We start from the raw sequence: 121,885 nt of genomic DNA, 5'->3' as shown, positions 1-121,885 counted from the left end.
TAAGACAAGTTCAAATAACTTAAAATCATGTGAATTAAACACACCCTAAGACCAAAACATTGACATGAACTTAATACAGTATATAGAATTAAATCTCATTAAAAAATTATTGGTTGATATAGCTCTTGTCATTGAGTGTCTTTAGTATATTGTTTATGTCACTAAATGTCTTAAATGACCAAGTTAATGTCAACTAATAACTTAATACTAAAAGCGAAACAATGATGACACATGTCATCCACTGGTTGAAAATTTCCTCCACTTTATTTATTTATTTATTTATTTATTTTGGGTTTCTCAATCCTTCATGAAAAAATATTTATAGCCTATAATATTCACATTCCACCTTGGCAATTATATTTTTTCCTCAAATGAAATATTTTTAAATTTATACATTTTTCATTAAGTAATTTTGTTATAAAAATGAGCAGAAATAAGTAGTATATAAAGATACTATAATTCCTTTTTAGTATGTTAGAAATCCAGAATAATTGATACAATTCCAGAATATTCTGTAATTGTCTGTCATACCATACTTAGATAAATCACCCTAATTTAAGGAGTGATTATAGGACTTGATTGAGATTGTAATGGAACTAAAAAAGGAAAGCATGTATGTATATAATGATGTAAAGCCAAATGTTTGAAATATAAGATAATACAGAAAAACCTTTCAAACCCAAAACCAGTGTATTCTTTTTTACTTGGTATCAGAGCCAGGTTATTTCCGGCGACCGGAAAAAGCCATCGGCATCATCATATACCATGGAAACCGACAACCAGGACATAGTTCCAAAACCAGTAACAATGGATGATTTATTGCAACTGCTCTCGCAGTTAAACACCAATAAACCAAACACAGAAACCATAAACCATCCAGTCCAAATTACCGAAAAACTAAACCATACCAATTACACAAAGTGGTCAAGATTGATGCGTCTGAGCATCGGAGGACGAGGGAGGCTCAACCACATCACTGCCTCCCCGCCATCTCCGACAGACCCATAGTACTCACGGTGGGTTCAACGGGACTCACTAGTTACTGCATGGATAATCGAAAATATTGAACCAGAACTTCAAAATCAGTTCCTAGATTATCCAACGGCATATGAATTGTGGCAAGGAATTGAAACTATGTATGGGAGTGGTAAAGATGGCTTACAAATATTTGATCTAACGATCAAAGCAAACAAGATCCAGCAGGGAACTGACCCAATTGAAGTTTACTACAGTAAACTTTCATCAATCTGGAAAGAGATTGATAGGAGATTACCAAACCCGATGGTACATTCGGAAGATCAAACCATCTACAATCAAATAATCCAAAACAACCGTCTTTACCAATTTCTGGCTGGACTTAATGAGTCCATGGACAAAGAAAGAAGGGATCTTGTCAACCAAGACCCACTACCAACAGTAGAGGCGGCGTATGCGGCGGTCCGACGAGAGATCTCTCGGCGGGCTATCATGAAACCAGGAGAAAAGGCCTCACAAACATCATCGGCCGAATCTCTTGGTATCGGCAGCGGACTTGCGATCAAAGGAAGAACGGAGAAACCCAGATTCCGGCGGGACGATGACAAGGCACATCTCAGATGCACCCACTGTGGCGGAACCCGGCATACCAAGGAAGGGTGTTTTGAGATTATTGGATACCCTCCTTGGTGGGGCGATAGAAAGAAAAAGGGAGAAAGGAGGAATTCCGGCAAGGTTGTCGTGAGCAGCAGCGAGGGACCGGCGGCTGAAGCAGATGCTCACGAAGAGGCAACGGTGGCCATGAGCTCTTCTACCTCAGGTATGAAAGAGAAGGAAAAAGGTAAGATTTCAGAAAACCTAGATTTGGTTTATGGCTTGAATTCTGTTGTATGTAATAAGAATAGGTACAGCTTACTTTGTCAAATTAAAGAAGAAGAAGACACTTATTCTAATATAAACACTAGCCCACGCAAACCCACTAGTCCAGAAATAAAAAATGTGTCCTATAAAACCCCTAGGCCCAAAAATGATAGTTCACAAACTCATGAAACCCAAACTATTAAAACAGACATATATAATGCGGGGTTAGTTTGCAATACCAAGAAAAATACCAAATGGATTTTTGATTGTGGAGCTACAGACACTATGACATTTGACAGTAATGATCTAGAAAAAATCCACCCACCAAACAAAAACCATATACAAATCGCAAATGGAGAGGTAATTAAAACAAAAGGGTCTGGTATTGTCAAAATTTCCGACAATATCAAACTATCTAATTGTCTCTTCATACCGGACCTATCTCATAAATTACTTTCCATTAGTCAATTGACAAAGGATTTAAACTGTACTGTTCTTATGAATTCTCGTGGATGTACTGTTCAGGACACTCAGACAGGGGAGATTATTGGGCATGGTACTGAAGAAGGCGGACTATATTACCTTACTAAGATGCCTCAACAGGGTGAAGCAGCGCTTGTTCGAGGGACGGTTGAGCACCAGCTCTGGACTTGGCATAAGCGCTTAGGTCATCCTTCACTAGGGTATCTTAAGAAACTCTTCCCTTCCCTATCTAATTCGAATATTTCTTTTAATTGTGAGTCCTGTATTCTTGCAAAGAGTCATAAACATTCATATCCGAACAGTAACAGTAGAACTGAAAAACCTTTTATTTTGATTCACTCTGATGTGTGGGGACCAGCTCCCGAATTTAATAAACATGGTTTTTTATATTATGTTACTTTCATTGATGACTGCACTAGAATGAGTTGGGTATATTTTCTTAGAAACAAGTCTGATGTCTATAAAACATTTATCTCATTCTATAAAATGGCCCAAACCCAATTCCAAACTCAGATAAGAATCCTTAGGTCTGATAATGGTACAGAGTATAAGAACATTGACATGGATACCTTCACTAAAACAAATGGTCTTATTCACCAAACTACATGTCGCGACACCCCACAACAAAATGGCATAGCCGAAAGAAAAAACCGAACCCTTTTGGAAATGACTAGGGCCATGATGATAGAATCCTCAGTCCCGGCCTATTACTGGCCCGAAGCCATTTCCACAGCTAATTATCTCACCAACCGACTTCCTACAAAAAGCCTACAATTTTCCACCCCATTAGACACCCTTAAAAACCATGTCAATGTTCCCACTACTCACTCGTTACCACCTAGAGTTTTTGGATGTGTGGTTTATGTCCACTTACCCAAACGGGAAAGGAATAAACTTGAACCTCGGGCTGTTAAGTGCGTTTTTGTGGGATATGGGACTACTCAAAAAGGTTACCGTTGTTTTGATCCAGTAAAAAAACCGCCTATATACCACTATGGATTGTGACTTCGTTGAAACCGAATTCTATTACCACCAACTTCGATCTCAGGGGGAGAGTTCTCGTGAGGATCTAAGCTGGTTGGTCTATCCAGAACCTGATGTTCCTGACCCAAAAGAACAGGTTGGCAACACCACCGAGGCAACTGAAAATATGATACAGCTCGACCTTCACATAACTACGCCCACTAATTTACACATGTCTGAGTCCCCTGTCCAGACTGAAACAGAGGTATGTACACCAGAATTAAACCATATTTCTGAATCTGGGTTACCTGAATCTACTAATATTTCTTCTGAAGGAGAGAATGTAGTTCCAGGTACAAGTGAAGGTCAACCGCCAGAACCTGATCATAGCAAATATGAGCTACCACCAAGAAGCACTAGGGGTGTTCCGCCAAAAAGATATGATCCAGAATTCGAGTCACAAAGATCCAGATATCCAACAGGAAAACCAGGAGAAGGAAACCTGTCTCAAGGAGCAAAAAACTATTGTGCCTCCTTATACACTGAGAATGTCCCTACAACCATAGAAGAAGCTCTTAAAAACAAACACTGGAAATCAGCTATGGAGGAAGAAATAAATGCATTGATCAGAAATAAGACTTGGGAGAAGTGTATTCTACCCACTGGAAAAAGACCCGTGGGGTGCAAATGGGTCTTTACTATAAAACGCAGGTCAGATGGAAGTATCGAGAGATACAAGGCAAGATTGGTAGCCAAAGGATATACACAGACCTATGGGATAGATTATGATGAGACTTTCTCTCCCGTAGCAAATTTCAGCACAATTAGAGTATTGTTTTCGATTGCAGCAAACAGGGATTGGCCCTTATACCAATTCGATGTGAAGAATGCTTTTCTTCATGGGGACCTTTCTGAAGAAGTTTATATGGAAGCACCACCAGGGTTCTCACATGATTTCAGGAAAGGTGAAGGATGTAGACTGAAGAAAGCCTTGTACGGACTAAAACAGTCGCCAAGAGCATGGTTTGGAAGATTTACTGTGGCGATGAAGAAATTCGGGTACAAACAAAGCAATGCAGATCATACATTGTTCCTCAAAAGAAGAGGAACTGCAGTTACCTGTCTCATTATATATGTTGATGATATGATCATTACAGGAGATGATATCGAGGAAATAAAGCAGCTGAAAGACAAGCTTTTCAAGGAGTTTGAAATGAAGGATCTCGGCAATCTAAAATACTTCCTGGGAATAGAGGTGCTCAGATCAAAAAGGGGCATTTTTATATCTCAAAAGAAGTATGTCTTGGATCTCTTAGCAAAAACAGGTATGTTAGACTGCAAACCAGCAGATACTCCCATAATCATGAATCATGGACTGCAAATCCTTGAAGGAGCCGAGACTGTAAATCAAACACAATATCAAAGGCTTGTTGGAAAGTTGATATATCTAGCCCATACTCGTCCTGATTTAGCCTATGCTTTGGGGGTTGTCAGTAGATTTATGCATAAACCTCAAAAACAACACTCGAAGCGGTATACCGAATCTTGAGATATTTGAAGGGGACCCCTGGAACTGGAGTCATCTATGAGAACCATGGTCATCTAGACCGCCATGCCTTTACTGACGCAGATTGGGGATCGGATCGTGATAGTAGAAAATCGACTTCAGGATATTTTGCACTTGTAGGTGGAAATCTGGTTTCCTGGAAGAGCAAGCGACAAAAGGTGGTTGCTATGTCTAGTGCCGAAGCAGAGTTTAGGGGGATTGCAAAAGGGATCACTGAAGTACTGTGGCTCAGAAAGCTCTTAAGAGAGCTTGGGTACGGACCCAAGAAAAGTTGCAAGTTGTATTGTGATAATAAGGCAGCCATAAGCATATCTGAAAATCCGGTCCAACATGATCGGACAAAACATATAGAGATAGACAGACACTTCATCAAGGACTATTTAGACTGGAAGGTGATAGTCCTACCATTTGTCCGGTCAGAGGATCAGCTAGCAGACATTCTCACTAAAGCAGTCCCTACACAGGCATTCAAGCAAGCACTAAGCAAGTTGGGTGTTGGAGAGCCTACCACCCAACTTGAGGAAGAGTTTTAGAAATCCAGAATAATTGATACAATTCCAGAATATTCTGTAATTGTCTGTCATACCATACTTAGATAAATCACCCTAATTTAAGGAGTGATTATAGGACTTGATTGAGATTGTAATGGAACTAAAAAAGGAAAGCATGTATGTATATAATGATGTAAAGCCAAACGTTTGAAATATAAGATAATACAGAAAAACCTTTCAAACCCAAAACCAGTGTATTCTTTTTGACTTAGTATATGATTGTTAAATTAATGTTTTGCTTCGCTACTCTCTCCGTTTTATAATAATCGCTACACTTTCCTTTTAAACCTGTTTCATAATCATTGCAACACTATTATGTCTTGTTCACTTCACTTTATTTTTGCTGAACTGAAATTATTTTTGCTGAACTTAAATTAATTTTACTAAACTTAAATTAATTTTGCTAAATTGAAATTAATTTTGCTGAGTTGAACTTATTTTTTCTAAACTGAAATTAATTTTACTGAATTTTTTTTTAAGGTGAAGTGGATATGGTCTTATTTTATTATTTCTCTCTCCTACTAACCTCACTTACATTACTTTTTCATTATTTCTCTCTCCTACTAACAATTAAATACATCCCACTAACAACTATACATTATATTATAAAATTCCATTGATCCCCACCCTATAATTTTCCTAAAACTTTGTACAACACCTAGTGTTGTGATTATTACGAAACGGGGGGAGTATATAATTTAGTAAAACCCGTGCATTGTACGAGACTTTAGCTAGTTTAATTATAAACATAAGTTTGTGTCAATGGTTAATGAGGAGATGTTGCAATTATTATGAAACAAACGTAAAGCGAGAGTGTTATGATTATTAAGAAACCCCAAGGAGTACGAAAGTAAGCAAATTAAATTGGGACGGACCGACGTTGAACTTGGTCTAAGAAGCCAGTAGCCAGTAGGATTCGATCCCCGGTTCTCTGCCTGGTGTACAAGAATACCGATTGACTTTTAATTGTTTTTTTCCTCTACCCCCCCCCCCCCAAAAAAAAAAAAAAAAAAAAAAAAAAAAAAAAAAAAAAGTAGACTTGGAAAAGAAAGGAGAAAAAGAAGGAAGAAGGGGAAGGTTTATGATCAAATAAACAAGTTTGAATTTTGTAATGGAAATCCAAACGATTGATAAATCTAATAGCGGATCAATTTTGCAATTTGCACCTCTCCAAAGTTCAATAGACGAGGGTTTTTGGCATCGCCTTTGTTCTTTGAAGCTCAATCACTGGAAAACCGATGAATCAGCTGTTTCTATTTCTGGTAAATCTTACTTTTCAATTTTCTGGAAATTTATTTGGGCTTTTGTTGTGTATTTTTTAATTCGTTTTAATATTAAGCAAATTAATAGTTGGGAACATGGCATTGATTTGATTTTATGTGGTGGAAGATTAAGTTGATTTAGGGGTTCGATGTAATATTGCAAGTTTATTGTTACCCAAAATATGAAATGGTTCTAATACAATTGTTAGTGGTTTATTTTGTTGAATGTTGGGTGTAATTTTAAAATAAAAAAAAGAAAAATTGTTATTTGACTTTCCACAAAGATCATGGTTTGGTATTATAAATTAGAATTTTGCATTCTTCTTAGGTGTGTTGATGATTGAACATATACTCCTGTAATTAATGAGACTAGTGATTAAGATGGATATCTCGTATTCGAAAACTAGCAGTTCAGCTTGATCATGATTATGAGCATACCAATTAGGAAGGCACTTGTGCTAAACCGATTCGGGGTGTGAAAGGGTTTGTCCATTGAACAAATGCACGCGTAGTGACTAGGATAGATGTTTCGTATTCTATGATATAGGTATAGCCATGTTATGAGCTACCAATTGTGATATGATATCTTGAATTGGGTGTGGAAGTTGGTGTATTTGAAACTACTTTTGTTAGGATTTTAGGTACCATTATGAACTTGAGATAATTAATTTGATTTGTTACTGCTACTAATTCTGTTATTGGACATGGTTTTGAGTGATTTGATATACAAAAAGAATGGGTTGATTGAAGGATCTTGTGCTTATTTTTGGGGAGGTACAGGGTTTCAGGTAGGGTTTATGATTGAGATTTGATTCTCCTTCGACTTTCGTGTATGACACATATTCTATTTCTGATGCCTTACAAAACCAAATAATCATGATGCGTCAAGCTATTAGACAAGAAAGGCGAGGTTCCTAATCTAGTGTTACACTGCTTACACACAGTGACACAACCTGTGTCTTTGTTTTTTTTTTTTTTTTTGTTAAATCTGGGTCTCCTGCTCTCTTGATCTCCCAACTAGTAATTGCTGTAAGGTTCGGAAATTGTGTGACCTTTTAAATCCTCAAATTGGCAGGATTTTTTGCACCATGTTCACATCATCGCGTATCAAACCACTTGACTGTTCTTTCCGAATCTTTGCCATCTGAAACTAATGAGGATTTATCATCAAAAAATTCAAACCATTCGAATAGAAATAAATGCGCTATCCCTGGCACCCTCTATAACACAAATACAATAGAGGGCTTTCGTCAGCTTGACAAACAAAAGTTATTGAAAGAAGAAGCAGAAAAGGTGTGTGATACTTCCATTGCCTTTATTGTAAGTTTGATTGCCTAATATGCTTCTCTGAGTAAGATATTTTGTTGGACTGTCAGATTTGGGATGACATTCGTAATGGAAAGGTTGAGGAAGACTGTGCATTACTTTCTAGATTTCTTCTTATCTCATTTGCTGACCTCAAAAAATGGAGGTTCTACTACTCTGTTGCATTTCCTGCTTTAGTGCTTGATCCTCCAGCAACCTTTGTTGATCTGAACCCTGCTTCAGAGTGGTTCAGCGTGGAAGAGGTGTGTAAAAAACGAAAGTCATTTTTATTTTGGATTTTCATTATTGCCTTTGTTTAATCTTTGAGTTGCTGGCATCAATGCATCATAGGCTAAGTCTGTTTCTGCTGCCTGCAATGAGTGGCGTAGTTCAACAGTCACTGCTGGTAATCTCCTCTCTCTCTCTTGTAGAAAGGAAATTTATTATTTTTTGGCCTTACTAATTTTCTGCATAATTTTATACATTCGCTAAATCCTCTTTCCATTTATATCCATTGATGAAGCTTATTCATGTTGTGTAGGTGTTCCCTTCTTTCTTGTTACTATTGCTTCAAATTCACATGCAACAGTTAGACAACTTAGTGAGTGGGAATCCTGTCAACGAGACAGTGAGAAGGTTTGGCAATGTGCTTTAGCTACTTTGTTTTTTCCCCACTTAAGCAAGCAACATTCTAGCGAATTTAGTCTATTTTGATGCTTATATTCTGTGATATGCAGGTCTTGTTTGGCATTTATGATCCTTGTCATCTTACAAATCATCCTGGTTGGCCTCTTCGCAACTTTCTTGCTTTTTTGCATACAAAATGGAACCTGGAAACTGTCCCCTTCTTTTGCTATCGTGAAAATCGTGGTTTTGCTGATATGGGTTTGTCACTTGTTGGTGAAGCGCTGATATCTCCACAAGGTAGTGGAAGAAAATGAGTTACATTTCTTTTTGGTCACTTCTTTTTATTCTCTCTCTATCCCCGCCCCTCCCTCACATGTATAGGCTTCGCTATATGCTAGTATCCATCTAAAAATTAGTTTTGTAGGATGGAAGGATCAGGGACATGTGCCTAAAGCTGTTGGATGGGAACTTGATAGAGAGAAAAAATTAACAAGATCCATTAACCTTGCTACATCTATGGATCCTACTAGGTATGATGTCAATAAACTCATGTCCATATATATTGCTTGTATACTTGTTGTGGTTATCATGTGATTCATATCATGAATTTTTTTTTTTTTTTTTTTTTTTTTTTTTCCCCTGTCAACATTCACAGGTTGGCTGAATCTGCTGCTGATTTGAATTTGAAGTTGATGAGATGGCGGGCTTTACCTTCTCTGGACTTGGGTCTTTTATCTGCTACTAGGTGTCTTCTTCTTGGGGCAGGCACTCTAGGTTGCCAAGTTGCTCGAACACTGATGGTAAGTGCCTATTATGTTTGGAATTTGGATCACAGGATCTGTATGCCTTGTATTCACTTTTTTGCTTTTAGTTAATGTGTTTATAGTATCTTTACAGGCTTGGGGTGTGCGGAAGATTACACTGTTAGACAGTGGCAAGGTGGCCATGTCTAATCCATTAAGGCAATCATTGTATACATTGGAAGATTGTCTCAATGGTGGTCAATATAAAGCCATGGCTGCAGAGAGAAGTCTCAAGTCTATATTCCCAGCTGTGGTATATGATGTTGAACTTTTGTAAAATGACTTTTTACTGTACTCATTTTTGTCAATGACGTCATATTGGCTGCGTGATTGGATTTTTCCCTTAATTTGGGTGCATGACCTGGTCTTTTCCTGCATGTTGTAGGATGCAAAAGGTATTGTGATGGCCATTCCAATGCCTGGGCATCCAGTTTCTACTCAGGAAGAGAGCAAGGTGTTGGATGATTGCAGACAACTACAGGAATTAATTGATTCCCATGATGTAATTTTCTTATTAACTGATACAAGGGAAAGTCGATGGCTTCCAACACTCCTCAGTACCAATTCTAACAAGGTTATTAGCTTATATACATACTTATTTCTTCTTCTCTTCTGACATTTTGATCATTTGTTGCTGTTATAAAGTCATAAACATTTGTCTATGATTTCTCATATAATTCTAATTGCTTCCTTTTCATTCTCCATAAATGAACTGTGTATAACAATCTTAAAAAACATGTATAAAGTTAAAGCATGCAGATATGTTTGGTTGTACTCCTGAGAAGTTCCCAAGTAGAAGGACATTTATCTATCAATAATATCCTAATTGTTTATCTGTGAGTCAAACAACAGGATGAGTGTATATATCTTTGTAATTGTATTGATAAATTTAAGGGGAAAGGTGTAGAAAATAGCTGATTTAGAATTGTTATCATTTGGGTATCTGATGTCCGAAAAAAAAAAAAAAAAGAATTGTTATCATCGATGCTCTCTTATTCCCTGCTTTACATCATTACATGTAACTTTTCTATTGCATTTATATGCCTATGGGTGAGAAACATGAACAGCTTTGTTTCTTAGAATCAAATGATGCATGATTTGCTGTATTTTTCTCAGAGATTTTTTGTCCAATGTGTAGTTGAAGAACCAATCCGATGCATTAGCTAATTTTTGCTTGGTTTTAACTGTTTATTAAAATTATGTGAATTCAGATTACTGTGAATGCTGCATTGGGGTTTGAGAGCTTCTTGGTTATGCGCCATGGAGCTGGTGCTGTCAGTTCCTCTGAAGTGGCTAATGCTTTGTCGTCTGGCATGGGGAACTTGGCTATAAAGGATGAAGACAAGGGGACTAGATTGGGCTGCTATTTCTGCAATGATGTGGTTGCACCAATTGATGTAATTTTCTTCTCTGATGTAGTAATGGAATCTTTTTATTTTTATTTTTTATGCTTTGTTTGTATCAATACCTTTTGTAATGCATCTTTGTTCATGCCTTCTGTTTTGCAGTCAACTTCCAACCGCACTCTGGACCAGCAATGTACTGTCACACGTCCAGGTCTTGCTCCAATTGCTTCAGCACTTGCAGTTGAGCTTTTAGTGGGACTTCTCCATCATCCTCTTGGGTAAATCTTTGTAGATGTTTCCAGAAATGCTCTTTTATGAATTATAGAATGAGAACTTGTACATAGCTCAGTATGTGAGGATCTCTGTTTTGTCGAGAAATATCATTTTTTTATCCTGCCCTTTCTTCTATTGCATGTCCTCCTATGCATATGATTGTATGATTAAATCACATTTAACTTTATTGGAAAGGACTTCTTTTTACTGCATATTGGGATTTAATTTTGGTATATAATGAATGAATTTGCACAGGATGTATGCACCTGCTGAAAATTCAGGCTTAAGTGCTAGTGGAAGCAGTGAGCAACCTCTTGGTATAATTCCACACCAAATTCGAGGCTCACTGTCTCAATTTTCGCAGATGACACTTGTTGGTCATGCTTCAAACAGCTGCACAGCTTGTAGTAGAATTGTAAGTTGTGACTGACTCATGCAATGTGCTTTCCCATCTTACTCCCCTTGTTTGTCTGGGTGGTTTGTTTTCCCTACAAAATTATCTGAGCCAATGATGTTAGGACTGTGCATTGATGATATTTATTAAGTTATTTCTATCTAAACTTGACTGAGTTAATATTGAATGTCCAAGACCTTTCTGCATTCTGAAACCAATCATCCTGCTCTTTGGAAAAGTTTTTAGAAATATTGTTCTGCTTGTGCTTCACATTTGACAATGTTGTATAACATTATGGTATCGATAACTTGGATCTTTCATTACCTTTGTCAAATGATCTTGTTGATCAACCCAAAAGATTATAATTCAAAAGTTATTTTGCAGATTTTCCATATGTTACCTTGAATCATCTAAATTGTGAATTTGAGAATTTCCATTTAAAAATTCTCAAGTTTTTTCTCTACTGGAAACTAGCATTATCATCTACAATGAACAATCTCTAAATCTAATTATCATATAGATTTTTTTTTTTTTTTCATTTTTTTTTTTTTTTTTGGAATAATAATTATCATATACTCCGTAGTATTTAACAGGAAGTATCTTTGTGTATGTATTTTGCTAATCTGAATCTTGTTTTCTGTTAATTGAAAATTTCAGATTGTATCAGAATTCCAGAAGAATGGAATGGATTTCATTTTGAAGGCTATTAACCACCCCACATATTTGGAAGATCTAACTGGACTAACAGAGTTACAGAAGTCGGCTAACTCATTTGATGTAGACTGGGACATCGAAGATGAAATTGATGATGATGATTGTGTCGAAATCTGAAGTTGAAATCCTCACTTCTTCTGATTTTACTTTAGCAGTGTAGTTTGTATTTGCTGTAAATTGAAAAGGAAGTACAAAACACTATCTTGAAAAGGATGTCAATGTCGTTTGATCTAATGATCGTTTAGGTTGGCCACAAGTTTGTTTACTTAACAAATGCTGTAAAGAAACGAAAATAAACCTGTACTATACTCTTTCCATCTGCAAATATCGGTCATTTATACTAATTTGGAATTTTTAGGAGAAATGAAAAAAACTGTTATTACTTTCACTTATAATATAGAGATAGACCCCCTCACCCCATTCTAATGTCTTCTTGAAATCATTTATCTTTCCTTTTATATTTCTCTCATGTCTTACGTCTATCTCGAGGATAATGTTGGGAATTTTCCATGTGTGTGGAAAGCAATTGTCTTGCATTGACTAAGTGGTAGGAAGGTGACTAGTTTATAACGTTTGTGGACTATTTTTTCTAGCAACATATGATCTTAAGATGGAATCTCACTTGATTTGTTTATTTTTGTTGTTTCTTGTGTTCTAACATTGAAATCTGTATTATTATTGCCTACTACAGTATTGATATACTTAGGGAGCTACAATTCTACCAAATAACTTTTCTATGACTTGTATCTCATAATTGTATAATCTCTTATTAATACACAAATGGCAATGGTACTATGCCCCTCTAATTTGCCCACTAACTGTATTGATAAATTAGTTGTATTTAGGAAACAATATAAAATTCGATACATTAAATATTTATTCTTGTTTTGTGAGGTCTTGTGCATCACAAGTTCACAAAAGTTACAGTACTATCAACTATTAGAGGTGTCAAAACCAAATCGAATCGAAAAAAATTATTCGTTTTAAACTGTAACCGATTCGATTTGATCTAAGAAATTCAACACCCGAACCCGATCTGTAACCTAACTGAACTCAACCCAAATCCGAATTTGACCCTATTTGAACTTAACCCAGCACCGATTTAACCAGACTTGAACTCAACCTGAGACCGATCTGACCCGAATTGAACTCAAACCGAACCAATTTGACCCGATCTGAACTTAATCCGAATCGAAATTGACCTAACAAACACCCGATTCAATCTGATTTGTTTTTTTATCCGAACTGATATTAACTCGACCCGATTTTAAGTCCACCTGATTTTGACTTGACATGATTTCAAACTAACCATAATTTTAAACCTAACCTATTATTTACTATTTTTTACAGGACATGTTCGGCAAAATATAGCTGTGAAGGTAGCTGTTAGCTGTCAACAAGCTGTTAGTTGTGAAGATAGATAATTTAGGTATGAATGTTTGGCAAAATAGCGGTTGACTAGCTGTTACACATAAAAATCAATGTATATTTTTTTAAACGATAGATTAAATTTTCAATAGCTACCTCTAATTTCAAAAGCTACCATTTCTAACTTTTGATAAAAGCTACTTCCACCATTGAAAGTTCCCCCAACCACTAAAAGTTACATCAACCACTACATTGCCAAACACTCATATTTTTTGTTAACTAGTGATTTGATTTGGTCAAACCACTAAAAACTAGCGCCAAACACGCCCTAATGACACGATATGAAAAAATGATACATGAATAACTTGATATCTACCCAATAACAAGATTAAAAAAAAAAAAAAAAAAAAAACCAATAATTCTTTTAATTTTAAAAATGTACTTATTTGAATATTAAATTTAGTCAAGCCAACCAAAAATTCAGCCAAACACAAAAAGTATCTGAATCAGAATTGATCGAATAATGAATCAACTTTAGTAACCAAACCAAACTTAACAAAACCGAAATCAATCGAATCGAAACCAACCCATCCAAAGTCATCTGACCCGAGATTTACCTGGTCAAACCTGTTTTGAACCCGATCCGATATTATCCAAACCGAATATGAACCGATCTGAAATTGACCCGACCCAAACCCGATTTGGGCTCGACAGATCGTGACCTGAATTTGACCCGACCCGAAAGTGACCCGATCCAACCCGAAGCGGGTTAAAAGGGTAATTTAGAACCGAATATATCCGACCCGAACAGACCTGACTCGAATAGACCCGACCCAAACTCCATCCACTTATCCGAAATGACACCTCTATCTACTAATCTACTATGGCACACCTCATAGTAGCACTATGCAAGTGCATTGTCATGGAAAAATTTAGGCAACAAATAATACAAGTTAACGTCGACAACAAAGTGATGGCATCATCTATATATCGTTGCAAAAGATATCCAACTTTATCGTGACATTACAGTTATATTCCCACGTGAACCTTAGCTTCTACGTACTAATTTATGTGATTGTTATTTGCCATCATAAAAAATACTCATGCTATCTCCCTGGCTTGTTGTAACAGTGACGGTGCCACGGAGGTGGGGGAAAGACGGAAAGTGGTGGTTCAGTGACAAAATGTGGGTGTGAGGCGGCGGTGTTGTGAACATAGGATGTAGACGACTATGGTACGGCATTAGGTAAAGGTGTTTTGGTCATGCAATATGGTGATTTGAGTAATTTTTTGGTGGCATTTAGTAACTCCTTAATTTTATGGGTGTTTGGTTTGTAGGATAGATTATGAGGATTAGAGTGGGGTGAGTGAGAACACTAAGCTAGAAGTGGGGATTAATATTTTAGTAAGATAATGTCATTTCCATATTTGGTTCGTGCTTGGATTATATTGAAGTTCAATTTGCTAATTAATAAAGTCAAACTTTTAATAGGAGAGTATACAAGACGAGCTCAATCAAGTATTATCTTGTAGTTAATGTTTATGTTCGTTTAATTTAGCCATGTTCAAGCATGACCTCAAGCTTTCAAGTAAGGATATCAGTAGGGCGGGTCAAGAAGGAGACCCGCCCCATCCCCGCCCCATTTGAGGCGGGGATGGGTCCCGATTTGGTGGATGGTGGGGCGGGGATGGGGATGAAAACCATACCCGCCATGGGTGATGGGGCGGGGGTGGATTTTAGGTTGTACCCGCCCCATCCCCGCCTCGCCCCACCTGCCCCATTTCGTACCCACCCCATGCCCACATTTATATATTTACAAAAAAAAAAAAATTGTATACTTTTATACTATTTTATATTAAAAAAATTTATGTAAAATAAAGTAGTAAATTATTAAATATAATATGTTGTAATAAACTTAATATTAACAATGATTATTATTATTATTATTATTATTATTATTTTATTGTAATCTACATTAGTACATTACGTAATATTGTTGTATTTAAGAGGCGGGGTTAGATGGATCTTGGGTGGGGATTAGGTGGGGGTGGATATCCAAGTGGGGGATGAGGAGGGGATGGTTCTGGAATTGTACCCGTTGGGGCGGGGATGAGAATAAATTTTGGACCCGCCACGGGGATGGGGATGGGGATGAGAATGTTAGGCGGGGATGGGGATGAGAAATCCAACATCCGCCCCGCCCCGCTCCGTTGACATCCCTACTTTCAAGCAAGCTCAGCTCAGCTCATAAATATTTTGTTATGTCAATTAGTTTCGTATGTTATATGAGTAATATTTAATCTAAAGGTGTATATAAGACGAAGTACTTTTGTATCAAAATAGTATATAAAATGCGTTGTTCATCGATCATTCATATAATCAAACAATTCGTTCATGTATGAACGAGTATACATTTGTATTCAAGCAGATTTATGAAACAAATTTCAAAACATGCTCAAACTTTGCTCATGTACCTCTTCCATTGTTCCATAAATAAATGAGAAAAATTTGTCTCTTTAGCTTAATGTATCTATTGTTGTGTCTTTAACTAGCTTAATACGAGTATCTTTTACAAGTAAATTTGCAATGCTCACCCAATCGGCCCCACCTCTAAAACACTTCAATTATTCAATAAATAAAAAAATAGTTTTATCACTAATTTAAAGTACAATACATACATATCCTCATTCCTTATATTATTGACACAAAACGAAACATAGCCATTTATTAGATATTACTCCCTCTGTCCCATAATACATGATACAGTAAATATTGCACATATGCTAATGCACTACTTTGACTTTATTTTTTATATAATTAAATATTAATAAAAATTATTTTAAAAATTATATTATAAAACTTTATATTAATACCTATCTAACAACATATTTTATGATTAAATATGCTTTTATTTAGGGGTGTCCATTCAATTTCGGTTTGGATTTAGCCCAAATCCAATCTGATTCGAAATAAATTTCGGTTTTTAATTTTCAAATCCAATCCGATCCGAATTCCTTACCAAATCCAATCAGATTCAATCCGAATTATTATTCGGTTATTTGATCCAATCTAAAAATCCGAATTAAAATACATTGCTAATTTTTTGGGTCTACTACGATTATAAAAATAAAAATGCAATAATAAAAATTCAATTCTTAAAAGTATAGTTGTAGACGATTAATACAAGTATTGAAAACATAGGTTTACACGATTAATATTAATATAATTATAAACATAGTTTAACATGATTAATATTAACAATACTTATTTATAATATAACGCTATAATATTTCGGTTATTTCGGTTTTTTGGATTCGAATAAGGTCAATCCGATCCGATCCAAAAATCCGAATTTTCAAAAAAATTCAATCTGATCTGAGTCGATTTAAAGTTCGGATCCGATCCGAATTTATAATTCGGTTTGGATTGGATTGGATTTCGGTTTTTATCCGAATAATGGACGCCTGTACTTTTATTATGTTAGTACAAAATCATGGTCAAAGTTAATGCATAAATAGTGAAAAAAGTCCAACGTCTCATGTATTATGGGACGGAGGGAGTAACTAAATGAAATATATCTAAGATAGGGGGACCTTTAGATTTGTGTACCTTCTTAGTTTAAAAAAAATTATTAAATGAGAATGAAAAATAGTTATATTTCCTCCGTTCTTTTTTTATTGCACCATTAATGATTTCATGTTTGTCAATGTATTACTTTATCTATTAATATCTTTAATTACACTTTTGTAAAAATTATAAAAATTTGATATTTGAAATGTAGATTTCAAGAAGAATCTAACTAGATTTCACATGACTATATTTTTCCTTATGAATAAATCACAAATGATAGTGAAAAAACATTATGTAAATAGTGTAAAAGTGCTTATGATGCAATAAAAGAAAAACGGAGAAAATATATGCAATTTTGTGCAAACCAAAATGGGCATAATATTCTGAACTACTACGTATTTTTTTGTGCAAAATTATTAGGTTATAAAATTGGCCTTGTAAACTTTATCCAATAGAGACCATATCCGCTAACTCTCTAATAAAAGTTCTTGTACATTGATCATAAAATTATACACACCTTTTTTATTTTTTAGATTAACCATGAACCAAATTGGTGCTAAAAGTTACATCATGCATCCATTATTTCAGATTTTAAAGGAACTATAAAGTCAGGATTATTGCAATATTAAACATAAGTTTACCAAAGATACGAGTATTTAGAAGATTAACAATTACACTGCTTAGGAAGTGTTGCCAGGTTGTTTGCTGCCACTATTTATCTTGGGGATACACTGTAGGCTCTTCAATCCAGTCTGCACACTGCCACAGCTAACTCCCTCTGCCCACTTCGTATCAAATACGATACTCCATCCGGCTTTTGCCAGCCAAATATCGCAATTAAGGTCTTATTTTCTTCATCTTATATATTGATTATAGAGTATATATAGCTAAATGTTTAGGACTCACAAGTTTAGAGCTTTATTTACCACACTTTTTATTCACTTATATAATTATATTCTATGTCTAATAACTTCTAACAAAATAAGTTTAGATCAATGATCGTGTCAAACAACACTTTGTGTATCTTTAGCCTAATAAGTTCAAATAAGATAATTTCGAATATGATAATTAAAAGTTAATGTTAATTAATAAGACATTAAGTAAGTAATCATCAATCCAGAAAGAAGTATCAATATCTGACGAAACAAAATTGAAATACAATGGAATTCCACGTGAGGCAATTCCGAAAAACGAGCTATAACTTCCAATTCTGAATAATTCTTTATAATTGAATAGATTAATTATTAAAAATCCTTCAATATCACACTTTCATCGATTCAGATTGCGACACTGTTGTTCCCTTGCATGTGCCCCTCAAATTAATTCCCCCACCTTCTCTTTCTATTATTTTTGACACTCTTATTTAATTTCCCAACTTCCTCACTATATATATAATCTAACTTTAATTGAATTCAAACTTTCAAACATGCCAGAAAAACCCACAAAAGTAAATAAAAAGATTGAAAACATGCAAGAAAAAGTAAAACCCTCTTCTTCTTCAACTAAATGGGTCATCATTTATTCATCGAAACTCCGTTATTTCCTTAAAATGCGTCGGTTTTTCACTCAACCAAAAAAACCCACCAAGAAACAGGCTTTACCTTGTGAATTCGATCATCCTACTACCAACAAAGATGATATAAACGATGAATTATTAATAGAACCGAAAGCGGAGGAAGAAGAGGAGGTAGTTATGGAAGTAGAAAAGGATGATGGTGATCGGGCCGAGGGCGTGGTGCTGCAGACGGCGGTGAAGGAGCTTTTATTTGGGAAGTGGGAGGAAAAACAAAGCGCCGTTAAAAAGATAAAGTGTTTGGCGTCGGAAAGTGTTAAGATGAGAAAGTGTTTAGCTGAGTTGGGTGTTATTCCTCCTTTGGTTTCTATGGTTGATTCTGACGTTGTTTCTCGACGCTTGTTGGCTGTTCAAGCCTTGACTCACCTTGCTGATGGCACTTTCACGTATGTCTTCTTCTCTTTCATTTCTTCCTTAGGGTGGCATATATCATTTTCCGATTTTTATAACCTGTAACATAGATACTATTTTCATGATAATTTGAATGTTATTACTTGATGATTAACTTAGACATGATATTTATCTTCTTCTTAATTCTTAGTGAACTACTTAAATTTTGAACCTTACTCGATGATCAGGTAATTTAACATGTAACATGCTCCTTGATCGAGATGTTTGTCTAAAACCAAAACCCGAGTGGTGATTAGTTATGATGAATTGATAATAATTAGAATATAGTTTTAGTTTGTTGTGTATATGACCACAAATGATGGTATTGTAGATAACGAGAAATGATACGAAAAACTAAGCTAGGTGACATTCAGGTCATTATATATATTAACTTGACTAACTTATTATACTAATTGGGCTATTCATACTTGTAATGACAATGGAAAATGATAATTATCCAAAGTTGGAGCCAGTTGTGTAGCTTGAGAATATGACTAATGAAATAAGACATGGTAGTGCGCTTGCTCTATTTGGCCTCTTGTTTTATTTCCCTTTCCATTATTTGTTTCAAGAAGAAAGTGGGTGATTGGCTTTTAGTAGTCCTTTTTTATGTAGCCAAATTATAATTATGATGTGGGGTTTTATACATCTTGTTTTGAATGCTATTTTTGTTAATTTGCACTTTTCCATTGAAATGCGTAGTACATTCGAAGGATAATAGATGCTATCAAGAGAATTTAATTTCATTTTTTTTAATAACAAATAGAAATTGCAATATTTTTGGAGAGATATTCCATTACCATAACAATAAGCTCGTAATTTATTAATATTCCCTCCATCTCTTGAAATTGTTTGATGCTAATTTCATAATATTACTTCGTATAAGATCACAACTTTCAAATAAGATGGGTGTAATGTGTAAAATTACTCTAACTATGATCAAAAGTCACTCGGTTGAAATAGAAGTTATTTAACTATTTATTGATAAAGGTTGCTCTCTTTACAAAACTGCACTCCTTAAAAATAAATCACTTATAAAGTATAAAGGTAGTACATTACTTCTTATAGAAATTACCTGTAAAAAATCAATTCCCAACATAGAAACGATTACCAAAATAGGTTAAAAGTTCCTCTAAGGTCTCTTCACCTTAAAATTATAATTTTTAGTAAAGATAGTTTAAGTTCAGTATTACAATTAAATAAGTTCAGTTCAGCAAAAATAAGTTTGAATCAGTAAAAATAATTTTTATCTAGTGAAATTCAATTTTTTCAAAGAACAAATATCACTGAGAATCAGTAAAAATAAGTTTTAATCAATAAAATAAATTTCACTTTAATAAAAATAACTTTAATTCAACAAAAATAATTTCACTTGAGAAAAAATAAAGTGAAGAGAACAAGTTCTAATTTCTTTATTTATTTACATAACCCAAAGCCAAGCATTAAAATAAAGTTGATGTACATCCAAGTTTCACAAAAAAGGTGTTATAAGATTACCCAATAAAAACTCAATTTTGGGGATATTCCTCCGATTGTGTGATTAGCTTTCATCATCAAACATTAATTTGACACATTCAAAATTCTAATCCTATTGGTGAATATCGCATTAGATGATATAGTGGAAGTCCACCTAAATTACTACCAACTTAGTCTATATTGAAATAGAAGTTGCCTAATAATTGGTTAATTTTCTACTAACACTATCTTGTAGGCACTATGAGTAGGTGATGTCAGTATTAAACAAAATTAATTAGAGAACAAATCGACCATATACTATTATACTCCACCTTATAATCACCAAAATTTACTGACAAGTTAGGTAATGACAGTAATTTAGAGTTTAAATTAATTAGGGCTTCAATTAAGAGGTACGAAAATCAAAGTTTTTTAAAGTGGAAGTTTGTAGCACCGACGTACGAAACACATTTTTGCTAGGTTGTCAAGATATAAACTGATGAATAAACAAAGCACTAGTTTATATAGTGAAAATTCAAAGACACTTCGTTTGACTCCCTTTTTTCATATGTTTAGTAATGGTCGATAAATGATGTTGATACCACAAAGAATTTTGTACCACTAACATACAAATTGCATAATTGATGGTGAAAGAAGATATAGTTCATACTTTTCAATTATTGAGATTTATCTCATCTCTAAGTATAATACTTCGGAATAAATAGTCATGTATACGAGTATTTTTTTTTGAAATAACTATTGGTACTCCGTATGTGATTTGTGCATGCATGCGTAAAGATAGTTGTAATGGAAATAATGTATTGGTATTTGATATATAGTCTGTGTTATGTAAGTGATATTTTTAAGTTCAAGCTAGAATATACAGTCTCGATGTTTTAATTGATTGTGGTTGGAATTAATTAAAACCACAATCAATTTATAATTGAAAAAAATTTGTAAGAGAAATTTAATTGCAATTACTTCGTATCTAATTTCAATACACGACCTAGAAATTGATTTATTTTTTTTGACGAGACTAGAAATTGATATTTTGTTGATTAGTAAATAGGCTATAATTATTGCATTAGAAACAATAAAGTATAAATAAAGTATCTAAGCCCGTGAATTAAAGTTAATAATGTGTTTGAATGTTAACTATCTTAATCAGTTGATATGAGGCATTTAAAATCAGTGATTGAATTTCGTCTACATTGTCGGCTTTCATGACACAAAGATTTAAAGAGAGAATGAGATGAATTACTTAAGAGTAATGACAGGAACCGGAAGGTGCGGCTGCTGTCCACCAGAACCTAATGTAGTTGGACTAGTTGGGGTGGTGGAATGACACCCACCAGGCTGACAATTTGCACACTCCAACAAGCACATACATAATTATATCTATCATTCATACTTAACTAGTATCATTAAGTTAGGGCACTAATTAATTTAATCATTAATAACTTTATCATATGATGATGGGTCATTTGTGTACATGAATTTTCTGATCCTGATATCTTAAAGTCATTATATTATGGGCATCAAGTTGACTTAAAGAACAAAATATATATAATTCCAAGAAAGATCATACTATTTAACCGTCACACATGACCTTATATTATATTCCACACCAATATAATGGTTGTGGACTTAATGGTCCATTTCAATTATATAAGTTGATAATATTGTCTTAAAATATTAATTTCTATGTAGTAGATTAATGTAGGGTATAGATCCATCTTTTTGTTCACTTTTGTAGTTTTGTGGTGTTTAAAGCTTTTGGATTTGAATTTTGTCTCTTGTGTTTGGATTCTATTTTAATTACATCTTTGCTTTATTTTATTCCAAAAAAGCTCAAACCAATATACAAATATCCATTGATTTTAGGATTTGATGATAATAATAAAAAAAAATACTAAATATTGAAATTTAATTGAAATATATCAAACAAAAATTAGATCACACTTAACTTTTTAAACAATGATCATATACAAGTATTTGCATAATATACCGAACAAACACAAGGATAATAACAATTTACATTAAAAAAATTCCTCATAATTAGGATTATTCCTAAATAATTGATAAATAAAGATGGTTGAAACCTAGCTAGGATATATTATCATGAGCACTTTATTAGTTTTTAATTAAGGACTTAGGATTTTTTATTATTTATTTATTTATTTATTTTTGACAACTGCGTAAACCAACAATGCATGCAAATGATAGAAAACAATTAGTACTTATGACTTAGGACTTGAGACTCAAGTATATACATTAACCACACAAACATTTTTCCTATACAAGTCATGAATTTATTGATAATTTTGTCTTTATTAACTATCCAACATATTGTAGAATTGAAATTTTGAAGTGTATTGTAAGCAAGTATTAAGCTAGGGCATATATTGGGTTTAAAGGTCAAAGGACCTATTCTTTTGCAGGCATGCTAACGAATTTGAGTTGTATTTGCAGGAACAAAGCTCTAATATTAGAGGCAGGCATCTTAACAAAACTACCAACAAATATTGAAGAAATTGATGAACAATTTAGCCATGATTTTTCTCTACTACTCTTGTCCATATCTTCACTACTAAACTCTCAATTCCCTTTCAACCAATCCACACTTTTTTCGTTCTTACTAAAAGTTCTCCAATCAAAGATAACCTCCGAAAATTCAAAAGAAGCATGCCTTGGCACCCTACACAATCTCTCTACCATGTTGGAGAACTCAGGACCATTGATCTCAAATCGAGTCGTGGACATTCTCTTAAGCCTACTATCCTCGTCTAGGGAAATTATTTTGGAGCAAGCTCTAGCAACATTGGGAAACTTAGTGGTAACATTGATGGGCAAAAAGGCCTTAGAAGATAGCGCGATGATGCCAGAGAGTTTGATAGAGATACTAACATGGGATAACATGCCTAAATGTCAAGAGCTCTCAGCATATATATTAATGATCTTAGCTCACCAAAGCTCGAAACAAAGAGATAAGATGGCGAAATCAGGAATTGTACATACTTTGCTTGAACTTGCCTTGTTGGGGAGCCCTTTAGCTCAGAAAAGAGCCCTAAAATTGCTACAATGGTTCAAAGATGAGAGACAAGTTAGGGTTGGACCACATTCCGGACCACAAACAAGGTTCGTTACACAGGGTTCGCCAATGAGTGAAGGCGAAACTAGTGAAGGGAAGAGGTTGATGAAGAAGATGGTACAACAAAGCCTACATAAAAATATGGAGGTGATTACTAGAAGAGCAAATGCTACAGGGGAGACCTATAAGCTTAAGTCTTTGGTCATTAGTTCAAGTTCTAAGAGCTTGCCTTATTGATTAAGAGATTAATTTTCAAAGCGTTTTTAGTATGAAATTTTGGGATTCAACATTGCACATAGTTTTTAAAACCTCAGATCAGTTTGTTTCTCTTGCTCAGAGAAATTTAATAGAGGGCAGAGGTTATAGTTTAATTTTTTTTGAAGAGGACTTGTGTATTATTTTAGCTGTAAATTTGAATTGTTGATATGATCACAAAATTTAAAGTAAATTTTCTTCATTCTATGTTGCAAGTTTGCAACAGGTAGACTTAAGCTCTACAGTAATATTATATCCTCTATTATTGAAAATTAATAGCTAGCAATGCTTGTCATCCTGTCATGTATCACCATTACTTTGGCAAATAATGTGGAAGTAGTACCATGTCATAATATTATTGATCACTTTTGTTTTCTCACCAAAAATTAACAGTTGTGAACATTAATCCTTAAACCCATGGCCTTATATTGTAGAGTTGAAATTTAACCTAACACTCTAATCCTTACGTATAAATAAATAAATTAAAATCCAACAAATTAAGAAAGTCATGGGGAATGATTAAAAGTGTTTATATTTTAAAATCAATGAAAACAACATCTATAAGTCTATAACGGGTTTGGTGAAATTAGCTGTCAATAATGTTAGATCAGTTGCAAGTTTTAGTTTGGATCATAAAACATGTCAGATGATTACTACTCCTTCCGTTTCGTATTAATCGCAACACTAGGGTGTTCATAAAGTTTAAGAAAATTTATAGGGTTAGGGTCTAAAAGAGGTGTCTTTTTTTGTTTTTTATTTATTTATTTTTTTTACAGTTCCTATTTTCCTATTTTGGAGATCCAAAGTTTTGTTCTTGTTTTTGTTTTTGGATAGTATGTAAAGACTATTATGTCCTCATTATTTTTAACTTTATTCATTGAACTTCCTAATTTACCGTCAAATTATCCACTTGCCTTGTACTTTTTTCTACTTTCTCTCTCTAACTTTTGTCTATAATTGAACTTTTCACTTTTTTCTCCTTAAATTATTCAATTGCCTTGTACTTTTGTCTAAATTTTTTTCCACTTTCTCCTCTCATTTCTTAAATACCGTGAAAAAACGCAAACATGAACTATATATTGGGACGGAGGGAATATAACGTATTGTTGGTAGGAGAGAAAAATAATAAAAAAAGTAGTATAAGTGGGGTCGGTAGTAAAGAGAAATAATACAATATTGTGAGAGTGGGGTTAGTGGGAGAGAAAAATTATAAAATAATGGTGGGTACTTTCCAAATATAGTAGTGTTACTATTAATATGAAACAGATGTAAAAGCAAAGTGTAGCGATTAATACGAAACAGAGGGAGTAACTAATATAGAATCGGGTTCGATTAAGAATACATGTTACCAATTTCATCCATTAATCGAGTATGAATCGAAGTCAGGTCCGTTTTTAACAACTACTTTGTATAAAATTTTCAAAAGAACTTGTGACCCTAAATGAGAATAGCACAGGACACGAGCGTTATCCGAGCTCCCAAATAGTTGGGGGTATGCAAAACTATTGAAGTGAACCAACCTTAATTTTCACATAAAAATGGCGGACACTTTGTTAGGACCTTCCCCTTCACTCTCTCTCCTTTGCAATCCTTTACCTTTCCTACCTTCTTCGTTCCACTTCAAATCCACCATTTCTAGCAATCCCACTAGATTCAAATGCACTTTCTCTTCTAATTCTCAATCTCCTCTATTAATGGCTTCCTCTTCAACTTCTCCTTCTCCTTCCCAATCTTCTACCACTTCTCCACCTTCTCTACTTGTTTTTTCTGGTAAGTTTTCTCTCCCCTTCTCTCTTTGTAGTTTATTTAATACTTCTTGTGACGGGATTTATAGATACGTTGATCGTGTAATTTGAACTAGTAATGTGATATTTGGATTGATTGATGGAGTATATAGTTATTGCGCTTTGCAATGTTATCTTGCTTTATTACAGTGGATGTAATGTTTAATTTGATATATGATTGAAATTTGCCGCGAAATTTGTGGGATTTGTGTGATTATAGTTATTGATGTATGACCCATTTTCAAATTATTGGAATTGAGAAGGGAATGAGAGTGTAGGAGACTCACTAGTGTTATAAAAATTTGTATATATATGCTGAAATTTTGAGAAAATTCAGCTTCTCAAAGGTTTTATTGTATGCTTTTATCGTCGAGGATCGATTTGTAACATTCCTAATTTTACCACTTTGGTTGATGGTGTTGTGTGTTGTTGGTGTAATAGTGTTGGGTCGATTGAGGAAAAGAATGCAGTATGCACCCTTATTATCTGTTCGCTTCATTTAGTTTTTTAATTATGTATCCTTAGTCCCTTGAAAGTTAAAAGTTTCAGTGCACTATTATAAGCCGATATTGACTCCTAATGCGAATTTTGCTTATTTGGTTTGTTTGAATACTTGTGCAATGACTGGCAATTTTTGAATGGTTTGCCTAGTCTTAAGATACTTGCTTTGGAATGGAGTATTGTGAATTGTGAACTTCTCAAGTCAAGACTAATTTTATAAGGAGTGTTACTTAGGAAGTAATGAATTTCTCCCAAATCCTGGCAATTACGAGTGATGAACAAAAAGAGGTTTGGAGCAACATTTTACTAGTCCAAGCCTCTAATGGGGGTATTTGATTGAGGATTGGAAGAGAGGTTTGTTGGTCATTTTACACAATAAAGTTGTTATCAAATTACATCTATTAACCAAACCCTTCTGCACAAACAACTAATATAATCAGCTAATACAACAAGTTATGTACTACTAATTGCCAAACAGGGCCAATTTTGTTTGTTTACTGTAAAGCTAGTTGATCCTGTGTAGTAGTCATTTCTTGTTTTTGTTGATATACAAGTACTTCAATGCATCACCTTATGTAGTAATTTGCTAAAACACTGTCTGATTATACCTTGCTGGCTAGAAGAAAAATTTTCGAAGGTTGGCATACTAAAAGGCATTTATATGTCTTACTGATGCAACTTCCTGCTCTTACAAGACCTAGTATAACTTTGCTATTCCACAACCTTCAGCAGCTTTAGCTTTACCCTATACCCTTCAATCGATCATCTAGTGTTCTGCTTTCATTCCTAGTGGCAAAAGGTACTAATTACCATTGAATCAGTTGAAGTATGATTTAATGAGAAAATGCATTTTGTGAATTTTTTTGTCCACAATAGTGAATGGATGTCCAAGGTAACATAGAAGTAGCTGCATATCAAGTAAACACTTTTAATTAGAGTGATACTGATAATGAAATGCATTTAAGTTTTGTCTTATATGATTGTGAGTGTTCGGGTCAATATATAATTTTATTATCCTGACTAGTTAAAACCATAAATGTGTGAGCTTTCTGATGTCATTGTACTTTGTATGGCTCAAAGACTGTTAGGGATTTTTTGAATCATAAATATACAGCTACACCTAGTTTAGATCGTGCACGCAAACACGTTTACGAATTACTTGACTGTTGAACATTAGTTTTTGTCTGAACATGGCTACTGGTATAAAGTTGAGCTTTTTCTGCTGATTTTGAGGGTTCTTGCTCTTTAACATTAGTGCTATTGCAGTGTTTTCAGTTCTAATGCAGTTGGCTATCTATCTATTTTGTCGAAAGTCACATTATCAAGTATTTTACATCAAGACTTTTGTGGCCAACAAAATTCATCTTTTGCCTGCCCATCTTCCACATAGTTGAAGGGAGTTTGAATTAATAGATTTTCAACTTTAGACAGTAAAAATCTATTATCAAATACCCTTCTAAGCTGTCACTCAGTTTTATTTTTTGTGATATAGTACGAAGATGGTTGTCTTGTATATCAATAGTTTCATGAAATTATCCGCTTTTTTATTTTATATATAAGGTGAATGTTAAAGGACTTACTTGCAATTGTAGGGGTTTAGCTTGTGTACATCTTAACAACCTTATCCTATCCTAGTTGGGAGCCTTACTATATGCATTAGGGTTAATGCTATCATATATTCATATGTTACTTCTGTACATATTTGATGTGTACATGTTTGTCCGTTAAATGTTTGCTTCTTCTTAAATGTCGTTTGTTACCCCTTTCATTGTCTTTTGAAATGCTGTAGGGGGCACTGCCTTTAATGGGGTAGTGGAGGAGCTGAAAAAGCTGACAACTCGTGTTGCACATGTTCTTCCTGTTTCTGATGATGGAGGAAGTACAGCTGAGATCGTCCGTGTGCTTGGTATGGTATTCAGCTCATAGCTGCAATTATTCCAAGTTGTTATATTCCTATTCCAAGTGAGATTTTTACTTGTAAAGTGAATATTTAATCCATTAGATTCAATCTAGAATCTTGAGGTTCAGCGTATGGTCGCCATTTGTTTGTGAAACAGTAACTTATGCTAATTAATTTACAAGATCAAGTAAAATGTCCTATTAAGTCCCATAAAGGAGAAAAAAGAGTCTGATTGTGTTTGTGTATCAAGATTTGAGGTCAAAGAAAGATCGGTAAACTCCCAGCATGCCCATATTTCGGCATGTTCTTTTATGTGATTAGCAGTGTATACATGTAATGTGATAAGTAAAATGAGTTGATGTTGGGTAATGGTTGCTTGTATAATGATGAAATTATGTCTATACTCGTCAAATCATTATCTCTCTTATGTTAAGATAAGGTATTTGAATTGTGAAGGTGGTCCAGCCGTTGGAGACATAAGATCAAGATGTTTGAGGCTCTCTGACGAAAGTACTGCAGAGGCTCTTGCTGTTAGACAATTATTAGGTCACCGTTTAGCTCTACATGCTAAAGATGCAAAATCAGAATGGTATGATGGATAGTTGCTCAGTAGAATCATCAGCTATGATGCAAGTTATTTCTCTTGCTAATGCATTTCTTATTATCAGTTATAACTGATATTAATTCATAAACAGTGTCTTGTTGAAATTCCTAAGCCTTTGATTTACGCCAATATGATTGCTTCATATTGTTATAGCTGATAAACTGAACATCTACGTTTTTTAGAATAAATCCTTTACTTCTTTATGTTTTCTTTGTTTTGTCTTCGGCAACCTGACTTTAGTGCCTTCTAGTATTCTGCAATTTAGTGGCTGTCTATTATACACAGGTTCTCTTGTTTTATTTTGAAGTCAATCTCAATTATTTTCTTGGAGCTTAATAGAGCAATAAATATGCTAATTGAAGTATTTGACAGGTATGACATTGTTGAAGGGGAGCATTCACTATGGGAGGAAGTATCAGTACCATATAGGGAAACAATTCGAGCCTTTCTAGTTTACTTTCAGCAACAGGTAGAATGAATGCTTATCTACACAACCTTATTCAGAAATTAGTTCTTAACTGAGGTTGGCAATTGCCTCCAATCCTGTAGGTAGCCCATGAAACTTGGGAGATGGGAATCCTAATCAGTCTCTTTTATTTTTTCTTCTAAGAAGTTTAAAAGTCGAAAGGTTGTTTTACCATACACCCCCCCCCTCCCCCCGGTGCGGTGCCCCACCTCTTTCAATTCACAAGTTCCCATGATCCATTTCACTTTCTATGTTCTCACTGGCAGGGCATATATTTAATATTGAAGTGCGAAGGTGAAGAATTATTGCTATAGTTATAAAATACATAGAGGACATTGCATTTGGTATATTATATCACCAGGGGAAACAGTTCTACTGAGTACAGAGTTATATTTTATTTTGTCTGTTAGAACACCATGCTTCAGCTAGAAACTCAGTTTCCGAATTGTAGGTATTTTGAAATTGAATCTGTCTGTATAATATTCGAATGAAATACACATTTCTTTTTTTTTTTTTTTGATATTATTGAAAACTATTATAATAGAAATGATCCCATTGTATTTTCTTTTTTGGTAAAAGAGTATAATAACTTCTTAAGGGACATTACTAAAGTGATCTATGAGAAAATAAATAACATAATATTGGTTTGATGATTTAATTGCATCAATACTACTATCTTCTATGAATTTCCTTAATTTGTTAATTTATTTATTTTTCATAAATTTCTCTTTCTTCATCTATTCCAACAAAAATGGTGTTAATAGTAAAAACACAACCCATGTATAAGAGTAAACATAGCTGTACTTAGAGTTTCTTTGACATGATGTCTAGTGTGTGATAATTTTATTGTCTGTCGAAATGATGTATTGTTCATGCCACTTCATATCCCTGACGTTGGTAAATATGTGGATATTACATTTGATTTGTTTAATTTCTCTGTAGCACCTTTGCTGTTTTGTCAAAGTTTTCTGATGACACACATTGATGTAGTTGTTTATTTATATTTTAATGATGATACAGTTTCAAATTTCTTAAAATATGTTTGCAGATTCTCATGAGATCTGAAGCGAAATTCTGTTTCAGCAATGGCAGGTACAAGTTTCACTTTAGTAATGACATAGATTCTTAAGCTTTCTTCTGTTCAGTATCTGCAGGTACAGCATGGCAACTGGTGGTTTATGTTTTTAGTTGATCCATATGATATTTTACTCAGCCAAATTTGTTTGCTGCAGCATTGGAAATTTTTTCTTCGCGGGAGCCCGGATATTCTTCCAGTCACTAGAGTCAGCAATATTTTTGTTTTCACGTGTATCAGAGATTCCTAAAGAAAGTCTTGTTCTCCCAGTCATATCCACCAATGACAGATTGACACTGGGATGTGAGCTGTGGGTATGATCATAATAAATGCTTGGTTTTTTTTTTTTCCTAGTGTTACATGATTTCCTCATTTTGTATCGAGGATCTCCTCTCTGTTGGATTTGTCGCATGAATTGAGTTGCTCTACTTGCATTTTTGGTGGGCCTAGTGTAAATTTGAGCATTGTTGTTTCTACAAAGCATAAATGCCTGCGATTGGCTAAGGGTACACAATTGTAATTATACAAGGAGTCCTAATTCCTGAAGAAATAACTCAAGATACTTGAAAACTTAAAAAAGTTATATCCTATACCTGTTGATCAAGTTGGATATCTTTCATTGTGCTCTTGGTGATTTTATTTTTTATTTGGAAAAGCATTTTCTGGTAAATAATAATGAAGAGATAGCTGGGGTTGAATATGGCTTATAATAATCAATGAGATCATTATGTTGTTTGGTGAAGATCCTTGGTCTCATTATGGAAGATATTGGATACCTCTATCCCTTATAAATTTTTCTTTTTGAGTGAAGGGCTGTGTGACTGGGGAGTAAGTGGCCTTTAGGTTCGTCAGTTTTTGTTGTGATTCCTTAGGGTCTTTTTTAATTTTTAGTACAGGAACTGATCATTTCTTAAAAAAGAAAACAAAAATAGCTACTTCTAGAATTAATGTCGTTTTTCAGTGATCTGCTCCCATGGAGTCCCATCAATAATAAGCTCTTCAAATTCATCCATTTGTTCTCACTGTTATTTCTTTGTTTCATTTACTCTAACAGTCTAACCCATGCTTAGACAATAATCTGTTAGAAACCCATCTGTATCTTTGTGTACCTTTGAGAGTTTCAGGGGAATATATAGTATTCTACATGTAAAGTCCCTTTTTTAAATAATTACTTGTACAATCTTTCATATATACTTGTATATATATGATCTCATATGGTCTTATATTATGTCTACCCACCCTTTTCGAGTCTTTGGCCTTCCTTTTTTGCTGAGTATACGGGGGCAGGCATATGCTTGTTTTTGGACTGTGCCAGAATTCACTGGCACTTCGACATGTTTGTATGTCAAAGTAGTGAGAGTAAGAAAGTGACTGGCTAGACTGATAGAGCATTTCAAATACTGATTTAAAGTGATATCTACAGATTTATTGGAGGTGAGTTAAACAAGGCATTAATATGATCAATTTAAAACAGATTTAAAATAGTAAATATTCATTTGGAAGAATTGGAATTATGGTTTTATCTTAACAATACAAATCAAATAGCCTAATATCCTTATTGGTAGGCAATTTTTTTATTGGTCTACACAAAATTAATGTACGATCTATTGTCTTGTAGTATATTGGATATGGATTCTCTTGTGAATTTGCTGCTTCTTTTTTTTTTATTTATTATTATTATTTATTATTATTTTTTAACTCTCTGTTTGCTTGGAATGTAATTTGATCATTGGCAATTAATTTGTTTGTCATAATTGATGATGTTTGATGCTGTAATATGTATGCATTAACCTATAAGGTGTTGGTCCTTTTTAACATAAATTTTGCTCTATGGCTCTCTCTTTTTCTCATGTTTATTACAAGGATGGAAGAACAATTCGTGGTCAAAATGAAATATCTCATCCAACCAATGGACTAATGGATCCTGTAAATAAGGTATACAATGTTATTATGGGCAAACTGTTTCTTTTGTTTTTGGAAGTAGATGTGTGCTTTATTAAAATATGTAAAAAGCTTTATCTCAGTGATTGATCAATAAAATGTTTCAATCTTGCCCCTTCCAAAGAAAAAAGAAGAAAACAAAATTGTTAACCTAACAACCTTATATTGGTGGTCGGATGAATATGAAATTTGCTTTATTTATGATTTAGATAGATTTTTTGTCTCTACTTTAATTTCTGTCCCTTGTACAAATAGTTTGAAAACAGAAGAAGCTTTTGTTACATATGCTTAAGAAGCAGGACTGGCTCTTATCAAATGCTCGTCTCATCATTAATAAAATGTATACGCCAGAGATTTCTTTGTTTCTCAGTTCTCTGCACTTCAACCAAAATTAGCATTTTTTCTAGTTAACGGATTTTATATACAAATTGACCTGAATACCTAGACAGAATATCTTAAGAATAAACAGAAGACATACAACGTCAAATAGGCGAGGTTTAGTTAATTTGCGGTCTTGGTTTGATACATTAAGCCAATTAAGGCAGTATTCTTGATGTCTGATAGCACTGGACTTAATTTATTAAAATGCTTATACAGAGAAAGCTGCTGAAAATACCTACTGTAAAAAGTCATGATTAATTTTTTCTGCTATAGAAGACTGCCTAAAACTTATTTTTGTCAACTACTGTTATTTGTGAATAGAATTACTGCTCTGTTCAAGCACTTCCATCAAGAATAAAGCGAGTATTCTACATGTCAAGTGAGGGGCAAAATTTGTTGCATGAGGTAACTGCTACTCTTATTCTACTACATTGCCTGCTTATGAAGGGGATTTCATGTTGGTTCACGGTGATTGGTTCTCAATTTCCATATGATAAACTTTGTGCATCTTTTTATAAAATCTCCCACCCTGACACAAATACACAATTTCTTCAATCTGTGATTGAAACTGTTGTCGACATTCAATTATCCCTGTTTTACATTATTTTGACTAAAAGATTTAACTACTTTGCTGTTAACTTTTGATATTCAACTATTTGCTGAAATGGAAATGATTTTTTTTTTCCAGTAATTTTTTATTATAAGTGGGTCATGCATATCTGAACCATGGAAGTGCAAGGATTTTACTATTGTAATGATATTTACTTGGTATAGGGCAGGTCTTCCCTCCACCAAATCCAGCTGTCCTCGACCAGTTACACAGTGTTAATTGTATCGTTTATGCCATGGGATCTCTTTTTACATCCATCTGCCCTTCATTGGTAAATTATTTACATAAGCTTCAGCTTGTTTGTGATATACTGTCCATTTTAATAACTTAATATACACATACAATTGCATTTTACTGCTGGTCAGTTTGTGGTATTATGTGTTCCAAGTTTCTCATTCAGTATGTATTAAATGCATAGCTGGAGTAAGCCAGAACATGGAGAATCTGCTGCATGTTGCCTCACAATTGAATTTGCGTGATTCCACAATTGATTAAGAACCATGTGTGAGCTTACATGATGCTAACAAATTGTGTCTTGACCAAAAGAATGTCTGATTTTTTTAATGTTATTGTCAGTTCTTACATGGTGTAATCTTTAACTTCCACAAAATGTGGTGGTATATTGGCTCATTTTTTTTGCTTTTTATTTGGTTCCAAGTTCCAACTACATGGAATTCTTGTTGCATTTACCATCTTTCTTTTTTATAAAGTTGGGATGGTGGCTACGATGCTGACAGTCAGCTGTTAATGAACTCACTGATGATACTGATTATTTTATATTAAACATGTAGTCTTTTCTTGGTAAAAAGGACACTAAAAGTCCAGTATATACAATAATTTCCTGTTTCAATGAAAATGCCAGAAAAAGAAGCAATATTCTGCATGGTTATTCTCTTATATGCTGTTGATGACTTTATTTTTAATTTTGGTGTCAGCTTTCTGATCTCTTCTCTTATATCAGGCATTGCTTTATGTAGGTTTTGAATGGGATAGGGGAAATCATTTCCTCAAGGGCTTGTCCTAAGGTATGATTTATCTCAGAATTGATACCTCTTACAACTTGCAGTAATGCAAGAAATCAATGCTTGTGGTTGTGAGATTTTCTGATTAAAGCATTTGCAGTATCCCCCTCCTCCCCCCCCCCCCCACAAGTATTGGTCTATTGGAGTGCTTAACTGTTGATGCTGGCTGTACGTTTTGGTTTAGGTGCTGAATTTTGTTATTTGTGTGCAGATACTTTTGTTAAATGGGACACATGATCGAGAAACAAGTGGATTCTCAGCTTCATGCTTTGTGACTGCAATCACTGATGCTCTAAATAGAACTTATGGAAATTCCAAATATTGCCTTAATAATCTTGTAAGTGTGTGAATGTGTTATACAACATTATTGCATATTATCTTCTCTTGCTTAATCATTCTTTGGTGAAAGTCAAAAGGATGAACCTTACGTATAATTGTTGATCCTTATTTATTTTGTGGTATTAGTACAAGCTCTGTCAATAGGTTTATTTTAAGTTGTTCAACCTTTTCGGTTTGCATATGGCTGCTGTCTAAATTTTGGGTTTCCATCATGGGACTAGGTAGGGTGTTACTAATAGTGAGAGTTGCCACTAAAACTTAATTTTTTCAAGAACTGATTAACTAGGAGAAGTTGGATACTCATATGATATCATGGGACTATGTGGGATTTTACAGAATAATAGGAGATTCCTCTTAAGTTTCATTGTTTTCACTTAAGCTTTGACCAAATTAATATGATAAAAATTACCAAAACTTCCATACTGAGATATTTTCAAATACATGATTATATGCATGTAACAAACTTTCTCTTATATGGTAAGTCTTGAATGTTCTACAAGGTTGTTTTGATCGGATGACTGTGACATTACTATTTGAGAATTAAAATAATTGTTCTGCAGACCCTTGTCACACCTCATCTTGACCAACCATGTCTTTCCCTCAACTTAAAGGAGCATTTGTGTAGGATTTTCATTGATATGAAGTTCTGAACCTTTTCTTGAACAAATTTTTCTCAGTGAGATAAGTATAAAAAAGATTGTTCCCTATAAGTTTGTGGTATCATTTCCATACGGTATCTGTGTTGGTTGAAGAAAATGAAATAAAAATATGAAATTGTGAACAAAAAGAAATTATTTAAAATTTCACTTAGAAGTTCTTGTTCAGTCCTGCTTGATTGGAATCATATATGTTTTCTGAAAGTTCATTTTTGCTGGACGTTAAAATAAACACAAATATGATGTTTTTGGTTCAAAAGTGACTACTTGATCTATAACAACCTACAATTATTTATGTAATATATGATCATATACCCTTGAAAGTACTCCCTTGTAATAATATTGGTTCTTTTGTGCAGCCAAGTGCTTATGTAAATACAATTTTGGTGCCCAAAAATGGTAAAATCCCAGTGGATTTAAATGCCTTGAAGGACCAAGGTATATTAAATGTGGTAAGCTATCTTATATTATTAGAGCATCTTGCAATGAGCACTGAGCACTATGCAAGCACTAAGCAGATTATAGCATTTAAAGTGGGCTCACCTGCAATTAACTGGTTTCTAATTGATATTTCTCCCTCTCCCTCTCCCCCTCCCCCTCATTCTCCCTGCCCCCCAAAAGATGAAGGTGCTTCAAAATCTTGCACACATATGAAGAAGCTGTCCCAGAGTTTATTATGAGTAGATTATTTATCTGAGAGATTTTCAAGATTTGAAAATTCATTGATTTAGATGATACTGTGTGTCATCACATAGTGGGCACCTATCATCAAAGTTGTTTTACCTTTTTTTCTAGCTGCAATATCTTTGCTATTTGCCTCTCCTTTATAGAAGCTGGAAACACTATTTACAGCGAACACTTCCTCCATCAGGAAAAATTAGCTACATATACGTTTTTTTTTTTTTATATGTCCGTAAAATTCCATTTTTTTGCAAAACAGTTGAAGTTTTAAATTACTCTAGAAGATGGTCTTTAAAATATTGAATAGTAGAGAGTGTAAGGATATTCCGAGTATAATAAAAGTTCTTTTAATTGTGTCTTATCCTAAATTACTCCCTCCTTCCCCATTTGTTTGCCCCATTGGGGGTTTTTTTTTTTTTACTGTTTTAATTTTTGGTTGGGTGTAGTTAATGAGACACAAAATTAGTGGGACCAATGTTGTGAAAGTGAAAGGAGTATCAGGAAAACTCAAAAGGGACAGTCCAAAAAAGAAAGTAGGGTAAACGAAAAGAGACGGAGTATGAGTAAAGGGATAATGTGCCTCTATATTGAATAGAATAATTTTGTAAAATTGATTCTGAGTATATGAGGATCCATCACAAATCCATAATACATTGTTTATCATTACTCTATAGCAGGCGACATCTATCTTGCAAAGGTTGCCTTAATGGTGCAGGTTTATGCAGGAAATTTAATCATGAGAAAAATGTTATTATGTGTGGAGTAGTTTAATTTTTTTTGGAGTGGTATGGAGCTTTGTTGGCTCACGGAATCCAAATTACTTTTGCCAGTGCACTTGTATATTAATTGTACATTTATCATCCTGTTTTGCAAAATTGAGGGTTCGAGTCGAGGGTAGCTGTAAGCATGCCAATTACTCATATTTGTTATTGGCTATTGCTGGAATCTGTTTACCTTAAGATCTCTTGCGCAATCCTAGCTTAGGTTTTTATCCTTTCTTTTTTGGCAGGTCACCGTTGATTCATTGGAGGATCCAAAAGTTGGTATAACCTTTGACCCCAACTCATTAATTCAAACATTGGCTGATATACTGAGGCCCTAGCTCAATGTTATGGGAAGTAACATTTAACCCCATTAGTTGGAGGGCTTACTGAGGCATGTATCATTCATCATGAGATTTATAGTTTTATCAAGTCGATGAAAAATAGTTTGCTCATTTCATGTTCAGTGACTCTGCTGATATATCTTTGATCATGACTAATATTTAGGTTGCTATGGCATTGTTTGAGCTGCAAGTTGCTATATTTTGGCATTCAGAGGCAGGGACTTTATTTTTTGGTATGCATTTGAGTGAGAAGCTTTTAGAGAAGGATGAATATATTTTTTGCTGTCCCAGATTTTAACTTGTACGGGTAACAGCTAATCTGGGATCGTCTGAGGAACTGGCAAGCTGTATTGCAACTTTGCAAGCAGTGAGCCAGTGTATCTGCAACACTGTATAGGCTATTCCACGGGAAAAGTGCAACTTTATAAAGTACCATTTGTTGTAATTAGGATGTTCATTCTTTACCTAGAATTCTCATTTACCCTTGATCATCTCTCATTTACCTAGAATTCTTGATGCAAGCTATTAGTTTGCTTGATAGTTGATACGGAGTATATTTGCATAAATGCTCAATTCAGTGATAGGTGATTGTCCTTTGTTTCTCAGTCGATGTAGTTGAATTAGTATGATGGTGTCAAGACGAGAAAGTCTTAATACATCATTGTTAGACACAAACAAATAATACATAACAAAGACAATTTTGTAATAATGACATTTTGAGAGTACTATCGAGAGGCAAAATTTCCAATAGTAAAAAAGACATTCTTAGAAGTACTTAAAAAAATATCTGAGTAGTACTATTAGGTCTTCTAGTAGTATGAAAGGCTGTTATGTAATTTTGCTTGTGTCTAACAGTGATGTATTAGGACTTCCTCGTGTCAAGACTAGAGAAATATTGGAGTTTGGGCATTGTAATAAGACATGTGTTTAATGTTTATATACATGCATAAGGTCCTAAAATGTAATTAAAAAATGCAATTGTATGTAGTTGCATTTTTTATATCCAATGACAAACTTGTACTCTTAAATAATTACGATTTTTTATGGTAATGACTTGCTTTACCATTTTTTTTTTTTTGGAAAAATGGAAGTAAATAATCTCACCTTTTACTGGTCTTCCCAGAACAATCCTACCTTTACCCCTAATCTTCACCTAACAATCCTTATGACCTGTAACCTGTTAAACAAGTTTTTTTTTTTTTTTTTTTTTTTTTTTTTAAATCTCTTTCCTTCCATAGTTGGAACATTCCACATCTGCCTTGGAATGAGGGAAGCATGAACTGACAAAAGGAGAACAAAAAGCTTCATATTCAGAGGACAAGTTTACAAGAAATAGTTTGAGAATAAACCAAGTTTACAGGCACAAAAATATACACCCTTAAATACTCATATTTAAGTACTGACTCGTTTCCCGCTGCTTGGGTTTGTCTTGGTGCAGAGAATTTTGCGTCCCTTTGCACGTCTACACTTTAACACAGCTCTTCCACTAGTGGTGCTCATTCTCAGTCGAAAACCATGTGTCCGAGCCAATGACTTCCTAGATCTGTTCCTCTTGGTTTGACAAAGAGCTGCCTTCCCAGCCCTCACCACGAATCGGTGGCATCTATCAGTACCTACTCCAACGTTTGATGCTAAGTCCAATCCCAAGGACAATCCTGTAATTAACAAAAAGACATTCACAGTAAATCATCCCATTGAATGCAGGCTAATCAGGGATGTGCAAATATTCCATAAAAATTGACATTAACAGTGTAATTCTAAGCAAACTTTGGTCAATTGAGTATTTGAACATTCACTACTAAACCATCGTTTGTGCAAACAGAGAAGCTAATCAATGTGTCACTTCATTTATACAGTTCCAAAAGGCGAAAGCAGACTAGAGAGGTCGAGCTCTTAAACGCTGCTTTAACTTTCCTTATGTCCTAAATGAACCTTCTTATGTACTCGGTACCTCCTTAAGTATCAAAATAATTTATACCTTCATACAGCTATTAGCAACTTGGAAGCAATTTTCTTTTGGGAAAAGATGGCAATTGTTTCTAAGCCTGTCTGAAAACAACACACTAAATTCATCAAATTGGAAACATTGAGATTGATCCAATTGGAAGAGATAATGGATCTGTTATATAAATGAATACTAATACACTAAATTTTCCTCCACAGACAACCTTTTTCTAAGTAGGGTGTGTAATGCAGAAGATTTGTCTGGTATAGCTGAGCTTCCTAGTTAGCTGCCTGTGAGGTTGATACTGAACCATCTCTGGTGGTAAGTAGGACTGTAGAAAACATTTGTTTAGTAAACAAAGAAATCAAATTTCGAGCATCTAAGAAGCCGATCCATACAAACTTTGACATTCACTAAGCAATCACATATTTTTTGTTCCATGAATGAATTGATCTGAAGATGTTTCCTGACCGGCTGGGACACCAGACATCCACCAAGGAACTTACCTCAGAGGTGTCCCTTGAGGAACAGGATCTCAAACAAATATGCTATAATAGCGATTTTCATCCAAGCAAAATGATCAATTGAGGAAAACTCACAAGTCACAACAAAATGCCTCTTTCAAACATACAGTATCATCAAATAAGCCTGTAAACTGATGAATGTGACTATAAGAGTAGTTGATACTTCAGAAGGATTGCATTGCTATTCAAAATTTTGATTGCAACCTGTATTACATTATTACCCAAACTAAGTCCTTCAAAACTTATTATACGACACTCAATCACATCAAATTCATCCAAGAAGAAGGCCATACTCTATCCATCCTATCTACACTAATAAGCAAATAGTAGCTTAATTTTCATCTTATCTTCTATTATCAATTGCAAGAGAAAAAAATGCAATTAATAACCAAAAAAGATGGTTAATTTTCATCTTATCTTCTATTATCTTGTGCATTGCCTAATTCATCGTTTCAAAGTACCCAAAAAAATCATAATAATATCACACTTGCATTACTACATTTTAGGCTAAACCTGTTAAACACACAAAGGTAAATAGCACCTAATTCTCACTATGTGTTATACTTCATATCTTGTTGGTGTAGAGAGAATCACAAATGGCAATGATGTGGACGAGATTCAAGCTTCGATACTACACTAAACTATACCAACTATGCTAGCTGACATCGACTCAACAATACATAAAAAATTACACGCAATTCCCAATCCACAAACAAAAGCGCCCAAAAAAATTTACATACCCATTTAACAAATTATTGGTTAATTGAAACAAATTATAATTAGAAGTGCAAAATAATTAAGAAAAGGCAAGTAAAAACACCTGAAAAAGAGGAAGAGAGAGAAGATGAAGGAGCCAAAAAAGAGCAATGGAGTGACCCAGAACGAGTTGAACCGCCATTAAAGGAAACACCTTTAGTGGGTATTCTTGAACCAGTGAGAAAAGTGAGGGAAGCTGAAGGAGTAATCTTGGTTATGGCCGCTCCTGCACCAGTTGATAGCAATGAAAGCGTCGCCATTTTTGCTATCTCCTTTTTCTTGTTATTGAATTGAAATTTCTAAGTTTCTTATCTTTGCAAGGAGTAAGGATTGTGAAGAGGGAACCTTATCGAGTCTATTATTGCTGGGCTCTGATAAATTTTGTGCTATTGGGCCAATTTTGAAATGGGTTACAATGTGATGGTATAGTCATGTTGGTGTAATTTCTACACACGAATTTTTAGCTACACACTTGTGCAGTTAAGCTAGCTACAACAACCACATATATGAACATATAGTACTTCAAAAACAAACATAAGTTTTTTCAACCCTTCTTTATATTTACCTCTCTCTCTTTTTCTTCCGTACCTCCATTAATTTTCTCTCTCCTCTTTTTTTTTTTTTTTTTTTTTTTCCTTTCCTTATAAGTAAATTTTCTTTCTTACCTCACTTTCCTTCAATCTTTAAACTTCTTCATCCTCCTACTTTGGATATTCTCCAATTCCTCACCATTGTAGCATTCTCCATCATCTTCGTCGCGATCATCACCATTTTCTTTTTCCTTTGTTTTCTACATTATTATGGATTTGGTTGCTATTCAAAAGAGATCATCAATACAGGTTGATTTTTGTGTTGTTGATTATTAATTAGTTTTAACTATGTTAGATTTGGGCTGAATTTGTAATTGATTTTTTTGATTTTATAATTGGTGAATTTCAATTTAAGGAATTTGATGAATTTCAATTGACTTTTTGATGAATCTAGTGAATTAGACTATTTCAACTGAATTTTTTAATTTTTTATGAATATTAATTTAATTAATGAGTTTTTGTGATGAACTATTGAGTTGTTGCATCTTTAATTTGTTTGTTATTATGAATTTTGATTTTTTTAATTGAGTTGCTAATATTTGTGTATAATTTTTGGGAAAAAAATGAACACGGTGTACTTTCAAATTAAACATTTAGTACAATAAAAATGAACATTTATTACATAAAACTGAAAATATTTTAATGATTTATTTTATCTTTATTTTCCCTTAATAATTATATACAATGAATTTGAATTTATATGGATATAAGAAAATCATGTTCATTTTTAATTACTAAATGTTCATAATTTTTTTTCACGTGTTCATTTTTTTTATTACTAAATGTTCATTTTCTTTAATATGTTCATATATTTTTATGAAATTTTCATTTTATTAGGTGTGGTCCAACTCTTCTATTATTGTATGATAAATTCTCACTTTTAATATACTAATGTTTATAATTATTTTTGACATGCATGTTCATTTTTTATTAATAAAGGCTCTTTTTTTTTACGGTTTCATAATTATTTTTACTCTAAATTTTTATTTTTAAGGTCGTGGCCAAACAATTTTATGGTTATCATGTTTATTTTAATACAAAATTATCATTTTTTTAACATGTTCACTTTTTAAGTACTAAATGTTCATTTTTTTTATATCTTCATTTTTTATTACTGAATCTTCATTTATTTTTATGTGTTCATATTTTTTTATGACATGTTTTTTTTTAGACAGTTGTGCAGCTATTCTAGCTGCACTAAGACTTATTGGAAAAATATTCGAGCCAAATTCCAGAAAATATAATCTAAATCCAACTCCAATTCAGAGGTCTTCTTAGACTTCGAATCCAACTCGACAAAATATATACTTATCTTCTCCTCTCTCCTATCTCCTTTTCTCTTCTAGGGTTTATAAATTTTTGGCCGTTTAGGCCGGAAATAGTCTAATTTTTTTCGGAAATTAGACTATTTCCAACCCTTTAATCTTGTTTTTCTATAGCCTTGCATTTTAGGTTTCAATAAATCTACACGAGTTATTCGTCGTCTCCCTATGGTGGAGTCGTTAATTTTTGTTAGTTTAGTTGTTTGTTTTTCATTAGGGTTTATTTGTGTGTCAGGGCTTGTCAAAAAAGTAACCATCCTTTGCCCTATTATCAGTTCGTTGGTAAACTTTTGTTCGGAATCGTAACGGTTGTCGAATTCTCAAATGCATTCATGCAAATCACATAATAATCATTCTGACGACTACAACAAATCGTTAGACCGTCTCTCCGAAAAGGCTGCATTTTTTAGCGATCTGTGCGAAGGATGTAACACATTGCAAGATCTTTTCAACGATCGTAGTTTTGGTAAAGAAAACTTTTATTTGATTCAATTTTATGTATTTGTTAATTTAAATTTCATTTGTAGATGTCGGATGGCTTTTTATTAATGAATTGATTTTGTTCAAATAAAAAAATATATATACTTATCAAGTGGTATATTGTTAGATTTGTCTCAAAATATACTTTTAAAATGTCTAATTTTTTCTTTTAATAGTTTTTTACTAAAATAAAAAATTTGTCAGAAATCACCTTTAAAAACACTTTTTTTCTTTTTTTTTTTGGTAAAAACATACCTTAATTTAATTTTTTTGCGAGACTACACCTTAGGCCGGAGTCCGAGCAATTGACCATATTTCCGGTGTTGACCACCTCACGTGAGGATCACGTGCTACCACAAAACAAAATCCCTTTAACTTACCCCCCTTTTAGGCAAAAGGGGTTTATCCACAAAGAGATTTTACCAATATAGCAATGCAAGGCATGTTTACTTCACCTTATTTTTGTTGAATTGAGCTGATTATCTATTATATTTCTTCTTTGAAATTATTGATTTTTACTAAATTAAACTTATTTAGTGAACTGAATTTATATTTATTGAACTAAAATTATTTTTACTGAATTAAAATTATATTTATATAATATTATTTTTTAAATGTGAATGAACTGGGCATAAGTATGTAACAACTCACAAACAGCTTCAATGAAAAGATCCTAAAATTAAGGAATCAACATCAAATTTTAACAAAACAATAGCCACCGTTATTTTCTATCATTAAATACCAAAATTATTATAATAATGTATAATTGGACTTGGTTTTCAAAAAAAAAAAAATGTATTATTGGACTTTTTCCAAAGTAATCAATCATGCAGAAATGTAACAAATCAATCACACTAAGGATGCAAATAAAACTCAAATTAAAAAAACAAACGAACACTATTTTCAAGAACAATTATAAAAACAACTTTAATAGTTAAAAAAATCTAACTTAGTCACCTAATTTCCTTATTATTTGAAATAATCTACTAATTATAAACCAAAATGAAAATAAACAAACAGGAATTATGCATCCGACTTGTCCACACCATTAGCATCAATAGGCTTTCTGCATAAGATCATATGCATGGGACTAAATATACCAGCCTAGCCGCCACGTGTAAGATATTCAGCGGTCTTACACAACATATCATGCACATCCACCGTTCCTTTTGGTGCAACTCCTAGGGCAGCAAGAACCGTTACCATAATATGGTTCCTCCAATACGCAATCCGACCCATTTTTAGCCGGTTCCACCACGGGTGCTTTGTTGCCAAATCTCTTTCGTCCACCACCTCGAACCCCACCTTTTTTGCTATAGCCGTGATGTCGGTGTAGCTCCTAAGCCCCGGCAACGCGTCCCCTCTCTCGATCCCTTGGATAATGTCACGGTGTTCACTATTGTTAGGATTTAATTTTTTAGTTGTGACCCATTCGTATGACATGTAGAGGGACCCGGGTTTTAAAACCCGAAATACCTCAGTTTACACGTCTTCTAATTTTGGAGCGTGACATGTGGCTTCGATGGAGTACGCCCCATCGAAGCTATTATTATTAAAAGGCATTTCAAGAAAATTACCAAGGACTACCTCACAAAGTGAGTCTAGTCCGGCCTTTTTATTGTGCAATTTAGCACGGTTAACTTGGTATTCATTAATAGTTATCCCAACCACATTAGAGCGGGAGTGGGCAGCTATTGCCCGCATAGGCCCGCCCACTCCGCAACCAACATCAAGGATTTTTTTCCCAGGGGAGACCTTGATTAAATCCACAGCCATCTCTTCATGTAAACGAGTGGCGTCGCGGTGAGACTTTCCGGGGATGGAAGGGGAGAAATGGAAACTTTGTCCCCAACACCACTCGTAAATATCCGTTACGAGGTTGTAGAATGTGTCGACAAAGTCAGGAACCTTTTCAACCGTATCGATCTCCTTAGGAGAGCGGAAGAAAGACCAGTATTGGCGGTACTTCTCTTGGATCTTCTCTCCAGAGATTGCGCCGCCGGTGAGATGGATGAGTGGTTTGCCTTTCTGTTCAGCTGCTCCATGGATGTTTATGAACCAGTAGAGTGCTCTGAAGACGAGGCCGGCTGTGCAAAGTAGTGTTGTGGAATCCATGATGGTGTGGTGGTAGGGAGAAGTTAGAGTGAGAGAAAAATGGAGATATAGAGTATTCCTTATATGAGAGAATAAGAGGAGTTTAAAAAAATAAGGAGAGTAAAATATGGGTGTGTTTAAGACTTATTAAAAAGTCAAATCTGTATACATAAAAAAAATGTAGCCTTTGTTATAGGGGTAAATCTTAGCCTTTCAATTTTGTAGGATTATCTTTTAAATATATTTGTTTGATGACCATGAAATTATGAAAGATAAAGACTTGATATAATAATCGTTTCTTTGATTTAATTATTTTGGTTTGACCATAAAAAAAATTGAAATTATATAAATGATTTATTTGATAACTGTCTTCTTTTTATCATCTCATTGATCACTATCATCATATATTCCTTTAGGATGATTCATTGATTTGGCTATCTAGTTCAAATTCAAAAATTATGTAAAAAAAAAAACATTATTATATTCATTAAGTTGAAGTTAAAGATTATTGATCGACAGAAGAAGTATCCAACTTTAATAAATTCCGAGATCCTAATAATATAAAATAATTTCAATGCCATCAATAATACATGCATGATCAGACAAGGTTGTACAAAAATTCAAAAACAAAACTCGACCTACCCAACAACGTACAAAGTTTTGTAGTTAGTGATGGATTTACCATTCTAATTAAGATTAATATTAATAACAAAACAAATTTCAAGAAAGGCTTGAACAAATCATAGACCTAAAGAGGCAGTATTAAATTAGCAGCTATAAAGTCCATCCTTCTAATGCAATAAAATGAAGCATCCCAAACTTCCACTCAAAAATAAAGTACCCTAAACTCAAGACAATCGATGACAATGAAGTTGATATCAGAGTAGCCGATATAGGAACACTAGCATTGTCCATCCTTAGCAACATGCCCTCAATCACCGGAAAACTCATGATCAACACGTACGATGAGAAGAACACTTGAGCAAACAATGCATCCCAACTTTGATCAAAAATCACTCTTGCTAGTCCACCAACAAAGCAGAAGAGATTTAAGGTAACTACGGTCACAATCGGGACAAGGAACATGTATGATGTACGGAAGTCATACTTGCCAATTTGATACCATTTTGTTGTATCATCATCTTCAACTTTATTGGTAGGTATAAAACTTGCCTCTCGGATTCCCAACTTTGCCATGACACACTCTAGAGTTCCGTAAGCATAGCATGTTACATCTTTTATAATCGATATCCTTTGCTCGTTGAACCAAGAACTTATTGAGCCTCCGCTAAGGCAAATAACCTCATATAGGTGCTTTAGTTGTGATGATATGAAAACATAAGAAAACGCTACGAAGAATGGATCTGAAACCTACATTCACATATATGAGCAATCAAAATGAATAACTAAGATATTTTAGTAATATATGTTAGATTTAATTCGTGTACTTAATTACCTTAGGGTATAAAGGGATTCCATAGAAGAAACAAGTTGGAGGAACAATAGCAAAACATGAAACCGGCAAAAATTCAAGGGACAAGAATGAAATCGATGAGTACAGCATCTGCTGAAAAATATGCATTCTTGATGTACTGTAAAACAGAGGACAATAATTGGACAGACCAAGTTGAAGAAGCCCTGCAGTCCATCTGGATAATTGAATCAGTGCTTGATCCAGATTCGTTGTAGCGGAACCTAAGAACTGAGGCCTTGATGGATTCAAGTAAACAGACCTCCATCCTTTGCTTTGTAGGATAAAAGAAGTCATCACATCTTCCACCACTGACTCGTAGTTAAACCCAATCTGCACACGACGACAAACCCACATAGCATAGCTTTGTCAATCAACAATTGAGCTTAATTATGTTACTAGATTTTCTACATGTATGTAACATAATGAAAGAATTCAATACATTTATCACATCTATGGAGTACTATAAAAAAAGTTGTTTGCGCAAAATATTGGCATATCATAACAAGTTGGACAGTGTGACAACTGATTCCGAATGGATGTAAATTTAACATGTAAAGATGGAGTAAAATAAAATGTCTATGCTTTTTGAGTTTTACATTTTACGCTGACATATAACTTGCCTTTTTACCCCATTGTGTGCTCTCTTCATAAGTGCAAGAGGCTAAGGATTGAGCTTCTTGTAGATAATCAGAGGAAATTTGCTCTTCTTTGATTGCATTTGGTTTGCAGCTTTTTACAAGAGATTTAAGGAACTCATTTGAAGGACCAAAAGTCTCTTTCAGTTCTTTGATGTCATTACCTTTAAGAAATAAACAATAATGTCATGTTTTTGAACAATAATGTACAAATTTTAAATAAGACTGTCTTATCATCATAAGACCACCTTGTGGTATAGATGGGTTTTCCTATAATGGTAAACAATATTCATGAATTTTAACAAAGTAGAGGAAATTAAAAACGAACAAACCATGGTTTACATCGATGTCTGCGCCAAACAAGGCCTTCCGCTTAATGTAAAAATTTGAACCAGATAGAGTTGGCCCTTGAAGTCCATCCATCCCTGACCAAAGCACCTAAAGTATACCATTGAACTTGATTAAATTTATTTTTTTTTAAAATTCAGAAACACAACTAATTAAAAAAAACTCGCTCCTTCCTTTCTCTTTTTGTTCCACTCAACATATTATGCAGTTTCCAATTTACATGTTTGACTAACTATGTCCTACATCAAGCAATATGCCAATAGTGTAAATTATGTAAAGTTATTATTTGAATTCTACACATTAAAATGGATCGATCTAACCGTACACAATACTGGGGTACAACATGTAAATTACAAAATATGGTCATAGACAGCTTTTTTAATTTGACTCCATGAATTGTAAGTGGTCAACAGAACCAAAAAATCAAGGGAGCAATTAAAAGGTAAATTTAGATCGATGTACTTACCGGCCATGCTACTCTCATCTGACTGTCATAGATGTCACTGTGACTGATGTTATGGAACTTTTGAGGATATTGAACCCAACCTAACGAAGAAGAACTCTTTGGATCAAGGTGAAAACACATTGCTTGGCGTGCCGAAATCGGGTCATTGCAGTACATGTCGCAGTCTAGGACTAAGATATAGGGAGAATTACTGAATGTGCTTGAAACCCTTAGCTTTAATTCATGCACAAACACACAAAGTTTGTGTAAAATGCATTGATATTGTTATTATAATCATGCAATAAGTAACAATTCTTATGCAAGTATAATACTATAGTTTACCAGAGAATTAAGAGCTCCAGCTTTGAAGTGATGTGGATGAGTAGGTCTTTTTTCACGAGCAAGGTATACAAGTGGAGGCATTGGGATACTTTCTTGATTTATTGTTGCAGCATCATCTTCTAAAATATTCTCATTTATTACCTGACATGTAATTCCAATTTTTCTCCAAATTAAGATTTATAATTTGTGAACTTCGTCATGAAATTGGAGATAAACCATGTTTCAAGCAGAACATCAACCATGAAACCAAAGAACAATAAATGTAATACAAAATATCATGAACCCCGATGAACATATAACATCATCTTAGTTATATATAAGACTTATGTTCATTGGAGTTTTCTTTAGTTTTAAACTTGATGTTCAACGAATGCACTATAAATATGGCTCCACTGTCATATTTTCAAAGTACAAGGGCTAAATGGTAAAAAAAAAAAAAAAAAAAAGAAAAAAGGAGGGAGCCCCAGTTCCTCATCATGAGGAACGCTTTTGCTCCTCATAATGACATTTTGGAAAATAATGTGATGTTTTTTACTAGTGGAGACCGCCTGTCAATTTTGGGTGGACCTCTCTGCTCTTGACACATACTCCATAAGGAACAAAACTTGTTTCTCACAGTGAGGAACAGGGAATTACTCAAAAAAAAGGGATAAAGTAAAACCTGTATAAGGGCTGGATGATCAAATGAATTTCCCTTAGCATATTTATCCTTCCAGTTGACCACTCGCTGCTTGAAACTCTCATATTTATCCTACATACATATCATCATCATCATCATCATATAATCCTTTTGATTAGTGAAGAAACCTTATAATTATAATTAACAAAAAATAAAGAACTAACCTTGATTATATTTCTATCTTCAATAAACTCCCTACTTTGACTTACTTCTTGTGAATCCTCAAAATAAGCTTGAGGACATATTTGCTTAATATTATACCTCTTACAAAATGGTAACCACCAAGTCGCGAAAACCCAAGCCTCTTTCATACCATTTAAAGTAACAGATGCACCTCCATCATCAGATAAATAAACACTCAAACTTTCACTAGGATAATCTAAGCACATAGCCGATACAACGGTGTTCATAACCTTAAATGTAGGCTCTCTATTATGATCAGTAGTACATATGAAAACGTCGAGTCCAGGTAATTCCTCATCCTTAGGCAACTTCTCGGGAAAGACCGTTCGAGTAACTGGCCGCCAGTAAAAGGGTTGCCTGAGAATCCACATGAATGAGAACATAACCTCGGTTGAAAATATAACAATCCATGGCAACATAGGTACACCATTTTTGTTGACAAAAAAGGCTGTTCTATAGTAGAATATGGCTATTAAGGCTATTATATGAAAAATGATATATGTTCGATTAAGGATTGCTCTTAGTTTGTAAACATGGCAATGGTGAAGAGGGTGATTTTGAGAGTTCGCCATTTGATTAGATTTTCAAAATTGGAAGAACATGAGTATTCTTAGCTTGCTCCCTAGATAGAGATTTTACTGATATAATAAGGATAGATGCCAAAAAAATAAGAATATATAATAAGGATAAATATGAAGAACAATTCCAAGATTAACAACTTTATTATCTCGAAAAAAAAAGAAACCTTAATAATCAGCAAAACAACTTTGGAAAGTTGAACGAACTCATCAAGTCCAAGTTTCAAGTATCATGTTAATTTTGTGTAGGAATTGTTTATTATAAGTTCCGTACCGTTCGACTAACGAACTCTAGACAGAACAAAGCGAGAAACTAGTGAATGAGAAAATTATGGGGTAACAAATTTACTTGGAGTTACACTACAACTAATTACATACTCTTATAGCGTATATGACTCAAATCACAACTATCAAATGATCTAGTTTGGGGAAAAAAATAAAGGACAGTGAGTTTATTAATTTTTCTTATTCTTTTATTGAACTTAATAACAACATCTCAAACGGTAAGTTGTAAGATACTGCAGCTTACCTTGCCCGTCTACTTTTAAACAACAATACTTTCTAGATACAAAGTATTTTAAATTGTAAGCTTTAGACAATAATGTAGCTTGACAACAATTTTAAATATACGAAGTATAATATAAATTTTATGTTACATATGTTACACTTTAAGGCCCCGTTTGGTTTTGATGTTAAATGTTTTTATGGAAAATGATTTTCCTTTTTTTTCCCCATTTTTCTTTTGTTTGGTTTGTGAAAGGGTGGAAATCAATTTTCGGTTTTCCCAATAGGCCAATGGTGGAATATTGTATCTTTAATGATGGAAAACATTTTCCTTTACAAAACAACAGAAGCCACATTTTCCTTCCTCATCCTTACCTCATTTTTACTTCCCACTCATCCATCCTCACATTGCCACTCCTATTTTTTTTATTTCTGAACTTTTCTTATATGCAACCAAACAAAGGACAACTAATTGTATTTGTGCTTTTTCTTGAAATATGTTTTCCATAGAAACTATTTTTCATTGAAAATGTTTTATATCATACCAAACAGGGCCTAAGTAAAGCTAGGTTTTTTTATTCTTTAATCAAGTTAGTATGTAGCTAGTTTAAGCTACAATCTGGAAGTTACAATTTTTTGTTAATTGAATAAGGTCTTAATTAAATAAGGTCCTTATCAGTAGTTTCAGTACCTTTGGAGTTGCTCTTCTAAACTCAACCTTTCAATGAATGAACAAATTTCATGTTTCCTCGAATTATTCCATTTTTTCTCTGATGATAACTAATAAAAACAAACATTATCGACAAGCCTTTATATCCATTGTATATAAGGCTTGCATGTTTGGTGAATAATTGAACTCTCTATTAGTTTGCACTCTCTCTCAAACAAAAAAAAAAAAAAAAAAAAAAATAATAATAATAATAATAATAATAATAATATTAAAGCTCTCAAGTTTCACAGTCAAGCAACAACAAAGTATCTTCCTTGATGTCTCTGTTTGCACTTGGCCTGTTGACAGTGATCATAATTAGCATCACAAATCTTCTGCTTTACAAATGGTGGAAACCAAAACACAAAGCCAATCTCCCACCCGGTTCGATGGGATGGCCTCTTATTGGTGAAAGTTTTCAATTTTTTAGCTCTAATACATCCTTTGACATACCTCCTTTTGTCAAACAAAGGATGATCAGGTATATATGTCAACGCAAACACTAAGTTTAGTATTACTTTCTCCGTTTTAGTAATATTGCATCCTTTCTAAATGACGTACTCCTTCCGTATTTCATTACTAAACTATGTAAGAATCTCTCATATTCATTCATTAACATATCCTGTGACTGTCATATTCAGGTATGGTCCAATTTTCAAAACCAGTATAGTGGGTAACCCACTTATAGTGTCTGCAGATCAAGAGCTGAACTACATCATATTCCAGCAAGAGGGTCAATCTTTTCAAAGTTGGTATCCAGACACATTCATTGAAATCTTCGGACGCCAAAATATTGGTTCCCTAGATGGATTCATGTACAAATATCTGAAAAACATGGTGCTGAGTCTGTTTGGTACAGAAAGCCTAAAGAATATGATATCTGAAGTTGAAGTTGCAGTACTTAAACATCTACATCAGTGGTGCAGAATGGACTCAGTTGAGCTCAAAGATGCAACAGCGAGGGTAATTAATTAAATTGTCATAACCAAGCAAGGGTTGGTGTAGTTGGTTCGGGATTCTCCTTGTAACCTTGAGGTCACAAGGTTGAATCATCCCAGCTACGGTACTTGGGGGTGAGGATTCTGAGGACCCCTTACGGCCTTACCCTTCCTCCTCACTTCCAAGTGTCTGGACCAACAAAACCATGTGGGTTGAGATCTAGTCCGCACTAATAATGATTGTTTAAGTTTATGTCTTGTATTATGTATGCAGATGATATTTAATCTGACAGCGGAGAAGCTAATCAGTCATGATCCCGAAAGCGCTTCAGAGAATATAAGGGAGAACTTTGTCGATTTTATGAAGGGATTAGTATCCTTTCCCATAAACATTCCTGGCACAACATACCACAAGTGCTTACAAGTAATTTTGCATTTCACAAAATCTATTTCAAACAAATCTTCCAACTAATAAACAAAATAAATAAATAACTTTGAAAAACTTAAATTTTTATTATAAGGAAGAAAGAAGGCAATGAAAATGTTGAAACAATTAATTCAAGAAAGAAGGATGAACCCAAGAAAACAGAACAAGGACTTTTTTGATTTTGTCCTAGAGGAGTTATCTAAAGAAAGAACCCTTCTAACCGAGGGGATTGCTTTAGATCTTATGTTTGTTCTCCTCTTTGCAAGCTATGAAACGACATCACAGGCAGTCACATTAGCTATGAAATATCTTACAGACAACCCTTTAGTGCTACAAACAGTGACGGTATGTAATAATCTTACCATTCTATTTTTCACCTTAATCTAATTGAATATTTAGACATACCATTATAAATTCACACGTTGTCAAATGAATTAACAGGAAGAACATGAATCAATTCTGAAGAGTAGACAAAATTTGGATTCTCAACTCTCATGGAAAGAGTACAAGTCAATGACTTTTACTTTTAAGGTTTGTTAAGGCCTCCTAATTTATTTGTAACATGTTTTAATTTCCATCACTTTAATATATGAAAGCCTAATAAAATATACTTCGTATTAGATTGGCTGAATTTAATGTTTTATTTGCAGTTCATCAACGAAACAGTAAGGCATGGAAACATAGTTCCGGGAATTTACAGAAAAGCTCTTAAAGATGTCAGCTTCAAGGGTATGTTTCTGAAGTGCTTTGTACTTTGTTCAATTAAATTTTGTGAGATTTATCATAAGTCAATAACTAATTTGCATGCCTAATATGTATGTTGGCCTTAAAACACTACAAACAATAGGTCACATGTTCAAGTCTACCTACCTCCGTTTGTAATTGGATAAAATGTACTAATACAATGCTAAACTAAACTCTGTTACACAACTTAAAATATCACCGAATATCCTTTTCAACATAATTATATATAATCATTCAAGCCCTACTTTTCTTATTGGAAAATAAGTCAAATCTATACAATTCCTGAACATACATGTTTAAGGCTAGTTGATTGGTTGTACTTAGGCTATACAATTCCGGCGGGTTGGGCTGTGATGGTTTGTCCTCCAGCAGTACACTTAAATCCTGATATTTACGAAAATCCCCTCGACTTCAATCCATGGAGATGGGAGGTACGTACCATACATGCACCAAATTCTTACTGTCATTTCTTAGGAAGATAACAACAATACAAATAAAGCACGAACTATATTGGCATACAGGGAGGAGAAATAAATGGAGCATCCAAACATTTCATGGCTTTTGGAGGAGGTATGAGATTTTGTATCGGTGCAGATTTTAGCAAGGTACAAATGGCTGTGTTTCTACACTACTTAGTTACCAACTGCAGGTAAAGGCAAACTTATACTTGTATATATAATCCATTCGTCTTTATAATAAGTTTTAAAGTCCATATCGCGTTTGTAATTTCAGGTGGCAGCAAATAAAAGGAGGGAACATACTTCGGACTCCAGGCTTACAGTTTCCTGATGGCTTTCATGTTCGTTTTTCTGCAAAGAGTTCATCGGTTAAAGGGCAAATTTAGAAATGCACTATGAATTCAGTACGGAGTATATGTGCTACATATTACTTCTTATAAATCAGCTATTGATTTGATTTTATGTAATTACATATAGGATTTTTGTTTTAATTGAATTGTTAATATATAAAATAAAGTACGTCTCAATTCATTCTCCTTGGCTAAAATTAGCAAATAACAAATTTCACCTAATTAAATTATTATCCATGAAAAATAATATGATCTTGGTGATGCAATAACTAGGTGGAATGATAGCAATTGCAAATTCTGCTCTTACCTGTAATATAAATTCTAATATTTCTTTCAATGTTGTAATAATCCTACTAGCTAATAAAACAACCCCTTCTATAATTCACCATTAATCTATTATAGCCTTTTAACACACACACACAAAAAAAAAAAAAAAAAAAAAAAAAAAAAAAAAGGCATTATTGCAGATAGGTAATACAAGTACATACTTTAACTTACTGTAAAGAAACATAGTTAAGAACCGGAGGAATAATTGTACCAATATAAGATCAATTATATTTTTTTATTGTATGTTAATATCTTAGGTATATATGCGTGAATCTCTCAATCATCATCCTCCATTTCATGATCCTTCAAAAGCCAAGAACCATCAAGTTGTTGTACCATACCCTTGTATTTAAGAACCCACCATTCAATAGGAACAAGATATTCATCTTTCAAACAATCAGAGGACTTGTTCAATAGTGCGACATCACGTTCCACAACCAACTTAAACCCTTCTCCACCCCCTCGAGTCCCTGCCACACCGTGCATATAAACCTCAAGGTTATGTGAAACTGAAGGAAGCCCCGGGTTTTTCAAGTAGGCCGATTGTGTTGTGTTGATTATTAACTCCTCGCCGACATCAGCATAATTGATTGGTGGATAGTTAGGAACAAGATCTTGAATGTTCCGAACACGCAAGATTCTAAGGTCATCGTATTTTAACAATGTTTTCTTAAAGTTTGCATCTCCAACTCGAGGGCAACCAAATACTATGGCTGTTACTATGCAAGGTTTGGAATTCGGAGAGTTTTTTGGTTGGTTAATTTTGTTTGCGACGATGTCAGCTGCGTTCAATGTTGCAAGAGCGGCGCCTAGACTGTGGCCGGTTACTGTTATGCTGATTTCTTCGTCCTTGTATTGCTCCACAAGCTTTGTAAGCTCTGCTAGAACCTGAGATATGGATATTAATTATGGTAAAAATATAAATACAATATATAGTTGTACTTGTACTAGACATCTAAGCTAGATCGCATAGATTATACGTGAACAAATTATAGTATATTGAGAAATAGGGATAGTTACTAGTTAGAGACTTAGATCTCTAATGACTTAGCGAACAGTAAGAGTGTGGATCATTTGCCAATTTGGTGATTGCATCCGATCCACAACTTTTCTTCCCGCCGGTTCACTATTGAACTAGATCTCTTGTGACATTTGGTTGACACAAAACAAAAAAAAAAAAAAAAAAAAAAAAAAAATACCCATTGAAAGTTGAAGTTCCTGTAAATTGAATTTTTTTTTGTGGTGTTTGGTTGACAAATTATGTATGGGAACTAGAAATTTTATGAATTTTCATTTTCCATAAAATGGAGGAATTTAAATACCTAGTGAGACCTAATTGGAATTTTTCATGGGAATTGTTACTTTCCATGTTTAACCAAATACTTTTTAGACTTTTATATAAAATTCAATTACATGGGAAATTAAATTTTTAAAAAATTTGCAATTCCTACATTATACCAAACGAGCCCTAAATATTTTGTGGAATTACATAAAAGTAGACTTTAAGTGAATTAAATAGGGAAAATAAAGGAAATAATAATATAATCGGTAAATTTAATTGGGGACCATTTTTAACCAAGAAAATTTCCATTTAAGAGCGTCTTTAAATATAGTTGTCAAAAGCTGACCCGATCCGAAAATTTTACCCAAACCCGATCATGACATGACCTGTTTGAACCCGAGAATTGGTGACCCAAACCCGATATGACCCGACCTAAAACCAACCCAAGACTCGAGTTAACCTTAGGATTCGTGACCCGAACCCGAACATGATCCGACCTGAGATGATCAGACCCGAACATAATCCGTCAACTATTGACCTGAACCGAATCCGACCCGAACTCGAGATTGACCCAGACCCATTTTAACATGTTGAAACCCGAAATCAACCCGACTTGTGACTAACGCGACCCGAATTCAACCCGACCTGTTATTAATCCGACTCGAATTCAACCCGATCTGTTTTTACCCCAACTCAAACCTGATGTAATCCGACTCGAATAGTAATGCAATTAACTCTAATTGACCCGAACTGAGCTAACTCGACCCAAACACTCAAATTGACAAATCTACCTTTAACTTTGCTTACAAATTGATTCCTTAAATCAACTTTACCACATCACCACATACATATCTTAACTCTTATACTCTTCTCTAATATAACTAGTAATCTAGTTTAGCACATTAATGCTTTAAAATGTTTTCCTCAATGAAGCTAGTTAATTGAGAAGGATTGTAATCTGAATCATAAAGCTAATAATAAAGAATGGAGTATTAAATTGGCACAATCAAATTAATGTTATTACCTTATATTTGATTTATCGAATTTGAACTTATATGAAATTATTTATACTAAAATAAGTGGAAAAAACAAATTGTAATATAAACTTATTAGTTCGAATATGAACTTATCTGAAATTATTTCTCTTACAACAAATGAAGAAATTGATAATGATTAAACGTGAACGTCAATACCTGAACTGTTAACAACTTGACTAGAAAAAATGTACCCGAACCCTGATATGATCCAACCTGAAATCAACCTGAAACCCAGATTAACCTAATATTTGAGATCCGAACCCGAACATGACCCCACTTGGAAATGAACCGACGTGATTATAACCCGTAAATTATTGACTTGAACCGAACCTGATTCGGACTCGAGAATGACTCTAACTTGTTTATTTTAACCCGTAAAAACCCGAATTAAACCCGACCCTAAACCGACCTGTTATTGACCCGACCTAAACCCGATAAGATGTATGACCCGATGTGACCCGACTCAAGCATGACCCAACCCAAACCTGGCCTGCATAGGTTACGACATTAACCCAAATTGACCCGACCCGAGTTGACTTGACCCATACTAGCCCGACCCATTAACCCAAATTGACAGCTCTATCTTTAAAGCATAAAATTGAAGTCCACTTTTGGACGAACTGCTTAAAAATGCAGCTAATAAGTATGTTCTTGCTAAAAAGACGTAGCTTGTGAACTTGATCATTGACTATTTTTTTATAGAATATTGAGAAAAACCAGAGCAAGGATGTACGTAAATTTCAATCTATGCTATGTACGTAAATTTCAATATTGAGAAAAACCAGAGCAAGGATGTACGTAAATCTTAGCCACCGCAACTCTAATAACGAAAACTGAAGCCACGAAATCACACTCTCAATTAACTTTTAAACAACTAATAAGGGTACATTTTAGTATTGATAAGTAGTTAAAGGGCACGGCTTAGAAACTTGAAAAAGCATGGGTACACCTTAGAAACTCGACTACCTTAGGGGTATAGCTTAGAAAAACCCTTAATTTTTTTACTAGACCCACATTTTAAATTAAATTACTACAATATTTGGGAAAGAAAACCACTTTGTTATATCAATTTATATGCCACTTTGTTACATGCATGAACTACCATACAATTCTACGAGGTAGCTAACTATATAACCAAAATGGCATGCTAGTTTTATTTCGGTCATTATAGACGATGTGTGGCTTTTGCTATTATAACAATTACAATTACGTTACTCTATATATTATAGGATTTAACCCTTATCTCAAAATAGTTTGAACACTTGACTTTTTTATCGGTCATTTTTAGTATTTTTTATTTTGTAAAATTCTCACAATTATTTTAGTATATATATTTTTTTTTCACTAACCTGGTCTCTTGCACTAGTCTTGTCAAAAGGCAACGATATATAATTCTTTGTAGTATAGATGGAATGCCACCCTTGATGCACCTCAGGCTCATTTTCATCTCTTTCATGGCCAAGAATATCAGATGCTGAAACTTTCAAAAATTGAAAATCATTTAGCCACTCTAAGAATTGTAAACTCCCTCTCCATGCCACTACAATCTCCCTTCTTCCCAATAACTCTACAGACTCATCATCTGCCACCGTGATATACCCAATGAAGTTCGTATCCTTGCTCCATGGCTCTATAGACGATAATGGCTTAAACAAGAAGGCATCAGGCATTTCTATCCCTGAAGTTCCATAAAAGAACTTGGTGACGCGGTACTTGTAGGGATGACCAAATTCAAGACCTAACTTGGCAAAGAAGTTTTTCTTATTAAAACGACTAGCACCCGCATATTTAGAGTATTTATCTCGTATAAACGTGTCATAGGTTGCCTGAGCCATTTCTCCATAGTAGATGATGATTCTTCGGAGATCCTTGTCGAGTGGTCGAGTAGGCCTTCCCAATGATTTTGGCCCGCCAAAATTTCCCATCTATTGGCTATGAAACCATCATCGGAGCTCGAGTGGTGGCTGGTGTTATTAGGTCGCCATTTAGGAGGAGTAGGGACTTTGGAGGTTTTTTTGCGAAATAAACGTTTGACAAAGGAAAACATATATGATCAGTTTGATTTTCCTTGCGTTTGTAATTTTGTATTGTTGTATCGATGAATTTATATACAGCCTGCTATTCTAACATAACTTTGGCTAAATATCTATAGCCTATAAGCTAAGCCTACGATAAAATAAGCTAAATATAAAGATAATACAATAAGCTATGCCTAAGATGCAATTAAAAAAAAAGCCTCAACAACGTGATAAGTACAAACTCTTAAATACACCTAGTTCATAATAATTTGTTGTGTACAATAGTATTAGAGACATCATGGTCGTTTTATTTTTATTTTTTATTTTTAAAAAAGTCACTATGTTAAAATAAAAGTTATAACGTTAAAATAAAAGTCATTGTGTTATTATTAAGGTCATAAGAGGGTTTTATTTATTTATTTATTTTTTTATGAAATTTTTAATATAATGGTCAATATGAATAATGAAGGTAATTATGTTCAACATAACGACGTACTTCAAGTTCACATTAATAATTAAGATCACACAAATTTTAATAAAGATTATGATATTATAATTAGGGTTGCTATGTTTAATATAACTAATGTTAGTGACGCATGTATGAACCTCAGGTCCACAATAATATTATTGTGAACCAGATCCACACAAGTTTTTTATCGTGATAAGCTAATAAGGCATAGCTAGCTTAGGCATTTTCTTAATAAAGAAAGGAAAAATCGTACCATGCTCTCTAAAATCTATATTTAGGTCATTTATGATGTAAATCTTTACTTTATTATTACATAATGTATACGGCATTGCATGCATATGCATGTTTCTATTAATTCAGCAATAAGCTATTGGTATATCTGTATACTTGAAATATATATTTACGTACTAACATGGTGAACCAAAAAGTCTACTATTTAAGGTTTGTTTCTATCAAGCAGATTGATACTCCATCCTTTTTTTTTTTTTTTTTCATTTACCCACTTCTCAATTTCATGGAAACCAAATTACATTAAATTTAGGAGAGAGAAAAAAAAAACATTGAATTTAGGAGAGAGAGAGGAAAAAAAAAGTGGAGTTGATAATATAAGAAAATAATTTGCGAGAGATTAAGTGGTGAGTCTCATTTCCAAAAATAGAAAGTTATAAGTGTATAGTATAAAATAAAATAAAAAATAAAAAAAAAAAAAAAATAAAAAAAAAAAGAGTTTTTCTAAGCTATACCCCTAAGGTAGTTGAGTTTCTAAGGTGTACCCATGCTTTTTCAAGTTTCTAAGCCGTGTCCTTCAATTGCTTATCAATACTAAAATGTACCTTTATTAGTTGTTTAAAAGTTAATTGAGAGTGTGATTTTGTGGCTTTAGTTTTCGTTATTAGGGTTGTGGTGGCTAAGAATTCTTTCTCCTATCATTTCCTTACCTTTTATCATCTTTTTATTAAATTTATAGTTAACTTTAAGTGACGTGGAAGTCCTAAGGAGGGTACCATTCATTAATGGTAGTGAGTTGAGGGGCACAACTTAGAAATTTGAAAAAGCATGGGTATACCTTAGAAACTCGTATACCTTACGGGCATAGCTTAGAAAAACCCTTATAGATTACCATAAATAGTATTATGTAATTAGGCGAGAAAATTTTCATTATAAGAGCGACATGTGTCAAGTTTTAGGTTGAGCGTCCTTTATTTTAGTATATATAGATAGATAGATAGATAGATTATTGGAAAATTATACAAGGTGGCCTTGCTATTATACAAGGTGTCATAATTGTTCAGATTGAAAATTTATATTGATGAAAATCCCAAAACCCTTTTAAATCCATATCATCTTCCCTATTTGTATTAACATAAAAAAATAAATAAATAAATAAATAAAATAAAATAAAAAACCTTTTTTTTTTTTTTTTTTGTAAGGGAAGAAAGTATATCATAAAAATGAGAATCAAGATGGTATTATTGCCATATCCAACCAATTATATTGATTGAATATTACGGTATTTATCAAAGTATGACGGCGGAAGACTCTATTTTAAAAATAAAACTTGTTAAAAACTTATATAAAGCCACTTAAGTCAAACTTACAAACGAGAATCATAAAAAGCCTCTTTAAAAATAATCTAAAATAAATAATCCTTTAAACATTAACCAACATAATATTTATTCAGAGAAATAAACAAGAAACTCTATACTCTCAGATAATTCTCATGCAATCCCTTAGCATACATCAACTTGAATTACCGGAAATTAAATAATTTCTGCTCCCCATAATCATCACAAGTGTTAATATGAATCATCACAATGCCATCGAAGAAAAAGATATGGCAAAACAAATAACACAACTACTCAGTGAATGCAGAGTATGTACAGTAATTAAAAAAACATAATCTAATTAATTGAAACTCATAAATAAACTCCAAGTTAGGCTCATTAAATAACGTAACTTCATGAACTAAAACCCTTTAAAGAAAATTCACTTACTTTAGAACAAATAAAGTCGATGATTAGAAATACTACTAGTCTAGTTCATTTTAAAACAAGTACCTTGAATAATTAAAACTCATTGATTAAAAATCATTTAGACATGGTAGCACATAATTCAACAATTAATAACATAATAACACTTTACTCTTGACTTGACTTGACTTACTTTAGTCCTTCACTTTATTACTGGACTTTAAATTTTGCTTTAATCTTTACTTTACTTATTTAGGTACATGAATGGGAATCATGGGAAGCCGTGATAATACTTATTGCATTGTCCTCCATCAACTCGAACATGAAAAGGGATCAACTTTCCAATAAAATGGTGAATGCACTTCACCTCCACAACACCATAACACTAAAAACAGCAGGGGCAACGTCTCACAGTATAATTAGGAGTCTAAGCATTAAAACATCATACTGCCCCCATACATAATACTTGTAGGGATCCTTCCACAAGCATCACGCCTTATTAATTAATTAACCTTGACTTACTTTAAACTAATATAGCACTTAAATAATTCTTTCTTGACATTAATCACTGTCTAGGTGATTAATAAAACAAACACGCTTGACTTGACTTGCTTGACTTAACTTTGGCATCATACTCATACTTTGATTCGCATAATAAAAATCATCACTTCACTTTATTAGCATAATTCACAAAATCACTTCATAAATACATACTAATAAAATAATACGAATTAATCATACATATAATTAATTCTATCATGCTTTCTAGCTTGCATAAAAATTCGTACATCATATAAACATACTTCTCATATATCAAGTAGTACATAAAAATAGTCTAGGCCTTTCATAGACCCTATATGCTTCACACATAAATTCTCAGGCCTAACATGATACTACTTGCGATATAATAAATCTACCTAACATGATACTACCTAGCTAGAGCGAGAGTATGTGTACATATGCCTTGCCTAGCAAAATCCAAAAACTCAAGCACTAAAACGCGTCTTCTACGTACTCCTCTCCTAAAAGCCATAAATAAACCATAATAATACTACTAGTCAATTATTACATAATCTAAAATAAAATTTCAGCTTTTTTAATATGTTGAAATCTTTTTTTTTTTTTTTTTTTAATAAAGCTTCAAAACCCTTTTGAAACTCAAACCAATAAACTAATTCCAATACTACATTCATACTCTTTAAAAAACCCATTTAATTCAATGATAGATATTAAGTAATATTCATGAATATAAAATCTGAAAATTAACATCAAAACCCTTGAAATTAAATAAATAAAAATATGATCGGCGTTAAAAAGGAAGATTTAGGATCGCAGAACGTTCTGAATCATTCTCCGTCCTATTGACTTACTTTGACTTTTGTTTTCGAAACTTACGCTTTTCCAAACTCAGTCAAAGTGGGGGCTTCTGTAGACAACTGATTGTGTCTCCCCAAAAACCAAACCTAGTGATGAGTACCTTTCATGTTTTTTATTAACGAGTTCGATAAAGAGTTGAAGAGTCTCATGAAGTTTCCTTAAGCCTTGACCATACCCCTAACCTTTTCCTAAAATGTTTTAATTCAAAAACATTCATTTCGTGCCTTTAAACCCAAAATCATCCATTTTGTGTCCTTAAAAATCATTCATTTCGTGTCCAAGTCATAAAAATGTTTAAACCTGATTATTTTGGTCCATGTTCCCGGTCCAATTATTTTTTAGTTGAATGGGGCTTGAAAATCTTTGAAAAGAGCTTTCAACGATATATTATAAGCCCAAATCCGACTTAAAACATATAAGTTATGGCCAAAATACTAAATCGAGCCCAGGTCCACCTTACCTACGACCCAATGATTATATCAGGGTCCAATTATTTTCCTAATCCTAAATCAGTTAGGAACTTCTAGAATCCTCTAGAAGGATCTAATTTATCCTTTCTCAAAAGATAAAGATCAAAGAGTTCGAGATTGAATAAAACTTCTCATATGATAGTCCTTATCCCGTTCAAATTCAAAGACGTTCAGATATAATTACGATCATAATTCCATTAGAAATCAAACTCCGTATGAATTAGATTATCCTTTAAAACCAGCGCAAAACGCCAAGACCAATGCAGCGCATTGGTCCCAACGCAGCGCATCAGAATCGGTTTTATTCCGATTCAAATTCTGATCTTTTATGATCACTTCGACTCTCTTTTTTCCCTATAAATAGAGGTCATTTTCCCCATTTTCAAATCAGCTACATCCACCTAGCTCCAATCTTCATCGATCATCAAACACCCCTGTTCTTAGCCTTATCCTAAACATATCCTTGATACTCTCCCAAATCAGTCACAACACCTCTTTCACGAGATTCGAATACTCCTAGCCATACTCGACGTTGCCTTCGACCTCGACGTGAAAGGTTGATAGTTCTGAGGGTTTGGTCCCAGATCTATATTTCAATTCATATTTGATTTATTTACTTTATTGATTTAACTTTCTTGAAGTTTACTAACGTGTTTATTGTTTTAATAGCAAGAAGGTTGAGGCATCAAAGTAAGTAATTCGATTACCTTATTATTCTTTGATTTAAGAGTAGAAATCATGTTTACAATGTTATTTTAATTCCTAGTATCATATTTATGACGTTGTTTCAATTCATAGTATCATGTTTACACTAGTGGAAAAAATGAAATAAGCACCGCACTTTTAGCACCGGTTTTTGAAAACCGGTGGGAAAAGAAATGGGCGAGATTGGGAAAAAGACTTTTCGCACCGGTTCCTAATAAACCGGTGTGAAATCATCTTTTTCGGACCTATTTGAACCGGTGCGAATTAAAAAAGAGAAAAAAAAAGAAAAAAAAAGGGGGAGAAAGGGATTTCGCACCGGTTCAGACCAAACCAGTGCAAAATAGTGAATTTAGCACCGGTCCAAACCGGTGCGAAATTTAAAAAAAAAAAATCCGGGCTATCGCGTATTTCTTCTTCTTCTTTTATTTCCCCCTGCTTTTTCATCTTCTTTTTTCCCTCGTTCTCACCTTCTCTTCCACCACCTCCGAATACCCACCTTCTCCATTGAAGCCGTTTATGAGCTTTCTCACTCCATTGAAGCAGCTGCATGCACCTCCTTCTCTCTCCATATCTCTCCTCCATTGAACTCATGCTCTCTATTCTCCATTGAAGCGAATTCTGAGTTTTCTCACCTCCATTGAAGCAGCTTCGAGGTAAGATTTTTGTTGTGGTCTTCTTAATCTACCGAATTCCTTCGCAACCTAGGGTTTATCGTTGATTTGGTTTTCAATTTTGTAATTTTAGGGTTCTGGTAATCTAGGGCTTGTCATTGAAGCGCGCACGGCTCCACCTCCACCACAACGGCCTCCTTGTTATGGCGGCACGGCAGCAACCCTATTTCGTGTTCAATGTTCTGATAATCCTTGTGGATTCGGCTCTGAAGACGATAATAAAAATGTAAACATTATTTTCTTTTTAATAATATTGCTTATGATAATAACTCAATTATGGTTACTTGATTAATTTTGTGGCTGCAATTTTTTTATACTATAATTTTTCTTTGTTTTTTTTATTGGCTGAGTTGGGTGTTTGATTTTTGGACCAAAAAATGGAGCAGCTCAAAGCAGCAAAAGAGCATTCTTCCACAACAAAGGTACTTTTTTTTTTTTTTGGTTAACCTCTAATTTGGGTTTTGGTTGTATTTATGTTGTGGTTTTTGGTTGTATATATGGTCAAATTTCTAATTTCTAATTTCTAATTGTATTTATAGAATTTTAATATAATGTGTATTGTTGTAGTTTTGAGTGAGTTGAAGTTTGGTCAAATGCATAATGAATTATGTGTTGATAAGGTGCCCTTTTAAGACTTTTTTTCAATTTATGATGCTTTGTTACTAGACGAAAAAGATAAAAAGGCACCGGTTCAAACCCCCCCTTAGCACCGGTTTTGAACCGTTGGGTATTTGAGGGATGCCAAAGCCATGAAAATTTGGCACCGGTTCAAAACCGGTGCCAAAATTAAGCATTTAGTACCGGTTAACTACATGATTTGGCACCGGTTACCGGTGCCAACTACCATGGCCCGATTTTTTTTTTTTTCAATACTATTGGCACCGGTTCAAAGCAAGAACCGGTGCAAAAAACCCCACTATAGGCACCGGTTCTTGCTTTGAACCGGTGCCAAATTCTCAAAAAAAAAAATTTAAAAAAACTTTTGGCACAGGTTCTGGTCCAAACCGGTGCCAAAAATACCCCAAAAAAGTAATTTTTTTTTTTTTCACTTAAATTGATATAGAAACATTAACATATATACAAAGTTACATATTTTCATTAAAAAAAAGGCTGTAATATTACAATTTTCGTCCAAAAGAAATTAAATAATCCAGACTTATCTCTGATCGACCTTTCTTGCATTTCATTTAACTAGCTGTCCTGGTCTTGTGCTGGTGGCTGCTCTGCTGGCTGTGGCTGTGTTTCTGCTCTGATGGTTGTGGTTGTGTTTCTGCTCTGATGGTTGTGGTTATTCTGCTTCTGTGGCTGTGTTTCTGCTCTGTTCAAGCTGGCTGGGTGATTGGTTTTGCTTCTGTTGTGCTGGTGGCTGCTCTGCTGGCTGATGTGTTGTTGCGTCTTCAGGCTGACCTGCTTCTCTGCTGTTTGCTGTGCTGCTGTTTCTGTTCTGCTGCGCTGCTGTGCCAAAAATAGAACTTCCTCTTCATTTTCTTGACAGCAACCTGTAAAAAAACATTCACAGTCCTACACTCATAACAAATCAAATGATATCTTGAACAATCAACTCTAATATCTGCAGATATACCCTAACAATCAGCTCTCCGTAGCTAAAACAACGAAAATCATCTCAAGAATCAGTTCACACTCGTAACGAAAGGTTCATGATTAGAAACAAGTCAACAACAATGAGCATAGTAGGTTTCAGCTTCAGCTCAAACCTACTACCATTCTTAGGCTATCAAAGGCTCACATAGCAACCTATGTCTTCTATATCTTTCTTTATCTAAGCTAAGTGTGGATGTATCATATGCATTATTCAAATTATAGTTGTGTATTAATGTATAGCACTAGCTTAAAATTGTGCAACAACTTTCACAATTTACATACATACGATGATACAAGTATCAGGATTTCACACTACACTTTGTGAGTTATGCTAGTAATTTTGTTTTCCCATACCAGGGTTGTAACTCTAAAGAGTGCACCAAGAAACTTCTTAATTACATTCAAATTTACTATAGTCAAGTACAAACAAAAACATCATTATAAATTTGTGTAGTTTCACTCCTTCCACTTTTTTCCCCAATATTTTTATGTTTCTAGATATTCAAGTAAATTCAATATGTCTTGGTGATCTGCAAATGACTTGCTACAAAACCCCTACACAATGAAGACATGCATGCATTCCATTAGAAGTTTCTCTAGCTACAAAGCATTTTTATAAACTAACAAGTCAATATCATGGATTCTTTTACAGTGTTATTCTCTATATTTTCATATTAGAACAAAAAACTTAAGGACCTCAAGCAGGTTAGTATAATTATAGTCTTCTAACTCTACCCTACAAGAATATAGGGAATGAGAGAAATAAGATCCAAATCCAAGCAGAACATTCAATATTCTGGTAATTCTACCCTTCAAGAATAAAGAAACCGGATACGAGTATGCGACAAATTATATTCTGCCAATTTAGTGATCCAGATGCAAGATGGAACAAACAATTTGATTGAAGGCTTCAAGTAAATTACATGCATTGGATCCAAAAAGAATATCTTTAGAGTAGCATTGATATATTGGCTCATTAAAAGTTAGATTAAAAGTTAAGAGTAGCATTGATACATTAGATTAAAAGTTTGCATTGTTACCTGACTAGTTCAAGAGCATAGATGTTTAACAGAATCCGAATTTGGCTTGGTCAAAATATGAATAGTATGGGGATTACTGTCCCACTTGAGACCTGAAACATGGATAAAGTAATCACTCAATTGAGACAAAGAGGAGCTAAATATAGAAGAATACAATTCAGTAACAAATTTTCTTAGTCACTGGATAATCTTAGCACATGACCACCTGAGTACCTACTTAATTTTACTAATTTACCAATACCCCTCATGTTTTACAGTCCATACAGGAAAGTTTTCCCACATGGTGATATACACACTCGAGCTAAGCTAGTAAGTTACCAAAACAGAACTGAACAATGAGCAGTCAACCTTCAAAAGATATGTGGGGTTCGGAAAGCTAGTAAAAGGATTAAATTATGTTGATAATCTTTATATGAGCTGTTTGAAGATCAGTCTCATTAAACATCTTATACTTATACATAGGATATACCAGCCATAATAAACCTCTTAACTTTCATAGTACATAGAATTTGTGCCATAGTAAGCCATAAGGTTATAATATATCCAAGAATCAGTTCACAGAATTTCATCAAATCTCCTTGACCATATAGGCAAGAATCAGTTCACACTCATAACTACATTAAAAGTTCAGGTTACAGAAATCCTCTAATATCTGCAGATATACCCTAAAAGTTCAGGTTACAGAAAACCTCTAATATCTGTCAGAACATAGTTCATCATTCTATCATGTGTCTAAGTGGAAGACAGAGTGACAGACAGAGAGTAAAAGCTTGATAACTCTACTCTAGAACACTGATGAAACCATCATTTTAGTTTAGTAAAATGCTAAAGCGGCTTCACTACACTTAAGGAGAGAAGTAATAGCCACAACCTACAAAGATATATACATTCTATTACCTATAGTTTAATTTGCATACTTGGATGTGACATATTTCCTTTTCCCAGCAACCATATCAGGATGAGTAAAAATTCATGAACTCTCAACTAGCAAGACCCGACATTATTTTTTGGGGTATATTACCTACAGTATCCTACCTCAGGTGCGAGATAACAGAGCCTTCTTCCTTTAGTATCAAAGAAAAATGAGAAATCAGATGGATCGTCGTCATTAGGAATATAGGTTGGTTTAAAAGATGAAAAGTCAGCCAGGTAACCAGCACATTCTCACACTTAATATCACCTCCAAAATGAAAAACCAAACACCAAATTATACACAATGCAAACCCATAAAAGACAAAACACAAAATTACCACAATGCAGTCACTTACCATGACAAATATCATGCTCGTGACTCTGCTTAATGCACACAAAAGCTAAAAGCAAGAATTTGAGATGCCAAAGTGATCAATCAATCCAATTCTAAAAGGACATACAAAGATGTAGAGTAGGAAAAAACTACAGGAAAACCTGAAAAGTAAGCCATTTCATCTTAATTAGGCTAAAGGCCTTGTACTAAGCTGATCATGGAGATTATTGAAGAAATATTACCTGAGCAGATAAGCCGCCTTGTCGGTTTCCAGCCAAAACTGCTCACACCCAGTTCAATACCATCAATATTAGAAATGCCCATATTGTCAGAAGATAAAGGAAATAAATAAAAACAAAAAACTAAAAAAATACATTACACAGCCAGCCAACAAGCAAGTTCAATCCCAACAATCGAGAGCACCCACAACTCCACAAGATCAACTCAAGTTTATCAACGGTACCAACATCACCAGCAGAGAAGAATTCTCATACTGTTCCAAACAATGCCAGCAACCCAAAACACCGCTTCCTCAATCGCAAATCCCTACATAATCAAAATATAGAAACCCCTTCCTTACCACCAATACCCTCCCCAAAAAAACCAAAATCTTGCAGCAACCTAGTCGAAATTCCATCAACACCAGAAATACCCACATAGAAAAACTTCATATTTCCAAAATTTGACAGAAAACAGCTCAATTACAAAAGAATAATCATCGTTTTCCAAATCAATGGTCAGAATTTTAATACAGTTAACAAGTTGAAGGATCAAAATTTTCAAATAATATCAGCTATATAGTTCAATTCCTCAAAATAAACACACAAATTAACAGCAATCACACTTCAATTCCACCAAAAACAAAAACTCAAGATCTAGGAGCATATGACATTCGCAGCCTACATCAAATTGACAAAACTCAGAGAAACAACTAAACTAGTGTTTCAAAAACAGAGAACAATCCTCGCAATCAAGCACAGCTTACACATCGTATATGTTCTAAACTTCTAACCATCCAATCAAACAAACAAACTAATTGAATAGATCTCTAATTCAAATCGGTCACAAAACTAATTCAATAAAAAAAACCCACAAAACTGATCACGACAGATCTTCATATATCTAAAGAGAATAAGCAATTCTACCAACTATTTTCACAAACAAACGCATAATTATCAAAGTAACACTAGAAAAACACAAAATTAACAAGAATTACAAACACCCAGATCAATCATTTCCATCAATCAGCTTCAAGATTATCAAAAATGATATGAATAACAAATAAAATGATATGCATGCTTCAGAAATTGGCCGATAAAAAATGAAATGAAAACCCGGATAAGAGTAATAAACCCTAATATCTTAGAAAACGACAGAAATTGATCGAAATTACAGAAATTAAAAAAACCGATAAGTACTTTAATTAGGAGAGTAACATAGAGTGAAAGATCGAGCAAGATGAAGAAACCTCGAGAAAGAAGAAGTGTAGCCTGCTGATATTAGTTTGCCTCTTTGTGTTCAACAACATCAATTTAATCACCACCAACTCCAGCCTCCAATTATTGCAGCATCAGTGTAATTCGAAACCTTAGAAATTAGAGAGAGGTGATTGGATATGAGATTGAGATTTAGAGGTATAATAAGGGCGATAAACCCTAGAAAACGATTGATAGGGTAAAAGGAGGCTAGAGGAGAGAGCACGAAAAGAAAAGGGGAGAGAGAATCTGTGAGCGGTGCATGGTGGTTGCGGTTGCGGCTACGGCTGAAGGTTTGGTTGAGGTGAGAGAGGAGAGCATATGAGGAGAGAGAAGAGAGAGAATGGAAATGGAAAAGAACAGGAAAGAGAATGAAGAAGCAGAGTAACGCATACCCCGGTTTTTTTTTTTTTTTTTGTCTTTTTTAATTGGCACCGGTTTGAACCGGTGCTAATTACCATAGTTGGCACCCAAAACCGAATTTTTCAATCCCGCCCATTTTTTTTTGGCACCGATTTTCAAGAACCGGTGCTAAAGGGGGGTGCCTATTTCATTTTTTCTACTAATAATTGGTGAAGGTTTAAGTTTGGTTGATAATCAATTTAGCAAGTCCTTGAATTTTTTTGTTAAGAATGAAACCCTTATCTGGCCTGACAAACCAAATTCTTCGTGTTTCTAGATATCTGGATTCAGTAACACTACAAAGATAAATCATGAGTAGTGATTCTCAAGCTCTTTTACATCAGGGTTTATGGCTTTGACTTGATTAATCCTGTTTGCATTGATTGGATGATCTTTGTTTACAATTTTCTTCTTTGCAATATTACAAGCAGCTTTTTTAGCCTCGTCCCCTAGGCCCTGGTTACAGGAACTCATACTCTTAAGTGCAAATTATTTATAGAAACCAAAAGATTTTGTTACTATTACCAGGCTGGCATAGCTATGATGATGGATTTACTAGTCATTAAACTTTTTTTATTAGAATCATAAATGCCCAAAGGGCTATCAATCACAAAAGAGAATATTCACTGTTGGGAGATTTGGGTAGAAAACTTTGGTATAAACTTTTGTGACTCAGATGCCAGAACTGAGTCAACCCAAACTCTAGATAATCTCCTTGTGGCTCTCGGTTATGAAACTGTTGAACCGCTCTCTGGTCCCGTCGAAAGATAATTTTCAAACCTAGAAATATGGGCTGAGCTAGTAGTCACCATAGAAGCATACCTTCTTCATTCTATTGCCAGTGTCGGTCTTTATCTTGGAGTGAGGTTAGAGGGAGAGAAGGGTTTGAAATACATAACCTTACGGTCCTTAGCCTATTTTGCCATCTGTGGACATCTTGTTATTCTTGGTAAATTGCATGTGTCATGAATACTCTATGAATCTTGAATTTTGAGAAAATAAGTTATTCTCTTATCAAATAAGCAGAAACCTGCATTAATATGTTTCTGTCTATAGTGATCATTTTTCTAATACTCCCTTTATTTTTTTGTTCATCTATCTTATCTAATATTCCTCATTAAACCGAGGAAAGGAATTGAGACAAATAAAATAAATAATAAAATGAAACTAAATTTGCTAAGCTAATTTTTTTTTTCAATTGACAGACATGATAGATTGATACTTTTGATAGTTCATAGTTTCCAATTGACAAATGATAGTTCATACTTACTAACTTTTGTTTTTTGTTTTGTTTTTTATTTTTGTTTTTTTTATAGATTCATATGTGAATTGAAGCACAAGTTTAGCTTGAAGACTACATATTTAGCTCAAGTGGGAAGTTAGAAAAAATACATCCATTGTACTTGCTATAGTGGTATGAAATATAAACTTTTCTAATCTATATTTCTTTTTCTTTATTCATTTAACGAAAGTTTTTTCATGCTATTACAACTTGTGTATTGTTTAATGACAATTAAATACAACAATATGTAAATGCTTGCATAATCATATGCCTAGATACCCGTTCAAGGCTTTCTCATTAGGAGAAAGTCTTGAATAGTCCCCGATTGGGACTGTTCTTGAACGTGTACTCTCACTTAGGTGGTGAATGTATGTCTTCTTTTTTTGATTTTAAGGAACATCTTGGCTTATCATTTCCTCACCCTGTTCTTTGGGTACATATGTGGGTAAGTAATTATCTACATCGTGTACTTGGAGAACTGGGGGGAAAAACTGCCGGATTTTCCTTAAAATTGAAAAGTCGACATACATTCACTAGTGAAATTACACGTTCAAGGATGGGTTAGGTTGGAGCGATAAGGACCCTTTGGAAGCATATACATTTTTTTTACTATAAGAATGTTATATGCATGGTGTGTGTTTGAATTTGATTTACATATATAATATATGTAGCAATTATACATTATTCGTAATATGTTGCTATGTTTAGAGACAATTTACTTGATGGAGAAGGATCGTGGTTGGATGTATGGTAGACGTGATACATTGGAATTCTTTGATGGGGTTCAAGAGTTTTGCGAGAGGGCTTCATCTTATCAACGCAGAATGGGTGTCGATTGCCTCTATTGTCCTTGTGTTGATTGTAATAATGTGAAGGTGGTCAATAGTGCTGATATCATTAGAGATCATGTAGTTTGTCGTGGGTTTAGGCTTAAATACCATGTGTGGATTTGGCACGGTGAAGAAGGAGAGTACAGTGGGGATGTTGATGGGAATGATGTGCATGATAGAAGCAATGAGATTCTTGTGGACGAGGAATACAGGAATGATGAATATATTATTGATAATGGTGATGAGGATGGATTTGAGGATGATCAGGTGGATGAGGTGGAGGATGAAGGGGTGGATGAGATGATGCGTGGTGTTGAAGGTGACGTGTTTGATTCATTATCGGAGGCTTATAGAAAGCCTTTGTATCCTGGGTGCAAAAAATACTCCAAACTATTAGTTGTGCTAACACTGTTCAGCATTAAGTCGAAGCATGGGTGGACGGACAATTGTTTTACTTCTTTGTTGACCGTGTTAAGTGAGATGTTGCCTGATGGGAATAAAATTCCTAAGTATTACTATTATGCAAAGAAGCTCATGTGTCCATTTGGTTTGGAGTATAAAAAGATACATGCATGTCCTAATGATTGTATTCTTTATCGAAATGAATATGAACAATTAGAGGAGTGTCCACGATGCAAGAAGTCGCGCTACAAGCGCATGAGTTGCAATGCTGGTACGAAGGGACCTCCTGCTAAGGTGTTGTGGTATCTTCCCATCATTCCAAGGTTTAAGCGTCTTTTCTCAACACCAAAAGACGCTAAAAACTTGAGGTGGCATGCAGAGGGAAGAAAGAAAAACAGAATGCTGAAGCATCCAGCCGACTCCCCGCAATGGAAGAACATTGATATGAAGTTTGGGAAATTTGGTGATGAAGTCAGAAATTTAAGGCTAGGGTTATGCACGGACGGGATGAATCCATTTGGCACTCTTAGTACCCAACACAGCACATGGCCAATACTTTTAGTGATCTACAATTTGCCTCCTTGGTTGTGAATAAAACGTAAATATGTAATGCTTTCACTACTAATAGTGGGTCCAAGGCAACCTGGAAACGACATAGATGTTTATCTTGTGCCACTTGTTGACGATTTGAGAAAGATGTGGGACGAAGGGGTTTTCGTTTTTGATGCTCATAAGAATGAAATGTTCACATTGCGTGCAGCTTTTATGTGGACCGTTAATGATTTTCCTGCATATGGCAACTTTTCTGGGTACAAGAACACAGGAAAAAAAGCATGCCCCATTTGTATTGATGACACCCCAAGCATACACCTTGATAATTGTCACAAAGAGGTGTACGTGCGGACTCGAAGGTTGCTCAGCCGCGATCACCCGTACTGTAGGCAGAAAAAGGCTTTCGATGGGAAAGCGGAAGAGGGGACTGCGCCTAGGCCATTGACTGGTGAGGAGGTTTATGCTCGAGTTAAGGGTATACGAACAGTATTTGGGAAAACAGAAAAAGTTGCGGACTCAACTGCTCTCTTTAAAAAAGAATGAATCTTTTGGAAGCTTCCGTACTGGAAAGAACATGACGTTAGGCACTGTCTTGATGTAATGCATATAGAGAAGAATGTGTGTGATGCTCTTGTGGGAACGCTGATGAATATTCAAGGCAAAACAAAGGATGGAAAGGGTGCACGGTTAAATTTGGAAAAGATGGGGGTTCGTCCAGAATTGTGGGCTCAGGAAAAGGTTAGAAAGGGAAAGTAACAGGAAAAGAAAAATGAAATGAGTTCGAAAAAAGGAAAGGGGAAGAGCTAGACGACCAAGCCAATTATATGCGATTAGACCATAACGAAGGAATATTAGATTGAGGTACTATTTTTCAGCAATTTTGAAATCGTAGGCGTTGAAAGTATTATTAAATCACAGGTTAGGTGAAAATGAATGAAAGTGCTAACTTACTTGCCCATTTTTCACATTTTCTTTTAAATGAATGAAGTAACTTTTAAAACATTTGAAATATGGAATAAAAACGACCTACACTTGCCCATTTTCTATGTTGATTTGTATTATAATTCAGCAATTTATATTTGATTATAACTTTACCTTACAAATTTATTTATATTACAACTAATAACGTGTTATGTTTGTAATGGCAGGTGTTTACATCTCATGGCAGACGATCAGGACCGTATTTGTGTTGAGGATGTAGAGGATGATGATGATGATTTCTCTGAGGATGAGGACGAGCTGTATGATGTGAACAAGGAGCCTGATTTGGGTGAGGCAGAAGATCAGGCTCAGGATGAGTTGGAGCGTAGGCTTGATGAATTTGAAATTTCAGCTGAACAAGTGCCTCCTATTGAAAATGCAGTTTCTGAGACGGTTGGTGAGAACCCTACTTCCCACACTCAAATCCAAGGACAAAGTGGAGGAGGGGTGAAGGCACCGGCTAAGAAAAAGGTGAGGGGTCCGACGACAAGTTTCAAGAAACCCGTCGGTCCCATGGTCTTAGAGTACGACAAGGCAGGCCAACCTACAGGTAAATGGCGTCGTCAATATGCTGTTCACGTTGGCATTTGTGCGCGCAAAATCCTGATTACACTTGGTTGGCAGGAAGTATCTCCAGGCTTGATGGACACATTTTGGAATGATACAAGGGCAAGTGTTTTGTTTGCACATTTACACAATTATAAATACCTTCACTTTATTGTTATTTAAAAGGGGAAACTAATAATCGCTTTTATTTGTGCTTGCAGAGTCTGTTTAATATTCTTAACGATGCCGCCAAGCGAAGGGTGTTTGAATCTTTACTAGCGGAAAGATTCAGAGGCTTCAAGACCACCTTAGTTCGTGGGTGGATCACAAAGACAGTTGTGAAAAATCCAAAAAAGAAGAAAGGAGGTGGCAATGATGATGAAGTCATCGAGGAAGAGCAACTCCCATGGCAAAAATAGACAAGCGTATCGAAGGATGATTGGGAAGCTTACGTTCTTCAAAAAAGTAAAAAGGAAGTAATTATAAGTTTAAGTAAATCTGATGACAATTGTATAATATATTAACTCTTTTTGAAGTAATGATACTAACATTTCTAATTATGTAGGAACTGAAGGAGCAAAATTCCAAAAATGCATTGTAGAGGCAATACACCCATCGTATGGGGTGTAAGACATTTGGTGAATGGAGGGAAACGTGGGTCAAGGATAGAGTATACCCCACTTCGCTTCTAGGGTCCTCCAAAGAACCCTCCGATTCCACGATCACTACGCTGGTGAGTCGTGCTGGTGATTTCTTTTGTTCTCTACATGCGCATGACAAGGAAACTGGAAAATGGGTCATCAAGGCTCCGGAAACCAAAGAAATGGCAGATAAGCTCGTAAGCAACTATGAACTTGTGAACTTTATGAAGCTTTTGCATAAATATCCCAGTACAAAAACATTAACCATATACATGTTGCCTTTTTGTTTTTGCTACAGATTGAGTACACTGAAGAACTGGTTGAAGGCAAGCTCGTCCCAACTGTAGAAAAAGACCCTTTCACCTTGGCTTTGGGAAAGCCCTACCATCCAGGATGGGTATTAGGTGCGGGAGGGACATTGCTAGGATGGGAAAAGGTGATGGGTCCTGAATATACCAAATCAGGAAGATCCTGAGCAAGTGTTAACTTACCACATGACTTGGTTGCCACAGTGGCATCAATTAAGGAACAAGTGCGCAACGAGATCGTAGGTGAATTCAATGCTTGGGCGAAGCAAATGAACTTACCGAGCTTGCCTTTCCCCTCGACTACCTCAGTCGACTCATGTAGTCACCCACAAGGACAGGGAGAAGATGAAATACATGGAGACGATGAGATACATGAGGTAGTTTCAAATCTATTAGTTTTAGCATATTGAGTTACGTGGGATCTAAGGTGGCATTAATTAATTTCCTGTTTCAGGGTGGTACTTCTACACATGCGGACTCGAGGGAGCTTGATAATCCAGCACCTCATGAATTTCCAGATTTACAGGTGATTTTGTTTAGTTCTAGCTTAGTGAATATGGGTACATTATCAATTGTGTAGGAAACGACCCCTTGTGATATGTTTGGTTCTAATAAGTGATCTTTCAAATTGGTGTAGGAAGAGACCCGTTGTGCACTTCTACACCCGGGCGAATCAAACAGTGGAGCTTTGCATTTGGTTGCGTATGGTAGTGCACAACCGGCCAAACAAGGTACGGTCCATTTGCGACCGCTTAGGCCACAACATTACTCGGTCGGGATCAATTATGTAATTTCCGAGTTCGAGGACATCCTAGTACCGGTGCCCTTAGAGGATGATGAGAGTACTACACTTTGGGAAGCAAAGGGTAGCTTTGTGCAATGGACATGTGCTTGGGTAAGGTTGATGAACCAGGTAAGATTTTGGGTTCACTCTTTACTCCACGCCTGGTGGTCTTCCCAAGAGTTGGATGGATTTCTTTTCTAACCAATTGCATGATTTGTTTATCAGATTTCAAAGAAAAGCCAAACTCCAAAGAGAAGGAGCAGCCTAAAAGCATTGATCAACCGGTGCCAAAGAAAAGGAGTGGATCACGGTCGGAGAGTGAAAAAGCGTCGAACAAGAACTCTTCGAGAGGTTCAGCTATGCAAGCTACTCCACTTGTTGCAGACACGGTCCTTCAATCGCTCTCTAAAGATTTAACTTATCTGCACAACTGTGTAAGTATGTTGCCTAGTGACACTCCTTTTGAAGTTGCACTACCTAAGGCATTGTTCCACTATGATAACGATGCAATTGCATGGCTCACCAAAGAAGATGTGAAGGAATTTCTAAGTGGTTCAATGCTTAACATTTCCCTCATTCAAACATTCATGAAGTAATTCAATGCCGCTCAAATTATGTTATTCAGATTAGTGGTGATTGTCGTTTATTTTTCCATTAATATTTTATTATCATGCATGCAGAGCACTGCAGGAGCACTTACGTGACATTGATTCTCCGTGTCAAGTTGAGTGGTTATGCCCCGAGCAGATCTCCACTACTAGAATCTTAGGCAACCACCCTGTCGTGTTGTACTATGTTGAACGGAGTATCAAGGAATCAGTGCGTGCGGGAGACAAGTTCATATTCGCCCCATGTTAGGAGGAGTACATCTAATTATGTCAAATTCATTTGTTTCCCCTGATTATATGTTATACATGGCTAATTATTGATTTGTTTGTCTATTCTGAATTTATGTAGTTTGCATTGGACCCTGCAGGTGATTTGTGTTTCCAGTAACACAATCTTCCTTTTTGATTCAGCTCGGTTGCCTCACCAAAAAAGCTCCTCGTGAAGTCCATACAGCAAAAGTAAATATAGCTACCTAGTGTTGATTATCATTACCTAACTCATTTATTAGTCATACTAATCATATTTGAACTTACTTTTATATAGTGTTATGATGAAGATAAATTGTCGAGCTCCTCAAGGTCCTACTTGGAAATCACCGATGGTAATGCCACATGATATTGTGAATTTCATAATAACAATGCGTAAAATGTTGCTAATTTGCTATGTATGTTTGATTCATGTACTTTGTTCCTATGCTAGTACGCACAACAAGATAACGGAGTTTATTGTGGCCTATACGTGATGAGATTCATGTTTGAAATATTAAGTCGTTGTACAGACACACTACGGCTTGATGAGGTATTCCATTGACTTAGTTTAGTTGCTCTTTTCATGTGATTTGACAAGAAATGTAAGAAATAGGCATCCTAGTAGTCATATAAGCCTTACTTGGGCCATTTTAGATGAAAATGCGTCCTAAAACACTTGAATTGCTCTTTTCATGTGATTTCAAGCCTTATCCGCCTATAACTAAGTAATAATGACATGTTATGAGTAAGAATGAGTTCATTTGACAAGAAATGTAGGAAATAGGCATCATAGTAGTCAAATAGGCCTTATTTGGGCCATTTTGGATGAAAATGCGTCCTAAAACCCTTAAATTGCTCTTTTCATGTGAATTCAAGCCTTAGCCGCCTATAACTAAGTAATAATGACATGCTGTGAGAAAGAATGAGTTCATTTGACAAGAAATGTAGGAAATAGGCATCCTAGTAGTCAAATAGGCCTTATTTGGGTCATTTTGGATGAAAATGCGTCCTAAAACCTTTAAATTGCTCTTTTCATGTGATTTCAAGCCTTAGCCGCCTATAACTAAGTAATAATGACATGCTGTGAGAAAGAATGAGTTCATTTGACAAGAAATGTAGGAAATAGGCATCCTAGTAGTCAAATAGGCCTTATTTGGGCCATTTTGGATGAAAATGCGTCCTAAAACCCTTAAATTGCTCTTTTCATGTGATTTCAAGCCTTAGCCGCCTATAACTAAGTAATAATGACATGCTGTGAGAAAGAATGAGTTTATTTGACAAGAAATGTAGGAAATAGGCATCCTAGTAGTCAAATAGGCCTTATTTGGGCCATTTTGGATGAAAATGCGTCCTAAAACCCTTAAATTGCTCTTTTCATATGATTTCAAGCCTTAACAGCCTATAAATAAGTAATAATGACATGCTGTGAGAAAGAATGAGTTCATTTGACAAGAAATGTAGGAAATAGGCATCCTAGTAGTCAAATAGGCCTTATTTGGGCCATTTTGGATGAAAATGCGTCCTAAAACCCTTAAATTGCTCGTTTCATGTGATTTTAAGCCTTATCCGCCTATAACTAAGTAATATTGACATGTTGTGAGAAAGAATGAGTTCATTTGACAAGAAATATAGGAAATAGGCATCATAGTAGTCAAATAGGCCTTATTTAGGCCATTTTAGATGTAAATGCGTCCTAAAACCCTTAAATTCCTCTTTTCATGTGATTTCAAGTCTAAGACGCCTATAACTAAGTAATTTTGACATTTTATGATAAAGAATGAGTTCATTTGATAAGAAATGTAGGAAATAGGCATCCTAGTAGTCAAATAGGCCTTATTTGGGCCATTTTGGATGAAAATGCATCCTAAAACCCTTAAATTGCTCTTTTCATGTGATTTCAAGCCTTAGCCGTCTATAACTAAGTAATGTTGACATGTTATGAGAAAGAATGAGTTCATTTGATAAGAAATGTAGAAAATAGGCGAAGTAGTAGTCATATTATTTACCTTAGTAATAAATTTTTGCCTAAGTGAACTTGTAAATGTATTTTTACATGCATAACCTAAGTAATTAATTATAACATAATTTTTGTTTGTTCCAAGTTTTGCAAGGTACAAAAGGGAGGTCCATTGACAAGCAAGGAACTTAATGAAGTTCGAGACATGTTGGCGTCTTTCATCACCTTTAATTTGTAAATGTCATTTCTATTGGAATTTATTTTGTTAGATTTTTAACTACATTATTAATTAGTATTGTTTGTAAATATGACACTTCTTTTTTTTTTTTTTTTTTTTTTTTTGAGGAATTGTAAATATATATGACCCTTCATTGTATTGCATTTGGGATTCATAATTAATATCTATGTATTATTTTTATTATTTCAATTTAGAAATTATTATTATTATTATTATTATTATTATTGTTATTATAATATATTATAATAATGGTAGAATTATTAATGCAGGATGTACAGGTTGTTTATTATTATTATTATTATTATTATTATTATTATTATTATTATTATTATTATTATTATTATTAGTATTAATATTATTATTTATTACCGAAAATTAAAAAACATAGTTAAAGGCACCGGTTCAGGCTTCAAATTGGTGCCAATTGTATTGAAAAAAAAAGCGCGCCATGACCTTTTAGCACTAGTTAATCGGTGCCAAAGAGGGTATTTTGCACCGGTTAACCGGTGCTAAATCTTTGAATTGCCACCGGTTTTGAACCGGTGCGAAATCTTCAGAGATTTGGCATCCCTCAAATCTGGACCGGTTCAAAACCGGTGCACATTGGGGGGTTTGAACCGGTGCTAAAGACCATTTTTCGTCTAGTTTTAGGATGTTATTATGAATTCCAGTATCATGTTTAGGATAACGTTTTGATTTTGTTATTAGTGACATGCTAGGATTTGTTATTAATCCGTTTAGTATCATGCTTAGGGTCTTACTATTAACGGATGTTTTGATGATGTTGTTATGATGATTGTTGTATTAATCATATATTGCTTGATTATTCATGATTTATTGTTATTGCTTGATCACGCCCCTTTTTGCAGGTTTAAAGGGAATTTGTACTTGAAATCACGTCTAATAAGATAATTAATAATTTGATTTAGGCTAATATGATTTTAATTCAAGTGATCACCAATAATAGATTTGATTGTGCATTAATAATCAACCAACATAGATTAAACGGATTTAGGGTCAATTTGATGTATGTATGTATGTTGATCGAAAAGCACGTATGAATATCATAAGAATTGAGTAGAGGCCTATTTAGGGCGGGTTCAATCTCTTTTAGGTTGGATTCGTACCATCATCCCCGAACATCCAGTCATGGTTGCCACTATGGAGATAGCGATCTCCGTGATCGTGAATGGGGTGTAACCTTCACACCCGTGAACGATTTACATGTTCCTAAAACTTGTTGGCGACTCTTTTTCTCTAGCTTCTTTTCCTTGAAACGCCGCCATGCCTAAAAGCATGAACCACACTAGGGCTCAACGAGTTAAAAAGTTCCCTACAATGTGCATATCACAGTTTTGTGATAAAGGAAACTCTATAAGTTTTACTTCTAAAAAGTATAATATCATCAATGACAAAACGAGAAAGGTTGTTCTTGAAGGAACAAGAAAAGGGAACACATATATTGTGGATCTCAATTCTATCCCAAGGAACAACCTTACATGCCTAAGTGTTATTAATGATGATCCTTTATTATGGCATAAACGCTTTGGAAATGCAAGTTTCTCACTCATGGATAAACTTGGTACAAAGAACTTGGTCATCAGTTTACCTTCAGTCAAGTTCCTTGTACAACATATTTGTGAAGCATGTGTGAGAGGCAAGTAAGTCAGATCTTCCTTTAAAAGCAAAAACATGGTCAGTACCACAAAGCCATTGGAACTCATTCACATAGATTTGTATGGCCCCATGTGTGTTCAAAGTAGAAGTGGGAAGAAATATGTGCTAGTTATAGTTGATGATTTTTCTAGATTTACCTGGGTGATTTTTTTGTCTAGAAAGGATGAAACTGTTGATGAATTTGTGTCTTTTGCCAAGAGAGTGAAAAAATCCAGTAGACATCAAATTATCCACATTCGATCAAATCATGGAACTGAGTTTGAAAATTCAAGCTTCGATGATTTTTGCAAGGAGAATGGGATGGATCATAACTTTCAGCTCCAAGAACCCCATAACAAAATGGGGTTGTTGAAAGGAAGAACATGACTCTAGAAGACATGGCAAGAACAATGCTCATTGCTAGTGGACTTCCAAGGAACTTCTGGACTTAAGCGATAAATACTACTTGTTATATTATTAATAGAGTAATGATGAGACCAATCATCAATTAGACTCCCTATGAACTGTTTAAGGGCAGAAAACCCAATATTTCTCACTTTAAAGCTTTTGGATGCAGGTGTTTTGTACATAACAATGGAAAAAGGAACATTGGTAAATTTGATGAAAGAAGTGACGAAGCTGTGTTCCTTGGCTGTGCTTCAAATAGCAAAGCTTACAAAGTTTACAATAAGAATTCTTTGTGTGAAAGCATTCATGTATTTTTAATGAAGCTAACACTTTCATGAATGTGCAGGAACAAGATACTAATGAGTATGAAATTGGCTTAATTAGAACTAGGGAAGAAGATGAAGAAATCTCTAAGAAAACCAAGGAAAATGAAAGGGAACAAGCACAGGATCATCAAGAAAATGCTGAAGTTCCTCAGCTAGAGATTCATGAGGAACAAGCAAATGAGGAACCTCGAAACAAGGAAGAAGCTAGAGAAACTGAGCCAGAAGTACCTCAAATAGGAGTTCCAGCAAGAGAATTTCAACCAAAACTGTTCAATTATCAAGGTTCTCATCCTACCAATCTCATAATAAATGATATCGGTAGAGGAACTCAAACTAAATCGCAAATGAGGAACTTATGTGCATTTCAAGCCTTCTTATCCATAATGGAACCAAGGAATCATGAAGAAGCTTTGAAGGATGGTGATTGGATAATTTCTATGTAAGATGAACTCAATGAGTTCGAGAGGAACAAGGTCTACCATCTTGAAGAGAAACCCAAGAACAAAAAGGTGATAGGGCTCAAGTGGGTATTCAGAAACAAGTTGGATGAATAAGGAACTATTGTGAGAAACAAGGCCAGACTTGTGGTGAAAGGCTAAAATCAACAAGAAGGTATTGATTTCAAAGAAACTTTTGCTCATGTTGCTAGATTAGAAGCTATTAGAATACTAATTGCTTTTGCTTCCTTTATGGGTTTTAAACTACATCAAATGGATGTAAAATGTGCTTTCGTAAATGGTTTTCTTAAGGAGGATGTATATGTGGAACAACCTCCTGGTTTTGAAAATTCCTAATTTCCAAATCATGTCTTTAAGCTTGTAAAGCTCTATATGGGCTAAAACAAGCACCAAGAGCTTGGTATGAAAGGCTCGCTAAGTTTCTTCTTCAAAATAATTTTAAATGAGGTAAAGTTGATAAAACTTTATTTTTGAAATTTGAAGGAACTGATTTGTTAGTTGTTCAAATATATGTTGATGATATTATTTTTGTTTCAACTAACGAAAATTTGTGCAAGTACTTTGCAAATCTGATGAGTGGAGAATTTGAAATGAGTATGATGGATGAGCTGAATTTTTTCTGGGCCGTCAAATCAAACAAACCAATAAAGGTATTTCAATTCACCAACAAAAATATGTCAAGGAACTGCTAAAGAAATACAACCATGACCAAGAAAAAACAAATCATACTCCAATGGGTACTGGCACAAGATTGAATGAGGATCCACAAGGAACTAGTGTGGATCAAACAAAGTATAAAGGTATGATCGGATCTCTTCTCTATCTAACTGCTAGTAGACCTGATATTGCTTTTAGTATTGGTTTATGTGCAAGGTTTCACTCCAACCCAAAGGAATCACACCTCACCGCAGTTAAGAGAATTTTTAGATACCTCAAAGAAACTGATAATCTTTGTCTCTTCAATTCTAGAAGTGATACTTTTGATTTAAAAAGTTTTGCAGATGATGACTATGTAGGAGACTTGGTGAATATAGAAAAAGTACTTCAGGAATGATCCAGTTCCTCGTTCCATGCCTAGTTTCTTGGGGATCTAAGAAACAAAATATAGTGGCCTTATCAATTGCTAAGGCTGAATACGTGGTTGTCGCGGCTTGTTGCTCTCAAGGACTTTACATTAAACAACAATTAAGAGAGATTATGGTATGAAGTAAGATTGCATTCCTATTTATTGTGATAATGCTAGTGCCATATGCATTTCAAAAGATCTAGTTCATCATTCTTGTGTGAAGCATATCCACATAAGACATCACCTCCTTAAGGATAATGTGGAAAAATGCTTGATTAAATTAGGTTTTTGTGATACTAAGAATCAAATTGTGACATTCTTAATAATCCTTTAAGCAAGGACAAATTTGAAAAGATGCGCATGGAACTTGGTATGATACAATTGAGTTGAGAAGACCTAAAGTCCCCCCCCCCAAAGGTATAAGTCAATCTTGTATGCTTATTATGTGTCTTGAACAACTTGAATATGTGAAAACATAGTCCTAAGTATACTAGAATGTATGGCATTGCATATGAGATTGTGGATGTATGTGAAGAAATCAGTTGCATTAAGCGTGTTAATATTGCATTTAAACTATGTTGATTTGTTCCAAGTTCCTCCGTATATTTATCTCAAAAAGATTCGTTTTAATCCTATCAAATTAATTAGCTATACAGTTAATTAACTTCCATCATCTAAAATCTTTTAAAATTCTATCTGATAAATATTTAATTCCTAGATATTTTTTTCAAAAATTAATTTTTTATTATGAATTGGAAATGTATCTCATTGATTAAATACCCTTGACCCTTTAACATCACATTACATTAAATTAGAAGCTTTTAATCTAGACCAAGGGAGAAGATTTTACTGTCCTTCTTCAAACTACACCTCATCCTTCAATTCACCTTCTACAATCTTCTACCTACGCGTTTCAACTCTCCAAACACTTACCCCTTTAAATGGAAACAAACCCTAACCACTGTTCCTCACCACCTCACCACGTAAAATACACTCTACACTTCACCAATTCACCTTCCTCATCCATGGAAATCTCTTCGAAATTGCAAACCTCTCCACAAAAAGATTCACCCATGGATATTGAGTCAGAGACCACCTAAAAAAGCTCGATAGAAAAATCGAAGAATTTTCCTGCTAATCGAAAAGAATCGAAGAAGAGGAAACTCGAGGAGGATGAATCTGAGTGGGAGGAACTGGGTGAACCCATTCAGGGGGAAAAATCTTTTGCTGTTAAGAAGATCGAAGCAAGCTCTGATCGGTTCATAGCTGGTTTTTGCATCAACTTAAAGTGGTGCGAGGCCTGTAAGTATTTCGAACTTCTTGAAATTCTTGAAGCTCAAAATTGGATAAAATTGTTTAGTGAATATTTCGATAATCTGCTTGCTCATGCTCCATTGAAAGAATTCTATGCTAACTTTAAAAATGAAAATGGTGTGTGCTCAACCAAAGTTAAAAATCGTAAAATATGTTTTGATGCTGATGATTTGTGTGCTATATTTGGTACTCCTAATGAGGGGTTTAATGAGTATCTCAAAGGAGAAATAGAATTCAATGTTGGGGTGGTGCCAATTGGAAAGATTGTTGAATCAATTGGTGGAAAAGCCTCGAAGGTGAAAACAAACCATAAATTATTTTCTCCTATTCAAAAATTGCTCTTTGCCCTTGTGCATCAAGCTATTGTACCTAGAACTCAACACAGGGACGAGGCTAACCACCTTGATGCTATGTTGATGTATTGCCTTGAAAACAAAATTCAAATCGATTTTCCCTACATCATGATCAAACACCTCACTCACTGCATTACAAACCTTTTAAAGGTTGGGTATACAAATTTGCTAATCACTCTTATTGAAAATTGTGGGGTCTCTCTCACATACCTTGAATACCTCAAGCTAAAAACAAACCATTATGTCCAACCAAATACCCTTGAAGGTCGAAACCTGCATGTTGTTGATGGTGTCACTTAGTTCCTTCCCAAACCAAAAACCAAATTAATCTCAAATAAAATAGGAAGAAACTGAGAAACTTACTTCAGAGGAGGAATTGGAGAAGTGGCTGGAGGAAGAAAGATGAGACTGAGTGAGAATTGGAGGAAAAAGAGAAAAAGAAAGAAAAAATAGAAGAATCTGAAAAGAAAGAAAAGAGTGTCGGTGTTGAAAAAAGAAAGAGTGTGAGATTGGCAGTGAAGCCAAAAATGAAGGTTGAGCAACCCTCTTTTGTTGATCTAAGTGAGGAGAAGGTATATTTTCAAGGGGAACATGGCACTTTGAACAAGGCACCATGGTTCACTCCATTCCAGCAGGTACAGGTTTTGCTGCCTTCAGCTCTTCTAGTTCCTCTAAGGAACTGATGGAGCTTAAGGAGGCAGTAAAGAATCTGACAAATTCTCAACCAGCTCTATTTCAACGAATATAGGCTCTGGAAACGGTGGTAGATGACCTTTCCAAGGCCTCAAAAGATCTGGTCACTGAGCTCAAACAGAGCACCACTATCCTCACTCAAGGACAGGTTAACCTGATGAAGAAGCTGGAGGTTCTTGTGGTGGAATAGATCCTTGCAGAAGATGCTGAAGAAGAAAAACATTCCCCTGCTCCAATAGATGCTACCTAACTCTTTGTGCTTTGACTGCTTGTTTGCCTAGCCCTTTGAACTTTTAAAACTTTGAACTTGGTCTATATAAAAACTATTTTTATTTTGCTTTTGTATGTAAACTTTAAATAGGGTATTTGTTTTTGGATTTTGATGTTTGGAGGAATATAAGTTTGCTTTATGATGTTAATATATGCTTGCATGCTTTAGACTATTTGCATACTATTTCTACCTATATGTATGTGCTTTGTTCTTTGATTTGGACACAAACCATCCTTGATGGTGTTGTGTTAAAATACATACTATTGCATCAATTTTGATGAAAGCCAAAAGGGGGAAAAAAAGGCAAACTCGAATTGTTGACTAGTTCTTCATGCAAGCTTCGAACTATGGTGATATAATATATATGTTCTATTTTCTGTAAAACTTTTAGTTTTAGGATTTATTTAGTTTTTTTTAAAAGTTTTTTTTTTTCTAATTTTAATCCCATTGCTGCTACAGAGTTTGCTTGAGTTTGTCATTCATAAACCATCTATTTAAGTTGTGTGGATGACAGGTTCTTAGTAGGATTAAGTTATATGCAATGATGATCCAGAGGAGGAAGGAGCATTTAACAAAGTTTGAAGGCAGCTTATGGAGTTAAGGAAAGCAATGAAGAAAATCAGAGGCTAAGTTCCTTGAGGGAGGAACTGAAGCTTCAGAGTCGAAGTTTCAAGAGAAGAGCTTAGAAGTTTAAATTAATTCTATTTATATTTTAGGCTTCTTATGTTCATATTTAGCACATTGATATGATTATAAGTCAAGTGGATTTTTATTTAATAAGATAAGATTTTTTTTCAATATTTATTTCGTTATTTTATTTAAGGAATATTTTAGAAAATATCTTTTTGGAAAATATCTTATAAAAGATTTTTTGTTTTATTTATTTATCTTTTTAGAAAATCTGATTTGGAAAATCTTATATAGCATGTGTTTTGCTCAGCCAAATTTGTTGAGAGAAATGGGAAAGTGGAAAACGATTTTGAGATAAATAAGGGGAGTTACTTTTGCTTGCTGCTCAAGTTCCCTCTAACTGCACTTCCTAAAATTAAGGAAGATGTGACTTAGTGGGACTAAAGTAACGGTGGGAATAACTACCCTAATCCTCTATAAATAGACTGATTTTTCAGTAGGAAAAACACACTTGAGCATTACAATCTTTCTTGTTTTAAAAAGAGTCGACATCCACTTGAGTCTTTAAGTGTCTTTGTGCGTGCTTAATATTAGAGTTCATCTTGTGTTGTATTGGGGTTAGAGTTTGATTGAGTTCTAAATGAGAATTACTTTGAGTGAAGCAAAGAGAAAGAGAGAGTTTGAGAGATCAACTGGTTGAGGGATCAGTTGAAAGGGGAACTCGAGTTCGTTGAGGAACTTGAGTTAGTGTCTAGTTTGTATTAGGACAATAGGTTGTGGTCGTGGTTTTTCTTCTTGTTTAGGGTCAAAAAAATTTCCATGTAAAATCACTCTTTGCACTTTAAGTTCTTTTAAGCTTTACTTTACATATTCCGCGGAAATTACCCTAATTCCTCTACAATACAATACAATTCACCCCCCCTCTTGTATTGTTCATTCGAGTCAACACATGAATAAGAATGAAATTGAGTTAAGAGTAATAATTAGATTCATTTGACATGGACTTATGAAATTGAATTGGATTGGATTGAGCTAATTAATATTTAATTTATCTCGGTCCAACTTCCAAGTGCTTGTTGATGCATATTGTTGTACTCTTTATGATAATATTAAGATGATTGCTAGAATGTGATTTAATATCATTTTATTTTATAAAAAATGAGCTAAAATAAACTGTAGATTTATATTTTGTATGTATTACTTCTCTTTTGTGCAGTTTCCTAATCTATGTACGCTGTAGTACCAGTCTAATTGAACAGGAGTACTTTTCCTCTACTTATTATTTGTATATAATATACTAATATAGATTGGTTACCAATAAAAACCTACGAGTATAAAGAGTACAATTTTAGGGTGGCTTGCCCATTTTTTCACTGTTCAGTGTCAGATGATAGTACAACATAGCCCTGGTTTTAATGCCGGCTGTTTTGCTTGAGTACTATTATCTTTGTATTATATTGTGAATTTGTTGTGATGTCATTTGCTCTTTGCTTTTATATATAGCGGTTTGATTTAGGAGAGTTTCATTGCTTTCTCTTCATCATCTCTTGTCTGTAGGTATGGTGTTTAAGAGGTTATTTATTAGTTATTTTTTGTCCACACGGTGCATGGTACTAAGAAGATTTGCTTGTTTGATAGCTTATTAAACAATGTACCTCATCAAATGAACCCTATTTACTGGACTTAGATTTAACTAACCTAATAATCTTGGACACACAAGAAAGAGAAGAAAAAAAAATGATAGATTTCCAAGAATAATACAATCTTTGGCCCATTTTTTTTTAATAATACAACCTTTTGATTATTGCTGAATATTACAACTTTTTAGGGTAATTATTTTAAACAAGACTTAATCATATGATTTTACAGGTTACTACGACACATGTCGTCATTTTATTGATTTTGTCAATTTAATTAATTATTATTATTATTATTAATTTATTATTATTATTAAAAAAAAAACCACCACCTACCACCACTTCTTCCACTACTTAGCCACCTCCTCTCCTCCCTCTCTCACGCACAACGACTCCCCGACGACGATATGGTCGGCACCCAGATTCCCCACCGCGGCCGACCCACACTCTCCTCTTTCCCCCTTACCTCGACCTCCTCCTTCCCCCGTCGCGCCACCCAACCAGGCCAAACCCTAACCCAAGCAAGCGCAACAGCAGCAGCAGCCGTTGGACTCGAATTCGGGGGCAATTATTGCTATCCCGAGTGAGGAAAATCAGTTTTTCGGCATTGGCTGTTGCTACCCCGAATCAGCTCAGGCGTCAGAAGCGGTCTAATGAGCTTCTTAGAGGTATTTTTTAGGGTTTGTCCTTGTTGGGGTAGCGCAACGAGGGGAGGTCGGGGTAGAAAAAGGGAGAGGGGTGGGTCGGCCGGCGGTAGGGGAGCTCGGCACCTGCCATACTGTCTTCGAGGAAGTCGCTGCGTGTGGGGGAGGGGGGAGAGGAGGTGGCTAGGTGCTGGGAGCTGAGATGTGTTGGCTGGGTGGTCGGGGAGGGGGATGGGTGGTTTTGTTTTAATTTTTTTTTATAATTAGCTAAAAAAATACTAAATCACAATTAATGTCTTAATTAGGAATTAATTAAATGTTAAACAATTTATCAAAAATTAAAAATCTAAAATCATCTATTTTATAAAAAAAAATTTAATATTTAGACTAATTACATGACGACATGTGTCATGTGCAACCGGTTTAAAAGGTTACAAGTTTTTTTGTCTTGTTTAAAATTGAGACTTCCCAAAGGTTGTAATATTCATGTATAATTCAAAGGTTGTATTATTTATCAAGAACAGCCTAAAAATTGTATTATTTTTGGCAATTTTTCCAAAAGAAAATAAAAAAGAAAAAAAAGATGAAGAACTAATGATACTAGACTTTACAATGACACTGAACTGTTTCTTTGCTATTATTCATTTATTTTGAAAAGTACAAGCTACATTATTTATATATTGATTTAAGTTGTTTTCATTCATTTGCAGTTTATATGATTTGGTTCGTTCTAGTCATTTTAAATGAATGGTGGTTTTATGAAAAAGACATAGATATTATCGTGTTTGAATTTTTGAATTGCATATGAGAAAAGGAAACCATTCTAAAATTTATTTTATAATGTCAAGTGCTTACAATGTTATTGAATTAAGGTATCATGAAATGTGCTGGTTTGCCGAACTACTTCTATTTATAAATTATAAATACTTCCTCCGTTAACGGTTATGTGCAACATTCGTACTGTTTACGGAGGCCAAGGCAAAAGTTTTTAAGCATGATTATTAAAAAATAAGGGTATGTACTTAAACACTAATCCAATTAAAAAAAAACAAAAAACAAAAATTTATCAGAACCACTAAAACCCAGAATCACCACCACCACCGACTCCACTGTAAACCACCACCATCACCACCGAGCCCACCGTAAACCACCACCACCACCGAACCCACCGTAAACCACCACGAATCAGATTTGAACTCCTTCAACCACCCCACCACGAACCCAGCCACGCAAACTCCACCACGAACCCAGCCACGCAGCCACCACCACGAACCCAACCACGCAGCCACCACCACGAACCAGACCCACGCCACCCCACAAAACCAAACCCACGAACCAGACCCACCCCCACGAAACCAAACCCACGAACCAGACCCACCCCCACAAAACCAAACCACGAACCAGATGCCACCCCCACGAAACCAGACCCACCCAGCCACCACCACGAACCAGACCCACGCCACCCCACGAAACCAAACCCACAAACCAGACGAACCCAGCCACCACCACGAAACTAGCCACGCCACCCCCACGAAACTCACGCCACCCCTAAAACTAGATCTGAAACCCCTAACACCCCCACGAACCAGAAAAGTGGTGAAGAAGAAGAAGAAAATGTAGAGGAAAGAGAAAATTGAAGGAGGAAGAAAATTGGGGAAAACCAGAGAGAGAAAGTGGGAAGATGAATGATTTTTGGTGAAAATGATTACAATAATTAGATTTATTAGGCAAAAAGTTAAACTAGGTTAGTGATCTAATTAGATGTCTAAGTTGTTTAAGTAAGGGTAATATGGGCATTTTGTTGGCAAAAAGTTACTAAAAAAGGAAATAAAAAAGTTTGTTGCAAATGATAGGAAGCGCCTAATTTTAGTAAATGTTGCAGATAACCGTTAACGGAGGAAGTATATGATGTTGTTGTTGCAGTACATCGAAAGGTTATCTATGAGTTTGAACCAAGTTTTATTTTATTTTATTTTTTTTTACTTTAAATATGTCCATCATGAGTGTGATTATTCAAATTTGGTTATATTTTCTAATTGTGTATTTAAAATGTTTTTTGAGCAGGATTTGTAGGTTCTGTTTGGTGATTCTATACTCTCTTAAACAACAACAGTTTATTCAAGGAAGTAGCTATTTTGCTGGTAGGTTTACATAGACAGAAAATTTGCTGAATTTGTGTTCTTATTCTTTGTTTTGCTGATATTAATGTTAGTTGTTTGGCTTTATTTGTGGTTTTGCTCTTATGTGTTTCTCTTGTAATACTAATAGCCCTTTTTATTATGCCTCACCTCAAATGAATTCCCAGATTCTTAGTATAGATTCTAGGAGTAAAATAGATGTTTCTCTTTAGGGTAAGTGTAGATTAATGCCTGTGCATATGTATACTTTGGTTGAATATGAATTCTCCTTTTGGTAATGTTTTGCTTTGGGTTATGGTTTTTTGTGTTATTGTTTGGGTCTTAGCTGGTGTTTAGTGTAGTTAGTCTGAGAGTGTTAAGAGTATAATAATAGAATGAATGGTAGTTGTAGCCTTGGTGGTTTGTTATCAGAGTTCTTTAAGAAGGTTAGAAAAGTGCTCTTTGTTTGTTACAGGTAATGGAAGCAATTTGTCCTATTCCAATCTCATTTCAGCTGCTAATCTGCTATTGGAGCATATTACTAATTATCTTGGACGTGGAAAACCAGTTTATGAGATTGCTCATTTCTGTACAAACAAGGTGTATGTTAAGCTGTAGCTGAGACATGGGAATCAGGACTGTAATTTTGATGGCGGTGAAATCGCAAACTTGAAAAAATCTGCTGAAAAGGCTTCCCTATTAGCAATTCATGCTCTCATGGATTTTTATGATGTTTCTGTTGAGGATTTTATTGCTGATCGAACTCGAATGTATAAGACCTAGAAAACCCCTATTGTTTCCCTTAATTTTTGTATGTGATGAGACCTAGAAAACCTCGATGCCAGAAAAGTGTTTATAGGCTAACTGATTTAGGAATTGCATCTATTGGTTAAAACTCATGTACAAGCTTCTCCTTAAGGCGTGCGAGCTTCTTCATCTTGCATTTTCTGCTTGAAAGAAGATGAACCGGTTTGATTATGAGATATACATAATTTGATTTTATGGCGTTAATTTTAATCAGATGCCCTTGATTTCTGGGTTTGTGAGCACCCACATACACTCTTGCCGATTTTGTGGCATCTCCAAACCTCAATAAAACATGATCTAAGAAAAACATGCTATATATTTTGGCCAATTCATTTTACCTTTTCTTTTTTCCTTGCTTGATAGTATTGGCTTATCATACTTCCTCCGTTTCTTTATAATTGCTACACTTCCCTGAAATGAAAATATCATAATAGTTGCAATACACTATAAAAGGAAAGTTTGTATGGTGAAAATTGTACTATTACCTTTATTTAAAGCACATGGCCCATTTGATTATGCTCCTAACAACCTCTTAACCCCTTTAATTGTATTATATCATGTGAGGTTCACTTTTTTTAAATACCGTGATAAAGTGTGTGTTGCAACTATAAAGAAACGGAGGAAGTATTATTCAAGGAGTTGTGTCTGAAAAAGTTTTGAAGAAACATGAGCAAAGTCAGAAACAAGAGGGTGATGTTATCGCGGAAGAGTTGCTGAAGGACCCTGACGATGATGAGTCTGATTCTGATGCTCAACCTAAAAATCCATTTGATCTCCTCAATGACGATGATGAGTCTGATCGGATGTTGCGCTACTTCCCAGTGACTTTTGATATAGCTTTGTTAAACTTGGACCTTCCCTCGCTCAAGTGTCTTGATGGCTGATGCAGTCAAACCATTAACCGATGCAGTTAAGGAGTTTCTTGCATTACGGCTCAAGGCCATGACTAAGTATGCTTACTTACCTAAAAATCTGAAGTTCTCATCCTCTTTCCAATTAAAAGATGAATGAAAAAGAAATAATTCTGATGTTCCTACAGTTTTGGCCACAATTATATTTTCTTAAGTCTCAAAATAATTGGCCACTAGCTTTATGTAATCCACGTTTTCTTGTTGGTAAATTTTTTAGGCTATTTGCTTTTGTGTTTTCTGATTATGTCTACTTAAATTAGAAATAAATGCAATTATTACCAAATACTCTCAAATATTTGCACATTACACTTTTAAAAATATTGAAATTCCGACGAATTACTTTGACCATGATAATACAAAGAATACAAACACTTACTAAAAAATATCTATCTATTCTAAAATAATCATAAGATTGATAAATGTACTTAGTTAATAATTCAACCAATAATTACAACAAAAAATTTACATGTTGTGAAATAATCACAAATTTTATTATTTCCTAATAGCTTTTCCTTAACTATCCATTGTTTTGTAAACAATACGATAACTAAACAACATAGATAATACAAACAACTTCTAATCAATATTTACCAATCCTAAACTAATCATAATACGAGTGGCAAATATATTAATCAACAACTAAAATAATATCCAATTAATCACATCTAATTAAGCTAATAATTACGGCAACAAAAAACACGCTGAACTATCGCGCGCAACGAGCGCGATAGGACGACTAGTTAACCTTATAAAGTGGACACAATTTTCATCTCAATACTTATCTTACTTTTTACAATGTATAACACTTTCACTTACATATAAATTTGCTTGTGGCCTCAACATAACTCCAACGAGAAAAGGCACGAAAAAATTGTGTTTTCACCACAGGCGTGCCAAAATCATTTTTCAGTAAGTCCAGTACAACAGACTGCTTTTATTCTACAAGACAAAGTAATCATTTCTTTCCTAGCTGATCTTAGGAGGCAACGAAAATCCAGGCGATTTAGCTGTACAATTTGTTAGCTACTCTCTTGGGCTTTTAACAAAGAATTTGGGATAACAAAAAACACTTTGGGTCTCATTGAATTAGTCTACGCTTGGGCTTTGGACAGATATTGCCTTTTGTGTTTATTTTCTATAAAATTTTATAAAAAACAAAAATCAACTCATTGCCTATCAAGCCATAGCCCATACGTTCTGTTTCGGGTGTAAATAATAGGTCCTTCGTCTGGACCTTTTCAGTGGGCTGAAGACTGGACTCGACCCAAGTGATGATTGGAACAAGGATTTCCTGCACAACAAACACACGTAAACTGGCCTCGAGGATGTGTCGAGGAAGGCCACTCTGATGCTGAAGTCAGTATAGTGTTTTCTAAAGAGAGAAAGTTATGCAAGAGAATTAATTGCTTGAGACTTAATGTGAATGAATGTAGAGAGAGATAAGTGAAGGCTTTTATACCTTGCTCAAATAGATTAAGTGGGCCTTGAAGCCAAGTAGGCTTGCCACGTTGACTGGGCCTGCTTTGACTGACTTGGCATGCTTGAGAGAGTTGAACCTACTTTGGGCTTGTAATTGGATCATTTGTGGACTGGTCCAATTAGAGTAAATTGGACCCAAACAACTAGGCCCCCAGACCCGGTTCGGAAGTTTGACGAATTGGGTTTTGACCTGTAAAATGGAGGGAAGCAAATGATTTAATAACCATTTGAATTTATTTTGGGAGTTATTAAAATAATAACAGCTGTTTTGGAGTTAATGGGGAATTTGGATAGTTTAGTGGAAGATTAATGTGAGAAGCAGACGGAAAGGTGGAGCATTGAAGTGGAGTTATTGGGGGCTTTAGTGGGGTGAACTCCCAAAATTCCTGATTTATTAAGTATATTCACCACTCGTCCCACTCTCTCTCCTCATTTCAACTTTCGCTAAATCCTCACTGTTTTTCGCTAAGCACCACCCCTAAACCCTTTTCCTTTTTTCACTCATATTTCGCAATCCGAGGCTAAAAATCGAAATTTGTTGCTCCGAGCTTATAGATCGGCAAATTCTGCGTCTGACCAAGATAATTTTCTTCGAAATCTATTCGTTTTTCCTTGTTATTTCGAATACCCCCCCTTTTCTGTTCTTTCGCACAACCAACGTTTACGATGGCCGGGGACCGTGGAAAGAGAAAGGTCGAGGCTGATCCAAATGTAGAAAAGGAGGAGGAGGTTCCGCAGTTGCTTCTGAGGCAGAACCGTCCTTTGGCGATGATGCCGCCTCTCAGCGACCAGAGTCCTAGGGTTAGGACTGGTCCCGCTGCCACTCCCAGCGACTCTGCCATAAATGTCGTCCCAATCAGCGTTCTGCCTCCTAGGGCCTCAGGTTCAGCAAGCACATCTGGCCAAAGCGGACCTTCAGCATCCAGGCCTTTGGCTCCTAAAGAAAAGGAGTGGCCAGAAGAGGCTGCGAATGCGGGCATCATGAGTTTCCCCCCGTATGACTGGTGGGTTGGGCATGATGCTGAATACAATTTTGCCGGGCAAATAGAGATTTGTTATGGAATCATAGAAGAAGATGGGTATTGGTGTCGAATGCCCACTTCGAATGATCGAATTCATCGCCTGGCACCGGGGTATATCGGAGTTTATGTCCGTCAACTGCAGTACGGGCTTCGGTTCCCACTTCATACCTTCATAACCCAGGTGTTGAATGGTTACAACATCTCGTTGTGCTAGCTGACGCCAGTGAGCATCCGAAGGTTGATGACATACCTCTAGGTTTTCCTGTTTTTTGGATTTACACCCAATGTCCATTGCTTCCGTTGTATCCACAAGTTGGTGCCGAATGTCCAGGCCAACAAGCATAATGCCCCTGGCTAGTGGCAAATTGAGGATGAAAAGGGATATCTTTCAGTCTGGCAGAATGACACTTCGGACAAAGATTGGCGGGGGCAATGGATCTGGGTGAGAGCGCCCCAGGATCAGGAACATCCGAACTACTTCGGTGCGCCGAGGTACCTGAGGAAGCTTGATGTTAACATGTCTAGCATCGGTCCTTATGAGTTCACTCCCCTGGACCTAAAGCAAATGGAAAACTTCGATCGGTTTAAAGTGCCCGGGGCTACGGGCCGAATATCAACTGTTCCAACCACCTGGTTGCCCTGCTGCCACTACATCTTTAGCGAGAAGATGCTAGTTGTCGTCGGCCTCAACCGAAAGTACCAAGGCGCGGTAAGGAGCTTGGCTGGGGCTGAGGACTTTATTTTATTTTTTCTCTTTGTCTTTCATTTTCTGCTTTCCTTTGCAAGACTAACTGTTGTCTTGTAATTTCAGTGTTGTTTGAAGAGAACTCTGGCATCAAGTACGAGGTGCTTAGGTTCACTCAGGAGAGAGATCCGATCACCAATACACCTCCCATCACTGATCCGAAGGATCGGCCGCTCTCTCTGCACGCCAAGAGGTTTGAAATTGTCAGCGCGATTGAGTACTAACTGGTGGGAAAAACGCAACCCGTTCTTCCTTCTGAACGCTGAGGAAAAAGATGTTGCCACTCATGCTTCTGCTGCTGCTAGCAATCCTGCTATTGCTGGGACTTCTAGTGCTGCTGGGCCTTCTGCTCCTGTTGCCGAGCGAGCTGAAACAGCTGCTCCAGAATTTGAAAAGGGTGAAGACGAAGACGAGTGTCTTCTCAAGACTTCTGTAAGCTTTTGAACTTGACTTGTTTTCTTCTTGCTTGCTTGTTGTTGTTTTTTTTTTGTACTTATACGGCTCTTTGCTCCCCTTGTTCCTTCTTCTGCAGTCTGACGAAGAAGACGGAGAAGAAAGGGACGAGAGGAAACCTGCTGAAGCTGTCCAAGACTTATCTTAAGACGAGGAGATGACTGGACCGAAGAGGAAAGCCATTATACGACCGGGGCAGTTTCAGGCGGCCCTTATCCCTGCAAAGAAGCCTTGGATAGAGGAGGAGAAGTTGGAGGAGCATATCGTTCCTCCTATGCCAGCTGAAGATAAATCAGAAGAGAAAGCCGAGGAGCAAATCTCTCTTCCTGAGTCATTGGCCGAAACTCAGGAAGTTCAGTCTAAGGAGAAGACTCCTCTTACATCTCCTCAGCATCAGGAAGGGCCTTTCGCCAAGGAGATTCAGCACGAGGCTGATGCTTGGAGGACTTTTTGGACCACCCTGAAGAGGAGGTGAAGATTCTAGATGGCAAGCCCGAAGGCTTTGAGGCTGAGACCTCAAAAGTTGTTGAGACTGTGTAGGGAACCGAAATGCCTTCAAGTTCTCTGGATCAGTCTTTCAAGACTTTCCAGTCTGCTGAAATGGGCTTCACTTCGGCCCCTCGACTTCATGTCCCTGATAGCACTAGGGACATCCTTTGGTCCCAGTGAATTTCGGCTGTTGCTCTCTTCGGCGACCTTGCAGGCAAGTCTGAGCTAGAGAGAGCGAGGACCTGGTCTCTTCGGGCTACAACTGGAATAGCCGAGCCTCCTATGAGGGTTCCTGATCCCTTTGCTGAAACTCAGAAGCTGCCGATGAAGGTAAGGCGTTTGGAACTTAAGCATTTTTGCTTAAGCTTTTCTTTCTCTCTTTCTTCTTCTTCTTTTTTTTTTTTTGAACACTTTTCCTTCGGCTGACTTGTTTTTAACCTCTGCAGGCTATTCAAAACCACACTCTGACTGTGGAGATGAATGAGGAGCTGAGGTTCAAACAAGAGGATGCCGAAGCTCAAGCTAACCTTGCTGAACTCAAGGCCAAAGCTGCTGAGGAGGAAGCTGCTGAAGCCAAGGAGGCCTCAAAAACTGTCTTCAAAAACTTGGAAAAGTATGTATTCCCTGTTATGGATCTGGGGTATGAGATGTTGAGAAAATATGAAGTTGAAGACATTCCTGGCCTGGAGTTTCGAATCCAAGAGATCCAGTAGCAGCAAAGTGGGGTTCAACAAATTATGGTTGAGGAATTTCGGCAGAGGTCTCTCCTGGTCGAGGAGGAGTCGCTAAGAAGACAAACTGAACTGTAGAATGAAATTCAGCGGCTCCAGAATGAGCTAAGGGTGCAGCAGGAGGGGTATTCTAAAACCCAAGCCGAGCTCGAGGAAGCTCAAAAGCTGCTGGAAGTCAGGGTTTACACCGAGGCTGAATATAACGAGGGCTACGTTGAATATAACGGGTTCAACGTAGTTCAGCGGCTAGCCTTCCACGCCGATCCTAACATTGATTGGGATCAAGTGGAGGTTTGGGCCTCGGATGAACAGGATGTTCATCTGACGAACGCCAACCAAGCTGAAGTTGACTTCCTAACTCGTCAAGCTGAAGCTGAGGCCAAAGAGAATGAAGAAGCTGCCATAAGAGAGAAGGACGCAGCCCAAAAGTTGGAGGCCGGTAGAGCTTCAGCTCATCCTGCCTTGTCCTCAGCTGCTACAACCTCGAGTGCCCCAAGTGCTGCTCCTCAGCCTGATCCTGCGAATGCTGAAGCATAGGAACTCGGGCAATCGTCTACATAGTCTAGCAGATCAACTTGCTCTTAATTTAGAATATGCCGCATCTGTTTTGCCTTTTGATATTTTGTTTCAACTTGCCTTGATGTACAAACACTTAACTTTATTTTTGTCTTTCAAGTAGTTGTACTTAGCTCGGCAGCTGTGTTTTTTCGTCTTGTGGACGGCTGCTGATTTAGGATGTTTCTTCTAATTTTCTAAACTAGACTTTCTGTAGCTCGAATCTTCCCGAGCATAAGTTAATTGCTTTTAAATACGTTGCTTCTTTTCTAACTACCTTGCTCCTTTTACTTAGTTTCATAGCTTTCTTGTTCATAAATTTTGCAAAATTTTTCTAAGTGTTGAGCTATGGCTTGGACCTGTTTGGTCCCAACTTGCTAGAAGAGTAAGACTAAGTTGAGTGCTTCTTGCCCCCCAAAAATCTGAAGTTTCAGTCTTCGGATTTCTAAGGTATTTGCTTGGTTTTACTTGTGCAGGCGAAGTCTTGCTTCGCCTTATCTTGTACCACTTAGCAAAATTTTTGAAGTTTCTGTTCTTTTTCTTTTTTTTTTTTTTTTTTTTTTGAAGAACCTATGAGTTCGCTGCTTAGAAGCCTTGGACTCCGAGAGCAGTATTCTCTCGATCCTTGAAAATTTCCAGGGGAATGACTATCTGAAGCACAATGCCAGAGGTTAATGCCTCGGGTATAACTCCTCTGAAGCATAGTGCCAGCGTTTGGCTATGCTTCAGATTTGTCCACGGCCCCTTTACCCCAAGGAACTGATTTATTCGAAGTACCGTGCCTTCATATGGCTATACTTCGGTTGTGAAACCATTGTTCCCTGTTCGGCGGGTTCAGAGGAAATCTAGAGTAGAGTGCCACTGTTGGGCTATACTTTGGAGAGTGCCGAAGAAAAACCTATTTAAAAAACATAAAAAACCAGAAAATAGAAACTTGCAAAATTGATAAGAACGGTGGCTCAAAGGCCTTTCAGTAACTTCGAAAAATGCAATTACATAGATTATTCTTCCCCAAAGGGCTTATACATGAAATTTTTTCAGTACATTGGCGTTCTAGTGGTTTTTCAGCTCAGTTCCATCCAACTGACGAAGTCGGTAGGTTCCAGGTTGAAGTTCATCATAAATTTCATAAGGTCCCTCCCAAGTGGCTGAGATTTTTTCATGAATGCGGCCTTTTTGAATTGCTGCAGCATTTCGAAGAACCAAGTCCCCAATTATGAGTGGCCTTGCATTGACCTTTCGGTTGTAGAACTTGCTAATTATTTGGTTGTATGCAAACATTTTTGTCTCGAGCCGAATCTCTAACCTCATCTAGAAAATCCAGATATTCTTTCATGAGTTGTTCATTGTCTTCGGCTGAGAAGTGGTGCACTCGCAGACTTTCTGTGCCTATTTCCACTGTAAGTACGGCTTCGGATCCATACACCAGCTCAAATGGTGAATGTCTCGTAGCCTCTTTTTTAGTTGTCCGAAGTGATCAAAGGGTTCCTGGAAGTTCCTCTATTGTCTTGGACTTTTGATCCTCAACCCTCTTCTTGAGTGCATTAAGGATTTGCTTATTTGCTACTTCGGCTTGACCACTGCTATGCGGATGGCACACTGCAGAATAGGCCAACTTGATTCCGAACTGATCAGTATACCGCCTTAACGGCAGATTGTCGAATTGCCTCCCATGATCAAAGACAAAAACTTTCGGAATTCCGAAGCGAGTGATGATATTCTGCGAGATGAACTTCTTGACAGTCTGCTCAGTGATGTTCGAGGCTGCCTCGGCCTCGATCCATTTTTAGAAATAGTCAATGCCGACTATCAGCCATCTTTTCTAGTACGGAGCATCTGGAAATGGCCCCAAGATATCCAGCCCCCATTGAGCGAATGGAAGAGGATTCAGAATTGACTGGAGATCTCGGGCTATGTGATGAATGACTGGTGCGAATTTTTTACATTTTTCACATTTTCTGACCAACTCTTTCGCATCTAGGAACATGGTGGGCCAGTAGTACCCTGCCCTTAGTGCCTTGTGGGCCAAAGTTCTCCCCCTTATATGGTTTCCACAAATGCTGAGGTAGATCTCTCGAAGGATGTAGTCAGCATCTGTTGGTCCCACGCATTTCAACAGTGAGGCTGAGAAGGATTTTTTTAGTAGCTCTCCTCTGAAGATGATGAATCTTGAGCTGATTCTCTTCAGCTTGGAGGCTATGTTTATGTCTTCGGGAATTTCTCCCCGAAGTTTGTAAGCTAGGATGGGGTCCATCCAGCTCGGCTCAAGTGTGACGCAGCAAATTTCAGGTGCTTCGTCAACACTCCTTTCTCGCTGCACCTCCACATAAACAAATCGGTTAAACGAGCTCGGTTAGAGTTGAACTTGCAAGTTTGGAGAGTGCATCGGCTTGTGCGTTCTGACCCCTTGGGATCTAATCGACTTCAAAAGTTCTCAGCTTCGCAATTATTGTTTTGATTTTTGCGAGGTAAGCAATCATCAAGGGCTCTTTTGCCTCGTACTTGCGTCGGATCTAGTTTGTGACAAGCTAAGAGTCTGTTTTTAGGCAGACTTGTTCGGCTTCCAACGATATGCACAACTCTAGGCCAGCAATTGCTGCCTTATATTCTGCTTCGTTGTTCGAAACTAGGAATGAAAATTTAAGTGCATATTCGGGCGAGGTAAGTACTACCCCCGCCCCCGAACCATTTACGGTGGAGGATCCATCTGTAAAAACGGTCCATGTCTTCTTTTCTTCATCTAGCGTTTCCTGGTATGAGCATTCAGCCAGGAAATCCGCTAGAGCTTGGGCATTAATGGCTGTCCTCGCCTGGTAACTGATGTTGAACTTAGTGAGTTCGAAGGCCCACTTTGCCAGCCTACCAGATTTTTCCACCTTGCCGAGGACTTTTTCCAGGGGCTGATCAGTTAAGACCACTATTTGATGACAGTTAAAATAGGGCCTCAGCTTGCGAGCAGCTACCACTACTGCACATGCAACTTTTTCGAGTAGGGGGTAGTGGGTCTCGGCGTCCGTTAGAGTGTGGCTTACGAAGTAGATCGGCTTCTAAACCTTATCTTCTTCCTTCAGCAGAACCGCGCTTATAGTGGTAGGGCTAACTGCCACGTACAAGTATAAGGTTTTTCCTTCGGCTGGACGTGCAAGCGTTGGGAGTTGAGCCAGGTACTCACGGAGCTACCTGAAGGCTTCTTTCTACTCGTCTTCCCAAATGAGCTCTTTTGTTTTGGGGAGTTTTAGAGCCTTGAAGAAAGGTAGTCCCTTGTCCGAAGCTCTGGAGATGAACCTGGACTGGGCTGCCAATCTACCGGTCAGCCGCTGAACATCCCTCTTTATTTTCGACTCAGGAAGGTCGAGAGCTGCTTGTACCTTGGCGGGATAGGCGTCAATCCCACTTTTGCTAACCATGAAGCCTAGGAAGTTGCCTGACTTCACACCGAAGACACACTTTTTCGGATTCTGCTTCATTTGATGTTTTCTTAAGGTAGCGAAGGTCTCGGCCAAGTCCGCAACATGGTCTTTATCTCCTTTGCTTTTGACGTTAGAATCGTCCACAAAGACCTCCATGTTGCGCCATTTTTTTCTCGGCAAAGACTTGATCCACTATCCTCTGATATGTTGCCCATGCATTTTTCAATCCGAAGGGCATCATTTTATAGTTGTACACCCCGGCGTTCGTAACAAATGCCATTTTTGCTCGATCGTCAGGGTGCATGAAGATCTGATGATACCCCAAGAATGCGTCCATGAAACTAAGTAGAGCATGCCCACTTGTCGACTCGACTAGGTGATCGATCCTCGGCAAGGGATAAAAGTCCTTAAGACAGGCTCCATTTAGGTCTGTGAAATCAACGCACATTCTCTCGGTGTCATTTGCCTTCTGAACCATTACAACGTTAGCTAGCCATTCCGAATACATGCAGGGTTTGATGAAGCCTGCATCCAAAAGTTTTTTGACTTCGGCTGCGATGTCTCGGTTCTTATTGGCGGAGTAATTCCGCTTCTTTTGCTTAACTGGTCGATAGGTGGGGTCGACATTCAGCTTGTGAAAGATGAGGTTCGGATCAATCCTAGGAATGTTGCGGCTGAGAAAGAGAACACATCTCGGTTGTCGCAAAGGAGTTGGATAAGTTCAACTCGGATGTTCGGATCAAGTCCGAGCCCGATGCTGACACATTTTTCTGAGCCCCCTTCGGTCAACTCGATCGACTCAGTCTGGTGATCCAGCTCCATTGCTTTGGAACCAGACTCTTCACAATCCGGCCTGCTGTCAATGTCAGCAGGCTTCACAGACTTCGACTAGCCTTCCGAATCTTTTGCTTCGAATGAATAGCCAGCCTTTCCTTTCCCTTTTGATTTTTCTTTGAAGGGGGCCCCTTGGGCCGAAGCACTTAAGCCTTTCTGCTTCTTGGTGCTTTGGTCCTTTTCTCTTTCTTTCTCCTAAACATCCTTGTTTTCACGATGTTCTTTGGATGGCTTGAGGTAGTTACTCTTTCGGGCAGCCTCTTAGCTCCCCTAAATTCTTTCGGAGTGGCCTTCGTCTGACACATATATCATTAGCTGATGATATGTGGAGACCATCCCTTGAATCTAGTGAATCATATGTCCCCCCATGATCACATTCACTACTAGAAATAGGCCGTTTTCCGACGGATTTGTTCCGACGGACTTAAATTCCATTGGGAAAATTCGAATATTCCGACGGAATTTTGGTCAGTCAAAAAAATCCGTCGAAAAATATAAGTTGCGACGGAAAATCCCTCGGAAATATTCCGACGGATTTTTAATCCCTCGGAATTTACAGCTTCCGACGGAATATTCCCTCTGAAAATTTCTCCCGACGGAAATTCCGTCGGAAGCTTTAAATTCTGAAGGAAGAAAATTCGTTGGAACATATTAATTTCCTACAGTTTTAAATCCGTAGGAAAAATTCCGACGGATTTTAATTCCGTTGGAAATTTCCGACGGAACTTAGGCCTTTTCCGACGGAAATTTATTCAAAAAAAAAAAAATCGAAAATAAAACCCTAAATGAAATCCGGACCCCCTACCCCCTTCCCTTTTCATTTCTCTTTCTCTCTCCCCACCCCTTTTCCATCTCCTCCTTCTATTTATTTCTCTTTCTCTCTCCTCCTTCTATTCATTTCTCTTTCTCTCTCCTCTCCTCCTCCTCCTCTTTCTCTCTCCTCTCCTCCTCTCCTCCTCTCTTTCTCTCTCCTCACCTCCTCTTTCACCGCAACCCATACGCAACCCCTCACTCACCGAAGCTTTAACACCCATAAACGGCTCCAGATTTCCCGACGAATTTTCAGGGGACGATTGAAGTTCGGCGTCGAAACGAGGCTTGGAATCGTTGAGGTGGACTCGGTTTCATCAACAACAACCTAAACATTAATTGTAGATCTTGTAATTTAGGTTTGTGTTTAGATCTAGTTTTTTTTTTTTTTTTTGAAACATAGATCTAGTTAATATATGTAATTTTAATGTTAATTATAAAATTTATTAGACAATTATATGTTTATACATTTCTATTAATTTTCCTTGTTTAAGTTTGGTTTTTTGAATTTTTTGGGGTTATTTCCGGTTTTTTAGGGTTAATGGTGGTGGTGTGGTGGTGTCGGTGGTGGTGGGGTGGGCTATTGTGGTGGTGTCGGTGGTTATGGGGTGGGGTTGTGGTGGTGTCGGTTTGGTTTGGTGTGGGTGGGCTGTTGTGGTGGTGTCGGCGGTTATGGGGTGGGGTTGTGGTGGTGTCAGTTTGGTTTGATGTGTGGGAGGGTTGTTGTGGTGGTGTCGGTGGTTATGGGGTGGGGTTGTGGTGGTGTCGGTTTGGTTTGGTGTGGGTGGGCTGTTGTGGTGGTGTCGGTGGTGTTGGGATGGGGTTATGGTGGTGTCGGTTTGGTTTGGTATTAGGGTGGGAATGTGGTGGTGTCGGTGGTGTTAAGGGTCTGGGTTAAGGGTAGGTCTGGGGTATGGGTGGGTGGGGGGGGGCAGGGGGTGGGCTGGTTGGAAGGTAGTATATTCCGTCAGAAGCTTGGCTTGTTGCGACGGAATTTTCTGTCGGAAACTTGCGACGGACTTCCCAATTAAGTCAAACTTGACTCCGACAGAATAAAATCCGTCGGAATGGACCTTTCCGACGGAATTTCCCTCAGAATATCGCAAAATTCCTACAAAGTGTAATGCGACGGTGCTTTCCGACGGAATTTCGTCGGAAATAGGCATTTCCGACGGAATTTCAGGGTTTTCCGACGGATTTTTTCCGTCGTTGATTTGCTGTTTTCTAGTAGTGATTATAAACAGACGGAACGTCCATGACAAAAAATTCGGCCATCACGTTCCGGGCTACTTGATCTCTGCGATGGTGACGGGAGAGTGATCTTCCCATCTGAATATGTTGCAAAACCGTTGAATCCAGATACCGGGTAGGGTACTGGACTTAGGTCCTTAGACTGCAGCTTGAGCTGGTCAAAGGCATCCCGAAAGAGGATGTTTGCCCTTCTACCACCGTCGACGAGGGTTCACCAGACATTGTGGTTTGCAATCCCCGTGATGATCACCGACGAGTTATCATGGGGGTATGCCACCCCCCGGTAGTCTTCGGCTGTGAACGTAATGTTCGACACCGAAGATTTTGGACCTCAGATGGAGGCATGATTGACTTGATGGGTCAGACCCCTTAAGTGGCGCTTTCGAGCGTTGTGGGAGCTCATCCCCCCGGAAATGAAAAGGATGTCAGGATTTCTTTTTTCCTGCGGCTTGTCTTTCTTCCGGTTAAAGTCTATTTGTTGCCGGGAGTCTTTCTCGGCTTTTTTCTCTTCGCGGCGGTCCACGAGATACTTCTTCAGGTATCCTTTTTGGACCATATCCTCGATTTGGTCCCTCAACTGGATACAGTCTTCGGTGTGATGCTTAGGAGATTCATGGAACTCACACCATCTATCTTTATTTTTGTTTTGATGCCACGACGGTAGTGGCCTCGACTTCTTCTACTTCTCCTCGTTCTTCGTTATGCTGTAGATTTTAGCATGTGGAAGGGCGAGGGGAGTGTATGATTCATATTTCCCTATGAATGTGGTTTTTTTTTTTCTTCGGCTCTGTAGCCGATGATGGTCTTGAGGCTTTCGCCTTCCTTTTTCTCTGGCTATGGCCTTCCGACTGTTGTCTTTTTGCCTTACCAGTCCCAATTTGAGATTGGGACTTGGTCTTATTCCATTCCTCGGCTCGGATGTACTTATGCGAAGCATCGTGGGCTTCTTCAAGGGTCTGCGGAGTGTGCATGACCATGAAGTCCAGGAATTTTGCAGCTTACAGCCCGTTCCGCAGCGCAAAAAACGGCCAGTCCTTGGCCCAAACTTGTTATAATAGAGGACTCGTTGCTAAATTGAGCCAGGTAATCTCGGAGGCTTTCATCCTCCCTTTACTGCAAGCTCATGAGCTCTGCATTTATTTTCTCTCGGCGGTTTGCCGTAGAGAATTTGCTCTTGAACTTGGTTGAGAGGTCCTTCCAACCGGTTATAGAGCCTTCCTTCACTCCTTTAGTGAACCACGACTGTGCAACACCTTTTAGAGTGGTCGGAAAATATTTGCACCAGGTCGCTTCGGACCTGGGGTTCAGGTACATATGCCTCTCGTAAGAGGCAATATGGTCCTTCGGGTTAGAAGTACCATCATATGTGATGTGTGTCAGGATTTTCACCATCGGCAATCGTTCTTCCATAATTTATTTTTGGAACGAGGAGCTGGAAGGAACCATCACGGCCTTTCCCTTGGTCTCGGCCATCCGGACCTCGCTTCCTCCCCTGTGAGAGGCGGAAGTGGTTTTTATCCTCGCCTGGGACCGTGCGAGGCAGGGATGAGTACTATCAGGGAATGTAAGGCGGCTGTGGATGCTCACCTCCCATGAGCCGATACGTTAGTGAACGTTTCGGCAAGCAGTTTCTTGCCGCGTGGAACTGGTGTTGCTGCTTTTGAAACTTCGGGGTTCGGGCTCCTCGAAGAACTGGGGGTTTCTTTTTCTTTCCCGTTTTCTTCGAGTTTCCTATGGGATGGAACTCGTTCCCCCAATTTTCTTCGAAATCCCTATGGGGTGGAACTCGTTCTCCCTCTCCCAAATTTCTTCGAGTTCCCTATGGGATGGAACTCGTTCTCCCTCTCCTTAGCCGGTCCTCCTTCTTAGGATTCTCGGCTGCTTAATGGTGTCAGCGTGCACCGAGGGAGTATGAGGTGGGAGCTGCTGGGTCGCTTGAGCTTTCATGAAGTCTATGAAGACTGCAAGGGCTCTTTCCATCTCCTCCGTAGTAGAACCCGTTTGGGGCGTCCACCTTGGATGAGATTGGGACTGACGGCTAGGAGTTGGACTCTTAGCGTTTGATTGGCTCGGCCGACGAGAGTTAGACGGCTGACCAGAGTTGTGAGATGGTCTCTCCGGCGTGGCTCTCTCAGATGAAGCAACCTCCGAAGATGAAGATGAAGAAGGACCCTTCTTCGAGAAAGAAGGATTAGTTTTCTTTGTGCTCTTAGTCATGTTGCTAAGATGATCGAATTTTGGCTTGTTTTTTATTGTCTTCCCCACGGACGACGCCAAATTGTTTCGGGTGTGAACAATGGGTCCTTCGTCTGGACCTTACTTGTGGGCTGAAGATTGGACTCGGCCCAAGTGATGACTGGGACGAGGATTTCTTGCACAATAAACACACGTAAACTGGCCTTGGGGGTGTGCTGAGGAAGGCTCCTCTGATGCCGAAGTCAGTACAGTGTTTTCTAGTGAGAGAAAGCTATGCAAGAGAATGAATTGTTTGAGGCTTAATGTGAATGAATGTAGAGAGAGAAGTGAAGGCTTTTATACCTTACTTAAATAAATTAAGTGGGCCTTGAAACCAAGTGGGCTTGCCACGTTGACTGGACTTGCTTTGACTGACTTGGCATACTTGGGAGAGTTGAACCTCCTTTGTGCTTGTAATTAGATCATTTGTGGAATAGCCCAATTGGAGTAAATTGGACCCAAACACGTTCAATTGCTTTTTCATTGCAAAAAACTAGGTTGTGAGCATAGGTCAGATTCTTGAACTATATCATTACATATCCTGATATCCAATAACCAATAACACTTCTTCCTCCATTTTTTTCAAAAAGTTTTACAGTCATCATAATCGACTTAATTTTTTTAAGTGTTACTCCCTCCATTTCATAATAATCGCAACACTTTGACCGGCACATATGTCGATACACAATTTTGACCATTAATATTTATAATTATATATTATTAAGAGGTATAAAAACTTGATCTAATGAAATTGTACATAAAGACTAATCCAAATATATATTATATGGCAATTGGCAATGTATGTTTTTTTATAAATTGATAAATAAATAGAGGTAAAATTGACAAATTTGGATGAAGAGAGATAATAGAATGGCTTCATTATTATTTTTCAATAGGTAGAGTATTTACAATAAGTCGTGTGTAAGGCGGGTGTACGTTAATTTTATTGTAAGACGGTCAGTTTGAGGGTAACTTTAACTATTTTTATGGTAACTTTAACCCCTTAAAGAGTAACTTTTAATTTGTTTTTGGTTTGAATTTTATTTTAATGTGTAATTTTTTTTTAGATTCATGATTATATACAGGAGCGGAGCCAGAAATTTCATACCAGGGGGACAAATAGACATCGTATAATTTTTACAAAAATGTAGCAAAAAATAATTCTTGACACATAGATAGTTAATTAGTATCCATTATATTTGCTCATACAATACAAAAAAATGAAAAAGAATAATAAATCGGACACTCCTCTATGAGGAGAGTCATAGGTTTGTGGTAGGCAAGATTTTTTGAGAATACAAATTCTCCTCACAACATTTCTTTGATTTGTGGGATAATCTATTATGTTCACTCTTTTTTTCTCGAATCATGAATTGTCAAAGATCGAGTAGTTTTCTCGTTGTCTTGGAATCGTTTGAAGTAAGTGAACATTTGACATGTCGTTATTAAATTGAAAAATATAAATCAATAATTCAATCATAGTACCATACAATTGAAATTACAAACAATATTTCTTTAGTTCTAGAGGAAAAAAAATAAAAAAATAAAAAAATTGTAAACAATTTAACACAAATTAAAAAGATAACAACTGAACATCCCTAATTATTTAACAAAGTAATAAATTATATGTTTCTATCTAAAACAAGTGTGTGATATAAATTTTAACAAAACGACTTAAGTAATCCGTGATATAAATTTTAACAAAACAACTTAAGTAATCCAAACTAATTCATACATACATATAAAAAATTAACGATCAAGTAATAACAATTTGGGATTCAAACCATAATTTTTTTCAAAAAAAAAAAAAAAAAAAAAAAAAAAAAACTGAATTCTTTTTTAAGTGGGGGGACAAGTGTCCCCCCTTGTACCCTCTCCCTCCACCCCTGATTATATATTATAAAGGCTAATATGATTAATCTAATACGTTATAAGTTTTTTTTAAGATAAAATTTATTATTTGAAAAATAATAACTTTTATAGTATAAAGGGTAACTTTTAATACTTTTAACATAACTTTAACTCGTCTTACAATAAATTAACGTACACCCGCCTTTTAGGAGAATTTGTGGAGTATTTATACAAAATCTACGCTCATAAGATAGAACTTAATATTCCTAAAAGATATACTAGCATAACTGTAGACACCTGATAGTGTCTCCCCAAAAACCAAACCCAGTAATGAGTATCTTTCACGTTTTGATTAACGAGTTAGGTGAAGAGTTGAAAAGTCTCGCGAAATCCCTTTAGCCTTGACCATTTCTAACCTTCCTTAAAATTTTTTAATCCAAAATCATTTATTTTGTGCCTTTAAACCCAAAATCATTCATTTCGTGTCCTTAAAATAATCTTTTTCGTGTCATCTTTATAAAAACGTCCAAACCAGTTATTTTGTTCCATAATCTGGGTCCAATAATTGTGTAGTTAGATGGGGCTTGAAAAGATCTTTCCAACGATATATTATAAGCCCAAATCTGAGTTATAAAGAGAAAGTTATGGCCAAAATACTAAAATGAGCCCAAACCGAGCCTTACCTACGACCCAATGACCATGTGGAGGGTCCATTAACCTTAACATCATTCCTAAATCCCTTAGGATTTATTATTAGCTTCTAGAATCCTCTAGAAGCTTCTAAGAGCATGCACAATGGTGGGGATCCATGAATCCCCTTAATTCTTCTCTCTCATTCTCTCCTTTTGACACATCATATCTCTTTCTGCCACATCATATCTCTTTCTCCATCCTCTTCCTCTTCCTCTTTCTTTATTTTTTCCCACAACAAAGGAGATTCATGAATCCCCTTCCTTTCTATTTATGCCCCACCATCTTCTATTTAAATTAGATATTTGCAAATTTAATATGACAAATTATTATAATTAGATTAATGACAATTTTAATATATTACAAAAATGTACAATTAATGATAATTTAAAATGCATAATTAGTAAATAGAACGGTCGTCACACATATAATAAATAGTTAAAATGGAACATTGCAATACATTATGTAAAAAGACAATTCATGAAATTCGGAAACATAAAAATACATTAAAATCCGAGAATTGAAAAACGAGAAACTAAATCATAAATACGTTTTATTTTTAAGGTGAGTTGACAAAATTGCTCCCAAACTTAGCCCATATATGTTCCAGCAAATCATTCTTCAAAGATGTATTAATTTGTTTATCGCGAATATTTTCTCGTGTAGCCATCATTGTAGCTAAATTTTGATCTTTATAACGCCCAGGGGTAACGGTGAAAGTTGTTGCTCTTCTCCTTGATGATCCTGCTAGATTCTCACGTTGTTCGGTGGAAAATTTCGTTGGATCCCAATAATTCATGTAATTATCGCGCTCATCTTCTACAATCATATTGTGCATGATAATACACGCCATCACGATTTTCCATAGCATTTCGACACTCCATGCCAAAGCCGGATGTCTAATTATTGCAAATCGAGCTTGTAGCACACCAAAAGCACGCTCAACATCTTTTCTAATACTCTCTTGTTTGATTGTAAACAACTTCTGTTTAGGGGTTTGTGGGGAGGTAATAGCAGAAATAAATGTTGCCCATTTTGGATAAATCCCATCTGTGAGATAATATCCTGGTTATAGGTATTTCCATTCACAGTGAAATTAACTTGTGGAGCTCGACCTTTAAAATATCGTCAAAGACGGGAGAACGTTGAAGAACGTTTATATCGTTGCACGTCCCTGGCGTGCCAAAAAATCCATGCCAAATCCATAAATCCCAAGAAACAACAGCTTCTAAGATCACCGTCGCCCTTTTAGATCTTCCTTGATACATTCCTTTCCACCCAGTTGGACAATTTTTCCACTCCCAATGCATGCAATCGATGCTCCCCATCATGCCAGGAAAACCCCTTTCTTCCCCTTATTTAAGGAGACGAACAAGATCTTCGACTTTTGGCTTCCGCAGGTATTCTGTTGAGAATTCACGAATCACTCCATCAACAAAGTGTATAAGACATTCTCTTGTCGTACTTGCCCCAAGTTTTAGATACTCATCAATTTGATCAGCTGGGTAACCATATGCTAACATTCTCATTGCTGCAGTGCATTTTTGAATTCCAGAAGCACCCAGTCGCATTGTGGCATCTGGATGTTGTTGAAAATCTATCAGCTGCACTCAACGTATTCACTATCTTCATGAATAGAGGTTTTCGCATACGAAAACTACGTAGAAACTTTTCATCTCCGTATAATGGATGGTCACTAAAGTAGTCTGTAACTAACCGATCATGTGCTCCTTCACGATCTCTTGGAACGATCCACCTTGACATTTTTTCACGTCGTGAACCATGAACTTCTTGTTCTTGTACATCGGTGTTAAAAACATATCTTACTGTATCCTCTATCACTTGTTGTTGTCGATTTTCCTCAATAAAATCCAACAACATGGAATCGTATATTTCATCACTAGAAGTAGAAGAACAAGAATCAAAATTCATTTTACGATTTTTGATAATATTTGTGTAAAACTGAATGTTAATATTTGTATGACAATGATAGAATTATATGTGAATGAAACTGGTCAATATATAGACAATTTGATCCACATGAACTAAGTAATAATGCAAGAGAATATTTTGGTAACACATTTCAAAATTTGAATTATGAGATGTCAGAAGATTAGATTTTTGCATGACAATAATCTATAGCTTTGCAGAGATATGTATGGCTTTACAGAAAAGTTGACATATGAAGTAGATGTATCAATGCATGAAGTGACTACACACTGAATTTTGTTTTTTGTTTTTTACCACTACTAATAATAATAATAATAACAAATTAATAATAATAATAATAATAATATTAATAATAATAATAATAATAATAACAGTCATAATAATAGTAATTATAATAATAACTATTACAATATGATTAAACATTAATTAAAAACATTAAAAAAAAACTAATACATTAAAAAAATTAAAAAAAAATTCTAAAATATAATATATTAAAAACATTAAAAAATAAAAACTAATACATTAAAAAAAATTAAAATAAATTTTGAAATAAATAAAACATTAAAAAAAAAAACTAATACATTAAAAACATGAAATAAGTAAAACATTAAAATAACATATAAGAAGAACAACTTCATAAGAACCTATTACTAAATTCCTCTCTAAGCTTCTTGTACATTTCTACCTCAAATTCATCAAGATTAGGTTTCATCATCAACATATTTAACATTTTTGAACTTCATCTCCTCTTCCTTTTGCCTTTTCCTTTCTTCACCTCGCTCTCGTATTAAGTCAATCATTCGTTCTCCTTGGTCCTACCTCTTGTCACTACATTCTTCAAGAGTTGTATTGAACGAATCAAGGTTTATAGATGAAGACGAAGAACCAGATTCCATTGCTAGTCTCTTCGTCTTTTTTATGCCATCTGGTCGAGTTCGTGGTTTTCCACCTTCAACAGTTGGTGATTCTAGTTCAGATCGTTTTGCACTTCCTTCGCTTTCAGCAGGTAATTGCATGACCTAATTCGGATCCCATTTTGGAAAATTTTGCATAACTTCAAAGCAATGTTGCAAATGGAAATGTTTACCTTTCTTCGCCATTGCAAAAGCATTGTGTGCACGTTTTTCAACATCTGCATCTGATTGTCCACTCTTCGGATGTCGTATCTCGGAACTGTATACCTCTACCCACTTGTTCACATTAAAATTAATGTGATCCCAACGTTGTTGTAAGGACTTAGTATTTCTCCTCTTCTGGAGCTCATTAGGATTTGCAAGTCGTGCTTGTTCGTACAATTTACCAGCTGCAACCCAAAATCCAGCCTTAGTCTTTTTTGTATTTTTTGTAACATTTCCCCCGGCGTTGATGTAAGCCGAAACAAGTGTGTTATCCTCTGCTACACTCCATGAATTCCTCGCCATAGTCTCTTCAGGAGAAACTTCAACGACAACATCATCAAGATCCTCTAGATGTTGCGCTTCTCGTACCTCTTCAGTTGGAGTTGCGTTCGTGCTACCATCTCCTCTCAGAGAATGGTCCATAGGTTGGGTAAAATGTTGAGACATGGGAAATAATGGACTATCTTGAGAAAAATGTTGGTGATATTGGGTTGTATCATTTGGATTCATTGGTCTTGGTTGATTACCAAACCATTGTAAGGCAGCTTGAAATTGAGGATTATTGAGGATATTTGGATCAAAAGGAGGATTACTTGAATTATTTTGAGAGTTTGGAATATTTTGAAAATTCAAATTTCTTCTTAAATTTGGATTATTTCGATCCATATTGAAAGATAAAATATAATGACTTTAATTGAATATGAGTGAGATTAATAGGAAAAGGAGAGAAAATATGGAGAAAATGAAGATTTTGAAAATATGGCAAATTTAGATTCATTTTATAGAGAAAAAAAATATAACCGTTGGTTTTTTTTTAAAAAAAAATAAGTTACCGTTTTTTTTTATTACCGTTTGAATAATTATAACCGTTGTAAATGTCAACCAATTAGAAAACAACAAATGTCAGCAAATGCAAGCAACACGTGGGCCCCTGCCAGCCCGGCCGGGCAGTAGGAAGCTGCCACGTTGCACTTGCTGGTCCAGCCTTTTCTTTTAACTTTTTTTTTGTTTTGTTTTTTTCCCCACCTTTTCCAATCCCCTTCCCCATCTCTTCTTCCTCTTCCCAGGGAGCATTCACCATCTTCCTCTTCCTAAGAGGATTCACCATTTTAACTCTACAATCAAGGGGATTCCTCTTAAGAGGAGAGAGAAAGCTAAGAGGAGGGTGAATCCCTACCATTGTGCATGCTCTAATTTATCCTATTTTTGAAAAGATAAAGATTTAAGAATTTTACATCGGATAAAACACTTGTTTTTCAATGATTTTAATTCGGATAAAATTAGAATACGTACGGAAACACGGTTAACCCAATTTGATTGGGAGTCGGATTCCGTACGGATTCTATCTTTTGAAAAATATCGCTGAGCGATAGAAATATCGCGTCGCAACGGAAACCTTTTTTTACTCCGAGTCGAATTCTGACTCTTTTTCGTATCTTTTCCTACTTTTTTCTTATAAATAGAGGTCGTTTCACCCCTTTTTCAATCATTAACAAGCTTGATCACCAACAATCATCGTCTAGTCTCCCTCTCTAAGCTATAAGCTTCTCTTTCTCTTTCTTAGCCTTAGCCTAAACACATCACACCATACGACCTTTGCGAGACTTGAATACTCCAAGCCCTTCTCGTAGTTGCCTTCGACCTCGACGTGAAAGATTGATATTTCTGAGGGTTTGGCCCCTAATCTATATTTTTATTCTTATTTGTTTGATTTATTTCTTTCTTGAAGTTACTAACGCGTGTATTGTTTTGATAGAAAGAGATAAGAGGCATCAAAGTGAGTAGATCTACTATCTTTATTCCTTGCTTTTGATATAGAAATCATGCTTAGAATATTATTTTAATTTCTAGTATCATGCTTAGAATATTATTTTAATTCCTAGTATCATGTTAGGATGTTTATTTTAATTCCTAGTATCATGTTAGGATGTTTATTTTGAATCCTAGTATCATTTTAGGATGCTTTTGTCATTTTTAGTATCATGTTAGAGTGTTATTTTAATATTCTTAACATCATGTTGCTTTCTAGTATCATGTTTAGGCTAAAGTTTTGATTTTTATTTAGTGACATGCTAGGGTTTGTTATTAATCCGTTTAGTAGCATGCCTAGGATCTTACTAATTGTACTATTGATGAGATTATGATTATATTGATTATTATGATGATTGTTGTGTCAATAATATTATGTTGCTTGATTATTCATATTCTTGCTACTGCTTGATCATGCCCTTTTCTGTAGGTTTAAAAGAAATTTGTACTTGAATCATGCCTAATAAGATAATTAATAATTTGATTTAGGTTTAATATGATTTTAATTCAAGTGATCACCAATAATAGAGTTATTTGTGCATTAATAATCAACCAATATAGATTAAACAGGTTTAGGGTTAACTTCTTGTATGTATGTTGATCGGGAAGCGCACATGAATATCATAAGAATTAAGTAGAGGCCGATTTAGGGCGGGTTTAATCTCTTTTAGGTTGAATTCGTACCATCATTCCTGAATATCCAGTCATGGTTCCGGACCACTATGAAGTTAGTGATCTTCGTGATCGTCGATGGGGTGTAACCTTCACACCCGTGAACGGTTTACAAGTTCCTAAAACTTGTTGGCGACTCTTTTATCTCTAGCTTCTTTCCCTTTGGACGCCACCATGCTTAAGTGCATGATCACAGTGGGGCTTAAAGTTGAGTGTTGAAATATTCCCTACAATAACCATAAATTCTATAGATAGTATCTTAATATAAATAATCCTAAATATATTATTATCCTAATTATAATCTATGGAAAATATATCACACATATATTTTCCGATATCTCATATCTCTAACAAAATAAACATATGAATAGTGCAAAAGTCAAAGTGTTGCGATTATTACGAAATGGAGGGAGCTAAGTACTTTTTTTTTTTTTTTGGAAAACCATTACTCCCTTCTTTTTTTTTTTGCAAACCATTACTCCCTTTTTCTTTTAATACGTCGTTTATTTTCATTTGCATAGCTTTGAAAATGTCATTTAACCACCAATGTGTGTGTGTGTGAGTACGATAGGGATCCAATGAGAAGTTTCTTAAAATGAGAAGGAATCCTAACCGTGCAAAGTATTTCATCCAACGGATCATACAAAAGTTATAATAAACCCAAAAAAAAATTAAATACATACATACATACATATATATATATGTGACTTTGACGTATTTAATATTCCCTCCATCCCAAAATATCTGGGACATTGGACTTTTTTCACTATTCATGTATTAGCTTTGACCATAATTTTTTACTAACATAATAAAACATATTTTATCATAAGATATGTTGTTAGATAGATATTAATATATAAATTAAAGTTTCATAATATAACTTTAAAATAATTTTCATTAATATTTAATTATCATATAACTAATATATAAAGCTAAACCTTTAGCCATACCACGAGACAGTGACACTTGCATCTTAACTTTTTGCCAAATGTCGCGACACATAGGCGACAAATAATTATTAATATGACCGTAGGATTTATTTGAATATATTTTTTGTAGATAGGATTAAAAAAAAAGTTGGATAGTTTGTTAGAAATTTAGAGTGTGTTAGGAGAGCCCTCTCCCATTTCAGGAGAGGCCGCGGCTGGGAAGCCACGAAAAGCCGCGCCCGCGGCCTTATGGGCCGCGCCTGGGCATGGTGTGCCGTGCCCGCGGCTAGGGCGCGGCCAACCATCTCCGCGGCTGGGGGTGAATTTCAATTCACCCTATCCGCGCCCGCGGCATGGGTCGCAACGCCCGCGGGTCACCCTGTCCGCGCCCCCGGCACAAGCAGCCGCGCCCACGGCCTTGGCAGTTGCAGTGTCGTTTGTTCTTTTAATTGCGAAATTAAAAAAATTATGATTCTGGTTTTTGATCTCTCTGATTTTCCTCTCTACTTTATTATGTCTTCTTCACAATTTCTCTAAGAAACTTGCAATCTCTTCTTGAAATACTCTATCAATTAAGTTAATTTTGAGAATTTGATCATCTTACTACAATTCTAGTGCAAAGATTGTAGTGTTTTTCTATTGTATCTCAAAGTGACTTTCCGGTTTCAACCCAAGCACCGTGGTGGGGGAAATAATCACTATAGGAAAGTGTTTACACGCCTTAGACAAGTATCCGGTATTGAAGACTCACGTGGTCCTTGGTATTCTCATGTTCTTGTTGGATTCTTTGGCTTGGAGTGAGGCAAGTGTATAATCTTTCACATTAGTGTTTTACTTTTGTAATTTCTAAATTACATTGTTTATTTAGTGCTTAGTTTATAATACTTTAATTAGTATTAGTTGTTGTACAATTTGAATTGGAATTATATACTGTTTAGGTTTTGTCACCACAATCTTAAAGTAATTCTTAATTTGTTGAATTGCTGTAAAACCTAACAATCTAAAGTAATTATTGAATCATGTCTAGTGTGAAAGAACTTACCACTAATTTTGTCAAACTCAAGAAGTTTGATGGTGTGGAGTTTCGACGTTGGAAGAAGAAAATGTATTTTCTTTTTACTTCGTTGAAGGTAGCTTATGTCATTAGTACTTCTAGGCCAGTAGAACATGAGAATGAGACCATGGAAGATGTTCGTGAGAAATCAAAGTGGGATAATGATGACTTTATTTGTCGAGGTCATATTCTCAATGGGATGGAGGATGATTTGTTTGATGTGTATCAACATGTTGAGTCTGTTAAAGAACTATGGGAGTCTTTGGAGGGTAAATATATGGCGGAGGATGCTTCGAGCAAGAAGTTCCTTGTAAGTAATTTTAATAATTTCAAATTTGTTGATAGTAGGTCCATCATGGATCAATTTCATGAGATACAACGTATATATGGTAATTTGAAACAGCATGGAATTAGTGTTAAAGAACTATTTGTTGTTTCAAGTATCATAGATAAGATACCTACTAGTTGGAAAGATGTGAAACATGAATTGAAACACAAAAAGGAGGACATATCTTTGTCTGATTTGGCTACCCATCTTCAAGTTGAAGAAGGGATTAGGGCCATGGAAAATGCTAAGGATGGGAATCCTAGCACTTCCACCATTAATGTGGTGGAAGAAGGTAAATCTAGTGCTTCAACTAGTGGAAGGAGGAAGAATGTTAATTCTTCCAAAGGAAAGTCCAAGAAGAAGAAGGACAACAACAAGTTTGCTTGTTGGGAATGCGGTAAAACTGGACACCGCAAGAAGGACTGCTACATTTTCAAGAAGAAAATGGAGAAATCCAAGGAGGGCCATGCTTCTAATAGCAAGGACCCAACTGTCAAAGGTAATCCTTTACATGAGGTTGAATTTAATTCCGGTATGAATTTAAATGCAACGGATCCTAACATTTTTATGGTACAGTGCAATGACTCATGGTGGATGGATTCGGGGGCTTCAAGGAATGTATGCAAGGTGAAGCATTGGTTCAAAACCTTTCACAAGGTTGTTGATGGTGAAGAGCTCTATATGGGGAACAACTCTTCCATCAAGGTCCAAATAAGAGGACAAGTTGAGCTAATGTTTGAAGCAGATAGATGTATAATTACTAGAGGTAGCATTTTCGTTGGACGTTGTTATTTAACTCATGGATTGTTTAAACTCTCGTTAAAAGAGAAGTTTGTAATGATGGATGATGTTTGTTTAAATATTAGTAATGACAATGGTGTGAATTTGTTTTATTTATGGCATTCTAGATTAGGTCATGTTAATTTCAATAAGTTGAATTTCATGTCTAAACTAGAGTTAATTCCACCTTGTGATATTTCTTCTGATAAATGTTCTACTTGTATGTTGAACAAGATCACTAGAACTCCTTTTAAGAGAGTTGAGAGAAGTTCTAATATTTTAGAACTGATCCAAAGTGACTTGTGTGATTTTCATAGTACTCCTTATTTGGGGAACAAAAGATACATAATTACGTTTATAGATGATTATTCTAGGTTTTGCTATGTGTATCTTTTGCTTTCCAAAGATGAAGTTTTGACAAAGTTTGATATTTATAAAAGAGAAGTAGATCTACAAGTAGAATCATTTATTAAGAGAATTAGAACTGATAAGGGAGGGGAATATTATGATCCAGCTTATTTCCAATCTTTGGGTATAATTCATGAGACTACAGCTGGTTATGCACCACAATCAAATTGGTGTAGCTGAAAGGGAAAACAGAACTCTTGAAGAAATAGTTAATTCCATGTTATCTTACTCTGGTTTGAGTGAAGGGTTCTAGGGTGAAGCAACGTTGACAGCTTGTCACTTTCTTAACTGGGTTCCCACTAAGGGAAAACAATCTACTCCTTATGAACTTTGGTACAAAATAAAGCCAAACTTGAAGTATCTCAAGGTTTGGGGTTGTAGGGCAATCATAAGAGTGTCTGGCAACAAGAAAAGAAAGCTCGGTGAAAGGGGCTTGGATTGCATATTTATAGGTTATGCTGAGCATAGCAAAACCTATAGGTTCTATGTAATAAAACAAAATGACTATATATCGATTCATTCGGTTATTGAGTCAAGAGATGCAATTTTTGATGAAAAACGTTTTTCATCAATGAGTAGACCTAAGGATCTACAAGTTAGTGCCAAAGGAAAGGAGATTTGTTGATTTTGATGATCAACTTGAATCTCATGAATGTTCTCCTAATAATGAGGATGAGACTCTCATGTTAGAAGAAGTAAGAGACAAAGGAAACCTAGGAACCCTCTCGATGACTTTATAATTTATTTAGTTGAAGGGTCTAGGGACATCCTTAGTTAAACTACTCCATATTGTTTCAATGTGAATAGTGACCCAAAGACTTATAGCGAGGACATATCTTCCCAAGATAGTGAATTTTGGAAGGAAGCTATAAATGATGAGATGGATTCCATCATGGGAAATAATTCTTGGGTTATAGAGGATTTACCTCCCAGTTGCAAACCTCTTGGTTGCAAGTGGATTTTCACTAGGAAAAGGAGGTCGGATGGCTCCATAGTGAAATTTAAATCCTGATTGGTTATCCAAGGCTTTAGGCAAAAGCATGGTGTTGATTATTTCGATACCTATGCACCGGTTGCAAGAATTACCTCCATAAGGTTATGATTGCAATGGCTTCGGTATATAATCGATTCATCAAGTGGATGTCAAAACGACATTCCTTTATGGAGATCTAGAGGAAGAAGTGTATATGAAACAACCCGAAGGGTTTGTTTTGGAAGGACAGGAAAATAAGGTGTGTAAATTGGTTAAGTCATTGTATGGACTTAAACAAGCACCAAAGCAGTGGCATCGGAAATTTGATGACACGATTTTGTCCTTTGGATTCAAAGTGAATCAAGCTGATAAGTGTATATATAGCAAATTTGATGACAAAGGTCATGGTAACATCATTTTTCTATATGTTGATGATATGCTTATCTTTGGTACAAGTCTAAAACAAGTAGAAGTGACCAAGGAATTCTTAACCTCATCTTTTCAGATGAAGGATTTGGGGGAGGCGGATGTCATTTTGGGCATCAAGATCATTAGGGACAATGGAAGACTTATTCCAAGTCAATCTCATTACATTGAGAAGATGATCAAACGGTTTAATATGTTTGATAAGTGTCCTATAAACACCCCCATGGAACCTAATGTTAAATTAGTTAAGAATTCGGGGAAAACAATTTCCCAATTGGAATATTCAAGGATAATTGGATCCTTGATGTATGCCATGACAAGTACAAGACCATATATTGCATTGGCTGTGGGAAAACTTAGTAGATTTACTAGTAACCCGGGTGCACAGCATTGGTTTGCAATAAGGAGGGTCTTGAGGCACCTCAAGGGTACGTTAGACTATGGTCTATCTTATAGTGGATTTCCTTCAGTTTTAGAAGGATTTTCGGATGCTAGTTGGATCACTTACAAAGAGGATGACTCTTCTGTAAGTGTTTGGTGTTCATATTTGGGGGAGGTGCCATTTCATGGTCTTCTAAGAAACAAACTTGCATTGCCGATTCCACTATGGCAGCGGAGTTTATTGCTCTTGCCTCAGCTAGTAAGGAAGCTGAGTGGTTGAAAAATCTCATGTTAGAGTTGCCTTTATTGCCTAAGCCAATGTCATCGGTGGCAATCCATTGTGATTCGAATTTGGCTTTAATAGAGGCATAAGTCTTGACTACGTTCCTACAAAATTGAATTTTGCGGATTGCTTTACTAAAGCAATGCCGAGGCATTCCATCATATTTGCTTTGAATGGAATGGGTTTATGTCCAAAAACACAAATTTGTGAAACCCAATCTAACACTTGAAGAAACATCAAGTCTTAGATTTTGAAGAAACATCAAGTCTTAGATTCAATGTGATTGAATTGCATTTTTGATGTTTGTTAGCAATGTTCTGTGACCCATGTTGCTATGTTACTTGTGATGTGCAAGGTAGCGTTAATTTAAAGTTCTCAAAGATTTAGAGTTGAGAAGCTCTAGATGACGGTGTCTTGTCATAAGGGCACTATTACGTATATGAGAACCTACCTATATAAGATCGAAGTTTAGCCGCTTCAAGAAGTCTAGATGGACATATAGACCTTGATGAACTTATGAAAGATACGGACACATGGCTGTGTAAAGGTGTCAAGTGATGATAAATTCGATTTGTCTTGTGTGTACTTCACCTTCGAATGGTTGGATATATCCGTGTGATTCAATTCATATGGAAATCATGGGATATGATCATAGTTAAGAGTGTTGTACTAAGTGTCAATTCAATCCGAAGGGACATTGGCATTAATGCATAAGATGTGACTTAATTGATAGAAGTGGAGAAAGTTTTGAAAAACACACTCTAAATGGGGGAGGATTGTTAGAAATTTAGAGTGTGTTGGGAGAGCCCTATCCCATTTCAGGAGAAGCCGCGGCTGGGAAGCCACAGAAAGCCGCGCCCGCGGCCTTATGGGTCGCGCTGGCGCAAGGTGTGCCGCGCCCGCGGCTAGGGCGCGGCCGACCATCTCCAGAATCTGGGGGGTGAATTTCAATTCACCCTGTCCGCGCCCGCGGCATGGGTCGCCGCGCCCGCGGGTCACCCTGTTCGCGCCCGCGGCACAGGCAGCCGCGCCCGCGGCCTTGGGTGTCGCGCCCGCGGTCCTGGCAGTTGCGGTGTCGTTTGTTCTTTTAATTGCAAAATTAAAAGAATTATGATTCTGGTTTTTGCTCTCTCTGATTTTCCTCTCTACTTTATTCTCTCTTCTTCACAATTTCTCTAAGAAACTTGCAATCTCTTCTTAAAATACTCTATCAATTAAGTTAATTTTGAGAATTTGATCATCTTACTACAATTCTAATGCAAAGATTGTAGTGTTTGTCTATTGTATCTCAAAGTGACTTTCCGGTTTCAACCCAAGCACCGTGGTGGGGGGAATAATCACTTTAGGAAAGGGTTTACACGCCTTAGACAAGTATCCGATATTGAAGACTCACGTGGTCCTTGGTATTCTCATGTTCTTGTTGGATTCTTTGGCTTGGAGTGAGGCAAGTGTATAATCTTTCACATTAGTGTTTTACTTTTGTAATTTCTGAATTACATTGTTTATTTAGTGCTTGGTTTGTAATACTTTAATTAGTATTGGTTGTTGTATAATTTGAATTGGAATTATACATTGTTTAGGTTTTGTCACCACAAACTTAAAGTAATTCTTAATTTGTTGAATTGCTGTAAAACCTAACATAGTTTCAGTAGGATAAAAAAGTTATTTTAATGTTTTTATTTTCAATAAAATTTTGATGATTTAGTAGGATAAAAAAGTTCTTTTAGAGTTTTATTTTCAATAAAAACTTTTGGTTTAGAATTTTATTTTCAATAACATACCAATACTTCTGTACAAATGACGAATCTAGAGAGGTAAAAAAAAAGGGAAAAAAAAAATCAAAAATCAAAGAGACTTGTTATTATATATAACCGTTCTCTTAAATCTTAACATGAAACCAGCCTTTCCTTAGATTTTCAGAGAAAATGAAAAGAGATCACAGCATTAAACAACCGCTCTTTTTGGTTATACATTATTACTTTTAATTTTTTTAGAGTATCATCAAGTGATTATTAATCCATAAAATACCCTTAAACAGACAA

The 121,885-nt window shown here is 35.8% G+C and overlaps 6 protein-coding genes, 1 long non-coding RNA gene and 2 pseudogenes across 16 annotated transcripts; 4 read left to right on the top strand and 5 right to left on the bottom strand.

The window, feature by feature from the left end:
- Nucleotides 1–6,144: 6,144 nt before the first annotated feature.
- Nucleotides 6,145–12,512, top strand: LOC110730574 (ubiquitin-like modifier-activating enzyme atg7). Its single transcript, XM_021910399.1, has 14 exons — nt 6,145–6,662; nt 7,738–7,955; nt 8,039–8,230; nt 8,319–8,373; nt 8,509–8,603; nt 8,705–8,891; nt 9,019–9,124; nt 9,250–9,394; nt 9,492–9,650; nt 9,783–9,971; nt 10,609–10,794; nt 10,906–11,021; nt 11,272–11,431; nt 12,068–12,512. Exons 1-14 carry the CDS (start codon nt 6,512–6,514, stop codon nt 12,239–12,241), a joined length of 2,133 nt encoding a protein of 710 aa, XP_021766091.1. The 5' UTR covers nt 6,145–6,511; the 3' UTR covers nt 12,242–12,512.
- A 5,799-nt stretch (nt 12,513–18,311) lies between these two features.
- Nucleotides 18,312–24,177, top strand: LOC110730573. Its single transcript, XM_021910398.1, has 2 exons — nt 18,312–19,022; nt 22,954–24,177. Exons 1-2 carry the CDS (start codon nt 18,490–18,492, stop codon nt 23,807–23,809), a joined length of 1,389 nt encoding a protein of 462 aa, XP_021766090.1. The 5' UTR covers nt 18,312–18,489; the 3' UTR covers nt 23,810–24,177.
- A 165-nt stretch (nt 24,178–24,342) lies between these two features.
- Nucleotides 24,343–37,497, top strand: LOC110730571 (uncharacterized protein YNL011C-like). Of its 5 annotated transcripts, none has more exons than XR_002513090.1 (14): nt 24,343–25,597; nt 27,902–28,018; nt 28,469–28,601; nt 28,989–29,085; nt 30,131–30,174; nt 30,315–30,471; nt 32,021–32,092; nt 32,801–32,884; nt 33,259–33,360; nt 34,067–34,114; nt 34,323–34,448; nt 35,466–35,558; nt 36,797–36,942; nt 37,056–37,497. XR_002513090.1 is itself a non-coding variant. In XM_021910394.1 (13 exons), exons 1-13 carry the CDS (start codon nt 25,366–25,368, stop codon nt 36,805–36,807), a joined length of 1,302 nt encoding a protein of 433 aa, XP_021766086.1. In that variant the 5' UTR covers nt 24,343–25,365; the 3' UTR covers nt 36,808–37,497. The 5 variants fall into 5 exon arrangements, 3 of the variants coding, with proteins under 3 accessions (XP_021766086.1, XP_021766085.1, XP_021766087.1); XR_002513091.1 differs by having other exon boundaries at nt 36,797–36,946; XM_021910394.1 differs by having other exon boundaries at nt 35,466–35,544; nt 36,797–37,497.
- A 676-nt stretch (nt 37,498–38,173) lies between these two features.
- On the bottom strand, nt 38,174–40,457 carry LOC110730572 (50S ribosomal protein L34, chloroplastic-like). The gene is made up of 2 exons (XM_021910397.1): nt 40,182–40,457; nt 38,174–38,547 (listed from the first exon to the last, which is right to left on the bottom strand). Exons 1-2 carry the CDS (start codon nt 40,375–40,377, stop codon nt 38,285–38,287), a joined length of 459 nt encoding a protein of 152 aa, XP_021766089.1. The 5' UTR covers nt 40,378–40,457; the 3' UTR covers nt 38,174–38,284.
- A 2,662-nt stretch (nt 40,458–43,119) lies between these two features.
- Nucleotides 43,120–44,793, bottom strand: LOC110730470 (annotated as a pseudogene).
- Nucleotides 44,794–45,041: 248 nt separating this feature from the next.
- On the bottom strand, nt 45,042–49,287 carry LOC110730469 (cellulose synthase-like protein G2). The gene is made up of 8 exons (XM_021910269.1): nt 48,691–49,287; nt 48,509–48,598; nt 47,848–47,988; nt 47,527–47,739; nt 47,045–47,150; nt 46,698–46,876; nt 46,060–46,407; nt 45,042–45,974 (listed from the first exon to the last, which is right to left on the bottom strand). The coding sequence occupies exons 1-8, from the start codon at nt 49,279–49,281 to the stop codon at nt 45,378–45,380; spliced, it is 2,265 nt and encodes a 754-aa protein (XP_021765961.1). The 5' UTR covers nt 49,282–49,287; the 3' UTR covers nt 45,042–45,377.
- Nucleotides 49,288–50,013: 726 nt separating this feature from the next.
- On the top strand, nt 50,014–53,835 carry LOC110730568 (cytochrome P450 87A3-like). Its single transcript, XM_021910392.1, has 9 exons — nt 50,014–50,981; nt 51,142–51,463; nt 51,713–51,860; nt 51,957–52,210; nt 52,307–52,396; nt 52,516–52,594; nt 52,934–53,040; nt 53,131–53,258; nt 53,342–53,835. Exons 1-9 carry the CDS (start codon nt 50,779–50,781, stop codon nt 53,451–53,453), a joined length of 1,443 nt encoding a protein of 480 aa, XP_021766084.1. The 5' UTR covers nt 50,014–50,778; the 3' UTR covers nt 53,454–53,835.
- Nucleotides 53,836–53,910: 75 nt separating this feature from the next.
- LOC110730569 lies at nt 53,911–58,125 on the bottom strand (annotated as a pseudogene).
- Nucleotides 58,126–64,811: 6,686 nt separating this feature from the next.
- LOC110730570 lies at nt 64,812–69,435 on the bottom strand. 6 transcript variants are annotated; one of them, XR_002513088.1, is made up of 5 exons: nt 67,874–69,435; nt 67,654–67,792; nt 67,421–67,565; nt 66,386–66,477; nt 64,812–65,242 (listed from the first exon to the last, which is right to left on the bottom strand). It is a non-coding gene; the product is annotated as an uncharacterized LOC110730570 (long non-coding RNA). The 6 variants fall into 6 exon arrangements; XR_002513089.1 differs by lacking the exon at nt 67,421–67,565; XR_002513086.1 differs by lacking the exons at nt 67,421–67,565; nt 67,654–67,792 and having other exon boundaries at nt 64,813–65,242; nt 67,874–67,911; nt 69,100–69,435.
- Nucleotides 69,436–121,885: the final 52,450 nt, after the last annotated feature.

This window comes from Chenopodium quinoa, unplaced genomic scaffold (genome assembly GCF_001683475.1).
Source record: "Chenopodium quinoa cultivar QQ74 unplaced genomic scaffold, ASM168347v1, whole genome shotgun sequence".
NCBI classification, from domain to species: domain Eukaryota; kingdom Viridiplantae; phylum Streptophyta; class Magnoliopsida; order Caryophyllales; family Amaranthaceae; genus Chenopodium; species Chenopodium quinoa.
This window is presented reverse-complemented; position numbering and strand designations above follow the sequence as displayed.

Coding starts and splice junctions, on each gene's coding strand:
- LOC110730574 (XM_021910399.1), top strand. CDS start 6,512: ATGGAAATCCAAACGATTGATAAATCTAATAGCGGATCAATTTTGCAA. Junction 8,374..8,508: donor TAGTTCAACAGTCACTGCTG/GTAATCTCCTCT, acceptor CATGTTGTGTAG/GTGTTCCCTTCTTTCTTGTT. Junction 8,892..9,018: donor AGCGCTGATATCTCCACAAG/GTAGTGGAAGAA, acceptor TTAGTTTTGTAG/GATGGAAGGATCAGGGACAT.
- LOC110730573 (XM_021910398.1), top strand. CDS start 18,490: ATGCCAGAAAAACCCACAAAAGTAAATAAAAAGATTGAAAACATGCAA. Junction 19,023..22,953: donor CTTGCTGATGGCACTTTCAC/GTATGTCTTCTT, acceptor TTGTATTTGCAG/GAACAAAGCTCTAATATTAG.
- LOC110730571 (XM_021910393.1), top strand. CDS start 25,366: ATGGCGGACACTTTGTTAGGACCTTCCCCTTCACTCTCTCTCCTTTGC. Junction 25,598..27,901: donor TTCTCTACTTGTTTTTTCTG/GTAAGTTTTCTC, acceptor GAAATGCTGTAG/GGGGCACTGCCTTTAATGGG. Junction 34,115..34,322: donor CCTCAAGGGCTTGTCCTAAG/GTATGATTTATC, acceptor ATTTGTGTGCAG/ATACTTTTGTTAAATGGGAC.
- LOC110730572 (XM_021910397.1), bottom strand. CDS start 40,377: ATGGCGACGCTTTCATTGCTATCAACTGGTGCAGGAGCGGCCATAACC. Junction 38,548..40,181: donor TCTCTCTTCCTCTTTTTCAG/GTGTTTTTACTT, acceptor TGTTAATTACAG/GATTGTCCTTGGGATTGGAC.
- LOC110730469 (XM_021910269.1), bottom strand. CDS start 49,281: ATGGCGAACTCTCAAAATCACCCTCTTCACCATTGCCATGTTTACAAA. Junction 48,599..48,690: donor AAGATAGAAATATAATCAAG/GTTAGTTCTTTA, acceptor ATATGTATGTAG/GATAAATATGAGAGTTTCAA. Junction 46,408..46,697: donor GCACACAATGGGGTAAAAAG/GCAAGTTATATG, acceptor CGTCGTGTGCAG/ATTGGGTTTAACTACGAGTC.
- LOC110730568 (XM_021910392.1), top strand. CDS start 50,779: ATGTCTCTGTTTGCACTTGGCCTGTTGACAGTGATCATAATTAGCATC. Junction 53,041..53,130: donor TCAATCCATGGAGATGGGAG/GTACGTACCATA, acceptor ATTGGCATACAG/GGAGGAGAAATAAATGGAGC. Junction 53,259..53,341: donor TACTTAGTTACCAACTGCAG/GTAAAGGCAAAC, acceptor TTGTAATTTCAG/GTGGCAGCAAATAAAAGGAG.